This window comes from Xenopus laevis, chromosome 4S (genome assembly GCF_017654675.1).
Source record: "Xenopus laevis strain J_2021 chromosome 4S, Xenopus_laevis_v10.1, whole genome shotgun sequence".
In the NCBI taxonomy this organism is placed as follows: Eukaryota; Metazoa; Chordata; class Amphibia; order Anura; family Pipidae; genus Xenopus; species Xenopus laevis.
Window position 1 is genome coordinate 59,390,321 of NC_054378.1, and position 144,179 is coordinate 59,534,499.

A 144,179-nucleotide genomic window follows, 5' to 3' on the forward strand; every position below is an offset into this window, starting at 1 on the left:
GTGATAATTCAGATAAAAGGTATTTGAACAAAGCACATGAATTACTGATACTTTGAGATATAACTATATTTCTGTGTAACTATATTTCTGTGTAGTTACTTTGACTTGCTATGAGTCAGCGTGATGCTAGGGAATTGTGTGTATAGGTGCAAATATTGTGTGTATGCCCCTCTCTTTCCTATATCTATCCATCTATATACTGCAACACAAATCATTTACTTATATTAAACTTTGCCTAAAGGGGGAATTATGGTATTCTGAAAATTAGAGACTCACCTTGGCAAAAAAGATAAAATCAAGAAATGGCCTCCATATGTTATAAATCTGTTTGCCACATAAAATTGTTGTACTTAGGTACTTGAGATTCAAAATCTACTACGCAGCTGCTAAATGAATATTTATATGCGGTGAGATTTAAGCGTATGCTAATCCCATTGAAACAAGAATAAAGCAAAGGTTAGAAATAGAATTGCATAAACATGTAAACAAGACAAAACAAAGAAAATGGACAGAAGAAATAGCAAAAATACAAGTAGTGAATATTTTATTGACTTATTGAAATGAATTAAAACAGATGCTCCACTGAAATATAGAGCTTAACTGAGACATAAGTGAGAAAAAATGTAGATGGGATCATAATAATTTGTTACTCTGTAAGTATAGTATATAAAAATTATCCCTGGATCCCAATTTCTAAAATATCAGTGTCAGGATCAGCCAGGACTCGAACTCTGGTTTACACTGTCCAGGACTCGAACTCTGGTTTACACTGTCCAGGACTCTTGCATTTACTGAGTGAGCCACTGGAGGCTCTTGGGGCTGGTTTTGACCTGGTCATTGTTGTTCTTGTATATCTGCCTTTCCCAGTATGTCTGTTCCCTGTTCTCCACCCACCTCGTTTACCCTCATGTGTTTCCTATTCCCAATCACCTTCCCTTTATAAACCCCACCCTGAGTCATTGAATGTATTTTGTTTGTTCCTGGATGATCTGCATTCCTTGTTCCTGTATTCCTGAAATCCTTGTTCCAGTGTTCTTGCCTTCCTGATTTCCTGGTAATGACTTTGTCTTGACCTTGTATTTGATTTTTGGCCTGTTCCTGTTTTCTTTTGATGCCATTAAACCTGCAATTCACTGTCATCTCAAAATGTTTATGGCTCTCCTCCTGGGCTTCCACCATACCGACTTCCAAGTGTGAGACTAACTCCAGTTACAGCAGCTTCCCGCTGTGACCGTTACAGAATGACTCAGCCAAACAGTAGGAAGCCTATGGGAAAGCCTTCCATGCCTGCTGCACTTGGTTCGATTGTTGAACTGCAACTCCCTTGGGATGGGGAAGATGAGGCCAAAGGTCATGTTATCGCTGTTCCGCTGACCACTGAGATGCTAATCTCTACCCTCCTTCATCACCTAGAGGTACTTGAGGGGAAGCAGGACTATATCATTCAAAGTCTGCATTCTTTCTTCAACAATCTAGATGCAGTTCAGCAAAACTCTGCTGCAGTTCCTGGGCTGGCTCTCGAGTCTCTTGTCTTTGTGCCGGCTCTCCAGTCTCCTGCCTCATTGCCGGCTTCCCAGCCAGTGTCTGTTCCTGTGCCGGCTTCCCAGCCAGTGTCTGTTCCTGTGATGGCTTCCCAGCCACTGTCTGCCCTGGCCTTCGGGCCTGAGGACTCTGGGCCTGAGGACCTTTCTGCCCTGGCCTCCGGCCCTTTCTAAGATGGCCTCTGGGCCTGAGGACCTGTCTGCCATGGCCTCTGGGCCTGAGGACCTGTCTGCCCTGGCCTCCGGGCCTGAGGACCTGTCTGCCCTGTCCTCCAGGCCTGAGGACCTGTCTGCCCTGGCCTCCGGGCCTGAGGACCTGTCTGCCCTGGCCTCCAGGCCTGAGGACCTGTCTGCCCTGGCCTCAGGGCCTGAGGACCTGTCTGCCCTGGCCTCCGGGCCTGATGACCTTTCTGCACTGGCCTCCGAGCTGGAGGAACTCTCTGCCCTGGCCTCCGGGCCTGAGGACCTGTCTGCCCTGGCCTCCGGGCCTGAGGACCTGTCTGCTCTGGCCTCAGGGCCTGAGGACCTGTCTGCCCTGGCCTCCGGGCCTGATGACCTTTCTGCCCTGGCCTCCGAGCTGGAGGAACTCTCTGCCCTGGCCTCTGGGCTGGAGGACCTCTCTGCCCTGGCCTTCAGGCCTTCGGACCTGTCTGCCCTGGCCACCGGGCCTGAGGACCTGTCTGCTCCTGGTCCACCACCTGTAATGGGTGCCTCCTGTGCTCCTGGTCTGCCACATGTAATGGGAGCCTCCTGTGCTCCTGGTCCACCACCTGTAATGTGTGCCTCCTGTGCTCCTGGTCCGCCACCTGTAATGGGTGCCTCCTGTGCTCCTGGTCCGCCACCTGTAATGGGTGTCTCCTGTGCTCCTGGTCCTCCACCTGTAATTGGTGCCTGTGATGTTTCTGCTCTGGTTCCTGATCCTGGTGAGGTGGTTCCTGACTATGGCAAAGTGGCTTCTGTTACTGTTGATGCCCCCATTCTGGGCCCCAGTAATTGGACTAAAAAGGATGGGGGGGCCATTCAACTTTGGTATCGCCCGGTGGTCACTCCTCAAGGGGGGGGGGCAATGTCAGGATCAGCCGGGACTCAAACTCTGGTTTACACTGTCCAGGACTCTTGCATTTACCGAGTGAGCCACTGGATGCTCTTGGGGCTGGTCCTGACCTGGTCATTGTTGTTCCTGTACATTTGCCTGTTCCCAGTATGTCTCCTCCCTGTTCTCCACCCACCTCATGTACCCTCATTTGTTTCCTATTCCCAATCACCTTCCCTTTATAAACGCCCTGAGTCATTGAATGTATTTTGTTTGTTCCTGGATGACCTGCATTCCTTGTTCCTGTATTCCTGAAATCCTTGTTCTCGTGTTCTTGTTCCAGCATTTCTTGCCCTCCTTATTTCCTGGCAATGACTTTGTCTTGAACTTTTATTTGATTTTTGGCCTGTTCCTGTTTTCCTGTCATCTCGAATTGTTTATGGCTACCCCCCTCGGCTTCCTCCATACCCATTTCCAAGTGTGAGACTAACTCCAGTTCCAGCGGCTTCCCGCTGTGAACGTTACAGTCAGTCTTGCATCAATCAATGTTATGGTCCTGACTGTTTGGTTATTAAATAAAGTAAATAGAATTCCTGTGAAATGCTAAGTAAAATAGATGGGGTATGTAAACAATATTTCTCTTCAAGGGACATATAAACAGAAGTTTTTTAACACTATCCTTTAAAATGTATTTTAAGGATACATTCTAAAAAATATTCTGAAGTAAGATTGAAAAAATTTCTTTCAAGTTCCTCAAAAGAAAAAATAAATAAAGGTAGAGAAACAATGGCCCAACAGCAGCTTAGCAAGGACTACTTGCATATTGCATATCATATGCTTATTGCATATGATTCAATGCAGTCCTCTTCCTTAAGCTCCTTGAGCTTTTTGACACAGCCATAGACCCTGCTCCTGCAACACGATGGGACACCAAGTCAAGGATTTCAGTAAAAGTCTGCACTGGGCAAAAACATATATCAAACCCCTTACAAGGCTGATGTTCCAGAAAGACATATTTATTAAAGTGCTGCATAAGCTAGGAGGAACCAATTGAATAAAACATTCAGAAGGACCTTGAGGTGCAAACCAATAAAAAAAGAGAGTCAGGGAGACTGACTGAGTAGTACACAGGGAAAGTAATGGTGAGCTTATATAACTAATGGACTAGTAAACAACAAGATGTAATTTGAAATGCACAACATAAAAATACAAAGTTGGGGTCATTCCTAAAACAATCACTTCAGACTAAATATAGCTCAATGATCCCCAGTCAGTGGCTCGTGAGCAACATGTTGCTCACAAACCCCTTAGAAGTTGCTCACAGTGGCCTCAAATGTAATTGCCTTTTATGAGGAGGTGAGCAGGAACCTCTTTACTTAATATTTCAGGATTTGTTGAGGTCTGGCATGATGCATTGCTAATGTGGTGCCTCTATTCAAAGAGGGATCCCATTCTGAGACTTAAAATTATAGGCCGGTTAGTTTTACGTTTGTGGTAAGAAAGCTTTTTGAAGTGGTAATAAGTGATAAGATATTTGACTTCACTGCAGATCATAATACTATGAGTTTGTGCCAGCATGGATTTATGTGCAACAGATCTTGTCAGACTTATTTAAGTGCCTTTTTTTGAGGAGGTGAGCAGCAACTTTGATTCTGCAATGGCAGTGGATGCAATCTACCTGGAACAGAGGGGCAAATTCACTAAAGGGCGAAGTGGCCGACGCTAGCTACAATTCGCCAAAAAACCCAGCTGCATGGACAATGCCAATTCACTAACAGGTGTAGAGGACAATTGGCTAGTGAACGAGACCATCGATAGCATTAGTTTGCACCCTATCTCCAGGCCACTTTTCGCTCTGGCGAACGGTCATTACTGCGCAAATTCACTAAGAGGCAAAATTTACTGCAGAGTTTACTTCGCCACCTCAGACCAGGCAAACTGATAAAAAAAAGCTAGATCTTCATCAATATTATGTCATCATATCCTGTATGCCGGAAATTCATTAAAGTTGTAAAAAATGCTGGTGACTTATTTTTTTAAAGCAGGATTGCCTTCAATAGTCTGAACTATTATTAAGATTTTTTGTGAACATTTTTTTCCAGACATTTGAAGGGCCTGGCACATTTGTTTTAGGGTGGGCTCATGTCTAGAGCATTAGAGTATCTCTTTTGTCCTTATTATGGTTCCTTGGACACTATGGGCCATGGCTACTTCAAGCATTTGCAACAACATCACTAATAAAGACATCGATATGACTCACACTGCCAAAGTAATGCTAGCGAAAATTTGCCAGCTTTCGGCTGCTGAGAGGCAAATTAATTTGCGCCTGGCAAAGTGACGTGAAGTGCAGCGCAGCGTTCACTGGTCAAAATTCACCCTTTAGTGAATTTGCCCCATAGTATTTATACTTGCACAGGATAGATTACAGAGATATGTGGTAAATGGCACATTTTCTTATTGGACCAGAGTTGTTAGTGGAGTACCACAGGGCTCTGTACTTTGTCTTTTGCTTTCTATCTTGTCTATTAATGAGCTGGAGGTGGGCATTGAAAGTACTGTTTTTATTTTTGCTGGTGATACAAAAATTGTGCAGAACTCTAAGTTCTGTGCAGGAGGCTAAAACTTTGCAGAGTGATCTGATTATATTGGAAAACTGTACTACAAACTGGAAAATGATGTTCAATGTTGATAAATTTAAGGTTATGTACTCTGGCAGTAATAATATAAATGTGAGTTATACACTTAAATGGTGGTATGTTGGAGGTTTCCTTAATTGAAAAAATCTAGGCGTTTTTGTAGATAACAGGTTGTCTAATTCCAGGTAGTGCCATTCTGTGGCTACTAAAGAAAAAAGTTCTTGCATAAAATAAAAGTCTTGCATAAATATTTACTCAAGGGATGAAAACATAAGGCCAATTAGGTCCCTGGTAAGGCCTCATCTGGAGTATGCAGTGCAGTTTTGGGCTCCAGTCCTTAAGAAAGATATTAATGAACTGGAGAGAGTGCAGAGACGTGCAACTAAACTGGTTATAGGGATGGAAGACTTAAATTATGAGGGTAGACTGTTAAGGTTGAGGTTATTCGCTCTGGAAAAAAAATGCTTGCAAGAGGACATGATTCCACTTTATAAGTATATTAGAGGACATTATAGACAGATAGCAAGAGATCTTTTTTTCCCTTAAAATGGATCACCATACCAGAGGCCACCACTTTACATTAAAGGAACTTTCAGTTAAAGCAGTGTAGGTGGTTCTTCACAGTGAGGACAGAGAGGTTATGGAATGCACAGTGAGTGTGTATATGAATATGTTTAAATGGTTTTCATTTGGAGGGGTTGAACTTGATGGACTTTGGTCTTTTTTCAACCCCAATGAACTATGTAACTATGTTAAATCACTTATCGTGGAAGCAAAGCAATGGGTGCATTAACTAATATCAGTGTACTGTGCAAAGTACAAAAACAGAGGAAAATTGCCATGCAGAGGAAAAGTATGAACCACAACATGATCACAATTTATCACTTGGTAAGTTGTGTACAAGTTGTACATTTTTTGAATGTAGGTTCACTTTACATCATGCAAGTTGCTGCATCAAAAAGGGTTTAATATGCAATTCATAGGGTGCAGATGTAATATGAGCAACACACAAGAGGTGCCCTGACAGTTACACCTCTTCAAGCAGGGCCGAACTAACGGTAGGCAGAGTAGGCACATGTCTAGGGCGCGAAGCTTGGGGGGCTCCAGGCACGTACTACCTCTGCCTGCTACCCCTAGTCCAGTCCCCTCTTCGCTCTTTGCTGACCGTCCACTTCCACGCTGATTTGCCAAATGCACGTCAACCGGCGCATGCGCGAGGCCCAAGAACGTCCAATAGACACTCGCGAGCGAGCATGTCCTGTCGGCGTCATGAAGTGGCCGGCTTGGCCTGGCTCTGAGATTCTCTCTTTTGATCATCGTTGTATCTGGGGCATGCTTTCTTCATTGGTGTCAGAGTGGGGTCCATTGCTAAAGTGGTGAAACGCAATGTCCAACCCATAACCATCCTCTACCAACTCAATCTACATACTGTCATGACTTAAATACCCATAGGCACGGTATATAAGTGAAAAACCCTATAGAACCCCTCTGATCCACAAAATTTGTGCTTGCTTGGTACAATACTAGTACAAATTCTGATTTTAGTACTGAGGGCAGAAGCACTCCCCACCTCCCTCTTGGCTCCTGCTGGCACATGTACATATTTGGGGGCAATATTGTGGATTTTTGGTTGCTGCTGGCACAGGTACAGATTGGGGGCAATATGAGGGATTGGCTTCTGCTGGCTCAGGTACATGGGGCAATATGGTGGCTGTTGGCACAGGTAAACAGATGTTTGAGGCAATATTGTTGACTTTTGGCTGCTGCTGGCACAGGCATATATTTGGGGGCAATATGATGGATTTTTGGCTCCTGCTTGCACAAGTAAATATTTGGGGGCAATATTGTGAAAATTTTGGCTCCTCCTGGCACAAGTACATATTTGGGGGAAATATGATGGATATTTTGGGTTATGGTGGCACAGGTACAGATTGGGAACTTAGGGGCAATCTGATTGACTGCCATTGGCACAGGTACAAATGGGGGCAACATGATGGCTGCTGGCACAGGTACGTGGGGCAATATGAATGGTAAGTTTGGAAATGGTAATCAGGACCGGGTGGGGGCACCGATTGAAGCCCTTGCCTAGGGTGCCAAAATACCTTGGCCCAGCCCTGTCTTCAAGGGCCAGAGGGTACCTTGGGACCTTATGCAGCAAAACGAAACATGCTGTAATGTTTTGATTGTGCTTATACAAACAGAAAGTAGAACATGACATTACTTTCACTTTCAAATATTGCTCTTCTACATATTTATAAATTAAAACAGGTAAAAATCTTTATAACTAGCCCTGTTCATTGAATTAATGTTAAAAAATTGGGTATCCTGCTCCTTTAAGGCTCCACTTCAGTTTAGTGGAAATTTTACTTTCCTTGTCATTTAGTGCTTGTATTGCCATTTGTTTCTGTTTTTCTGGCTGAAAGAAAAATCTTGGTTGGGATCTACAATGTTAGTGACATTGTGACCAGGAAACTAGTGTCAAGCAATGGTTAAATGTTACATTTAAAACATCAAAGACAGAAAAAGTGAGAACATATTCTGCCTACAGTATAAATTATTTACTTCTATACTTAAATATAAGTCACTCTAAGTGACCTCTTCTCTTGTATATTCTGCAAATGTTTTGTATAATTTAAACTGACACACAATTTACTGTTTTGTGGCTGTGGATTAAAAAAAAAGAAGGAAAACACAACCTATACTAGTTGCATTTATAAATGAAAGAAACCACACATCTGCTTAGCAGAAATATTGCTGAAAAGATGTATATTGACATATCTGAGTGTTTTTGGGAAAATAAATGATCTGACTATGAAATGTAAAAATAAGCAATTGCTGGACAATTTTCTGTAAATTCTTTTGGCATTTCCCAAGAACAATATGCTGATAGTGTTCCCATCAATTAGCACATATCATTTCTTGCTGCACTGCAGGATTTTATTGTATGCAAATAAAACCTGTCTAAACATTTGTATTTATCTTATAATCATCAACATTGCAGTAACTGACATAAATACTAAGCAAGTAATTCAGGAAGATACTATAAAATAGGACATTACCTTAATTTACCTTAAAGATGTTTACCTGATAGGGAAAGGATCGTAGTGAATCAAATGCAATAACTGAGATTCGTCCAATGTTCTGCAACTTTTAATATGGCAGAATTGTCAGAAAAACTCTGCTAGTATTTATGATTATCTCCCTGTAATGTATACAGTCCTCAGATTCTGCCAAAATAACCAAGTAGGCTACCATCAAGTTTGGGGTTTTATATTCTGAAATATATTGTATCTGGTTAATTAAACAGGACCTTCAATGTAACATAGTAAGTAAGGTTGAAAAAAGACACATGTCCATCAAGTTCAAACTTTTAGTTTTTTGTTTTTTGTTTTAATCTGCCTAACTGCCAGTTGATCCAGAGGAAGGCACAAAAAACCCATCTGAAGCCTCTCCAATTTGCCTCAGAGGGGGAAAAAATTTCCTTCCTGACTCCAAAATGGCTTGATCGGACTAGTCCCTGGATCAACTTGTACTATAAGCTATCTCCCATAACCCTGTATTCCCTCACTTGCTAAAAAGTCATTCAACCCCTTCTTAAAGCTATCTAATATATCAGCCTGTACATCTGATTCAGGGAGAGAATTTCACATCCTCTCACTGTAAAAAACCGCTTCCGAATATTTAGGCGGAACCTCTTTTCTTCTAATTGGAATGGGTGACCTCTTGTCAGATGGAAAGACCTACTGGTAAATAAAGCATTAGAGAGATTATTATATGATCCCCTTATATATTTATACATAGTTATTATATCACCCCTTAAGCGCCTCTTCTCCAGCGTGAACATTCCCAATTTGGCCAGTCTTTCCTCATAGCTAATTTTCCATACCTCTTACCAGCTTAGTTTCCCTTTTCTGTACCCTCTCTAACACAATAATGTCCTGTTTGAGTGATGGAGACCAAAACTGTACGGCATATTCTAGATGGGGCCTTACAAGTGCTCTATACAGTGGAAGAATGACTCCCTCCTCCCGTGACTCTGCCCCTTTTAATACAGCTCAAGACCTTTTTTGCCCTTGATGCTGCTGACTGGCATTGCTTGCTACAGCCAAGTTTATCATCTACAAGGACTCCAAGGTCCTTTTCCATAATGGAATAATAATTTTTACATCCCAGGTGCATGACTTTACATTTATCAACATTGAATCTAATTTGCCACTTAGCTGCCCAGATTGCCAGTTTGTCAAGATCATGTTGAAAGAATGCCACATCTTGGATGCAATAATTGGGCTGGATAGATTTGTGTCGTCTGCAAACACTGATACATTACTTACAACACCCTCCCCTAAGTCATTAATGAACAAGTTACAGTAAATAAAAGTGGACCCAATACTGAGCCCTGAGGGACCCCACTAAGAACCTTACTCCAAGTAGAGAATGTACCATTAAATACCACCCTCTGTACCCGATCCTTTAGCCAGTTTACTATCCATGTGCAAATGACTTCATTAGTTTAGACCTTAGTTTAGAAAGCAGTCGTTTGTGGGGCACATGACCTATCCTTCATAAAGCCATGCTGATTGCTGCTCATAATGCCATTCACTAGGACAACATTTTGAATGTGATCTCTTAACAAGTCTTCAAATAATTTGCCCACCACAGATGTCAAACTTACTGGCCTATAATTGTCAGGCTGAGATCGTAATCCCTTTTTAAATATTGGAATAACATCATCTTTTCTCCAATCCATAGGCACCATACCAGATGAAAGTGAATCTGAGAAAATCAGAAATAGGGGCTGGTCTAAAACTGAACTAAGCTCTCTTAGAACCCAGGGGTGTATGCTATCAGGCCCTGGAGCCTTGTTTACATTAATTTTTATTAAAGCTTTATGAATCATATCCTGAGTCAACCATTGACTAGATTGAGCTGAGTAATTAGTCAATGGTTGACTCAGGATAGTAGGGCCACTCTTGTTAATCCCTCCATCCCACTTGCCAGAATGTTTATAAAGGCATGATACTAAAATATCACTAGTGTATGGGACTCTAGCTTTTGTCAGCCTTTTATTGCAAGCAGTGCCCTAAGCTTTTGAAAATCTAACAGTTGGTCCTTATTTGCACACAAAACCTCACATGCAATAAAATGCACGAATGGAGGAATATAATAAAATATAGAAAAATATTCACAATAAGAAAAAATATTCCTTTTTCATACCAATGTTTCCACTGAGTGATTTTAATACAGCTTTTGAAAATGAGTAACGTTTTTAGTGACCCATCCACCAGTGGAAAAATTATTTGAAACTTATAGCTTTCACCAGTGTACAGTGCACGTAATAAAACATCCCAATGAAATAGTTATTTTGTAACAATAGAGTAAGCCACCTTTAAGAAGCTATAGTGTAAGTGTCTTATCAGTGGCCTAGAAAGACATTGCTGGGCTGCCCTGCAAAAATACATTTCAAAGGGGCCCGATGTGCATAAATCTTCAGGGGGGCCTGGAGCGGCTCCTGAAATCAACACAACCCCCCCCCCCCCAATGCCACTGCTGCCACATGTTTGCATGAGGGTGATGATGAGGAGATAATGATGAGCAGGGGGTATTTTTATGCTACAGAGCAAGCACAGAGTAAGAGATCAGCACTTAGCATTTACTGGTTAGCTGTTTAAAACCAAACATCTGATTGGTTACTAGATATGGGCAAAACAAGCCTTTTTATTGGATTAACCTAATTATATAAACCCCTAAATATTCAAATGCATTACCCATAAACTGATGATTAATGTAAATAGGCCTTTATAATTACATACTTAGGGGCAGATTTATCAAGGGTCGAATTTTGAAGTAAAAAATACTTCGAAATTCGACCATCGAATTGAAATACTATGAATTTGAATATCGAAGTCAAAGTATTTTTCACTGAATTTGGCCATCGAACGATTAAAGTAAAATCGGTCAATCGAACGATTTTAGCTTACGATCGAAAGGTTTTACTTCGATGTGTGAAGACTTAGAAAATGGTTGTAGAAGGTCCCCATAGGCTAACATAGGACTTCGGCAGGTTTGATTAGGCAAAGTATTGAAGTCGAAGAGACAGTACTTCGATTATCGAATGGCCGAATATTCGAACGATTTTTACTTCAAAGTAAATTCAAGGTCATAGTATCCTATTCGATGGTCAAAGTATTCAAAAAATAACTTTGAGTTTCGAAGTTTTTTTACTACGAAAATTCCCTTGAATTCACTTCGACCCTTGATAAATCTGCCCCTTAGTATTTCTAAATTGGATAACTATAAAAAAGCATTGCTGTAAAATTCAGAATAAACTAAATATTTCTTCTAGAGTCAGATTTTAATAGCATATACCATGTTGCTGTTCTGAGAGGCCATCATTTGACCTTATATAGAGGCCATAAGCTTAAGTAAGCAAAAGTCAGTAGTTGGAGGAAAAGGCAAGCCCTACTGACTACAGCTTACACCAGAGAAAATAAAGGTATGTTTTTCACAGACTTAATCTATCTCTTTATTTTCCAATGTTCCAAGCCCTAAAATTAGAACATATGTTCAGCATTACATGGGCACACATCTATGTAATCAGAAAAGCTTCTTAAAAACGTATGCAACATTTTTTGTGTATAAATGAATTAATGTTCTCTTTTTATCAGTATTATACTGTACAATGAATGAAAGTAGAATGTTCCTTTTTCCCCATTTATTTCAGCCAGATGAAGATAAAAGCTTTTTATATGGTTATTCTTAAATCCTTAAACTTCTCTGTTACAAAAAGTAAAGAAACTTTTCATGTTTCCTTCTCCAAAGGAAATAAACCATTAATAGGCTTAATGGCTGTTGACTCAAACCTCCCTTAAGGTTTACATTTGTGTCATGCCTCTGGGGTAAGTCTGGAGGATGCAGAAGTCTAGTCTAGGAATTCATTTTCTCTCATGGAAACATAAAAACATATGGAATGGAGCAGACAGTCATGTGCTTGTCCGACTGATATTTCTAAAAGACAAAGTTTCCTTAAAGGACAAGGAAAGTCTAAAATAGAATAAGGCTAGAAATGCTGTATTTTGAATACTAAACATAAGCATCAACTTATTGTACTACAAAGCTTAATCAAACAAATGATTTATGCTTTCAAAGTTGGCCACAGGGGGCTGTCATCTTGTAACTTTGTTAAATATCTTTGCCTGACCCTGCACATGCTCAGTGTGGTCTGGGCTGCTTAGGGATCATCATAAACAAAGCTGCTTGAATTCTGCATGGCTGGTAAGTAAGGCGGGGGCTCCCCCTGCTGTTCATAAGTATGATTGTTTCCCTGCTCAGCAGTTAGGGACCATCTGACAATTCCTATCCACAGCAGTAAATGAAGGGAGAATTTCACTGCATACAGTCAGGTTTCTTATAAAGACGGTACACATTTTTTAATTAAAGTATATTGGAGATAGGTTTCTTGTTCATTAAAGAAAGTAAAAATGGGATTTTATTTTTTTGCCTTTCCTTGTCCTTTAAAAATTATGTAAGCTGTGGCTATATATTTTAGAAATATTTCAATAACTATAAGCAATACACATAAATTATATATGTTTGAAGTCAGATTAAATCATTTCAAAAGAGGTACAAAAAGATAACTCAAAAATAAAAAAACAAGTGTTTTTTATCAACTGTCACATAAGGGCAGAGTTATTACAGTATGTGGTCTAAAAATAGTGGAATCATTTGCCACACATCACCATGAATTTCCAAGTAAAAATGGTGAAATTTATTTTTAAATCTTTGACCAATTTCTGCCGGAACTTACTTACAAAGGTCTGAAGCAGTATTAAATAACGGTTAAAAATCTGGCATTCTCATGGTGAGAAATATCACACAACTTGCTTTTACACATTTTTTTCGGGGAATTTTGTTTTACACAGTATAATAAATAGGCCCCTAAGGGTGTGACAGAGAAATCTCTAGTGAAACATGACGGTATGCATATATCTAATGGTGGTTGACTATGTAAATTCCATAAGGGAAATTTGGCTCCCTGCATTACAGTAATAAACAGCTGATATGTTATCTCAATTAATGCTAAAACATTTTTAATAGAGCCAGATGTTTTTTTTTCCTTAGCGGTGTTTTCCAAAAAGGGAACAGATCCACCGAGCAGATCAGCACATGCATTTAGGGGCAGAAATACCATAACAACTGTAACATATTGTGCTCAAATGACCTTCATGACATAAGACTTGAAAGAAAAACAAGGCTGGCACTTTGCTTCAGCTACTAAGTAATAATACAAGAATAAAAATAAGAATAAAAGAACAGCATTTTGCTTTGCTGTAAATGTAGCATAATAGAAGACAATAAGAAAGGGAAATTATATTTTGGTTTTTAGCTCTGCAATAGCAAACTGTGTGGGGAATGTAATTAAAATGTGTTGTTAAAAATGGCATTTTTGCAAATGTTCAGCACTGCTTGCAATGTAAAATAATTTATTGGTGAAGTTAACATTGCTCAGTTAGAAAATAAAAGGCTCTCATGTTTTTTCTTCCAAGCCTGTATGCAGACAGGGTGAAGCTGGGGAGGGCTCTGATCCCATCCTATTGGTTGATGGGGAACGCAAAGGGTGTATAATGTGTATATCTTTGTATTATCCCTGGACAACAGACCAAACACTTGGTGAAATTCTAGCACAGATTTGTCACTTCCGAACTGCAAGTTTTGCCCATCCCTGTTACCAAGCATTATATTTCACTAAACAATCAGAGAAAGTAGATTTACCTCCCCTCCCTGCTTACGCTCACAAACTTTCTTCCTGTCTCTTGGGCTCATGTATGCTGGTACTCACTAAGTAATGTCCACCATAACTTGCTCAAGCATCCATTTCAATATTTCTGCATGCATTTTCCCCTATATTTATGTTGGAATGGTGTTTGGCATTATAATTCAACTAATTTAATGCAAGTCAGTTGCAGATACCCTTGAAAGACCACCACTCCCAGGTTGGAATTAGTTTAAGGGTTCCCTAGCATCTATGCATGTACTTGAATAATATTCATTAGAAAGCTCTATTAGGGCAATTGTTACTGGCCCTTTAATGGTTTTTGGTATTTGTATAAATAAACACTAGGTTACATATCTATTTTTCCTTTAAATCCATAGTATGAAATTAAATTGTAAAAGTCAAGGAGACATTGTTAAAATACACAAAACTACAGGATTTATTTTAATACTAAAATGTTTTTCTTTTGCAGTTTCTCAGATGTTATATTCACAATTTCAGCAACATGCATTAACTTAACCAAGCGAAATACTAAAATTAAATGATTTTTCCCAAAACGGGATTGACTAAGATAATGCAAAAGTAACATGATTAATGGAAAGTAGCTGTGAAATGTATCCATTGCTGCCATTATTGAATGCTGGTATTTTAAGGTGATTTACAGTGGTTTACTAAAACCTCTCAGCTGTCGTAGATGGATTTGCAATTTGTTGTTATTGTTAATAAACAAGTTACGGTAAAGTTTACCATTTGATTAGAAATCCTTAAAAACTGCAAAGTACATTGCAAATGAAGACAAAATAGTTATATTTTCCTGTCATGCAAACAGCTTCTGGTAAAATAAAAAGATCACTACAAAGAGTTTGCTTTAAATAGTATGTATGATATTGGTTATGCTGCTATATCCAGTAGTCAATGAATTGTTCAAGTAGGGCTCCCTCTTTTGAATTATTATTATTTATTTACATGATGTTTATGTTTACAAAATAATTTTAAAGAAAAAGGGCTATTTTGGTTATTGTTTCCTCCAGAGAACTGGAGGTCCTTTCTCCTAACTCACGTCCTCATGTTTTCCACATCACATATCAAAATAGTTCTCTTCACAACAAGCATTTATAGTAAACTGGTGTTAGTTCAGAGATAAAACACCTGGGTCTCAAGGACTTGGAGATCAAGTCAAAGTTGCTTAGTTATAGAAGGAACCTTTATTTTATGCACCCTACCTCCCTACCATTAAGAGATTTTGATCAGATTTTGTGGTTGAGATTTTCTCTGACACACAGGGGGTTATTAAAATCTGAAATTTTCTTACCAGAGATGGTTAAATTGGTGAAACGCATTCAAGTCAACAAGCATAAAAATTATTTTGACACACAGCAATTTTGAGCGACAATTTTTATACGCGCGGCTATTTTGTCCAAAATAAATTTGGGCTTCTAAATAATTTTGATGCTCAACAATTTCATGCACATGACTATTCCGAGGCGCAACAATTTTTTTTTTGTCACGCCGGATTTTTCGCCAGCAAATTTTCAATAATTTATTCGCTGTGGTGAATTTGGTGCCTGCTGAATTTATTTGCCCATTACTATTTCAAGATGGTGTGGTTTGTTCATGTATCTACACCCACTACTCAGGGTGTTATTTATCAAAGTCTAGAAATTTCATACTACTTTTTTTTTAAACCACTCTGACTCCCATGCTTATTTATCAATAAATGTTTCCAAAAAAATCTGGTGCGGAAAAAGACTCGATAAAATCATAACTTCTTCGGATTTGATGCACAAAAACTGTGACTTGATGCCCAAAAACTGTAATTATTGAATGAAACCCAGTGCAAATCAGGATATCTTCCAACTGCATCAATCAATTCAATCTGCCATTGACTTCTACATGAACTCAGAAGGTCTGAGATCTAGCACATCATTATTCAGACTTTTAACACCATCTGTGTTTAATAAATCACAAAACAATCTTTTTTTTCTGCGAAAAAATTGCATTTTCCCCTTTAAAGATCAACCAGAAAAAAATCAAACTTTAATAAAAAAAAAAAAACCCTCAATGTATTTTAATGAGAAGAAAAAGTCTGCCTGATGCCATAAGATTTTAACTCTCGATTGAAAATGCAGGATGCAGTTCCCCCTTTCAACAAGTGTGTCAGATGGCAGATCTTCCACATAGTTTACACTTCATTTTATTGTGACTCATAAAACTACATCCGACTTGTAAGGTATGACCGGTCGATCTGATACCGTCCTTACATAAAATCAAGCGTACACTTTAGCATATTCTAATTATTCATTATTTCATTGGTCATTCATCAATCTGTGTTGGCCATTTTATTTATATTATTAGGGCTAAACGATGGCACTATCACTGTGGACCTTAAAGGAACAGTAGCATCAAAAAAATGAAACTGTTTTAAAGTACTAAAAATATAATGCAGTGTTGCCCTGCACTGGTAAAACTGTTGTTGTACTGTTGTTTATATAAATAAGCTGCTGTGTAGCAATGGGGCAGCCATTAAAGGGAGAAAAGGCTCTGGTTACACAGCAGATAGCAGATAGCAGCTCTGTAGAACATAATGGTGTTATATCAGGGGTGCCAAAAAGGTAGATCGGAATCTACCAGTAGACCTTTAGCTGGTGATCAGTAGATCTCAAGACACCGGGGTTCATTTATCAACACTGGGCAAATTTGCCCATGTAACTGCCCATGGGCAGTTACCTATATCAACCAATCAGTGATTAGCTTTTTAAAGCCAGCTTCAAGTAGAACAATGAAAGCAGCAATTTGATTGGTTGCCATGGGTTACTGCCCATGAGCAAATTTGCCTGCTGTTGATAAATGACCCCCTTTGTCAACAAACAGCTTTTCTATATCACCCTCTTATGTCATGCTTTTCATTCAGATAATTATTATGTTAAGGTTACATAAGAAATAGTTGTTTGTTAAATATAGCAATATATACATTTTTTCATTAATCAATTTCTAAGTAATGTTTTCCATGGAATAGAATGCGAACAAACCTATTATGGATGTAGATCACAATGGGACAAGCATAACAGAACTTCTTGTCTTTTGGACAAGTGATCACACTTCACTCTACTAACCATTAAACATTGTTTTCAGCACAAAAGCTATTAGACAAGCTACAATCGAGATGGAAAAGGGTATTGTAAAATTAATCCAAAATTATTTTTTAAATATATATATATAGTGAAAACTATTTGGTATATTGCAAAAGGGAGTAAATGAATCCAATTTTTTTAAATATGTAAATAGTAAAACAATGAAGCAGGGATGGTTGGGATTCTTGAAGCCAGAGGGGGGGTTAAGTTGGGCGATAAGAACAGTGAAAAAGCTGAGATTCTGAACTGTTATTTTTCATCTGTTTTCACAAATGAAAAACCAACTAACGAAGGTTTCCAATTCTACCAATACAAAAATGATGAATGGTTTAAACAAGAGGAAATTGAATTTAGACCTGTAACATGCAAACATAGACAAAGGTCTGGGACCAGATGATATTCATCCTTGGTTACTAAACAAGTTTAGCTCTGTGATTGACAAACCTCTTTACTTAATATTTCAGGATTTGTTAAGGTCTGACATGGTGCAGAGAGACTGGCAAATTGCTAATGTGGTGCCACTATTCAAAGAGGGATCCCATTCTGAGCCTCAGAATTATAGGCCGGTTAGTTTGACATCTGTGGTAGGAAAGGTTTTCAAAGTGGTAATAAGGGATAAGAAACTTAACTTCATTGCAGATCATACTAAAGCTAAAGCTTTTGATACAGTGCCACACAGAAGTTTAATGATTAAATTAAGAAATATTGGTCTGGAACATAGTATTTGTACTGGCTGAACTGGCTGTACTAGCTGAAAGATAGATTCCAAAAGTGGTGGTAAATGGAACATTTTTGATTGGGCCAGTGTTGTTAGTAGAGTACCACGTGGCTCTGTACATGGTCCTTTACTTTTTAACTTGTTTATTAATGATCTGGAGGTGAATATTAAATGTATTGTTTCTATTTTTGCTTTTGATACAAAATTGTTCAGAACTATAAGTTCCATTCAGGATGTTACCCTTTGCAGAGGGGTTTGACTAGAAAACTGGGCTGCAAACTGGAAAATGAGGTTCACAGTTGATAAATGCAAGGTTATGAGAGTTAAACACTAAGGGGCACATTTACTAAACTTGAGTGAAGGATTAGAATAAAAAATACTTTGAATAAAAAATATTTTGAATTTCAAATTTTTTTGGCTACTTCGACCTTCGACTTTGACTTCGAATCGAACGATTCGAACTAAAAATCGTTCGACTATTCGACAATTCGATAGTCAAAGTACTGTCTCTTTAAAAAAAACTTTGACTACCTACTTTGCCACCTAAAATCTACCGAGCACCAATCTTAGCCTATGGGGAAGGTCCCCATAAGCTTTCCTTGCTTTTTTTGATCGAAGGAAAAACGTTCGATCGATGGATTAAAATCCTTCGAATCGTTTGATTTTTCCTTCGATCGTTGGATCCCCATAACCTTTTCTTGCTTTTTTTGATCGAAGGAAAAACGCTCGATCAGTGGATTAAAATCCTTCGAATCGTTTGATTTTTCCTTCGATCGTTCGATTGAATGAAATGCGGTAAATCCTTCGACTTCGATATTCAAAGTTGAAGGATTTTACTTCGAGGTTAATTAACCCTCGATATTTGACCAATAGTAAATGTGCCCCTAAATGTCAGTGTGTTGGGAGTTTCCTTAATTCAGAAGGATCTAGGGGATTTTGTATATAACACTAAGCAGTGTTATTCTGTGGCTACTAAAGAAAATAAAGTTCTGTCTTGCATAGAAAAAGGACATTTGCTCAAGGGAAGAAAGCATACTGTTGCCTCTGTATAGGTCCCTTTAAAGGCCTCACTTGGAGTATGCAGTGCAGGACTCCAGTCCTTAAGATATAAATGAGCTGGAGAGAGTGCAGAGACGTGCAACTAAACTGATTAGAGGGATGGAAGACTTAAATTATGAGGGTAGACTGTCAAGGTTGGAGTTGTTAACTCTGTAAAAAGGCAATTGGGAGAGGACATTGATGATGCACATTAGAGGACATAATAGACATATAGCTGGGGATCTTTTTCCATAAAAAGGATAATTGTGTCAGAGACCACCGATAGACTAGAGGAAAATAACTTTAATTTGAAGCAGAGTAAGTGGTTCTTAACTGTGAGGACGGTGAGGCTATGGAATGCCCTGTCGGATGATTTTGTGATGGCTGATTCTGTTTATGACTTTAAGAGTGGTTTGGATGATTTCTTAGACAAGCATACTATCAAAGGCTATTGCATTACTGAAATCTACCGTTAATATAGACAATGGTGTATGTATAGTTTGTGAGTACATGGAGGGGTGAGGGTGAGTGTGTGTATGTACTGTATGTGCACTGGGTTTTATTTGGAGGGAGTGACCTTGATGGACTTTGGTCTTTTTTAAACTCAACTGTGTAACTAAGTAAATACTTACTTAAATAATCCATGTGCAACTGTGTAAACTGCACATGCAGATGGGAAGAACTGCCATCTGTTGTTTGTCCCTAAATATTACCGATGGCTGCTTTTGCTTCCAATAAGGATAAATTATATCTTTGTTTGGATCTTGGTACAAGGTCCTGTTTTATTATTACAGATTAAATAAATAGTTTTATGTGGATTATTCGGATAAAATGAAACCTATAGGAAACAGTGATTCCGTAATTTGGAACTTTCAGGATAACAGGATGCCAGATAACAGATCCAATACCTGTGCTTGACTTCTATGAATGGGGTAGTACAATGTGCTGCTACAGTTGCAGTATTTGTCTTCAGCCCTCTCTGTTGCTATTTGCAGCAGTGTGAATCATTCCAGTTGTCCTGAAGCAGGGCTGAATTTACTCATATACTTTTCTTAACATGTCTGCTCAAGATTGTTTGTGGTTAATTTATTGAGTGGCCACCACTTAAAATACCAGTGCACAGCTATGCTCCATTAATATTCCCATGCCCAGCTACTAAATTACTAAAGCAGCATGGGAACACAGTGGAAGTTCATATATGGGTTGGCATTTTGTGGAAGCACAGGTTAGGCTTAAATAAAATAACCCACCCTCCCCCTTGCTACTGACCGACATGCTGTTGTTAAAGTACTGTAGCATGGCACCAGAAATATTGCCCTTGACCTGCTTTTATGTAGAATTCTGCAGAAAGCATAATGCAATTGTTTTTAATAATGTATATATTAGTCACAAATTTTCTGCTTCGGAAACATTGCTGCTTCAGTCACTCTGAAATCGTTTTAAGAATGTCTAGTATTTTTTTTCTTACCAACAATGTTCCGTCTAAGTTGTGCACACATGCACGCGGGCACAAATTTTGAGGCCAGCACACACAACAAATAGTGGTGCGCACAAGGAATTTTGTGAAAATGTTGCATACATTTTGACCTGAACATGGAGTTTTTAAAAACTGTGCACACAAGTATAAAATGTGCACACAAAAGAATATTTTTGTGCACATAGCTGAGAAGGAATTAGAGGGAACATTGATTATCAATTCTCATACAAATCTACCTCCAAGCTAAGCTTTTATGTTATCTAGGAGAGAAATATGGAAATCTCCCTGAAATCTCACCATAAAAGCTTTCAGGCATCCTCCCTCCTACTCCCTCCCCCAACCAATTCTCTGGCCATTCTCCAAAGCTTGGGAACTACTGATGTTGGATGTTTTTTCATAATTATTTTTTTAAATATGTACACAGAGAACTTAAAAACATTTTTTAATGGGTACAAAAAATGACAATTTGCACATTCACTGATGACAATAGTAATGCTACAGTATGCACACATTTCATAAGATGCAACATAGAACACAGTAAGTAAAGAATAAACAAAATAAGTGACTTCAGAATTCTATCCCACTTGGTTAAGGGTTTGTGATAGAATGCTCGGTTTCCCTTGCTTTCCCTTGCTGCTGAAATACCATAAAAATAAACATATAAACATATCAATATCACAAACGTGTATAACCAACAGTACTTTGTACACCACAAAGGCAGGTTAGTGCTCTTGAAAGAGTTTTCTTTAAAACCATAATGGCTATTTGAGGTTTATTAAACAACAGTAGCAAGAAAATATGATGTTTCTGCCACCTTCTTTTAATATGAATGCAGTCTCAAATAATTTATTAGAAATAATGATGGTTCAAGACATAGGGGCAGATTCACTAACAGGCGAATTTTGTGCCAGCGTCAGCTTCGCACACATCGCACCACTTCGCCAGGCTCAAATGCAAATTCACTAAAATGCAAGGTTTAGTTCCGAGCGTTGAATGCTGGCGACTTTTCGCTAGCATTACTTCGGCTGTGCGAGCATTTTATAGCGAAGATGCGCAAGCATTTATTTGTGTCTAGCGGAACTTCACTAGGGATCTTGCACTTATGTCAATTTGCATAGGGCAGGAAATTTAAAGTTGTATGCACGTCTTTATTATAAATGTTGCTGCAAATGGTTTAAGTTACCGGTTTTTGTTAATAAAGACAAGAGAGTTATTAATGTTCCATATTTTATAAAATGTGTGGAATAAACTGGTTACCCAAAAAAGTAATTTAGGACCTTTGCAGGCAAATCCAGTGGCGTAACTACCGGGGGAGCAGGGGGTGCGATTGGGCCAGGGCCTGCACCCGCTCAGGGCCCCCTGGCAGCTTGCGCACCACTGTGGTAAATGCGGCCGTTTCCGGCCGTACGGAGGGGGCCCGCACCAGGGCCCGCCCCCCTCTAGTTAAGTTTCTGGGCAAATCCGCTTCAAAAAAGGAAAAGTTGCCAGTGTTTTTGGAACTTTAATGCATTTTCGGCACACAGGATATGATGTAAGAAGATTGAGGAAGATCTAGCTGCTTTTTAGCACTTCGCCTGGTCTGAGGTGGTGAAGTCAACTCTGGCCAAAGAGGTAACAGTAAAATATGCACTTTAGTGAATTTATGAAGTAACAATTGTTCGCCAGAGCGAAAAGTTGCCTGGCAATAGAGTGTGAACGAATACTAGCTATGGTCCCAATCACTAGCAAATTGGAGCCTGTTAGTGAATTGGCAATGTCCCTGCGGGTGGCAACGCTGGCGAAAATTTGCTAACATTAGACACTTTGCCTTTTAGTAAATTTGCCCCATAGATGTTTTGCAAGAATGGGGAATATAATGCAAACTTTTGGAAACTACCCCTGAAAGTAAAAGCTAATGTTTTTTTGCTATTTGCCAGTGCAATATGTCCTCCAGCGTTAACTTTACTTTTAAAAAAATTACACTTTAGTAAAAATTCTTCTTTTTTTTATAAGAACAGCAAAGAAAAAAATTTGAGCTATATGACAATCAAGGACATCAGAGTAATATTTCAGTAACCATGTCACAGTTGTACATTCCATCATGAAAATTGAGGTATGATCCCCTTTCAAAGTTACAGACCTTTTAGAACCTTTGCTCTATTTGCTATAATTTGAGTATACAATTTGGACATTTAGATTTTACCCCATGGAGTGCCCTGTCTACTTTGTTATATCATTTTCTGATGTTCTTACAACCAGTTGTTATTACAGTACATTTCTTTTCCAATTTTCTGAGAGTCAAGCTATTACAACATCAATTTTTAGTAATAGTTACTTTCCCTTCCATTATTGTGCTATCCTAGTTATGCTACATGCATAGTTACTTTTCTTTTTCATCACTGTTTCTTTTAACTTTGACATTTCTGACTTTCCATTACATGACCATATTCATATGCAAGGTACCATGTTGTGAAGAAAATACGCATACAACATCTCTCTCTCTCTCTCTGTGTTTTCAGAGTACAAAAAGAAAAATTGAGCAAAAGACTATGACGCACAAGACTATGTGATATTCGATCAGCCATGTATATTAAAGAAAGTGAAGATGGGTCTGTATGAGCATTTGAAACAAGAGCTTAGTGTTCTACCAACTGCAAATAAGGTAAAATCATTCCCAGGAACTGTAAAGCATGTGCTATTTACCAGTACTGACAGATGCTGACTGAACTTTATGTTGGACAGGGCACTGATTTTACTTTTGAACAAATAAGACAGAAAGCTTGTTTGTCAAGGTTCCTGGTGAAAAATGCCTACTTTAAAAACAATGCTTGCTCTGCATTCCTTCTTTGTTCTTATTGCTCTTACGGTGATACTTATTTGTATTAGGAGCTTATTGTTACAGTTCTTTAAAATGAAGAATAATTTTGTAAGCTGTTTTGTAACTAGCGAATATAGAATGCTACCAACATTTTGGAAATAGAAAGAGGGACAAAAAAATTTGCTTTGTGGAGTGCAGCAACATTTTTGACCATGTCCTTTTTATTGACCACACCCCCTAATTACCATGTTCACTTTGCCGAATTTAGCAGGTTATTAAAGTTTGAACACATTTCAGTGGTTTTTATGGGGCAGATTTATAAAGGATCGAATTTCGAAGTAATGGGAGTTTTTTTGAACTCCCATAACTTCGACATTTGAATGAAAAAAGAACAATCGAAATTTATCAAAAAAGTTTTTTTTGAGGGGCGAGTCAGTCCATTTTCGTTCGAATTGGAATTCTACGAATTCAATCAATTCGAAGTTTTTCCAAAAGTCCACCAATTGACTCCAAATAGGTTCTACGATGTCCTCCATAGGCTAAAACAACAATTCTGCAGGTGTTAGATGGCGAATGGTCGAAGTTTTTAAGAGACAGGACATGGTAAATTTCGATATTCAATTTTTTTTCAGATTCAATCAGATATGGACTATTCCCTAGTCGAAGTACTCAAAAATTAGCTCAAAATTAGAATTTTTTTAATTCAAATTTTCACTTTGACCTTTGATAAATCCACCCCTATGTGTTATTACAGTTTTGATAATGAAGGTGAATTGGCCTTTAAACTGCAAGACACAGTTTGCCCAAGAGATCTGCTTATCTTAAATTGTTACAATTGCTTCTTTGATTATCTTAAATTGTTACAAAATTATCTAAAGTACACCTGCCACATATTCTGGGCTCTCTGACAAAAGCCAATTAAGTTAGACACATACCCCCATATGTAATAAAAGGCACTAAGTTAGCCCAGGAGCAGTAGCTCATAGCAACCAATACGATGTTTGCTTTTAAACAGGTGACCAGTAAATGCTTCCTGCTTATTGGTTGCTATGGGTTACTGCTCCTGGGCAAACTTAGTGCCTTTTATTACATAACCCCATTTGTATCTTTTTCTGGCTGTTCAGTACAGGAGATCAAAGAGAAAGTCGGGACATTTCAGTAACAATCCAGGACTGCGGGCTGAGCTGTCAAAATTGTGACTGTCACATGAAAAACAGGACAATTGGGAGGTATGCTACCTATAAACATCTCACATCACCCATTTATTTTATTTGAACAATAGAGTTTTGCATGATTGTGAGCTCTGTGAACAAATATACATAAAACTGGTGCCAACTGCAAGTACAGCATACCGTAGGTGTAGGTGTGTTGCATTTATCACTGACTGTGAATTTACAATTCAATTTATGAGTTGAATTTAAGATCTAGTAAGATTATAGTTTAAAGGGGAAATTGTATTGTGTAACTGCACAAGTTCTTTCTCCACTCTTTATGATACAAGTTAACCGTGGAATCCTATAGATGTATAAAAATTGGATTTTTGCTAAAAGTTATTAGGAAAAATTTAAATCAGCACCAAACATAATCATATTCATGTCCCTAATCATATTCATGTTGCAAAGATTGTAGCATTAAACTAGAACATACATCTTCAAAAGGCAGGTCTATACATGGTGCACACTTACCCACTAGTTGTTCACCTTCTTTAGAAAAATCTTAACAAAAATCTTTTGAATAAATTGATTCACATCAATGACTGTCTCAAATAACTTGAATTTTTTTCTAGGGCAGCACATACTCATTAAACTCCATCTGCCATTAAAAGTTAACTTTATGGTCAAGACGTGTGTGTGTGTGTGTGTGTGTGTGTGTGTGTGTGTGTGTGTGTCAGCAGAAGAGAAGATGGGGATACTGGGGGATACTAAATAAGTTATAGTTCTCCTTTACATATTACAAGGACATACAAACTGAGTAATAGTGAAGCATAATTTTATCTTTTATAATTCAGAAATGTCATTCTCCGGGGTTGTATTAAACTACCAATTTGGTGACCCTAACAACTGTTTTTTAATAAGAAACATAACCATCTTTATTTCACTCTGTACCAGTCCCCAGTGAAGTGAGTAATATTATAAGTCGTAGGCATTGAAAGTGCATCAAATGAAATCAAGTTAGTAACTGATCTGTCTCCATTCCACTAAGAAATTAAATTGCAATGAATCACTATTCCCAATTCACCCAAACTCATCAATGTACACTCTACAACTCTGATCCGTGACCTATTGGTAAAAGGAAACCACTATTTTGATTACCCTGTAAGGATCACTAACACAGATAATTACACTTTTGCTGTGTGGGGCTGATGGGCAGGTCCTGGATCTAAAAATAGTGAAGCTCTGGAGGATGAGTTGGCAGAATTACTAATGTAATACCTTGAAGGTTCCTCAGGTTGCGTTTTCCTTCCTACAGCCATGGATTATTGACATCATATATCAAAGTAACTGATCGACACACTAAGTGGTGTTTTACAAGTTTACAATGTTATTTATTTTAATGGCAATAAAGCAACAAATACACTTCAAGTTAAGCATCTCTCAAAATGTTTTGGTTTGTAATTATTTTGTAGACCACAAACACTGTAGATGCTACATCAACTGAAAGCACGATCTATTAAAAAGATGTAAAAGGATCAAACGTCAATAAAATGATTGAGGATACCAAAATCAGGATGCTTTTCCATGCTGTGATGTATAAGGGCACAATATAAGAGTAGATTGTATAGATTAACACAGCGAGTTCATAAAAAACTGTTCCTCATTAGGGATGTAGCGAACGTCGGAAAAAAAGTTCGCGAACATATTCGCGAACTTGCGCAAAAACGCGAGCGGTTCGCGAACGGTTCGCGAACCCCATAGACTTCAATGGGAAGGCGAACTTTAACATCTAAAAAAAAAATTTCTGGCCAGAAAAATGATTTTAAAGTTGTTTAAAGGGTGCAACGACCTGGACAGTGGCATGCCAGAGGGGGATCAAGGGCAAAAATGTATCTGAAAAATCTGCCTGTGTGTGCTTGGAAGAGATAGTGTAGGGGGAGAGCTGTTAGTGATTTCAGGGACAGATGATAGTAAGTTTGCTGGCTAGTAATCTGCTTGATACTGCTCTGTATTGGAGGGACAGAAGTCTGCAGGGATTTGAGGGACATTTTAGCTTAGGTAGCTTTGCTGGCTAGTAATCTACTGTTCTCTTTAAACAACTGCCATACGTTGACCTTGTAGGCATTGTTTGCCCAGTTTTTTTGGACGCAGCCACTGAAGCACAGTTGCCAGAAAACATATGCCATATAAATGCTGAAAATAGTCATTTTTCGCCATACGTTGACCTTGTAGACATTGTTTGCCCAGTTTTTTTGGTTGCAGCCACTGAAGCACAGTTGCCAGAAAAAATATGCCATATAAATGCTGAAAATAGTCATTTTTCGCCATACGTTGACCTTGTAGGCATTGTTTGCCCAGTTTTTTTGGTTGCAGCCACTGAAGCACAGTTGCCAGAAAAAATATGCCATATAAATGCTGAAAATAGTCATTTTTTGCCATATACGTTGAGTCAACGTACGGCAAAAAATGACTATTTTCAGCATTTATATGGCATATTTTTTCTGGCCTCTGTGCTTCAGTGGCTGCGGCCAAAAAAACTGGGCAAACAATGCCTACAAGGTCAACGTCGTTGACCTTGTAGGCATTGTTTGCCCAGTTTTTTTGGCCGCAGCCACTGAAGCACAGAGGCCAGAAAAAATATGCCATATAAATGCTGAAAATAGTCATTTTTTGCCATACGTTGACTCAACGTATATGGCAAAAAATGACTATTTTCAGCATTTATATGGCATATTTTTTCTGGCCTCTGTGCTTCAGTGGCTGCGGCCAAAAAAACTGGGCAAACAATGCCTACAAGGTCAACGTCGTTGACCTTGTAGGCATTGTTTGCCCAGTTTTTTTGGCCGCAGCCACTGAAGCACAGAGGCCAGAAAAAATATGCCATATAAATGCTGAAAATAGTAATTTTTTTGGTCGCAGCCACTGAAGCACAGTTGCCAGAAAAATTATGCCATATAAATGCTGAAAATATAAATTTTTTTGGTTGCAGCCACTGAAGCACAGAGGCCAGAAAAATTATGCCATATAAATGCTGAAAATATAAATTTTTTTGGTTGCAGCCACTGAAGCACAGAGGCCAGAAAAATTATGCCATATAAATGCTGAAAATATGCATTTTTTTGGTTGCAGCCACTGAAGCACAGAGGCCAGAAAAATTATGCCATATAAATGCAGAAAATATGCATTTTTTTGGACGCAGCCACTGAAGCACAGTTGCCAGAAAAAATATGCCATATAAATGCTGAAAATAGTCATTTTTTGCCATACGTTGACCTTGTAGACATTGTTTGCCCAGTTTTTTTGGTTGCAGCCACTGAAGCACAGAGGCCAGAAAAAATTAAACCAGTAGGGTTTGCACCCTAGTTTGTAACGGTGGCGGAGGGAGGAGGAGGACGCTAAAGGACAGCTGTGTGTGGAGTCATGAGGCTTGAAGAGAAGGACAGCTGCATAGAAGTCAGAACAAGTCTTCCGGCGTGCAGTAACCCTCCGAGATCCACCCCTCATTCATTTTAATAAAGGTCAGGTAATCGACACTTTTGTGACCTAGGCGAGTTCTCTTCTCAGTTACAATCCCTCCTGCTGCACTGAAGGTCCTTTCTGAGAGCACACTTGAGGCTGGGCAAGACAAGAGGTTCATGGCAAATTGTGACAGCTCTGGCCACAGATCAAGCCTGCGCACCCAGTAGTCCAGGGGTTCATCGCTCCTCAGAGTGTCGATATCTGCAGTTAATGCCAGGTAGTCCGCTACCTGCCGGTCGAGGCGTTCTTTGAGGGTGGATCCAGAAGGGTTGTGGCGCTGCCTTGGACAGAAAAACATTTGCATGTCTGACGTTACAGACTGGCCAAAGGGCTTTGTCCTTGCAGGTGTGCTCGTGGCAGGATTACTGGCACCTCTGCCCCTGGAATGTTGATGAGTTCCTGAAGTGACATCACCCTTAAAAGCATTGTACAACATGTTTTGCAGGCTGGTTTGTAAATGCCGCATCTTTTCGGACTTGTGGTATGTTGGTAACATTTCTGACACTTTATGCTTGTACCGAGGGTCTAGTAGCGTTGCGACCCAGTACAGGTCCTTCTCCTTAAGCCTCTTGATACGGGGGTCCTTCAACAGGCATGACAGCATGAAAGACCCCATTCTCACAAGGTTGGATGCAGAGCTATCCATCTCCGCTTCCTCATTATCAAGGACTGCATCATCCACGGTCTCCTCCCCCCAGCCACGTACAAGACCAGGGGTCCCCAAAAGGTCACCACTAGCCCCCTGGGAAGCCTGCTCCTGTTGGTCCTCCTCCTCCTCCTCCACAAAGCCACCTTCCTCCTCTGACTCCACTTCTGGCACCTCTCCCTGCGTTGCAGCAGGTGCCTGGGTTCGTTCTGGTGATTCCGACCAGAAATCGTGCGCTTCCAGCTCCTCGTCACGCTGGTCTACAGCCTCATCTGTCACTCGTCGCACGGCACGCTCCAGGAATAAAGCGAAGGGTATTAGGTCGCTGATGGTGCCTTCGGTGCGACTGACCATATTTGTCACCTCTTCAAAAGGTCGCATGAGCCTGCAGGCATCGCGCATAAGCACCCAGTAACGGGGGAAAAAAATCCCCAGCTGTGCAGATCCAGTCCTACCACCCAGTTCAAAAAGGTACTCGTTGACGGCCCTTTGTTGTTGCAGCAGACGTTCCAACATAAGGAGCGTTGAATTCCAGCGAGTCTGGCTGTCAGAAATCAAACGCCTGACTGGCATGTTGTAGCGCTGCTGAATGTCAGCAAGGCGTGCCATGGCTGTGTAGGAACGTCTGAAATGGGCCGACACCTTTCTGGACTGGGTGAGAACGTCCTGGAATCCTGGGTACTTGGAGACAAAACGTTGGACTATTAAATTTAACACATGTGCCATGCAGGGCACATGTGTTAAATTGCCTAGTCTCAACGCTGCCAACAGATTGCTTCCATTGTCACACACCACTTTTCCGATCTGCAGTTGGTGTGGGGTCAGCCACCGATCGGCCTGTGACTGCAGAGATGACAGGAGTACAGATCCGGTATGGTTTTTGCTTTCCAGGCACGTCATCCCCAAGACAGCGTGACAACGGCGTACCTGGCACGTCGAATAGCCTAGGGGGAGCTGGGGGTGCACAGGTGTGGAGGAGGAGAAGGAGGACCCAGCAGCAGAGTAAGAAGAAGAAGAAGACGAGGTAGAGAGCGATGGAGGAGTAGAGGTGGTGGCAGAACCGCGTGCAATCCGTGGCGGTGACACCAACTCCACTGTTGTTGTTGAGCTACCCATTCCCTGCTTCCCAGCCATTACCAAGTTCACCCAGTGGGCAGTGTAGGTGACATACCTGCCCTGACCATGCTTGGAGGACCATGCGTCAGTAGTCATATGGACCTTTGGCCCAACACTAAGTGACAGAGATGCGGTAACTTGGCTCTGCACATGTTGGTACAGGTGTGGTATTCCCTTTTTAGAAAAAAAATTGCGGCTGGGTACCTTCCACTGCGGTGTCCCAATTGCTACAAATTTGCGGAAGGCCTCAGAGTCCACCAGCTGGTATGGTAAAAGCTGGCGGGCTAAGAGTGCAGACAAGCCAGCTGTCAGACGCCGGGCAAGGGGGTGACAGTCAGACATTGGCTTCTTACGCTCAAACATGGCCTTCACAGAAACTTGGCTGGTGGCAGATGACTGGGAATGGGAACAGGTGGTCAAGGTGGAAGGCGGAGTGGAGGGTGGTTCAGACGGGTCAAGGAGAGCAGAGGTAGAGCAGTAAGATGCTGGACCAGAAGGAGTGTGGCTTTTAGTTTGCCTGTTGCCTTTGAGGTGTTGCTCCCAAAGTGCTTTGTGCTTGCCGCTCATGTGCCTTCGCATAGAAGTTGTACCTATGTGGCTGTTGGGCTTACCAAGGCTCAGTTTCTGACTGCACTCATTGCAAATTACAATGCTTTTGTCAGAGGCACACACATTAAAAAAATCCCACACTGCTGACTTTTTGGAAGTGTGCGATCTGGCGGTAACAGTAGAAGTTGGCGGCATTGGCGGCAATGGCGGGTGCGTTGGCCGGCTGAACACAGGTGCCGATACATGTTGTTGCCCTACTGATCCCTGCGGGCTGTCCTCCCTGCTTCTTCTAAGTCTTATTCTCCTACTGCCTCTCTGACTCTCCGTCTCTCCAACTGAACTACCCTCCTCTTGCTCTCTTCTACTAGGCACCCACAAAACATCAATCTCCTCATCATCATTCTCCTCAGATGCATCAATTTCTTCTGACACATCACAGAAGGAAGCAGCAGCGGGGACCTCCTCCTCATCACTCATTATGTCCATCTCTGTCGTGTTCTCTGCCAGAATTAAATCTGGTGTAAGGTCCTCATCTCCTTCATCTTCTTCTGGCAATAATGGTTGCGCATTACTCAGTTCAAGAAACTCATGGGAAAATAACTCCTCTGACCCCAGTGAAGAAGGGGCACCGGTGGTGGAGGAAGTGTTACGTGGGGTGGCCATAGCAGTGGAGGATGAGGAGGATGTTGTGGTAAAGTTAGAAACGGTAGAGGATGGGGTGTGCTGTGTAAGCCAGTCAACTACCTCTTCAGCATTTTGGGAGTTCAGGGTCATTGGCTTTTTAAAACTGGGCAATTTGCTAGGGCCACAGGATTGCATAGCAGCACGGCCCCTAGCACGGCCTCTGCGTGGCGGCCTGCCTTTGCCTGGCATTATTTTTTAAAAAACAACAACAACAACAAAAACTCAGTTGGTTTTTCTGGAAACGATAATACACACAGCTAGATGGCGGGTTGAAGAAAACAGTGTGCAAATAATGCCTACAAGGTCAACGTATACACTACTACAGCGGTGGATACGGATTACGTAAAATATATTATGGCTGCTTGAAAAAAGTCACTCCGGTGTTTTTTCTGGAGACGGTAATATTATGGATATTTAGACAGAATGTGAACAAGGTCACACAGCTAGATGGCAGGTTGAAGAAAACAGTGTGCAAATAATGCCTACAAGGTCAACGTATACACTACTACAGCGGTGGATACGGATTACGTAAAATATATTATGGCTGCTTGAAAAAAGTCACTCCGGTGTTTTTTCTGGAGATGGTAATATTATGGATATTTAGACAGAATGTGAACAAGGTCACACAGCTAGATGGCGGGTTGAAGAAAACACTGTGCAAATAATGCCTACAAGGTCAACGTATACACTACTACAGCGGTGGATACGGATTACGTAAAATATATTATGGCTGCTTGAAAAAAGTCACTCCGGTGTTTTTTCTGGAGACGGTAATATTATGGATATTTAGACAGAATGTGAACAAGGTCACACAGCTAGATGGCGGGTTGAAGAAAACACTGTGCAAATAATGCCTACAAGGTCAACGTATACACTACTACAGCGGTGGATACGGATTACGTAAAATATATTATGGCTGCTTGAAAAAAGTCACTCCGGTGTTTTTTCTGGAGACGGTAATATTATGGATATTTAGACAGAATGTGAACAAGGTCACACAGCTAGATGGCGGGTTGAAGAAAACAGTGTGCAAATAATGCCTACAAGGTCAACGTATACACTACTACAGCGGTGGATACGGATTACGTAAAATATATTATGGCTGCTTGAAAAAAGTCACTCCGGTGTTTTTTCTGGAGACGGTAATATTATGGATATTTAGACAGAATGTGAACAAGGTCACACAGCTAGATGGCGGGTTGAAGAAAACAGTGTGCAAATAATGCCTACAAGGTCAACGTATACACTACTACAGCGGTGGATACGGATTACGTAAAATATATTATGGCTGCTTGAAAAAAGTCACTCCGGTGTTTTTTCTGGAGACGGTAATATTATGGATATTTAGACAGAATGTGAACAAGGTCACACAGCTAGATGGCGGGTTGAAGAAAACACTGTGCAAATAATGCCTACAAGGTCAACGTATACACTACTACAGCGGTGGATACGGATTACGTAAAATATATGAATGCTGCTTGAAAAAAGTCACTCCGGTGTTTTTTCTGGAGACGGTAATATTATGGATATTTAGACAGAATGTGAACAAGGTCACACAGCTAGATGGCGGGTTGAAGAAAACAGTGTGCAAATAATGCCTACAGGGCAAATAATGCCTAAAAGGTCAACTTATACACTACTACAGCGGTAGTAAAATAAAAAAAAGTAAAATAAAAAAAAATGAATATTAAAAAAAAAAATTAAAGTTGGTGCTGCTGAACTACTAGGAGCAGCAGATTAGCACACCAGTCCCACTCCCCAACACTGCTAGACTAATAGCACTGGGCTCTTATAGTAGTAGTAGTAGTAGTAGTAAAACAACAAAAAAATAAATAAAAGCAGTCCTTACAAGGACTACTGTTATTGCAGCAGTCAGCAGATGAGATCAGAAGCAGGACAGCTGCCCACTGCAGCTACATACAGAGCACTGCAGTAGAAGGTAGATTACTAGCCAGCAAAGCTACCTAAGCTAAAATGTCCCTCAAACCCCTGCAGACTTCTGTCCCTCCAATAACAGAGCAGTATCAAAACGATTACTAGCCAGCAAACTTTCAACTGTCCCTGAAATCACTAACAGGCAGCAGCTCTCTCCCTACACTATCTCTTCAGCACACACAGGCAGAGTGAAAAAACGCTGCAGGGCTTCGGTTTTTATAGGGAAGGGGAGTGGTCCAGGGGAGAGCTTCCTGATTGGCTGCCATGTACCTGCTGGTCTGGGGTGAGAGGGCAAAAAAAGCGCCAACAATGGCGAACCCAAAATGGCGAACGTCGCGCGACGTTCGCGAACTTCCGGCGAGCGCGAACACCCGATGTTCGCGCGAACAAGTTCGCCGGCGAACAGTTCGCGACATCTCTATTCCTCATCAGGAGAACTTTCAGACTCATATGAGGATATTAGAGGATCCACTTTGCTACAGAAAAGCAATAGCATGACATTGAAACAATTATAATTATAATGTTTATAGTCTGAACTGCATGCTCTCATATTCACTTTTTTTTTTAAATTGTTAATTGAATTGCAGAAATCTCAATTACAGAAATAGACACATAAAAAAGGAGAAAACAATGTTGGCATATATTGCCCAGGGCCAGATTTGATGCAAATGCCTGATTTCGACAGTATAAGAACCTGAAATTTTCCATGTGGGTAAGGAGATGTTAAAAAGTTGAATTGCTGATGGCTTTCAAGGGCAAACACTATTTGAGTATGTAAGTTACCAACCTACTTAAGCTGTAAACTCTCCAGGGCAAAGACTACTTTCCTCATGTCTCTTAATACTTAGTTCTTAATCTTAAATATAATAGCTTCACAGCGATCGCGACACTTCGCCAGGCGTAAATTCACTACAACAACGCTAATTCACTAAAATGCGAAGTTGCATCCAGGGCGCAGAACGCTGGCGAAGTTTTGCAGCAATTAGTATAGACTGGAAGCCAGGGTGTATATAGATATAAGGTTTAGCAGAAAGTGAGGTTGCAGTATAAACTCAAAGCTATCAACAAAAACGATGTGTGTTTTTCCTCTAAAAACAATATCTATGGCTTAATAAATAAGAGAAGCTCTGTAAAATGTATTTATTTTTGCAAACAACTTTATTCAGAAGCAAATACTTATAATACACTTATGCTTCTCAGCTCATAACTAATCATCTCTGATTCATTCTACATACTGCCGTTATTTCTGTGTTTCTATTATGTCTAAATGTTACCTGCTGGTTGATTGTTACAGGTTGCTAAAACTGAAGCAATCTGTGAACACATTATTAGATTACACAATGAAAATTATTTGTAGGACATATTTTACATGAATTTAAGCAGTTTATGTATTGATGGAGCGATGGATAAAAGGATATATCCATTTACTTTGGAATATTTGCAAAAAAACGCATTCTGCAAGCAATACTGGCTTACATACATTGCCACATTTCTTATCAGACTGCATTACTATTGAATTGGTGTGAGTAACCTATTTGAAGATTTGGCAGAATGTAAGTTTGGTCAGATAGTTCAATAGAAAACCAAATGGACTGTATAACTGGTTATGTTGAATATACAAGGTAAGCATAAGTGATAGCTTTATTTTTTTTCTTAAAGTGCCCCTGTTCTGGTTACTATACTATACTATACGATATTACTATAGGGCATATTTATAAATGCAACCCCAATTGCAGCCACACAAGAGTAGACATTTTCATTGTATATTGTTACGCCATTCATTAAATGTGCCAATACATGATGAATTAAGTAATCCTATTGAGAACCCTGGAGGTACCACCATGGAAATGTGCTTATAAAATCATGCACAGGCATTTGGTAATGCTGACTGCTGCTAGTGACCCAGTTGCGACTATGAAATTGTGAGTGTGATTGCTTGTGGTTAGTAGTAGTATGCCTGTGCAATTGGGATTATCAAAAATCTGCAGGAAGATGCTATTGTGTTGATTGCAATTTATATACAGTACTTAAAACTGTGCTCAGTGGTCTAACTTCAGATCCTGTATACGGCTATGGTTAAGGGAAGCCTCTGAGGAAGTGCAGTGAACCGCATAAAACATTTTAGGTCTTTGTTTTATGTATTTTGAATCCACAGCATTTAAAATATATTCACTTACTTATAATAATACAATAGTTTTTTAAAGAGTGGTTGTGCTTAGGCAAAGTCTGCAGAAAATTCCTTAACAGCACCTGTGCTAACCAGTGAATCAGCAGCAGAGAGAGAGAGAGAGAGAGAGAGAGACACTGGTGGGACATCAAGCTGTGAGAAGAGGGAGGACATGAATGAAGGAGCAAAAAGCTGAAATACAATCATATCCACAAAAAGCAAACAGAAGAACTGTTAACCTACGTGCAAGAATAAGGCTGAGGAGACTGTGCCACTACAGTCTGCTTATGTCAATGCAGCAACAGAATAGTGGAGTAAACTAATCATCTGATTTGTGTATGATATGGTGATGACCTTTAATTCAAGTGGGGCCTGGTGTGTCACAATCTGGGCTACTATATTCTTTTTTATAGGCAGGTGGTAGGGAAAATAGAGGTTTTCTACAATTTACTACTTAAGTGACTGATTGTAAAATTAACACAGCATAATACTGTATATTTTGTTACTAGTGTTCTGCTAACAATTGTGCTGAGCACAAATCCATGCATAGATGCAAGGTCACTGGAATTGTGGGGGGAAAAGAACTTGAAGGGAAAGTAAAGAGCTTGCCCTAGAACTTAATAACTAGATCAAAAATGATGATTGCATACACTATGGTGCCTATGTGAATATAACAAAAGCTCTCAAAAAAGCACACTCATCACGCATTAAGGTAAGTTCATCATTGAATGAGTGCTCTATTATACACTGTACGATACATATTGATCACTACATTGCTTCCATGGACCCTAGAGAATATTGTAGTAGGTTACAAAACGAGTTGGGCCTACAGAAGAGCAACACAAGGGGTCACCTAACAGTTATAACTGGGATGACCCCCTCATTGTATTTGCCACATATACAGTATGTAAGAATATCATCCAACCCAGAATAGCAGGGCTTTTTACTTCTATCTTGCCAAAATTACCATTTTGCTAAAGGTATGCTCACATGTCTGTGAGGTTTGTGAGGGTAATTATCTGCTGAAGAGAAATGTTTTAGATATAAATAGAGAGAGCGAGAAAGAGACATACTTTTTCCTAAAGCTTCATTTACATGGATCATTACATGAAATACAAATATTTTCACAGGCACTATAAATATCTCTTCCAGTTTTCTTTGTTGGTGGCTGACAATAAACAAAGCATACATTGTTCCCTAATGAGAGAAGTGACTAGTACAAGGAGAGCATTTACATTTTTTTGAAACTGACATTATTAAGCCTGTTATGTTTAGGGATTTGTGTGCTATTTGTAGAAATAATTCCATAGTGACAACTGGCAGAACTTATGGGAAAACGTTGTTTGAATCAGAGTTGGAAGCAAATGATTTTTCAGAATTTGAATCACAGAAGATAATGGGATTCTATAAGCTCACTACACTTGTATTACTAATTTAGACATTTATGACATAATAGTCATTTGCATCTCTATAACTTCTACTCACTGGTTGTAGTCAGTTTAACCTTCTTCTCCACCTCCTATTCCCCCATTGTGCTATTGGTCCCTCCACCCTCATTTCTGGTCCATTGCCTTTATTTATTTTGTTCTCTTTATACACTACTTTGAGCATTTGTACTCTCAGCAGAGCTTTTATTCTGGAATCCCTTGGTGTTTTCTTTATTAACTGAAATTCTTGAGGCAGCAAGTCCAAGAATTTTAACAGGTGATATTTTTTTTTTTAAATCCATTTTTCAGTTGACATTAACAAAAAAGCCTCCAACATTGTTATTATTGTATTCAAGATGATTAATTGTATCAACTGTTAACTTTTATCTTTTTTTTTAATGTAATGCTACATCAGTAATATATAAACATAAATAGGCATTTTATGGTTATAGGAGAAAGAAAAATGTGATTGTTGATGTGATCTAGAGGGAAGAAAGGGATAAGCTAGCCATAAACTGGACAGTACTGCCTAAAACTGTTTTTCTTGGCAGGGTCCTTTCATACTGTTAATGACCTTGATGCTCCATGAAAGTATACAGGAGTATGTTCTCCAGTTTTCCTATAAAAAGGTGCAGTCCCACTGCAGTCCCGCTGCATGCACTAGCCTTTATTGTGCTACTGCCGCCTCCAGATATGGATTAGTAAGTTAAAAAATACTCACACATACCTGCATTCTAGTTCATTCCATCTGCAAGGGTTTCGTCTGTTCATTGACTTCATTCCTTTGCTACAGGGCTGTGAAGAATGTGGCCTAGGAACTTGTAAATTTATCCCCCAACAATATGTCACGTCCCTTTAACATTTAAAGAAATTAACCAATCACACTTATATTTCTGAAAACTAACCTTTGTATCTGGTCAGTGACAACATAGTCAGTCTTAGAGAGACTACCAAAATGATAATCATGATGTTCATAAATAATCAAGGAGCAGTAGCTGGGCTGGTCATATGACATTGGTTTGTTTAGCACAGATTTCCATTCAGAGCTCCATTAACCCAAAGAATGTAAAAAAAAAGAGAAGTATACCTCAATGTGACAGAAGCAATAGAAGTGAGCAGAGAAGCATTCACTGTCTTTATTATGCCAGCTTTGGCTTGTGTTTCAGGGAGCAATAGGGAACCATGTTCTAATATCAGCATTAACACTTACAGAGATATAAGGATAAATATGCAAGTTTCTGTTAGAGAAAAGCAAGTGCTGTTCAGAAAGAGAAATGAGACAAAACAAGCTCTCCTGAGGTATCAAATATGTAGGAGCATAGACTGAACCCTAAGGCTATTCTTGTTAAGCTTACAACCACTGCTTCCTTGGGGATTTCTTTGAAAAATTTTAGTACTTTGACCAAAACAATGCGACATGTTTTACAAAGTGACACCGAACAGTTGTGTTGTTCTAAGAAATAAATGGCAATGTTATAACACAGAATGTAGGGTACATATTTAAAGATCATTACAATTAACTACAAGCACACTATGGGGCCCATTTACTTAGCTCGAGTGAAGGAATGAATAAAAAAAACTTCGAATTTCGAATGTTTTTTTTTGGCTACTTCGACCACGACTTAGACTTCGAATCAAGCGATTCGAACTAAAAATCGTTCAACTATTCGACCATTTGATAGTCTAAGTACTGTCTCTTTAAGAAAAAAATTCGACCCCCTAGTTCGCCACCTAAAAGCTACCAAAGTCAATGTTAGCCTATGGGGAAGGTCCCCATAGGCGTTGCTAGCTTTTTTAGGTCGAACAAAAATCGATCGATCGATGGATTAAAATCCTTAGAATCGAACGAATAGCGCTAAATCCTGCGTCTCCGATATTCAAAGTCGAAGGATTTAACTTCGACAGTCGAATATCGAGGGTTAATTAACCCTTGATATTCGACCTTAAGTAAATTTGCCCCTAAAAGTGTCATTGCTGCAAATATGTATTGAGTCAAAAAAAGTGAAAAAAATTCTATTGAACTACATTCTGCATTTTTGTACAATTTATATTGTGGGGGCCTAATAATGCTTATTTTTACATTACTGTGTAAGTAGCTACATTTAGCCATCAAAAAATGTCAAGCTAAATAGACTTACTTATACAGGTATGAAACCTATTATCCAAAGAGCTCGGGACCTGGGGTTTTCCAGATAACAGATCTTTCTGTAAGTCTTACCTTCAGTCTACTAGAAAATCATGTAAACATTAAATAACCCCAATAGACTGGTTTTGCTTCTTATAAAGACTAATTATATCTAATTGGGATCAAGTACAAGGTACTGTTTTATTATTACAAAGAAATTGTGAATTTGGATTATTTTATTATAGTGGAGTCTATGGAATACAGACTTTCTGTAATTTGCAGCTTTCTGGATAACAGGTTTGCAGATAACGGATCCTATACCTATACTATATAAATTCTTTTAATTTTGTCTCCTTAAGTGATGGACTTACACACATCACAGTAGACAGGTAGCATCCATCTTGTGAATACTGTTAATAAGAAAAGCTTTGCATTTTGCCAAAATCAGTTTATGGCCCATAACTGTGGATCTAATGCACATGACCATGAACTGGCTGCACAATTCTATGGCGAGGCGGGAGGGGTATTGTGAGCAGTGCAGTGACAACTAGGAAATGCTGAATGGATTAACAACTGAGATTTGTAAATACATTTATGTATATTGTAATTAAAGCATTTGGGTTTTGTGTTTAATTTGAAAAGGACTTTTATTGTACAGCTTTTTATGTCAGGGTGACAGGTCCCCTTTAAATGAATATTCCTCATTGCTAGTTCTGTTGCAGGGAATTCACTTAACTGGCAATCTTTGGGGCAGATTTATCAAGGGTTGAAGTGAATTAGAGGGGATTTTCGAAGTAAAAAAATTCGAAATTCAAAGTAATTTTTTGGATACTTCGACCATCGAATAGGATACTACGACTTCGACTCGAACTAAAAAAGTTTGAATATTCGACCATTCGATAATCAAAGTACTGTCTCTTTAAAAAAATTTTGACTTCTATACTTCGCCAAATTAAACCTGCCGAAGTGCTATGTTAGCTTATGGGGACCTTCTAGAGCATTTTTCTAAGTTTTTTGAAGTCCAAGTAAAATCGTTCGTTCATACGATAAAATAGTAATCGTTTCGTTCGAAACGTTTGATTTGAAGGATTTAATCGATTTTACTTTGACCGCAGAATACCCAAATTCTATGAAAAAAGTTCGAATTCGATATTCGAATTCGAAGTATTTAAAATTGGAAGGTCGAATTTCGAAGTATTTTTTACTACGAAATTCGACCCTTGATAAATCTGCCCCTTAGAGTTTGAATCAGACTCTATTGTCTGTATTGTTGCAGAATAACCATGCAAAGTGCATTAACCCATAAGAGTACTGAATATTCATACAATTAAATATATAATATAAATCCTACTGCAATATTAAACTGTCTCTCTCTAAATTTTAAAGGACTTGGTCACAGAAATACCTGGAATGGTGCACATTACTCACTAATAGCATATAATTCACCAGTTCATATTCCCATAGACTTACACCATTGTGACTGCAAAATTGTAGATCATAAAATATAATTGAATATAAAATATTTTTACCACACTGGCATAATAAACACACATGTTATTTTTCCTTCTGTTTGTATACAGTATACACCTTAAAGAGCTTGGACATATGTGCCTCTGCAGGCTGTATCATTATTACAGGGACATGAAGAATGAGAGGAAAATACTGGGGAGCATTTAAGAAACAATTTGGCTATATAAAGTGAAGTGTAATTTTGAAGCTTTGTAATTTGTTTTCACATGTATATGCAGAGACAATTAAAGTCCAACAAGAACAGATATTACACAGAGATAAGAACATTTCTTAAAACCCTTTTTACCTGACTCTGGCACATGTCTATAATAGTGATGGGTGAACTTTTTTTACCAGCCACGGATTCATGATGAAATTCCGGATTTTGCCATATGCAAATTTTTTTGCAAAACTGCAGAAAAAATTAGCGGTGGAAAATTTGCTGCATCAAACAAAATGCCTATTGACTTTAATGCTTTTGGACAAAAAAGTCGCCTTAAGAAAAAAAAAAACACCGTTGACTTTAATGCATTTGGACAAAAAAGTTGACTTAAGAAAAAAACACCCATTGACTTTAATGCATTTGGAGCTAAAAAAAATGTTGCGCACCTCCAAAAATTTTTTTTCTTTTGACGCCCATTGACTTAATTGAAAAAAATTTTCGGGACAAATTTGGTCATAAAGCTGGGATCTGAGGAATGTTACCGGATTTAATCTCATTGGATTTGTTCAATCCTGTGATGACTGTACACAAATAATAACCTAGCTAATGTATCCTAAGGCATAAAGTACTTACAGTACCAAATAATTTAACATAAATGCTTAGTTACAAAGTTATTACTGGTGAAAAGAATTACACGTCCGATATGTCTTTTCTTTCATGGCTATCAATGAATTCCCTAGGCCCCTTTCTGCAGACACAAAGGACAGCTCTAACTTCTATGTGTGTGAGTTGATGGACAGCTTTTAAATCTTTCCTGTGCCAGTATAATGTGTTCGCTGACATAGCATGATTTGAATTTTTTACTGGCAAGGAATGGCTGGCTGCCAGGAATCTATATCATCAACACTAAGTTAAAAACAATTCACACAATTCCCAGAGCATCAGCTCAATTCCATTCCTGTCTTACAATATATAAGATTGTATTACAATACATAATAAACACAAAATACACTTTTGAATTGTCATATTTCATTTGGTTGTTTGTCATGTAACTCTGCTAAACACCTCTAGTAATGTCAGGGTCGCTTTGCTACTGACAGTTTGACAAAGCTAAAACCTGCATGATGATTGGGGGCCGTGTCATGGGTTCTGGGATACAATTTGGTGCAAAGTCTCTACTTGCAGTGGTCTGATGTTTTGTAAAACTGCAACATATTTGTTGCAAGAGATTAAATATAATCTAAAAGGAGCAATGTACAATCTTTCATCCATCAATAGTGCCATCAATCAAGAGCATATTGGTACAATAACAATTCAAAATACAATTCACAAGAAATGTAGAAGATTCACAAAAAGCAAAATAAATCAGTCATTGGATTATTTACTATTTCCCTATAATAAAGGAATAATTGTGCTATACAAAATGATACTCGAGCAATCAAGAAGTGTCAGCAGGTTCGTTAGAAAATAAATATGGATGTTGTATACAAGCTCTGTTCCAAAAAAAGGAGCTTATTTCAAAAATAGTTAACATGTAATGAATAAAGCTTTAATGGCTTTGGTAACAGATGATCTCTTTGCAAAGAAAACTGGTTGTGGGTTACAGAAAATCACCAATGAGCAATGTGCAAGAACCATCAATAATTTCAGGCAGCAGTGTAAATCATTTATAAATTAAAAAGTCATTTATTAGGACAAAAGAGCAGCCTAACACTTTCATGTCTTTTGGGGCTCACAGATACATTGAGGTAATGGCCAACCAGAGCAAGTCACACAGATAACATCAGATCATAAGATCAGTATGTAGTTCAGGTAAATCAATAAAAACATGCAACAATAAAGTGCAAATAGTATCTGTTCCATCACATATAATTTTACCTATAAGAGAAGACATAATAGGACTAATTAAGTTAAAACCCAGTTTAATTTCATTTATAATTTTAAGTTACAATTTAACTACTGCATACAGCACTAGCAACAATTGACAAGAGTCAGTACCTCTATTCTACCATCTATTGCCCCTCAGGTCTCAAAGACAGTGCATTGACCTGAGTGCAGAAACACAGAGCAGATTTTGCCATGAAAATGCATATTCACATATTAAAATAATGTCCCGTTTCGTTTACCATGAAAAATTTGCAAAATTCTGAAAAAAATTGTGAAACAAATTTAATACAATGGACGTCAAAATTTTTTTTGCAAACGACAATTTTTTCAAGTCAATGGGCATCAAAAAAAATGTACACACAACAATTTTTACACGTGGTGATTTATACTGCTGTGAATTTTTGCAGCAGTTTTGTGCAGGTGCCAAAGTATGGAAGTTTGCCACAAATCCATGCCTGGCTCATCACTAATTTAAATCCATTCCATGTGTCTGCACTTAGGCCAACACAGTGACTCTGTGAGTCAAACCAGAGAGTGGAATAGAGTGCATGGACACTTGCTTTTAGAAACTGCCCCATATGGCAGTAGCCAGAGGGTAAGGGAATCTATATTAAGCATGTAGCCAGATACTGCTTTCATCAAAAACCTTAAACACTTAGCTAGGCATACAGACTGATATGTAAGACTAAGTAAGGTAATGTCAGCAAATGTCTGTTTTTTTAATGAAACCATTTAACTGATATTTTTTCTGAGTTGGTTAATTGTATAAAAATTATTCTGTTCGAGAAAAGCTTATAATTGGAGTCCAAGGGGCACATTTATTAATGGTCGAATTTCGAAGTGAAAAAACTTCGAAATTCGACCATCGAATAGGTATAGTACGATATTCGAAGTCGAAGGTTTTTAAAATCATTTTGAAATCCTTCGAATCGTAGGATTTTACAAAAAAAACCTTCGACTTTTCAAAATTAGCTAACGGCTCGTATAGGTTATAGGAGGTTCCCCCATAGGCTAAACAGAAATTCAGCAGGTTTAAGGTGGCAAAGTGTCGAAGTCGACGTTTTTTAAAGAGAGAGTACTTCGATTTTCGAATGGTCGAATTTGGAAGTATTTTCAATTCGAATCTAATTTTGGCTTATTCGATGGCCGAAGTACCCAAAAATTACTACGAAATTCTTTGTTTTTGAATTCGAAAATTCACTTCGACCCTTAGTAAATGGGCCCCAAGTACTAGAAAACACCAACCATTTTATGTATCTCTGCAGATGTACACAACGGAATTGGCATTAAAACAGACATCAATTTTTTTGTTTCGCTACACAAATCATAAAGAATAACCGCTCTTCTGCTGAACAAGCATACAGTAATTCATTTGCATGAGAAAACTTATCAATAATACAAAAGTATTTCTCAAAAAAACAAAACTGTATAATGATAGAAAACCGGCAAAATAATTCCCTTGCACAGAACTTATTATTTAGAATACAAATAAACTTCCCTGATGAAAACACATCACTGCCTCCAATTAAGGCAGTATAATTGCATGCTTTGAAGTGGAACAATGACAAAATCTGAGGCTTCAGAATAATAATTTAAGTCTTCACAAATTTTGATTTATAACAAAATTATCATTTGATCTATGAATGTATTAAATGTGAAAGGACTGCATGGTGCAAAAACATTAATCACTACTCCTTCTGATGTACGTCTTCAAGCAATGTGGCATTTGCAAATGATGTCCAAAATTAAGCCTTATCATTCTTTTAAGAAACGTCTGAATTTCTGCAAAATAATTGCACATTACTGTAATATATATATATATATATATATATATATATATATATATATATATATATATATATATATATATATATATATAGGTATGGGATCCGTTATCTGGAAATCCTTATCAAGAAAGTTTTGAATTACAGAAAGTCCATCTCCCATAGACTCCATTTTATCCAATAGACCAAAAACCATAAATATGAATCATAAATATGATTTCCTTATTCTCTAATGAAACAAACTAAGACATAATTAATCCTCATTGGAAACAAAACTTGTTTATTGAGTTTATTTAATGTTTACATGGTTTTCTAGTAGACTTAAGGTATGAAGATCCATTATCCAGAAAACCCCAGGTCCCGAACATTCTGGATAACAGGTCCCATACATGTAGGGGCAGATTTACTAAGCTTGAGTGAATAATTCGAATGGAAAAAAATTAGAATTTCGTAGTATTTTTTTGGGTACTTCGACCATCGAATTGGTCAAATTCGATCGAATCTAATGATTCGAACGTTTTGAAGTAAAAATCATTCGACTATTCGACCATTCGATAATCGAAGTACTGTCTCTTTAAAAAAACTTTGCCTCTTTAAACCTACCGAGGTGCAATGTTAGCCTATGGGGACCTTCCCCAGCACTTTTCTAAGTTATTTTTAGGTCGAATAAATATCGATCAAACGATTTTTATTTGATCGCTCGATCGAAGCTTTGCGCTAAAATCCTTCGAATTCGATATTCGAATTTGAAGGATTTTACTTCGAGGGTTTTTTAACCCTCGAAATTCGACACTTGATAAATCTGCCCCGTAGTGTATAATGGGCCATGTATATACTGTATCTAAAACTGATAAGTTGTTATAGAGAAGAAGAATTTTGCATCTCCAGAATGACTCTTACAACATGGTATTGTTTTGGACTTGTGTTAGTGACAACAATTGTTCAATGCCTCATGTATAAATGTAAGATCCAAAAATGGCTTGCTTAATAGGATCAGAGAAATGTACGGTATACCAACATGATTTTTTTTCAATAGCAGTTTACAGTAGAATAATGTCAGTCAGGTTACCATGGTACCCACTTTCTCTCTGCTCGTTATCTTCTCCATTTATCTACATTCCTACTTTATTGTTAATCTTGACTATGACACCGTAACTTCACTCCTATAATTCCCATTATACAACATCTTTTATAATGTCCTCTTCTATTATTGGTTGCTGGTGACATTGTTTAAAATCTCTCATCCTACTTGTTGTAATGTCATGGGTACACTCTCAATCACAAACCTGTTTTTTTTTCTCATAAATAAAATTCTGAAATTGATTTTTTCCAACCTTTTTCCAACTTTATTGTACATGTTAGGTTTCACCATCTGACTTATCATTGCCTCACACCCTTCTTTTGCAGCTCACACTGTGTCATCTTTTTGTCCCATATCTTTTTCCACTGTCATCACTTGTCTCTTGTATTTCTTCTCTCTTCTGACAAACCCATTCATCATACTTGATCATTATTTCACCCTAATGGCAAATGATGACCTCATAGTTTGGGTTATCATGGCCTATATGCTGAACACATTTCAGTAGTAACAACCATTTATCTTAATTCGTTACTGTCTGCTTATCTTCTGTTGTTACATATCACCCCCTTTACCTCTCTGACCACTCTTATCTTCAGTTTGACCTTTCTAACATAAACATGTTTACCCACACATACACACGTATATATATTTTTAGATATAGAAAACGTGTATAATACAGCTCTCTGTTCCATGTTCTTAAATGATCACATCTACCATAATGGCACTAATTACCTAGTAGAGATAAAGGAACCTTCAGAGATTTGTAGAAATTGTAGTGCTCACTTCCACAACTGCACACTTTAAAGGGTCTGTACAGAATGACTTTAAATGGAAAAATGCAATTCAGTGTTGAAAAAAATCCTTGGAAATTAAGGGGTCAATTTACTAAAATTAGGATTTCTATTTTTTCACAAATCATATTTTTATTCTGCATATTTGCAGGTTTGTTTTCTCTAAAATGTTAAAAACTCAAGATTTAGTGGCATATTTATCAAGGGTCGAATTTCGAATTGAAAAAAATAGGTACGTATTTGGCCAATTCAAATTATTCGAATAGAATTAATAGCGCAATTCGATTCAAAGTTTTTTCCAAAAAAAACTTTGATTTTTCAAAGTACACCAATTGACTCCATATGGGTTCTAGAAGGTCCCCCATAGACTAAAACAGCAATTCGGCAGGTTTTGGTCGTATGGTCGAATTTTTAAAAAGACAGTACATGATAAATTTCAATATTCAAATTTTTGCATTTTTTTCAAATTCAAATCGAATTCGGACTATTCCCTAGTCGAAGTACACAACAAATAGCTCAAAATTTGTTTTTTTCTCATTCGGAAATTCACCTCGACCTTAAATCTGCCCCTTAGTGTAAAAACTAGTGATGAGCAAATCTTTTCGGCAGGTAACGATTTGTAGCAAAATTCTGCATTTCGCCATCTGCAATTTTTTTTGTGAAATTGCGGCAAAAAAACACCACGATAAAATAGTCCCTGATACAAAAAGTCGACATAAGAAAAAAGGCCCATTGAGTTTAACGCATTTGGACAAAAAAATCGGTGAGACAAATAAGTCAACAAGGCAAAAAAAAGTTGCTGAGACAAAAGAGTCACCACAAGAAAAATGTCCATTGACTTTAATGTATTTGGAGTGAGAAAAATTGTCACTCACGTAAAAATATTTGCTACCCATTAACTTCAATGTGTTTTGCAAATTTTTGCCTGTTTGGTTGTCAATAAATACATTCACTTCAGCACAATTTGCCCTGCAACTTTTTAACTCACAATTCCAGTGTAATCTTGGATTTAGGTCAGGACTTCCAGGTTTCATTTTGCCAAGTTCCATGTCTAAAGAACTAGGAGTTTAGTCTCAACACCCCTTATATGTATCCAATAAATCAGGGTTCTGAGGTTCATATAGTAGTAGATGCTGTGAGCAAGAAATAGGCTGAATGTACAGTATTGTTTGTCACGTCTCCGCTTTTATAAAAAGTGGGTAATGTGCTGGTAGTTGTGGTTAATTGTCATGTGCATTGTGACTTAATCTTTATTGAGCTAAGGTGAAAATGATCACATTTTATATTTGCCTGAATTGTGTCTTTCCTTTTGTATTTAGTTATAATTTCCAGCTAGGGGAAGTACAGTGACCCAGTCTAAGGGACAAATGTAAATAAAAACATAGATCAGTGTCACAGGCTATGAAAAAAAAACAAAAAACAGAACCTAGCATAATATTCATTATATTCAGGGCAGTCACCAAATCGGTGTCTTGAACCCTAGAAAATCTATGTACAGATTTTTCTTTTGTGTTTTAAAATCACTATAGTGAGTTTTATAAAGTTCTATCTCCAAAATAAAATTATAATCAAGTAGAACAAGAGGCTTATAGTGGTTTCTTCAAAAGGTATAATGAATTAAAGCAAGGTGCAATGGTGTTTTCTTAAAACAATAAAACTCAGCCTGTGGCTTCTTTACTCTTTACTCTTTACTCTGGTGAAATAAGCAATTTACAGGATTCCTGAATTCAAAAAAGCATATCAGTATCAACGCCAGGGTATTTCTTTTTCTGTAAAAACATTATAAAGCAGGGAAAGCAACCATAGTGTAATTTGTCTTTATTTTTAAAAAGGTTTTAAAACTTATTGCACTTACATAAATCACACTTCAAATCACCTTATATTGCCTGTGTTACCATGGTTACACATTTATTTTGCAAGTCTATACAATGATCATGTAACCCCTCCCCCATAAAGTCCATATGGTCAACAGGTTAAATACTGCAAAAGTACTAAATTTGATATTAAAATGCAGGTTCACTTTCAATTAATGAATAAGTACATACATAAATAAATACATAAATATCTTATACAAATATAACAGTATATCCTAAAGCCATTCTAAAAGGTCCTTAAAAAATATTCTCAAATTAATATCAGTGTCATATATCCATTTTCTATCCCTTTGCAGTGTTTTTTGTGTGAGATTCCTTCTACTTTTTTTTCCAACAATTTCATTACCCCAAAATTGTAATCTTTGACAGTTCTACTTATGCTGTTCAGATAGATTACAGGATATTAAATTTATACCCAAGATGATTGGTCTACCAGATGGATCATGTCAATTTTTGTGTATTTTGGTGGACTGTAAAACTCTGGTGTGACGGTTTTTTGGACAATATATTTTCTTTAATTTTCACATAATATTCCCTCTAATCCTGCTTCCTCTACTAATTTTAGCAATTTATTGATAAAGACTTTTGTGGGGTAATTTCTCAGTTTTCTATAGATCCCTTCTTGATCTAATTGTTTAGTGCACATTTTTTGTTTTATTCTAAAACTTCCAGAGCATTTCTTTTCTTAATTGTTAGATTACATTTTCCGTTTGATTTTTTGATCCTGTTTTAAAGGGGTTCTTATAAATAATAATAGAGTTTGTATTGAATGGAGTTGCAAAAGAAATGAGTAGTGTAACATGGTAACACAGGCAATATAAGTAAACCAGCAGGGAAAGGAAATCCACCTCTGAAGAAGCTGGTCTCTGTAAAATGCGTCAGGTGTGACATCACTTCCAGTTGCAGCATTGAGTCGATGCACAGGAGAAGGACAATCTCTATGTATTGCAAAGCTTCACTTCCACAATCTGCAACATGACACTGGAGAAAGTGTGACTTATGTAAGTGCAATAAGTTTTAAAACCTTTTTAAAATTAAAGGCAAATTTCTCCAGGGGAGTTATTTACTAAACTCCGAATGCAAAAATCACAAAATAGTGATTTTTTTTTTATATAAAATCTGACTTTTTACAATTACAAATTATTCGGAATTTATTAAACCCTGAGGATGGAAAAGTCTGAATCTAAAAATCCGGCATCTCAGACCTGTCGAGGTTGCATATAAGTCAATGGGAGAAGTCCCAATGATTTTTTGATGCGCTGGGTTTCGTGCAATACCCCAAAGTTTTCGGGTGAAAATTCAAAAAAAATGTTTGAAAATCGTATGAAAAAATCAGAAAAAAACGCGAATATCTGATTTTTTCCAGCAAAGCAAATTTTAGGGAAAATGTAATAATAAATAATCGCAAAAAACCCGAGCAGATTTGATCGGAGATTGTATCAGAAAATATTGAGATAAATTCGGACTTTGACTTTTTAATGTTTCTACAGAAAAAGAAATACCCTGGAGTTGATACTGATATGCCGTTTTGAAACCAGGAATCTTGTAATTTGCTAATTCCACCAGAGAGTGGAAACGCCACATGCTGAGTTTCATGACCTTCGGCTTCGTGTTTTTATATGGTCATGAAACTCCTCGGTAACTTATAATATCCTAATATTTTACAAGAGGGGGTACTTTATTCACTATATAATGTGCATGTATGCTATGGATACATTTAATTTATTTTGTTTTTATGGATATAATACCCTTGTATTGTACAGGTTATAATTCTTGAATTGATCTTGTTTGCGGTCAAGATTTTCTCATTAGCCCATACCATAAAGATCATGTTGAGTATGAAGAACAAACATGTAATTGTTTTTGTAATTTTATCTCTCTCTCTCTCTCTCTCTCTCTCTCTCTCTCTCTCTCTCTAACAATTACATGTTTGTTTTTCATAATCTATATATATATATATATATATATATATATATATATATATCTATAGATATAGATATAGATATATATATATATACACACTGAATATATGTGTATGAGAGCACACTGGAAACTTCACAAAATGTTACATTTATGTAAGTCATTATTAAAAACAGGCCGACATTTCAGTTTTTTTCTAAGACCTTCTAAGACCTTTATCAAAACCATAGTGAACATTAAGAATACAAACATATAAATAGCTAAAACTAACAGGCTCTAACCCAAAACCCTGCCAAACCCATGTGATAGCAAAAGCAATCCTGTAGAACCCTGCATCATGGATAAAACAATATTAAACCCCTGATAATAAGGGTAATATCACCAAGTTTTTTTTAAAGACTTTTTTTGAGAATATTCCTGGTGTGTGCTCATACACCCTGGATTGTTGTTTGATTAATGCAGGGCAGCACGCAGGTCAATAAATATATATATATATATATATATATATATGTATATATATGTATATATATATATATATATATATATATATATATATATATATACACATATATATATATATATATACACATATATATATATATATATACACATATATATATATATATATATATATATATATATATATATATATATATATATATGGTTGATATATAGGAAAATGTTCTAGTGAATACAGTGAAAGTGTACAGTGAAGTGAAAGAAATTAACTTATACACAGGGAATAGTTTGCTTCAAAGTGAGACAGTATATTGTACAACACTACTTAATCATTATGTAAATAAACATTTCAAGGTTATTAACATGTCAAACTGTATTTTCATTTAACTTTTCTCCTTTTCAACTTTTGCAATAAATAACATATCATGTCTGCAATGATAATTTATCTTAATTTTTGAGCCAAGTATTTGGAGTGCTAAGGCTGCCAAAAGGCTGTTTCCTCACATTCCTTTATCTGTACGTGCAGCATATGATAATATATTCTGAATCCTTATCAGGTGTGGAAAAGTCATTAATGAAAATGGCAAGCTTATTTCATCTAAATTTATAGCATGTCAAGGCCATCTAAAATTTAAGGATTGTCCTCAACTTACATCTGTATATAAACTCAGTGTTATAAGACTGTCTGGGAATAAGACCCACGAAAAAATATTCAGACCACTGTCTTTTAGATTTTAGACCCACTCATTTGAGAAGATAGGAAAACTTCAGCATAGACTAATATGCAAAATCAATCAGCAGGAGTAGCCCAGGGAGCAATTCCAGTATCCCAGAATAATAACATTATTTTTAAATCAGGGAAACTGGACTTGTCTAATCCTTGTTATCCAACAGAAGTCCCTTTGGCTCCATTTTGCAGAAAGGAGAATCACTATAAAACTGAATGCAATACACAATGTGTTATAAGTGCCAAACTTTTAAAGCTGTTAATATGTAGTGAGAGAAAGATATGGGGAATACAGATATTTATACATAATGGATATAATTCTTGCTTCTCTCATGACTTGAGAGATACAAGATGTAAAATATCTGACATTGACATTCAAAGAATGGAAAAAGGGACTTCTGTATTTACCTTTATTTTAATACAAAGCTACTTAGTAAAACCTTTAAACAGATATTATACTATATGATTAGTTGCACCACTTTACTTTCACTCTGGATATTTGGTATGCCCTTAAAATCAAGGGTGGTACTGGGACAAATTGATCTCAGAATCTTTGAGAATGAGAGAATGACAAGGCAAGGGTCAAAGCAAACTATTGTAAAAACAGAACAGGGAAGGTTCTGAAACTAAATCACAAAATTCATCTATAACACACTTAGGGGTCCATTTATTAAAGGATGAATTAAAGTGATATAAGAGCTTTTTGAAACCTAGATTAAGCTCTATGGAGGAAATGTAATAAAATTTGCAAAGAGCAAAACTGTGCGAATAAATATTCACTTGTCACACTGTAATATTCTTCATTAGGCTTTTATTACATTGGGAATCTTAATTGCACATTGTGAATTTAATTACATACAAAGCAAACGTTCGCAAAAGCAATTTGGTCGCAAACTTTGCAAGGTCGTTGTGGTCTTTAATCAGTCAAAAATGACGCAAGCCTGGTCACTAATGTTTCTTTGCATTAATGAAACATATTACATTGCCCCATATTTTTATAAAACAAATGGCATAAACATTATTAAAAGATAAAAATATAAATATTTAAAATATAGAAAGTAAAAATTTTTAAAATTTAACAAGTTTTATTTATTTACTAGCAAAATAAATTTGAAAACTTTAAGATAAAAAAAAGGTCAAATAGTATCTGTGCAGTTTCCATTGACTTCAGTAGGACCTCAACAGCTTTAACTTGCAGCTGTTTAGTATTAGAGTTTTAGAGAAAATAGAGAAAAAATAAGATTAGTGAAAAAAAATAGAAATTCGAATGTTGATAAATAGGCCCTTTAACGTGAAGGTCAATTCAATCAAATGAAAATGTTTTAAAGATGGCAGGCATTTATATCACAATATAAAAACAAAAACAAATGTAATGTCAAATAAAGCTTGCAGGGGTTTTTAATGTATAAAAAAAGTGGAAGGGTGTGATTCAGGCTCCAATCAATTGCTCCATATTTACTAACGAAAGCCATTCCAATTGATTTCTGCAGAAGTTTATTGCTTTAGCTATATGGAGCGATCTATTAACACCAGAATGATTTCACCTCTGCTTTTATACACATCGGCCACAGGTTAATAATGTAATAAGCCCTGCTGCTTCATTAAAATAAATATGGTTAAACTGATTCAAGCGTTACACTTATACTTACCCTACCATATATTTTTCTGTCTGGAAGTGAAATTCAGCATTTTCTATGGACCATTAAACAAATAAGGACAGGCCAAGATTTAATTTCTAAGATATAGACTACTGTGCCACGTCTTATCTAAGAGCAGAGGAGACACAGTTTAAAATCTAAGTGCAGGACTCAACCCATCGCTTGTGCCTGTACATCATTCGGATTGTAATTATTACGTTGTGTCCATACGGTGCATGTTGACCCTTTAAAATGAATTAATAGTAATAATTTTGCCTGTCCATTTGATTGTGTGACAGTTTGAATAATGAATGGTTCATTAATCTGGGGTTACTAACAGCTGGTGACATTAAAACTTGTTAGATCCCAGTTAGGATCATTATAAAAACTCATGCATCAAAGATTTGTAATTAGCAATATGACTTGCCTATGACAAGGCCTTTTAACCTCTGTTTTTCTTGAACAATTAAATGAAGAATTGAATTTATGATAAAAAGTTGTAAATTACAGTGCTTTCCATTCCATGTAGAAACCAAGTGATTATAATACAGATAAGTCAGGTCTGTGGGATATTTATTGGGTGGAACTGCCATACTGTTACTTGTTCAAGCAGGCAGTGAAATTAACGAAAATAAAAATGTACATATTGTTTCACTATGTAAAACAAAGAAAGTTACCTGAGCAGCAGGAACCATATTTCTATTGCTTCTCATTCATTTAATGCAAACAGAAGTGATGAGTGGCTTGCTTATTGATTGTCTCCTAATTTCAAGGAGTACTAAAACCTAAAACATAATATAGCTAGAAATACTGTATCTTACATACTGAAGTTACAGTTCCAGCTAAGAGGTTCAGTGACTCTTTAACAATAATGAACATTGCCTTCAAAGTTGTTCACAGGATCTCCCCATCTTGTATGTATGTATGTATGTATGTGTATGTATGATGGTGTATCTTTATCAGTAAAGCGCTGTTAGCGCTGCAGTATTGTACAGTCCATAACAGTACAATATAAAAGTACAATATATAAAAATACACACAAAGTCAGACAATACATACAATAAATTTACTCAGTACACAGAGCTCATATAAAGACAAAGAAATGAAGTTCTATGTGGTAAGAGACACCATGGGAAGGAGGTCCCTGCCCCATAGAGCTTACAATCTAACTGGGTCGGTAGCTAACATACAGGCACAAATTGGAGGCACGCGGAAACGACGCTGGCATAAATTTAGACGACAGCGGCGATTAACGGATGCCCATTGACTTTAATGGGCGCCGGTGTCAACTCCGTGTTTCGCTAATTTTTCGCACTTTCCCCAATTTCACGGGAAATTAGTGGAATTAGTGGTGAATCAAAACGGGACAAATTAGCACATTACTAATATTGAGTGATTGTTGAGCTTTAGATCTCCTTTAATCAAAAAAGGATGCAGGATCCACCAGTTCCCTTGACCAGCCCCTTCAACAGGAGCCCTTCAGACAACCTAACAGTAAACAGTATCTGAGAATCTTTTCCCCTTTTTGTTATGCGATCATGAGAACTCCCTCTAATTTTAAGGTCAGTAATCAACAACAAAATTCTTGTGTGAATTTTTAAATTGTACATATGAATTTAAAAAATGCTATTACACATACGATTAAAGAAAACCTTGCCTTCAAACCCCTCTTCACTTGCTCCAGGCGCAGTGAATTATAAGGTAAAGTATACAAAGTGTGTTGGGGGGTTCATAGCCAAAGTCTATCGGAACCTTAATTCTTTTTCAATTGCATGCTTGATTGAAGTATGTAGAAATATAAATGCAGCATTAGTGCTCATTACTAATCTAGGAGTTACAGATCACTGATAATCCTCCCCAAATCTAGCTAGTGGAGGTGACCAGTTACGCTACTTTAATTAGCTTTTGAGTGTTCACTTGTGCTAGGCATACTGTGTAGAATTTTCAGTCATGCACTCATCATAAGAAAAGCCAGCCAATATACCTATAGAAATCAATCAATAAATAATTATAGCCTATTATGCATATTATGCATAACTCAATCCCAAAAATCATTTCCCAAGAAGCATGGATATGATGAGGACCCAATGGTCCTAAGACCTAAATAAACCGAGGATGAGCTTTTTTTTTTTTTCAAATTTGGGGCTGAAATTGTATACATGGCCATGATATGCAAAATTAATATTTAATTTAATTAACTAAAATAAAGCAAAAAAAAAATGTATTTGTAAGTGAGCATTAAAAACTAAATTGTATTGTTATATGTTATGCAGAATATTAAATGCTTCTGAGTCCACAAAGGCTTCAAAGTACAGAAAGGCCACCTCCCATAGACTGCATTTTAATTTCAAATGTTTAATTAAATTTCCTTTTTTCTCTGTTACAATAAAACAAAACTTGTTCTTGATATAATAAATTCTTATTAGATGCAAAAAAAAAAACTATTGGGTTTAAATATTGTCCCAAGTATTCTGGAGAACAGGATCCGTACCTGTATTATTTTAGTAGTATTTATTTTATCTTGATATAATAAGCAATGCAATAAGCAGTATGGTTGCTTCCACTCAGAACAGCAAATATGCACATGCTGTACATCGTATGATGAATAATCTAATATTTCTACATAAAATGTATAGAAAAATAAGTTAATAGGTTTCACTAAGCTCTGCAGGGGGTATTTACCTTACAAATGTCCATCATTGTGAACAAAGTCACATTATATGAAGAAGTAAAGATACCCTGCATATGTAACATATATAAAAAGTTCATTTTAGATTTATTTCTTTTTCAACATACAATTCACATTAGGTTGCATTCCAATTATGGAAGCTATCTGTTGAAATCTCAGTACATACTCTTAATTGTGAATTAGTAATAGCTAGTTAGAGATAGATAGATAGATAGATAGATAGATAGATAGATAGATAGATAGATAGATAGATAGATAGATAGATAGATAGATAGATAGATAGATAGAGAGATAGATGACCCGAAAGCTGCAATGCCGTAATTTTCAAGTTGACATGCCCTGTTGACATGCAAGTTGACTTAGCCCTTTGACTTCAAGCTGTAATTTAAATGCAGTATTTTTGTGAATTTTAAGGCTTATTGTACAAGTTTCTGGATCCTGCTTATGAGGCTGCTGTTGTTTTAAAGGTAAACCCAGATTTGCCCCCAAAACACTCCTATGGTAATGACACCATCCTCTGGTTGGTACGCCAAGAGCATAAAAAACACAAACCAAAACATAAATATATGGGTTCATCTATTAAAAAACACTAAGGGGGATATTTACTTAGGTTTGATTGATACATTTGAATTTTCAAGTTTTGGGAGATCAAAACTCACAATTTCGAATTTAAATCCACCAACTCGAATTTGAATGTTTTTTTGTTCTGAGGAAAACTCAATTCAAATTCGATGCAAATCCAATTCGTATTTTTGGATCGCTCTTATTCAATCGAATGTTAGATGTTCAAGTGTTTACCTTCCACAAATTTATTGGAATTAAAAAAAAAAAATAATTTCAAATTTTGATCTTTGATAAATAACCCCCTAAGTTTGCTGAGGTGTAATATACCCCATAGCAACCAGTCAGCAGGTAGTAATGGTGACCTTAAAATAAAAAACATCTTATTGGTTGTTATGGGTTACTGCAACTGGACAGACTTAGTGCCGTTTCTTACAAATGGCTGATAGCATCATTCTTTAACCATGATAATTCTTTACAGTTAAACAATTTCATACCTTTTTAAACATGTTTTCATTTATAGCTTTTTAAATTTCCTGAGCTCGATCACTTTTTTAGAACAGAGAAAAGTTACCAAAAAATATGACAAACCAATCACCTAAAACAGAAAATCACAAAGGGGTAGTTCACCTTTAGATTAACTTTTAGTATAGTATAGACAGTAATATTCTGATATAATTGCAAATAGAATTTTTTTATTTGTTGTACTTTTTGAATTATTTTACTTTTTGTTCAGCAATTCTTAAGATTGGAGCTTTAGCAGCTACTTGATTACAAGGATTCAAATTACCCCAGCAACCAGGAAGTGGCTTGAATGAAAAGGAAATAATAAAATTGTAGCCTCAAGAATTTTCAATAATTTTTTTTGGATGCTGGGACTCCCACATGAAAGCTGTGAGTCACTGATCATTTAAACACTATAAGAACACTGTAAGAAATAAAAAATAAAGACCAATTGAAAAGTTACTAACAGGGCATTCTATGACATACGAAAAGTGAACTTAGTATACGCTAGTTATTATATCCAATTGTTTGGTCAACACATGTAAGGTCAGAGAATCAGGAATGGATAGAGTTGTTTGACAAGATTTACTAAAGAAAACATAATTTTTCTAATCTTGACAAAGATTTTTTCTTTATGTTCTGTTATCATGAAGAGAGCTTTAAACATACACTGCAGGAGATAGCTTATTTACTGTATCTTCGTGAAAAGCAATAAGGTTACTCGTAATTTTTATTTTCCCCAGCTGAACGGTAGAAAACAAATTCTCATCTCATTCATTTCGCAACAATGGTACTGCTGGTAACCTTTGTAACAACTCCCAGTTCATAGTTATTTACAGCAACACAATATTAGTTAACTCTTAGCAGATTCAATGTTTTTACTTACTGATGCAGAGGATGAAAAAGATGTCTGTAAACTCAATGAGACACTGCAGATGCCAATTAGGTGCAATTTAGTTAGTGGAGGTCAAATATCTTGCTTGATTAAAATGGTATTTTAGAGGCAATAAGTAAATCAGCCATATTTGGCTTATAATATAATATATTGTCTAAAGGTAAAAGCATGATTTCTAATAAGATTGTTGTTTTGTATATACTACAGGCAAGATGCTTACTTATTTCTATATATTGACATGTAACATACTAGGGTACATTGATTTAAGGTCTGGTCACAAGTCCAAGAGCATTAAAGGCAGCAAAGCACAAGGTGCTTTGATGTGCACAAAGACTTCCAGTTTGTAAATAGGTAAAAATAACTTTTACTTTTCATGTGTAGAAAGTTGTGCAATATTACAGTTTAGGCAGCAGGTGGTTAAAGTATGGGAATTCCCCTGCAGGAGGCTGTATAAGTAAGTGCAGGAGCTGGGCACTTCCTCTTTGGTCTAACTTCAAGCACAGGAGAGACAGATGCTACTAAATCAGACCAGGTAGGACCCTGATCCTTCCTAGGGTTAAGGGGCAGATTTACTAAAGAGCAAAGTGGCTAACGAAAGCAACTTCCCATCAGCGTTGCCACCTGCAGGGACATCACCAATTTGCTAACAGGCGCAGATGCCAATTTGCTAGCAAACAGGACGGACGCTAGTGGTCATTCCCACTCAAGACTTTTCGCTCTGGCGCAAATTCACTAAAATGCAGATTTTACTGAACGTTACCTCTTTCACCAGAGTTGCCTTCGCCACCTCAGACCAGGCGAAGTGCTAAAAAGCAGCAAGATTTTCCTCAAGCTTCTGTCACTTACATCATATCCTGTGAGCTGAAAATGCATCAAAGTTCAAAAAACACTGGCGACTTTTCCTTTTTTTGAAGCAGAATTGCCTGCAGAAGTTCCGACAAACTTTTTTTGGTTGACAAAGTTTTTTTGGGTAACCAGTTTTTTCCAGACATTTCATAACATATGGAACATTCATTTTACAGTGGGCTCATGTGTACAACATTATATTAATTCTCTTGTCCTTATTAAGGTTCTCTGGACATGTATAAGAAAAAGTGGTAACTTCATGCATTTGTACCAACATTTATAATAAAGACCTTAATACAACTTTAAATTACCAGCCGAATGCAAATTGTCTAAGAGCAAGATCACTAGTGAATTTTTCGCTAGGCACAAATGAAAGCTAGCGCATCTTCACTATGAAATGCTGGCACTGCCGAAGTAACGATATTGAAAAGTCGCCAGCATTCAGCGCCCTGGGTGCAACTTCGAATATTAGTGAATTAGCGTAGTGGTAGTGAATTTGCGCCTGGCGAAGTGGTGCGATGTGTGCAAAGGGCGACAATTCACCCTTTAGTAAATCTGCCCCTAACAGTGAGAGTTAGATAGGGTAGCTAGCAAGGACAGTTTGAATCCTGATGAGGAGTGAGTATTTGTGGTAGAGCCCTGGGTGATTATGTGCCAGGGAAGTGACTGTGCAAGGACTAGATTAGTTGCAGATTAGTGGAGTGATAGTGGCCGATGGATCCCCTTGTTTCAAGTTAGATCACAGTAATGTAACTATCCGGGCTGGGCTGAGGACTCGCGTCTCCCCCTCAGTGCGTATATGCATTGGCATGAGTGACCCAAGGGACCTGAGGGGGTGCAGGCCCAGGTGCAATGGCACCCCACAGGGTGTACTTTGTATTACTCACTAGTGGGGAATGTTGTGCTGAGATGAAGGGAGCAGATAGACCAATTTGTTCTATTAGCACTTGAACCATTAAAATATTTTTTAAAAGGCCTAATAAATATCTTGGTGAATTTCAAATATGATCTCAGTGCTTTCAAAGGTTTCAGCAGAAAGATAACAGAAATTGAAACTTTTCAATTCCAAAAATGTTTTATTAAAAAAGATCTTTCTCCCCAGTAAAATCAAAGCAACCTGAGTATACCAGAGAAAGGGAAATGAGACATAATTAAGGAATAACTAAATAGTTCTGCCACAGATTTTGTTTGGGGAAACGTAAAATTGTGCTTTTACTCTAGGACCATTTCAAAACTAAATGCATACATGTGGCTTTAATTGTGTAGGCAGAAACAAGGACCATAACAATGTAAGAGCAAGCTAAGATGTAGCCATAATAAGGACTAGAATAATAATAAAACAACAATAAATACAATGTTCTAGTATCGCGTATAATTCATATAATGCTTTAATGTAATTAAATATCACAAGCATGATTCAAATAGCATTTTTGCGAATTTTTAGCGCTGCTTAAAATGTAAGATAATTCACTGGCGAATATTACATCTCTAAGCAAAGGTTAGTGTTAACACCTGCCTGGGGTTTCTTAAAAGTTTTGTGTGCAAGTTACTCTCTGCAATTGCAAAATGTCATTACATACACTGCAAATGTTCCCAAAAGCCATTTGGTCTCAAACTTTGCAAGGAAATCGTTATCGGTCAAAAAGGATTCATATATGGTCGCTAACATTCTCAATGGTCTTTTCTCAACATAAAATGGTCCTCAATATAAAATAGCTTTTTTTTACATTATTATTAAAAACATTTATAAAGCTCCAAAATATTCCACAGGGCTATGCAGTAGAAGGATGTATTCATCAAACATGTAAAAATACTGACTGATACAGGAGGGAAAGAGGAACTTGCAATTTACCAAGGTATGTTAGCTGTATAATGACTGCAGCTAAAATGTATTCAATTCTCCCAATAATGTGCTGAAAAATATTTGCTAGGTTCCTAGCCTAGGTAGCTGAGGTGGAGCATGAGAACGCACAAGCTGTTTCTTTTCTTAACACAAACAAAACAATATGACACTAATCATAAGGTGTAAGGCTAGATCTTCAGCACCCTGCATATACACAGTGAACCATGTAATGATAGATCCCTTGTTACAGTATGAGTCAGGCCATCGTTTCAGCTTGCTCTTCAAAGCAGGCTAATTACACCAGTTAGCACTCCTTTAACAAACCTACACCCTTGCCAGCCACAGCTTCAGAAACTCAGAAAATGAAGGGAGCATAGCTCAATATAAAAACTCTGCCCAAGCAAAAAAAACAAAATATAGCAAATATTTTGCTTCTAAATTATACCTAAAGTTTACTTATTGTTTCCATATTCATCATACACAACTTCAATTTGTCACATAATAAAATGTTTGTTATATATACGTATAACTCACCCTGTAGAACATCAGGTATTGAACGTTATTAAGTTATTAACTGTACAATGTGCTACCCAGCACAAAGATTTACCTACCTCCTCAAGCAAAGACCCTTGTGAATATTACTCTGAGCAATAATTGCATGTAGAGGGTTATTTGTAATGCTTCACATTAGCTTAGGGGTAGCAATCCATGACAGGTAATAATGGAAATAACCCACACAGTTTACTTCAGGGTCACTTCAGTATCTTAACTCTATATCAGTTTCTGTCACTCATATCCTATTAGACTAAAATTGAGGTCCCGCGAGTTTAAATAGAGAGACGTAATTAAGCAGTTCCACAAGTGCGCTTATTGTTTTGCAGCTGAGAAATGCATTGTTAAACATATCATGGTTTTAGTGTTCTACTTGATGCTGTCATGTACCAAGATCCTGTAATTATATATAAATCATGTGTACCTTTTTAATTAGACATAACACATGGTATTAATTGTATATGACATGAATAAATATTGCCCAATAAGCCCCTGGTAATTATTTTAAAAAAGCCCACAGATGGTAAAAGTTTCAGCAACTATCAAAGGACACAAACAATTTTCATGATATTACTGTTTAAATGGAAATGGAGCCACTTTATTTAGAAATGAATTAGACAAAAACAGGGGAATGTAATAAAAATGGCTAACGGAAAAACTATTCGCAATGCGAAAAGTTATGCCTTTGCGCGAACAAATTTTGCTTTGTGCGAATTTAATATAGCTTTTGCGAGCCCGGAAACTGTTTAGCGACCACTTCCGACAGTGAAAGACCGTTTGCGAATTTTATAGTTTGCGCCAATGCGCAGTCAATGTAATAAAACTTCTTACTGAAAAAGTCGTTATGTTTGCTCCAAAAGATTACGACTCCTTCAAGCACTTCTTATGAGTGCGCAATTAAAATTCGCAATGCGCAATTAATATTTGCAATGCAATAACAGTTTAAGGAACAATATTACATTGCGAGATGTGGATTTTTAGTCTTATTGGTGCGAATTGTTTTGCTCTTTGCGACTTTTATTACATTCCCCTGCAAGTCTTTTGGTACTAACATTCTTATTTTGCTCTTGGACCCAAGTGGATTGTCTTATATGGAAGACACATTGGAGAATGTTCAGTTCAAAATACAATCAAAATATGAAATTGTCTCCAATATCAAAATTGCAGTTGGTCATCTTAGATTATTAACATAAATTGGAAATGTATAATTTTATGGAAAATTGACTTTATATGTGGGCATTTCCGTATAGCCTAAGTATGTCCAAATACATTCCATCTCTTTCTCATGTGGAATTGAGGTATATAAGTCCCGTAGATCCAGGGAGCATAAGATGAACTCAGCATGAGGGCCTTTAATGGTTCCCAACCTTGAAAGAAAATCAGTAGTGTCCCGTAAGCATGGTTTAAGTGTTAGAATAATATCTTGTAATGCTAAATCCACAAAAATTGCTAATTCCACATGAGGAAGGGGTGGAATGTATTTGGACATACTTAGCTATACGGAAATGCTCAGATATAAAGTCAATTTTCTATGTACACGGCTTGAAAAAAGGTTTAATTTGGCGAAGTATTGAAGTCAAAGTTTTTTTAAAGAGACAGTACTTCGATTATCAAATGGTCGAATATTCAAACTATTTTACTTCGATTCTAAGTCGAAGTCATAGTATTGTATTCGATGGTTGAAGTATCCAAAAGATTACTTTGAATTACTTCACTAAGGGGCAGATTTATCAAGGGTCGAATTTCAAAGTGATAAATACTTCGAAATTCGACCATCGACCCTTGATAAATCTGCCCCAAAGATCCATGAAGGTGCAGTAAGGGTGAGGTAAAATACCTTCTTTATCCCAATTATTAGCGAAAGATGTTCTCCTTACTCGTTAGAGTCTAATCAATTTTTTTTTTCTTATACCTTTCATATTATACATTTGGTACAGATTGAATGTTATGTCTAAAATATATATTTTTTCTATGCAAGGTGTTTTGAAACCTTTGTTTTTCTACACTGTATCATTGACACTTCTTTCTATCCGCATTTGGAACATTGGTTTCATTTTTTACATGGACACGCATTAACCTTTTTTTGATTGGACACTTTGTTATTCCCTCAGGATATTGGACATTTCCTTGTTTTCATGAGGGGTGGAGTTATGGGGTATTTAAACGTATTACACTTATGTGGTTGTATCACCTGACGAAGGGGGAATGCCCCCGAAACGTTGTGACGATAAATAAACACGTAAGGGGCTAGTCCCCTGCTTAAAATCGCCCTAAGTGCCGGTACCTGTATCTTTTGTTCCTGATTGTGTTGAGGAAGTGCCGATTTCCTAGGGTCCAAGCACCGGGGGTAAGCATTCTAAAGGGCTTGGGTGTGCACGTGACTCTGTGTGTGAATTACTGACAATGGATCTCATACTTGAACCAATAAGCATACTGTATAGTGAATACAATGCTATTTCAACCTGTGTCCTTTAATTTGTTTTTTGTACAATTTATACTTAAAATTAACCTTTCACAAAAGAATTTAAAATGTGCTTATTCATTATAGATCTTTCCTTTACAGACCTCATTGAATAATACAGAGCTTTCGAATTCATTATGAGCTCACTGGAAACATTTGATATTGATCAGGTTTTCATTATTAGTTTGAAAGTTATTTTTGTTAATACCAATATCGCACTAGACATATGACTAGACATTAGGGGGCTGATTCATTAAGGGTCGAATATCGAGGGTTAATTAACCCTCGATATTCGACTAGGAATTGAAATCCTTCGACTTAGAATATCGAAGTCGAAGGATTTAGCGCAAATTCTGCGATCGTACGATCGAAGGATTATTCCTTCGATCAAACGATAAAATCCTTCGAATCGAACGATTCGAAGGATTTTAATCCAACGATCAAAAAAACTTAGGAACTTAGGAAAGCCTATGGGGAAGGTCCCCATAGGCTAACATTGACTTCGGTAGCTTTTAGCTGCCGAACTAGGGGGTCGAATTTTTTTTTTAAAGAGACAGTATTTCGACTATCGAATGGTCGAATAGTCGAACGATTTTTAGTTTGAATCCTTCGATTCGAAGTCGTAGTCGAAGGTCGAAGGTTGAAGTAGCCCATTCGATGGTCGAAGTAGCCCAAAAAATACTTCGAGATTCGAAGTTTTTTTACTTCGAATCCTTCACTCGAATTTAGTGAATCGGGCCCTAGATGTTCATACGAAAAGGAAGGTATTGCTTTTTGTATTGCTTTTTGTATAGCTTTCCTTTTCTGCCACTATGAGGCTACAGTTTTATTGTTGTTGTTATTTTTTATCATTTAACTTTCTATCAAATTCTATCAATATCTATTTCACTTTTAGATTATCCTGCTGTTTTTTATGTTATGATTTAAAAATGGCTGGTCAGATTGCTCTGAACCTTTTCAAAAGAAGTCATGTGGATACCATACCTAATTTCATTCAGTTGATCAATTGCAGATACCCTGAAATATGTGCTTTAATTATGAAACCTCCTATTACACATGCTGCAATCAGTCAATCAGACATGTTTTACGTTTACAGTGATTGAACACAGCTTGAGAATAGATGATGATGCATGGAAACCCTGTCTTACGAGTCTCTGTTAATGTTGTATTAAGCTGAACAAATGAGTTTGAAATTGTGATAACTATGAAATGGGCTCTCTAGTTGACATTTATATCTGTGTCTGCACTGATTTTCTAGTACTGGTATGGGATGCATTATCCGTTATCCAGAAAGTTCCAAATTATGGGAAGGCTATCTCCCATAGACTCTATTATAATCAAATATTTCACATTTATTTTTTTCTCTGTAATAATAAACAGTACTTTGATCCAAACTAACATTTCATTGATCCTAAAAATCCTAATGGGTTTATTTAATGTTTAAATGATTTTTAGCAGACTTAAAGTTCTGTATGGAGATCCAAATGATGGAAAGGCCCCTGATCAGGAAAATCTCAAGCATTCTGGATAACAGGTCCCATCGTTGTGTAGCAATAGCACAAGCAACTACATTGCTTCTGTATACTATATAGTCCATTGCTGTTACACTGTGTTCCTATTCATCACACAGTGTTTCTTCTCCAATCGAATACAGATAAAAATGAGGTGATCCAAAAGCTCATACTAAGGATTATTTTCATACCCAGCTGAATCAAGCCCTTAGCGTGCAAAATTATTCTATGAAATGTGAATTACCTGATCAACAAACAGCTCCAAAAGATCAATTTGGGACCAGTTTGCCCTCAAATAATTATTAGCAACAGTCAGATGATCAGATCTCATTGTTTGCTACTGTATTAAATTCCCCCAAAATTGCTGTCTTGCAAAGTGATTTGCTGAGTGTTTACACAATAGAATTGAATTCTATATACCTACATCACAAGACGAGCAAAACAAAAGTATAGATTGCCTTTATATTTCCAATATTTGCTAATGTAAGTCAGTCTTCTTAAACGTTAGTTTGTTTTATGAAACAAAGACACAAATACATTTCTAAACACATTCTGGGTAAATATCCCTTTTCCCTAATGCAGATATCAAGGGACATATTTAAAGAAAAAAGACTTTCATTGTTATTTTACAAGCTTATAGATTTTCACAGTTTGAAAGACTTAACACAGTGTGGCTTACAAAACCTAATTACAACACATAAAAATGCTCAGTGCAATGGAAAAAAATCTACAAAAAAAGAACGCTTTTGCATGAGCTTGTTATATTATGTGTTTACAGTGTAGAAATAGGATTTGAAAATAATGCTGCTCTTTGCAAAGCATATATCCTGTTCTAAATATGTTTATTCGCCCCTTTATTCACCCCACGAGGAGTATCTGTATCTAACATATTTTTATACAATATAATTAGCTTTAATGTAAGTCTTTCACAGATATGTATAGAGGTTTTGAGTACATGACATGTGTTTAGTTTTGACTAAATATAATCTGCAATGCTATATAGATTTGTTTTTCTTTTGATCTTGCAGAAAGTTATAGCTGCCTTTAATGCTTGCATGGGAGAGTGTACACCTTGTTACACCTTCCCAGTTCTGTATGATTTTACATCAGTGTATACTTGGTAGCAAGGCAAGTAAAGCTAATTATTTTTCAATGTACTGTATTACCCTTCTTTCTCATCCCCAAATGTCTAATTGTTTCTATATTCTAGAAAGTCATTTTTTGAGACTTTTTCAACAGGATAATAGTAGTGGTGAACATTTTATGAGGCTAAAATGTTTAGATTAAAATCTATACAGTATGTTAAAATTGTTTAATGGACATGATACATTCTCTTAAAGGGACCCTGTCATCAGAAAACATGTTTTTTTCAAAACACATCAGTTAATAGTGCTACTCCAGCAGAATTCTGCGCTGCAATCCATTTCTCAAAAAAGCAAACAGATTTTTTTATATTCAATTTTGAAATCTGACATGGGGCTAGACATTTTGTCAATTTCCCAGCTGCCCCTGGTCATGTGACTTGTGCCTGCACTTTAGGAGAGAAATGCTTTCTTGCAGGCTGCTGTATTTCCTTCTCAATGTAACTGAATGTGTCTCAGTGAGACATGGGTTTTTACTATTGAGTGTTGTTCTTAGATCTACCAGGCAGCTGTTATCTTGTGTTAGGGAGCTGTTATCTGGTTACCTTCCCATTGTTCTTTTGTTTGGCTGCTGGGGGGGAAAGGGAGGAGGGTGATATCACTCCAACTTGCAGTACAGCACTAAAGAGTGATTGAAGTTTATCAGAGCACAAGTCATATGACTTGGGGCAGCTGGTAAATTGACAATATGTCTAGCCCCATGTCAGATTTCAAAATTGAATATAAAAAAAATCGGTTTGCTCTTTTGAGAAATGGATTTCAGTGCAGAATTCTGCTGGAGCAGCACTATTAACTGATTCATTTTGAAAAAAAAAAAATTCCCATGATAGTATCCCTTTAATGGTCACCTATGGGTAGTTCTTGTTTGACAAAAATAATGGTTGGCACATCAAACATGCTCATTTTGAACACATTCTGCTCTGGTGATAAAAAGGTGATGGTTGAAAAATATTACCAGTTCCAAAATTATCTGTCCCCAGTTGTCATAAGACATGTAGCAGGGTCAGCTAGCATTTGCCTAAAAGAATGTGCATTTATATTAACCATTTCAGGTCTGATGTATGCTTCGGAGAGAAAATGAATCTTGGTTAAGACACATCAACCAAACTAACAAATTAACTTTAACTCAGTTAAAGTTTAACTCAGTTGATTAGCATGATGCTAATTAGGAGTTTGCTATATCTTGAATAGTAAGCATAGAAGGTAACCTCCCACCTACAATATCATCACTGATCCTGCATAAAGACTTTTAGTGATTGAATGCCTCACTCTAGTTTTGTGGCACAGTCAATGCATTTCTGTTCACTATGCAGCAATCACCATTAACCAGGATGTTGGGAGAATGTCACCTGCAACATATCACTACAAGTGTCCCAGCTGACTTTCACTTATATCATTAAAGTCTGATATAGTCACAGAGAAAGCTTAAAGTGGAGGTTTTCCAGCCTTAAAAATATTGATAGATATGGAGACTATGTGATGGCTTCACGGATGTTGGCTTGGTTGGACAATTTAAATTAACATTGATTTTACACAGTGGAAAGACCATGTGTCGATACTAGCTCCATTAACATGTATGAGCTCATTCTTTGCTCAGTTTCCTTTTCAATCAAGCCATCAAACCAACGTTTGAAGTCTGAATTCTTAAATAATCAGTGTTTTAAGTACTATACACATAAAGAAACACTCAAAACTTGACTTTCTTCGACTTTTTTTTTTTCTAAAATATTTTTAGATCAGAATTGTTAAGGCACCACTATTATAATCTGGCATTCCTAGTTTATTTAACTGGCGACATTTTTTCTAATCCCTATTTTACTTGCGTTACAACAGTTTTATAAGGTAGTTATGGGGACATTAGATCCCATGCTGGTACTACACCAACAACCAGGTAATTGCTTATAACAATAAGCAATTACTGAGGAACAGTGGATCAGTCAAGAATAGAACTGACTATAATATAGTTCACTGTGCTGAATGACATTGCCAGTTTTTTTTTTTAGAGAAGTCTGGATAATGGCTTTCAGAGCAAACCCATGCTGGTTTAACTGATTCATTTTCTCACTTTTACAATAACATATCTCTGTCCAGTATGCTTAAATAACATACAGTATAACCTCTAAATACAGTATCTGCATTGGGTTCCTCATGGTACTCTTGTTTCTGTTCCTAAACTCCAAGAACATACTGGTAGGTTAATTGGATCCTCATAATTAAGGCCCCAATGAATCCCTAAAATGCATATAACATTGGGCAGAGGTCAATGTAAATGTGACTAAACACAAGAAAAAAAAAATAAAGAAAAGTAATAAGCTACAAACAACACTATGTATAGGGCTTACCTCACCAAGCCAGCAGCATAATAACCCTATTATAATGATGATCTGACCCCGGTAGCTGACCATATTTCTTAGCTTTTAGACCCTACTTTTATTCTTCATGGGTTTACAATTGGAAGCATATTGTATCATTTTAGCATTACTCTTTAATGGATGTTCAGGGGAATGTAATAAAAGTCGCAAAGAGCAAAACAATTCGCACCAATAAGACTAAAAATCCACATCTCGCAATGTAATATTGTTCCTTAAACTGTTATTGCATTGCGAATTTTAATTGCGCATTGCGAATTTTAATTGCGCACTCATAAGAAGTGCTTGAAGGTGTCGTAATCTTCTGTCTGGCCACTGTTTTTTTCCTACATTCTTTTCGTTTCATCATATTTAGGAATGAAGAGTATTTGTGGGAATGGGCACTAATTTCACCTTTATAAATTAGTATGTTTGTATAACCTCTCATTAGACTGTTAATCATTTTCACAATTTAATTAACATTTTGAAGAGCATTTGCATGTCTGGTGTAGAAACCAAACTATGGGGCAGATTTATTAAGGGTTGGATAAAAAATTCAAATTCAGATTTTTATCAAATTTCAGATTTTTTTTATATAGTCAAAACTGTCAAATTCAACTAGGGAATTGTATTTGATTTTCTAGATTTATCATACTCTGGCCTAGAGTTTTAAAAAAACTCACATGAATTCGAAATTCAAACTTTAGGTGCAGATTCATCAAGGGTCGAGTTTCGAATCTGAAAAACTTCGAAATTCAAATTCAAAAAGATCAACCCAAATTAAATTGAAGGGGTTTTTTTTGGCCGAATAGGTCCGTTTTTGATCGAATAGGTCAGTTTTCGATATTCAAATCGTATGAATCAAAGTATTATCACATTCGAATCATATGATTCAAAGTTTTTCCCCAAAAAAACTTTGATTTTTCAAAGACCACCAATTGACTCCAAATAGGTTCTAGGAGGTCCTCCATAGAAGGACAGCAATTTGGTAGGTTTTAGATGGCAAAAGGTCGAAATTGAATTTTTAAAGAGACAGTACATGATAAATTTCAAAATTCAAATTTTCTAATTGTTTTCAAATTCTAATCAAATTTGGACTATTCCTTAGTCAAAGTACACAAAAATTAGCTTGAATTTCAAATTTTTTAATACAAATTTTCACTTTGACCTTTGATAAATCTGCCACTTAATAAATGTGCCTCTATGTGTTGAAGTAGATTTGATGCCACAGACCTCTTTTAGAAAAAAATTTCAATGATATTGACAATGTAATTTCAAAAGAACAATGCAATGTTCTTGTTTAATTAAGAATAATCCATATTATGAAAAATGTATTACTGCACTTTAAAGGCAAAAAAACAGAAAAAAATATATATGCTATAAAAAAATACATCCAAGGTGAAACATGTTACATTCAGTATATGATCTTCTCTCTCAGACAGGCCTCACAAAGGTGGAGGGAAGAAGTCATATGTGGTAAAACTTTAATTAATTAATTAAAATGATGGATGATAGAGGTTCTTGAACCAAATATTTTATATACAGGTAGCTGCAAACACTTTGGGCCCGATTCACTAACTTCGAGTGAAGGATTCGAAGTTAAAAAACTTCGAATTTCGAAGGTTTTTTTTGGCTACTTCGACCATCGAATGGGCTACTTCGACTTTCGACTACGACTATCGTCCAACTATGCGACCACTACAAAAATCGTCCGTCTATTCGACCATTCAAAGTACTGTCTCTTTAAAAAAACTTCGACCCCCTAGTTCGCCATCTAAAAGCTACCGAAGTCAATGTTAGCCTATGGGAAGGTCCCCATAGGCTTGGCAAACTTTTTTTGATCGAAGGATATTCCTTCTATCGTTGGATTTAAATCCTTTGAATCGTTCGATTCGAAGGATTTAATCGTTCGATCGAAGGAATTATCCGTCGATCGTTCGATCGAACTATCTGCGCTAAATCCTTCGACTTCGATATTCGAAGTCAAAGGATTTTAGTTCCTAGTCGAATATCAAGGGTTAATTAACCCTCGATATTCGACCCTTAGTGAATCGGCCCCTTTATATTCAATGTATCGGGTACAGTGGCTGATACAGTGGCACATACACAAATTGTTCTTTTGGGGTTTACTCAGAAATTGTAGGTATTGCTCCCCAGTATTTCATGCTGCCTCAAAGGTGTTCCAAGTGATAACACACAGCATTTCCTATATACTTGAGTCCCTACAGTAGGTGAGTACCACCTGAGGAAGTACCAAACACTAGATCAGGTCACTAGTACAGAGCTCAGTTTGCTCTTTCTAGCTACCCTCTTTATCTAACATTCCTGTAGTGCTCTATTACAAGATCTGCTGTTCAATGGCTGTATCTTGTACATGTGGTTCCCTTCCCTTAGAGCACAGAGTAACCTACAGGAGTCATATGCTCTCATGGAAGGCTAACATGCTCTCTCAAGGAAGGCAAAGAGGATCTGATCTGAGATCAGTGTTTCTTTGCTGTTTGGGATGTACTGGAAAGTTCAGATAGTTAACATATATCAAAATATAATTAATATAAATAATAATAATAATAATAATAATTATAAGCCATCTTTACAAAAAGAGATGTGATAGCTGATAAAATGTACACCATGCAATCAACAAAGTATTAATTTTATTTTAGATAATTTGAAATGTACTGTTCCAAAGAGAATAAATCTATAAAGAAAATAAAAATCTGTGTTCCCCATTTTAAGGTTTTTTTTTGATAAATTTTTATATTTCACAAACCTTACTTGACAAAGTGACTGAAGAAATACAGTTTCAACTAAATAAGGATTCGCATGTGCTAATTCTAAGGTATTTTGTCTGCAGCTCAGTCAAGACATAGATAATCAGAAGAAAGGGTCAGAGAGCCTTGAGCTGAAAGTTGTCAGAGATGTAATACAAGTTGCTTTGGGTTTCACATAGCATTCCTCTTCATGGCCTTCAAGAATTTTAAGTAGGCTTTGCTTATCAACTAAAGATATAGAACTATAATTAGAAACAAAGAATAAATCTAGTATTTCATCTAGGAAAATAAAACTGAAAACATTATTTGTCTCATTTTTGCTAAATGTTAATGTAAATACTTCAAAAAAGGGTCATCTAAAAAAATGTTATTCATATAACATGCATGTGCACTACCTACAATATGTGGATTTTAGCCCCATACTGAGGCAGAGAAGATGTTAACAACTGTCGATGTACTTTCCATGCCCTTTTATTTTCTTTCCTAAAAATATAAAGAACCCCCATTTCTTGGGTTGGGGGTGGCATTATGTTTCTTCTATTATGAAAAAATGCACCAGTTCATGGAAAAAATGTCCCTAATAAGAATTAATGATTTTATATTTTGACTCTACTGTGCATGCACACATCTGCATTAGGGATGCCTAGAAAAGCTCAATAAAAATAATGTATTCATTTTCACATTGTAAGTATAAAATTTGCATAACCCATGACAATTCAAAGGTGGTATTTTTTGGTGCACCAATAAAGACTTTTTTTAGTAAGAAGTTTTATTACATATACGATACACTGGTGAAAACTTTAAAGGGGACATTTTGCATAACCTTCATATTCAGATATGTGATTAATCTTTCCTCAAACAATGTAATGATGCAGAAGAAAAAACGTTTTGAATGCATTTTACCTGCTAAAAGTGTCATTACATCAGAGCTGAAATGAGAACCTCTCAGGTCAGAAGCTAGGCTGAAATGAGAGATGGGCGTGTCTGTTCATTCTCTCACAGGAAATGGTAACAGCACTGACTGACAGGCTGAGCTCTGCTGTAGCTTGGAAAACCACTCCCATCTCCCTGCCGTGCTGGAGCATCAGGACACAGTGACACGCCAAAGTACAGACAGTCCTATTGCAATCAGTGCTTGTGCGACAGTTGGAACAGCTACAGAGCAATGCAGTCCCACAGCTATAGGGTAGTTACTACACAGTACTGGAAGGAGTGACTGGCACACTGCTAAAGTTACGACTAGGTTGTCCAGATTCGCCCCTTGATATACCAATGAAGCCAAATATTTACAGTATATGAGAGTCCTGTGCACAGTACTGGAAAGAGCAACTGGCACATCACTAAAGTTGATACAAGTATGTCCATTGGTGTTAGATTTCCCCTCGATATTGCGTGAGTCCTTCAGGACTCACTGTCAGCATGCCACAGAGCTCCCGTGGTCATTGAGAATCAGGCAGTCAAACTTTCTAACTCCTCTGCTGGGTCGCGTCCCCACCGGTTAGTACCACTACAGCTTGAAGCGCCAGCCGAGCTCTACAGAAGAGCTGCGAGCGCCAGCGCTGCATTGACACAGCGCATTGAGTTGAGCGTAGGAGCGCTTTCATTAGACAGAGATCTTGCCGGCTGCCTGTCAGATCTACCGTTGCCATGGTAACGCTGGCGCTCGCAGCTCTGTGGAACTAGCAATTTGGAACTAGGAGTTTGAAAGTTTGACTGCCTGATTCTCTTGCCGATCTGTCAGTTGCGCCGTTGCCATGGTAATGCGCCGTGTCAATGCAGGGCTGGCGCTCGCAGCTGTTCTGTAGAGCTCGGCTGGCGCTTCAAGCTGTAGTGGAACTAACTGGTGGGGACGTGACCCAGCAGAGGAGTTTGAAAGTTTGACTGCCCGATTTTTTGCCGATCTGTAAGTTGCGCCGTTGCCATGGTAATGCGCCGTGTCAATGCAGCGCTGGCGCTCGCAGCTCTTCTGTAGAGCTCGGCTGGCACTTCAAGCTGTAGTGGAACTAACCGGTGTGGACGCGACCCAGCAGTGGAGTTAGAAAGTTTGACTGCCTGATTCTCAATGACCACAGGAGCTTTGTGGCATGCTGACAGTGAGTCCTGAAGGGCCCCGGGGCCACACGCAATATCGAGGGGCAATCTAACAGCAATGGACATACTTGTATCAACGTTAGTGATGTGCCAGTCGCTCATATACTGTAAATATTTGGCTTTGCTGGGATAACAAGGGGAAAATCTAACAGCAATGAACACGTTAGTCACAACTTTAGCAGTGTGCTAGTCGCTCCTTCCAGTAAAGGACGCTCCATGCTAATTGTGCGCCTCCCCCTATGCACGCCCAGTCCTTCTCAGTGGCTGCTGCTCACAGAAGAAAAAAACAGGGAGACGGCCGACGGCCACCTGGCTCTGTAGCACAGAAACCAGCACAGGAAATAAAGAGAAAGGGAGGAGCTACATAAGAAACACAAAGATAACAGAAAAACTGGACACAAAAGGTATATGAGACACAACGTTTTATTCAATTTTATTACAAAACCAATTGATTGAGCCTAAGCTGAAAAGTATGGTATATGTCCCCTTTAAAACTTGCACTTTTTCAAAAGACAGATGGATCGCTTAATACTTCTGTAGATTTGTAAAGGCAAAGAAAATTTTCTAGAATTCTAAAATTACTAGGGAAAATTACTTTCCTTTGTACTACTTTTATTATTTTCCCCCATAGGTAACCTTTCCAAGCCACCTGACAGTGTTATTGAAAAGGGGTCTCTAGACTCATTGTCAATTCACTTAGCATGAGAAGCAACTTTGTATGTCTACATACTTGAATAATGTAGATAATTAAGGTACTTTATGAGTTCATGCTGTTAAAATAAGTGTGCAAGCCAAGAAAAGTTAAAATGCACCTTGATATATTGCAAAGAAAACTGCATTTGACTTTCCCACTTTTTGAGACTTTTGCATGCTAAATGAGGGTTATTAACATAATCTTTTACATCTCAACCAGTATCTTATTGTCAGTTAATATATTGCCCATTGGTGACTATTAATAAAACAATTTGTGTTACTGAACTTACAGAGCCAAGACTGAAAGAGCATTGAACATCTAGCAAAATGATTTAAATTTAATCAGCTGTCTGAAGTATAATGAGCTCTCAGCTCTCAAAATGTGCCTAGTGGATGATATCACAATAGCTCATTTTCCTAAAACTGATGCTTTTTGTAGATAATTAGAATAACTGATCTTCGGCAGAAATGGAAGACGGAAAACACAAATATCCATTTTCTTCTAATGGGATTATTTAAAGATCATCGCATGGTCAGAGGCCAAGTCAGAAGACAACATGCACAGAGGCTATGGGCTGTAAAGTGAGTCAAATAGGTTCATTTTCATTTTGTAGACTAGAGCATTTTCTGTATGGTGAGCACTTCACAATCCCTGAATAGCAGGACTATGGCCAGTATTAAATTAAATTGCACTCTTTCCTAAAAACTTGATTTGGATTTAATGATTGCGGTTTCAATAAGCCGCAGAAGACACTGTGAAACAAATATAGCAGTGAGGGCAGTTACACATATTACGTGAATACATTTATTTTTGTATGTGGTTTGTATCTTATTCAAATTTGAAATAACTATGCTAGCAGAGAAAATGCTGTGACTTAAGGATGCTATTGAGATATTGACTTATCGAGGCATGCAAATAATAACCTTTTATAAAATTATTTTATCTACAGTGTCAAATAGGGAATGAACATTTTATGTACTGAATAAACCACATTGATAATAAAGTAGACATTAAAGAGACAACACACTGCTTGACATGATGAATAGACATAGGGACCAAGGAACCAGATGGCTGGAGTATTGCAAAAATAATTATTACTATAAATATTTACCCACCTGTTGTACAATAATTCTACTATCCAAGGCCTCCTTGACCTCAAGGGTATTTGTTTTTTTTAATCTACTTCCACAATGATGTTTCCATAATATTCTTCTACATACAGGTATATTTTCTATTCTTAAAATAAATGCATGGTCATTTAATAATCATTATACAGAAAGCAGAACATGAACAAATATATATGATATACCCAGGAACAAGTAGATATTTTTTGTGACCTTTTGTGTAGAGCCTTAGAATATTTTGACTTATTAATGAATCATTAATACTTTTACAGACCCTACTGATCCGACAAAAACATATCGGATAAAAGGGAAGTATATGCTGTTGCTTATTTATCAAATCCTCTTATTTATATAGAAGTGTTCTTTTAGTTCCTGTGGTATAGATATACCATATATATTTCATATCATTCCTCATGTTTTTTTTCTAACTTTGAGTAGCAAAAAGATTTTATTTCCTATAAGAAAAACTGTTTTTCAGTAGACAAATATACAATTATGAATCTGTTTTTTAAATTAAAATGTATTGAAGTTAATTTTTTCCTGGATCATCACTGTTGGAGTGTCAGGTTTCAGACAATTTGGGGCGGAGGGCAGTGGTGGTATTAATCTATTAAGGCATAGAAGTCACATAAAAAGCAACAATAATGTGGTTTACTCAGGTTCACTTAAGTTAATTATTTACATATTGCTGTAAGGTTCTTTGTATCTATAACATGCATTGAAGTAGAGGTAATGATAGAGTATATCCTTCTACCTGTGGATGGCAGTCTTTGGTTTAATGTCCAAAGGGCCAGGGAATACTTCTGGTGCTGCTTACTGACCATTTATAGCATACTGCTTCATTTGCAAATAATTCCTTGCAGACCAGGTACAGCTTGGTTTTCAAACTGGTAGAAAAGAAACTGTATATTAAACCTACTCTTCTCTTTTCTCAATGATAGTGAAGTATATGGAAATCATTAAGCACAATATATTATCAGTTGTAGTTCAAAACACTGTAGGGAAAAAAGACATATCCGCTTATGTACTTGTTAAAGTATAAAAAAAAAAAAAAAAAAAAGGAACATAGCTTCATAATATTTCTAAGAGGAAAGATTTGTGAGAGCTTCTTTTAAAGAAAAAAGGGATCTTGAATAACATTTACTTTTATGCTTTATGAAACAGACAAAAAGCCTTTATTTTTTTTTACTCTTCAAGGAATACAAAAATATCTAAAGAATTAAGTTATAACATCCAAGGTGAAATGAACAACTAAATGAAATAGGATGGTACCTCAAACTTAACAGAACCTGACAAAATCAAATCAAAAGTCTGATCAAATGTTATAATTTCACAGACACTGAAAAAGTAAGGAAGTACAGAAGTTATCTTGTTACAAACAAAGACAAAATAGAGGGTTAGCAGAACTCTATTATGTTAAAGAATAACTGGTTTCTGAATTAAATTTGATTTCTCTTTTACAGTGAATAGCAGGAATACAATGTATGTTATTTCTTTATTTCAGCCTATAATAAAATGTTATTACAGCATAGTTTTCATTTTAGTCAACAGTGCAGATATATTTATGATACAACACTATTAAAGCAAAACGAAATATGTGTGCTGTAGATACACAATGTGCCAATGGTAGAGGAAAGCCCTAGAGCTATAAGTGGGGCTGCAGGACAAGGGATTAGAATGACAAGCAGCCAGATTACACCGGTTTATATTTAAAGATTGTCAGAATCAGATGTAGCTGTGAGTGGGTGAGAAAGAATGAGTTAAGGCAGGGGAAAGCTGGGCTGGGGGTGGAGAAAGAGAGGGACGTGATGTCAGGGAAAGAAGCTGTTCACTTCCATATCTTCTGAGCAGGTAGAAACATCCCACCCACCACCCTTTTTTTTTTTTTTTTTTTTGCATATTTTGTGAAATGTCAGGAGTTTCTCTTTATGCTCCCATATTATCTATTAATAAGCAAATATGGAGGTATTACTGCATGTACTGTTATATTGTGGTTTATACAGTATAAATCTGAGAGTATTTGCATGTTATTATTCATGTTAAATGAATGTCAAGTGCTTGATCCAGGGGATGTTTCCGATCGCCATTGGGGTCAGGAAGGAATTTTTTCCCTCTTGAGGCAATGGCTTCAGGCTGGGAATTTTGACTTCCTCTGGATCAAAACAGTGGATATCTGATAATGTATTTAAGTTTTTATTTGTCACAGCAGCAGTAGGACCTTGCCAGAGTACTGCACAGATAAATTTAGAAGAGGGAGAAAGGAGGTTCTCTCCTGTGACTGCACAGTGGGTTGATACTGACGCTACTACTGCTTGTGCTAGGTGACAGCCTGCTTGGATTTCCTATCATCAACACACTGCAGTTTCGGGACCGACAGCAGGGCTGCTGAACTTCTCTCATGGTGGGAGATGCAGCTCCTGCTCGTAGCAGAGTTTGGGGCCACCCTCTCTGTAGGTAGAGGCAGCCTAATACTCAGTGGTGGATATAATGACATAGTGCTGATCTCATGTGAGGAGCGGCAGAGCATAGTAGTGACCCCTTATGGAATTCTGGCTTTGAATATTGCCTTGTGGTGAAGATGTGTAACTAAGGAGATCAATGGGATGGCTGAAGGCAAAGGGTCAATTGAGGAGTCCGATTGTCATGGATGAGCTGAATGTTTTTTTGTTGGGTGATTCCTTGAGCTCACTGTTTCCCACTTTTGCTGCAAGTAGATGGTTTCTTTGCAATTATGATGGGGTGGATAAAAGGTGAATAAATTGTACCGCTTACCGTAGTGCAACGCTTCTAGTTGCACACACATTATTGTAATCAGGTAATTTTCATAAAGGCAAAGACAGGTATATACCACAAATAGCATCATAGCTGGATAGCAGATCAATACACTTTTATTTGTTTTCTGACTGTGTGGTGGAGTCAACATCTATTAAAATCTTTAGTGATATGCGAATCTGTCCCAGTTTGCTTCGCCAAAAAATTTGCGAGGTGGCAAAAAATTAGCGAAATGCACTGAAGTCAATAGCTGTCTAAATAATTTTGATGCGTGACAATTTTTATGAGTTTGGCATTTTTGTCCGAATGCATTAAAGTCAATGGGCTGTCAAAATGATTTTGTCACAGCAAATGTTTTTGCTGATGAATTTTTGCAGCAGTTTTGTGAAACACTTTGCAGGTGGGGAAATCCATGAGTGGCGAATAATAATGATAAACCTCAATGGACTCAAACTGCTCAACTAACCTTATATACTTATGGGGTTATGTAATATTAGGAGCAAAGTTAAAAGGGGGACCTTTCACTGTAAGAAGTAACTCCAAATCCTATTTTATGATGTAAGCCAAGCAAAATAAACTTCACATACACTATAAACTTTAATTGAATCCTGTTTCTTTTAGTTTTGGAACTCAGAATCACAGAAAGCAGGCAGATGCCATTTTGATGACACAGTTATTAAGGCAAGCTTTGCATTATCCCAAAATTGTGTGTATGCACCAGAGTGCACCATGGGTAGCTGATAGCCATGCCTATGGACAGGCTAAAAAATTAGATGGTGAGAAGGGAGGGGGAAGTGCAGAATGGAAAGTGAAAGTAATAGCTTGTCCCACTTTTTAAATGAGTTTATATCAAGTATGGATGTTTTAATAACAAAAGAATTTGGGTTTCATGTGTAATTTGAAAATGAATTTTATTATAAAAGGAAGAATCTTATTGATTGCTATGGGTTACTGCTCTTGGGCCTTTTATTACATTCTGGGGGTAATGTTTTGCTTTATCTGACTATATTATAAACTAAAGCAGCACTAAAATATTGTATATACCTTTCACACTGTCATATGTTAAAAGATATTATCCCACACTTATTCAAGGGACATTTCCATCAGTCAGTATCTGAAAGCATCTGCTGGTGTTTTCTCACCCTTTGCAACATAACCTGGAATTTGAGTTAGTTCCAAATATACATGATGTCTAGCATGTCTTAGTCTGTCTTCTGGTTGTTGTGTGAGAAGTAAGGGTGCTACATTTTCTGCATACTGCCTACCTATTTACCTATTTTCTATAAATAGCAACAACCTCCCTGGTGAAGGGACATTGTGTGTCCTAATCAGGGGAGGCAGAAGTATTTTTCTCCATATTGTTAGATGCATTGTATATTAGACACCTATTTGTCAGTGCCATTCGTACTTGTCCACACTAGTATCTGCTCACTGCTAGTTCATAGTTAAAGTAAAGTAAAGTGCTGAGCTTTGTGTGTCACTGCTGACAGCATCGGTCTTTATTTATTTCAGTATTGCTTCCTATATCTCCAAATGCAATTAAAATACAGTCATACAAAACATGATGGTAATTAAGGGAGCACATTAAAATAAAGTAGAATATGCACGTAAATATAGAAATCATGGGAGAAAAAGAGAGCAAATAAAAGGAAAAATACCTGCATTTCAGTAGAGCCATAAAAATCATTAAGAATATGCCTCGAGTACTAAGGTCCATTAATTCCTTGATAGAAAACAGGCATTATAGATGTTCACTTTCAGTATTTTAATGGCATATTCACCAGTGGCCTATTCCATACATCCTAATGGTTTGTTGTTGTTGAATATATTCAACTAGCAGTGAGGGGAATAAAATGTATGTAGCTTTCTAATAAAACAGTTTCACGGTTGCCATATGAAAGATGCACGGTAAAGCGGCAAGTATACTTCGGCTCCACCAAGCACTGAACCTCCCTGGAAGTTATAATCATGCTCTCTGTGGGTGACAGTGCCCAGGATTGCTTCATTTTGCTCTTCGCCGCAGTGTTACAGCATGTTTTTTATAAGCTTTTCAAAATTATATATGGCATCTCTACGACGAAACCATTGTACAACTGTGATGAGACAATTGGAAAATGAAAAAATATTATTATTTTAAGAATTGCAGCATTTTAATATAATGTTAAAAATGATAAGGGAATAATAAATGCCGTGCATAAAAACGAGCTAATATTAAAATGGCTTTGTGAGAAATCCTGCTGTCATATTTGCATTTACCCTTAAACTAATGCAGTGCACATTTCTGAATGCAAATAATTCACGAGAGGGAGCAATACGAGGATTTTAATAATCATTTTCCTTTAATGAGAAGCTGTACTTTCATTGAAGACTGCTTCAAAATGTTCTGAACTAGATCTAATAAAGAGCATTTTTTTAAATATTAAATAAAAAGTATTGGCAGAGAGTTTTCAGTTTTCTAAAATTGGAATACAATTTTAAATGTTCATTAAAAACTGTTAAATGTTAATGAATATATCGATCATGAGCTAATGATGTTTTCATATTTGTATAATTGGTCTTGTAATGAACAACACATTAAGTCAAAATGTGTACCTATATGTAAAATGTCTTTTTTTATTTTCAATTCTGTGTTTATTTTAAAGTAGTAAACTACATAGTACATAATATTTGAGAACACAGAAGAAAGCACCACATGAATAAACAATTTGACACATTTAGCCTGCTGCAAAAATCTTTATTCCTGGTGGGCTCCAATATATTTCTAAATTTTTATAGCAGCAGAGTGGTATTTACTTTTATGGTATGGAGAGAGATAAAAGAGAGAAGCAGTGATAGGAATAAAGAAATTCCCTATTGTCCACGATAAAAACAAAAAACAAACAAATACATTTTAATCTAGTTTATAATGCAGCAAGCCACATAACTGCCTTTGTCTCTCTCTGCCTCTCCTACAGTTCCAAACTAAAACATATACTGTAAAATTATTTATGGTTCAATTCATGGTTCACACTTAACTCAAAATTAAAGAATGAAAACAAAAGAAGCTTACTATTAATGGTGTATCAGCCTTCATTCTGCCTGTATAGTAACTGCCAGCTTCCACAGGGGGCCTTTTCTTCTCAGTGTCCTTCTTACTTAAAATTACTAACCAACTGACAAGTAATTGCTATGGGACAATTTTTGTGGAAATGTTAATGGACCAGTAACACAAAAAAATGTTTTTTTAAAAAAGAAAATCGGTTGTACTGAACAAAAAAAAAACTAAGACACATTTAACTTTAAATTTGCAAAGTCTATATTAAGAAATAACTTACAGATTCTACGCTTGTACTCCTCTTCAGAACGGCAACAGGGCGACAATGCATCGTGTGGCGCTTGATTTCTCCTCGCTGGCTATCTCCTATAGAAGGCAGGGAGGAGAAATCGTGCGCCGCACAATGGATCGCCGTCGTTTCTGAAGAGGAGCGCAAATGGAGAATCTGTAAGTTATTTCTCAATAAAGACTTTGCAAATCTAAAGATAAATGTGTCTTAGTGGTTTTTTTTGTTAAGTACAAAGACATTTTTTTTTTAAATTTTTTGATGTTACTGGTTCTTTAAGACCTATTTATTAAAGGTTGAATTTTGGTGTTTTTTGAGGTTTTTGAAACCACTACTAAACTCTATTTCTCTAAAAAACCCAAATATCATGATAGTTATCAAAAGATCTGAATATAAAAAGTAAGAATGGAAAAAAAAACCCTGAACGATGCACTAAAAAATATTAAAACCTCTAAAAATTAAAGTTTTTTTAAATTACTAGCTGAAAAAAAAATTGAAAACTTATAAAGGGCTGAATCGATTAGAAGTAGTCCAATAGGATCAGTGCAGCTCCCATTGACTTCTATGGGACCCTGAAAGCTTTTGCTTGGCACAGTTTTATATTAGAGTTTGCCATGATTTTTTACACAAATTTTTAGAGTTATGGAAAAAAGAAACATGATTGTTAGTAAATAGGCCCCATCATCTCATTGGTTGAAAAAGGTAACTGTGCTCATGAAATGTGGTCCCTATGTTATTAAATCAACCCAAGTGTGCTGCCCTAGGTGGTATCAATAAAATATACCTGGAAGTGAAAGTACAGTTAGAACAGTGTTGCATCTACAAGTCAAAAGCCTGTCTAGTTTAATAAGTAGTAAGTTGAAGATGTATGTCTTTCAGAGACTGTAAGCTTTTTTCATCACATACTGTACTCATCCTGGATCCCTAGATAGAATTTTTGGACAAGGTATAATATGGGATGTATCTAAAAAAAAGTATTTTGAATCCAGAATGAACACTTCTTTAAGATGGACTTATTTAATTTCTAAATTAATTAATCATTCATGCTGCTCTTTCCATTGCAGGAGCATAGCTTATTCTCAAGCAGTGTTTTGGGATTGCTTTAAACCATTTACCATCAAAACTAATTCACTATTAACCATGCTGAAGCGTGACTTGACCCTAAGTAGCAAGTGCCTTGCAGGATATAACCAGTGGATCGCTCTGCCATTGACTGGAGAATTAAAATCTAAGACCAAAGCAATTTCTACTTTATGTTTCTCCATTACCAGTTAATTACTTTAAATACAGCATGTATGAACATATATTGGTTAAAACTTAATTTTAAATGTTGTGTTAATGTATTTCATTCTATATTGGAATATTATATCCTTCATTTCTTAAATAAAATATAAAAGAAAAAAAAGTGAAGGACCGCAGGTAGATATGCTATGAGGTGGTATGTTTCATGATCAACCTCTGTAGAAGTAATTTATTTCTGTAACTGGGTCTCAAGAGAGAGAAAGGTAGAAACAAACCTTTTATGCTACTTATGGTTTAAGTGAGATAATAGCATGTGGGAAGGGAAACGCTGAAGGTTTGTACAGCTTTTGTGGCTTTTATGATTGTTCATCAGTAGCTGTTGGAAAAGTTAAAGCTGCAGAAATGCCTCAGATTGTTAAAAGCTTCAAGTTGTTGAAAAAAAAGTAGGAAATACTGCAGAATGACACTTTATAACAGGCTTAACTTTTGTCAAATACAAAGTAAATGATCTTTACATTTTTAGATTTTTTTATAGAACTAGGAAAATATTTAAACACCTATCCATATTATCCATTACTAACAGGTTTACAGCGGTTGAATTTTAACACAAGTTTTAGCATACAGATGTGTAGCGTTATTGGTTCTAATGATTTCATACTAATGAAATTACATAACAATTACAACTTGGGTCATTAATAAACATTTCCAAATGAGATGTTGTGCTTAAGTAAACCAGGCTATGAAACCTGTATACTTTTTTTTATTCTTCACATCTAACATTACTGACCAGTGACACCTAAAATCTAAGGCGCTTGTATGAATTTAAATATAATGTACTGCAATTGTAAAACCTCTGTGATTGCTTCAGAAACACTACCAAATTTAATAAGCTGAAGTGTAGCCATGGGGAAAACATCAATGGTGAAACTGGGCCATGGGGCCTATGTTTACATAGAATTGAATCGATAAACTAGCTAGAATGCAATACATTTTGTTCCTGTTCGTGCTTCTATTATCCACCCCATACACTTAAAAATCTATTTAAAAGGTCCGTATACCTCCATGTTCAACATAAGTTCAGTGAATAGGATTTGTGCTGAACCTACTTTTTGCTTAATATTTTAATTATGAATAATCTATTTTTTTATTCCTGGAGCTAAACAGGGGTAAGCTACATCACAATGAGACTTCTCCCACTCACACTGACTTCCATTTTTTTATTCAATTTTTTTTTGCTTTCATGAATCCCAGAGATACTTCCTATGACACTATGTAAACATATGTAAACATATTCCTATGCCACCATGTAAACATATTTGTCTTGAATGATTTTACTAAAGAGATCATTGAAAGATATCCACTTCTGTGGTCACACATTCTCTGCCCTCGCAGAATCGAATAGTTTTGCTATTAGCCTACTCAGTACCACCTTTTGTATCAGTTGCATGAGTATAAATGAGCACTAATCCCACCAGAGACTAATATTCTCCCCTAATGATAACATAATAATTTGTCCAGTTCAGCAGTTCCACATATAGTCTCAATTGCAGTCAAAAAAATATGAGCACAAACTTTATTCATTAAACATATTTGACATATTGTGTCTTAAGATGTTCTGTGTGCATCCTTATTGCATGACCGAGATGCACAAAAATCACTTACTCAAGCAGGGGAACCTTGGAGCTACCACATAAAAATAAAAAAATATAAATGTCCAAGCCTATTTTAACATCCACAACAGTCTTCAACCCATAAATATATGCCTGGAAGTAAAGGGGTCCCTTCCTATATTCAATAAAAATTTGTGGTTACAATAGAATCCATCAGTAGAACAATGTGAAACCTACATTGCTGTTCAGTGTTCCAGTTCCAATATACAAAAAGGGGGGGATGGGAGCACTCCAATGCAGAGTAAAAATATAAAAATACAATAGAAATGTGTCTGATCTGGCCAAACCGGAGTGGTGTTATTCTGCTGGAGTTTACCTTGATGTGGTATGGTGCCTTACCAATTTTATGACCATAACTTTGTAACTAAAAACCCCCTGTTTTGCTAAAATTTCTGGAAAAAAATACTGACCATCCAATATTCTTACCGCTCTACCCTATTACCCTATGCTTCAAGCATCATTTTTACTGACCGATAAAATACCAGCCAGGCAGCAACAATATGTAGAACACATTCCATCTATCCACAGAAGTTAGAGTTGATAATAATTCATCATGTAATCAAACAGGAGCTCTTTTGAGGCCTAAGTCAAAACCTAATATTCAAAAACCTTTAAAATCATAGTGGCATAGTGGTGAATCTTGTAGATTGGCATAAATGCCAGCTATTAGGATATATTTAGTCATCCATGTTTTGGCCAGTCCTACACTCATATTCATCTGATTCATTAAGGAGTATTCTAATTCATTATACGTTTTTCACAGGTACAGGTATGGAACCTGTTATCCAAAATGCTCAGGACTTGGCTACTGATTGTGTTGTTCTCACCACTAAACAAAGTCAAACCATTAGACAAGAGTGCAATAATCTATTTCACAAAACATTTTTTACAGGGCTTAAGTTTGGGTGTTAAAACACCCAAACGTGCCCTATCCTGACAAGCATACCTGCCATTATAGTATTCTGGGAAACTGGCTGAACTGATGTTAGGTCAATTTTCTGACCTAATTTTCTGTAAGTCAATAAGGGTTGGGTTCTGATGCCATTGGAGGCTTATACCCCCAAAACAAAAGTGATAAATACTGGAATAGCATAAGCATGAACCATCCTTAATGTTTACAGAATCACAAAAAAACATGTCAGGATAAAATATCCCCCTATACTAAGTGAAATTCAGCAGGAGCATTCTAGTTTATAGCAGATCTCTAAATGCAGTTATGCAGCTATTGGAATATACAGAGTCTTGCAAAGACAGCAAGAAGCTAAGCAAATGCTGAAGCATAAAACGATCTCCTGTTACATGGTTTACCCTCTTACAAACCCTATATTAAGCTTTATACAAAATCTACATTAACTTTCATGCACTGTAGACACCAAATCTGCCAAACTGTTGGCAGTTGACCTTGGCACTTCAATTTAATATAAGCATATCAGTCATGGGGCAGAAAATCTATCACTTGCCACTTATGCTGGTTTTATGAGAAAGGACGTATATAAAACACATTTTTGCAATATGATTTTCAGGCTGTTATCTGGTTGTGATAAATCTGCTAAGAAATCTCACAACATCCATTTCTCTGACATAAAATATGCAACAAGTTCCCATAAATCCAGCTTACCAACCAAACACTGTATAATGCAATATTGTGGAGTTTTCACTTAAACATGATGTTATTTAAAAGAATTATTCTAATTTCCGATTAAAACCATAATTTTTACACTGGTTACTGCTTTTACATTTCCAACATATAACATACATATTTTATTTAAGACAGAAATATTATGAAGTGAGGCTTTGCATACTGAATTTAATGCAGAAAGCAATCTCAGATCACCATTTTAACGCGTACATTTATTTCTAGAGATATTCTCTGACCACAATCTGACAATTTTCAAGCAATTCCCCAAAAGAATATTACCCAGTACTGTTCAGTTTCACAAAAAATCCTTTTTATAGATAACTGTCTTGACCCTTAGGGTGGTGGCACACGCTGCTACTATGCTAAATGCCTTCCGTCGGCTAGAATGCAAATCGCCAGCGGGATGACACTCGGATCGTTTCGGCTTTCTGAAGTCGCCTGAAGTTTCCTTGTGGGGCAACGAAGATTTACATTCTAGCTAGTCAACCGAAGAAGAGGTGATTTGTCGCTGGGCAGTGTCGGACTGGCCCACAGGGATACCAGGAAAAGTCCTGGTGGGCCCTCATGCTGCTAGACATTTGGCCTATTTCATGGCCATTCCCTATTTCTATAAGAACAAATTGACTAAATAGATGGAATAATAGATTATAGCATGTAAAGAAAAGGAGAATAGATGAGTGAGGAAAGGAAGAATAGTATTACCAAGAGTGGGCCCCTAGTGTCCCAGTCTGACACTGTCGCTGGGCAACTAATCTCCCCGAGTAGCCACTTTAATAGATATGCCCAGGTGTCTGATAAATACAATGAAAAAATCAGCTAATAAAGCTGCTAAAAAATGTGGAAATTCTTCTGAACAGCGAGTCTGTGAATAGTTAAATAAAAATTTAATCTTTCAACGCTACTCTGCATGTCCTGAACATTAATGGTTATAAAGAACAATAAGGTCTTAGAACATGAAGATACTGATTATTGTTATATGAAGATGCCTGAAATAAAAGCTTAAATATAAAGCTTGTATTATAGCAATGTGCCAGTTGTCTGTTGCTATGGCATTTTTAAAAACATTTCTACAGAACTTTTCGACTGATATATCAGATGTCAGATGAAGTATTGTACTGTGATGCAGAACATATTGTTGCTAATCTTGTTGCTTCATTCTTTTTTTTACCACTAACTTCTTAAAGCAAAAGGGATGATTAATTGGAAATATTGAAAATATTGGGATATTTTTGCAGTGTATATACTGAGGTAAGAAAAATAAGATACTACTCAGTAAGGTCACAATGTGAAAACTCACAACTCCATATTGAATACTCCCTGATTTGGTTCTCATTAAACAATTCTACACAGGCCGGGGACATTTGACCCACCCCCAGGTAATTAAAAAAGGCAAAGGCTGATCACCAAATAAATGAACAGCTAAATCATAGCATTGGTTTGCACCAAGTCTAGCAACCAATTAGTATGCATAAATTACTGGTCTTCTGCATTTATTTATTGATATTGCATTATTTGATTGGTTCCTATGGATTACTAGACATGGCATACAATTTTTTTAAAAAACTTTTGACAAATGAGCTCTAGAAGATATTGTATCTGAATGCATATTTCCCACTTTTATTATGTACGGTATGTTTTCAAAATATTTTTCCTGCTTTTACAAAGCATCTGTGTAACTCAGTGCTACTCAGTGCCTCTATCTCAATACTCAAATTGTTTCATTGTGTGTACTTTTATTCTTTAAATGATCACTTAAAAGTATTTAAACATTCATATTTTGCATTTAGAAATAATGATGAAATGTATTACGGGTCCTTTATAACAAGAAGATTATTATTAATGATATAATAATCTAAATGCCTTTGTTTAAAACTCATTAGACATGGAGACTCATATGAATTCTACCTTTTACAGAATGTCACAGATATGACTGTAGCGTTGAGAAAATAAAATTGGAATTCTGAAAGTACGAGAATCAGTTACATCTTCACTGCCAGCAGCACATGTACGTTTTTGACTAAAGACCGCCGAAAAACTTGACGTTAAATAGACAGATTAAAACATCAAAACTCATAATACACTGGGACTTACTGGACAAATGATTACCTGGGCAATAAACCACAGTAGCCAATAAAAAAACAAAAGATTTGTTGCAGATTTTTTTCTTTGGTTAGTATCCTGCTCACTTAAAGAGCCCCTTTTGCACCTTAGTAGAAACAAATACTGGACATGCTGTAATTACCACAGATTATACTGGGAATTTCACTATAAAATTACAAAATGGGAGATTAAATTCATTCATTCCTGGTGAATACCAGCAGCATTCTTCCGAACTGCAGACCTATTAAGCACCACTAAGGGCAGAGACACATGCAAGGATTTGGGGGGAGATTTAGTCACCCAGCAACAAATCGCCTCTTCTTCGGGCAACTAATCTCCCTGAAAAGCCTTCCCACTGGCTAGAATCTAAATCGCCAGCAGGATGGTTTTTTCAGAATTATAATTTTGATATATTCTGCTATTATGAATAACTTGATGAGTGCATGCTATCAGATGCCAATGTATTTTATGTACATATATCCTGCATTGTTTCTAATGTGTTTTGGTGTTTGGTTTGGGGGTATTTATTTTGTATACTAATCAGTTTTGTTTATCCAGTGAACCATTGCCAAACAAAAATGTACACCGGGAAGGTTTCCACGATAATTTCGAAGGATTGGTCTGACTTCCCTAAAATCGGTCATTCGGCAAGAAGAATCGTCGCGTCTATGGGCAGCTTTAGGATACCAATTACATTTGTTTTCTTTCAAATGAATCTGACACATTAGAAAGATTTTTGTTAGGAACTAAAAAACAGTGCTTCTTTGAAGTATTTTTTGCTTTAAACCTTCAAGTAGGTAATCGCTGACCCTATAATTAGGGTAATGTTTTTAAGAGGCTGATATTTAATTTAAATTATGTTATTTATTACATGAGTCAAGAGCATTTACTGTATATTTGAAAGCAATGAGGGCTGTGCTCAGTAGTTGCAGGATAACCAGGGACCACTGGCTATTCTATATGAAAGGATTTTGGAATGCTTCATCAAGAGAATGGAAAAGAATCATTCATTCAGGGTTTTGAAACTGGTTTAGATATCTTTCTTGTAGAAAAGATAAGATTTAGTTAAGACATAGATATTGATAAGCCTACTTCCTGGAGAGTATTGTTCACTTATTTGGCTGTTGTGAAGGGGTTTCTCTTCACCATGGAAATGATTCTGCAATCATCCACCTCTGTTGTCTTCTGTGGATGTCCAGTTCTTTTTGCGTTGCTGAGTTCACCATTGCTTTCTTTCTCAGGATGAACCACTCCTAATATTGTAGCAATTTCCTGGATGGGTTTTTTTCTGTTTTTTTCCTGGATGGCTTGTTTCACCTGCATGTAGAGCTCCTTTGACCGCATGTTGTCTGTTCACAGCAAAATCTTCCACATACAAGCACCCCCCCTCAAATCAACTCCAGGGCTTTTATCTGCTTTATTGATAATGACATAACAAAGGATTTGCCCACACCTGCCCATGAAATAGCCTTTGAGTCAATTGAGTCCAATTGCTTTTGAGCCCCTAAAATGAAATGATTGTGTGAAGGCTTTAGTTCCTCCCATTTGTATGTAATCTTGTTGTTCAACCCACTGAATTAAAGCTGGAAGTCTGCAGTTCAACTGTATCCGAGATATTTCATTTAAAATTAATTTTGGTAGTGTACAGAACCAAAATAGAAAAAAAAATTGTCTGTGCCCAAATATTTATGGACCTAACTGTATGTTTATACAGTGGAACCTCAATTTTACATCCCTTGGTTTTAAGTTTTCCCTCATTTTACATTGTTGTTTTGTGTTCCCACCTATATATTATGCATATAACATTTCCCTGATTTTACATTTTCTTGGATTTTACACGCACTTATAGCAGATAAGCTATTTATTAAAAAATATATATATATATATATTTTAGCACTTAAGTGCTGATAAGCAAAGGTCAAACATTGGTAAAACCACTTTTCAGTTTCTCAACCTGAAGCTGTCTGAATTATTTTACCAAGAGTTAAATATTGTTATGGCCCAGTACATTAAAAACAATGGATTATTAATCTCATAATCCTAAACTGTGAATACAATTTTTTTCACTATGGTACGTCTGGCCCTTTATTTGGGTATTTTCCAAGAAAAAAAAAAAAAAAGAATTACAGCATACTTTTGCTAATTATGTACATATACCGTAGCAGTGCCAGATACTTCCTTTTAGGCAGTAGTTATTGGATAGGTATCTGAGAGATTCAGAATGGAACTTCCTTTCACCAACAGGTGCACAGCTCATATCTGTCTGAAAAGAGGAGCTATGTTAGTATATTGTAATGGGAGATCGGCGAAACGCGTAGGGCTGTCAGCATAGGTGGACAGTGGTGGACCAGCTCCCACTCGCTCCCCACGTAGACAGGTAGAATTGGCTGTGGAATGGATTGGAAGGGAGGGTGTTGGTGTCTGATGCTGGCTGCTACTATTATGGTTATCTATGACTGCTTCACTTGGCACCTTAGCAGTAGAGAATCATCACCACTTGTCCACCGCATGCCTGTGGTTTTAGTTAAATGTTTTTTAGGGACACGGTCCCACACGTCTTCCTGATTTAAGGAGTAGTGAGTGTGTCTGTATTTGTAACGGGCAGCATGCATTGACTTGTTTTTGTCAATTTTTTTAAAGTTAAGTCTTAATTTCTTATCTACTCCATTGATCTGAACTGGTTAGCTTGAGGTTCAGGGACATTGCTAACTCTCTGTGCAATGAAGCCTGGATAACTCATGTGTGTATGTATTTTGCAAATAAGCAACACTAACCTGCAGATCATAGTGTTTGTAGTGAACTTTTTTGGTAACTCACATATGGTGGCTTAATGGAAAATGAGTAACAGGTCATGCCATGGATGTTGACGATCATAAAATAAATTCAACAAAGGACCTATGGTCTTCATCACATAGCCAGAACTCTAAAGGGCACATTAAGGGAAAATTTACTAAACCTGACTTTTTCTCACTTTATTAAAAAAAATTCAACCAAACTCTCAAACCCGAATGCCCCTAATTTACCAATAATTATTCTCAAGAAAATCTTTGTGAGAAAAATTGATTTAAATTGTACATACTGTTGCTCCAAAAACTTTTTTATTGGATTATCGAACAAAAACCAGTGCAAACAGCCGAGAACTATCGAGAATCATGAAGGTAAAAAACTTGTTCCAATTGTTAAAGGGACCACTACATGATTTCAACAAGTTTTAGCTGGAGTTTTTTGGATTTGGATTTTTAGCAGTTTAGGAGCATAATAAATCTCGAAGAATTCGAGTTTTATTTTACTGTGTAATATTGTTTTTTTTGCCCTTTAAAACTTGACCAGAAGAAATTGAGGCTTGATAAATATGCCCCCTATAGTCAATTTCCACAAGTCTGTACATGCATATACAGGTATTTTAGTGATTGCCAATTAGTTCAGAGTAATTCAATGTATAGCCAAGCCTTGGTAATAGAACCTAGCACTATAATTTTTGTACTTTAGAAACATCTAAAATGTGTAGTAGGTCCTGGCTCTTGCCAAGCTCACTAGAGTAAAAAAATAAAACCCTAGAATGTAGGACCTTTGTCTGACATTTCATTACTTAGAGATGTGTATCCAAATATTATTTATGTGTAGGTCACATGTTCTTATACAGTCTGTTCTACTCACAGACAAACATGAAATAGTTTCATTTGAGGTGAAAAAAACATATTAATATTTGCAAATAAGATTCAATTGAAAACACTAGGGGCCCAATTAATTAAACTGTGACTTTTTGGGATTTATATGCCACAAAACTGTGACATTACAATTACAGTTTAGCTAAAACCTGTTGAAATCATGCAGAAGTCAATGACAGATGTCCCTTTTGCAACTGGAAATTCTTTCTTTGCTTTGTGGTTTTTTGACACTGGCTTTTTTGTGACAATACAAAGTCATATTTATCTAAAAAGTCAAGTTTTTTGTGATTTTTCTGAGACTTTTTCCTGTTAGTGGTTTTTCATTTCGGACCATGACATTCATGGTTTTAGAGGATGTGAGCTTGTGGTTTCAAAAATCTCTAAAATCACTAAAATCTGACCTTGATTAATGGGCCTCCCCATCTTTTTGTTGATTTACTTTGAACAAATTTCTCAGTCACTGTAACATCATAGACAGAGCTATTTCCCTGTTTTGTATAGGGTATAAAATATCTGCCACAATGATCTTGCTACATTATTGTAAAACAAAACATGGAAGAAAGAAGCATACAAGGTGAACAACAAAATTGAGGTCTACACCTTGCTTTAGGTCCAGTATCACTCAAATGAATACAATGTATCAAATAATTAAAGAATCAAGCTGCTTTTTTCTTGATTTGTGAATAAATCCAGTACAAAACAGTATTTTCTGAGATCTCAAACACTTGAGTTTATTAAATATTTGAGATTTTCAGCTATATTGAAAAAGAATGGAACAATATGATTCTTGCTTGTGTATTTTTTCCACAAAAAAAAACTGACAGACACAGTAAATATTCTGCTGCTGTTTTTTCTTATAGAAGAAAACAGTGGAAGAAAACATGCTTTTTGGTGCAGATTTTTTTTTCAGCAAACACATTCTTACCTGACCTCGAAATTTAACAAATTGGCCTCCAAGACCATCATATATTATGTAATGCAAAAATGTGTCACCATTTTTAGTGAACATGTTTTTTCACCTAAGGTTAGATTAGGGGAACAGGGCAACGTCCCCTTTGCCCGGTCTTAAAGTGATATTGACACTAAAAATTTTATTTCAACTTATTATTGTTAACTTGAAAAGTTACCTATAGGTCATGTTGATCATTTTTCACTGATAGTTCTGCTTTTGTAAGTAACTGTTACTTGAAGTTCCTTAACCTGACTGTTTTGTTAACCTGACTGTCCCTTCTCAACTTGTACTTTTATGGCAAAATTATAAATAGCATTTAATTTTAATCTTATTTCAGGTTTGTTATACCTTGATTTTATTTGCATTTACTGTGTTGTAATTAAGATTGTTTTTATTTAGACAATGCTTTGTATAACATCTCACATATTATGACATCACCATGTTTACTTAACTAAACAGCTTAATTGTTCTATTGTATTGGTACTGAAAAATAACTTACTGTAATATAATCTGTTGTTTATGATCAATAAAAAGAGTTAAACCTAAAAAAAAAAATTGCATTCAAAGACAATGTTATGGTAGATAATAAAAAAGGTTATTATCTGGTGTCAGTATCTCTTTAAATGTTACTGTTTCAACAATTAGATCCCTGAAAGCACAGAAAAACAATAGTTTTATGTAATATTTCTAAACATATTAAGACAGAAATACTGGCACACTCGGGTTGACAAAACTGGAGACAACTGGTTCAGTATACCTGCTACAGTATATGCTCCTTGCAGTAAGCTCATTGGGGAAATTTTTTTACCACTATTGTACCTAAGTATTATGCCTTTAAGTATCTAATTAATGCTATTTTTTTACAGAATAATTACCAGTTACCAAGTGAGTTCTATGCCCCCTTTCGCTAATCTTTTACATTATGGCTAAAATGTAATAACTTTCTATACCAAAGAAATATATATGTTTCATTTTAAAATATACACAACAATTTAGTTTCTTCTGTTATTCTAGAGGAAAATGTATTTGCCCTGTATTTTTTTCATGTACTTGTACTATTTGTTCTCTGGTTCTGATCTACATAGTCTTACATTAAGATCATTTTCCGCAGCCTTGGTAATTTAATTTTCTCAGCTGAAGTTCTTATTATGTTTATTGCTTTCTCATTCTGTCTTTTAATATCTTTTCAGTGAGAAGAGGAGTGAATCATCGTAGAGCACTGTGGCCTTGAAAAAAAATGTTGCTGAAACTTTAGATCAAGAGCCAGATTTATAAAAATTACAATTTAAGTATTTTCAAGTTTTTTTTTCATTACAAAAAGACTGAAATAAACTTGATTTGTCAAAAAGAAATCTCAATTGCTATCTTATTTATAAAAAAAATCAAATCATTAAAATATGGTCACGTAAACCAGATAAAAATAAAAATCATATTATTCTATTCATTTTTAAAAATTAAGGCAGTTTAAAAAGTCAAAACTTTTTTTTTGAGGCATATTAAATAAGGCTTAAGTTTGTGGTTCTTCGGTGATTTGAGAAAATCACAGCAAAAAACTCAAACTTCAAATTACTAATAAACATCCCTACTGACTGATATAGAAGCTTGCCAGGTTTGCCAGGTTTAGATAAGCTGAGTTTATTATCTATTTTATTTTTTCAAAGTCAGAATTTTTTAATTAAAAGTCAAAATTCGGCATACTTTTGATTTGATAATCCCAGTGCTAATCTATAGTAAATAAAGGAAAAAAAGGTCACCAATCCTTATTAATATTTACTAAGGATAAGTAATGTTATTATGTTCAGATCTGCATTTACGTTAATAAACAGACCTTCAGCCCAAAAAGAACATAGTTCTGGATCACAATCAGCAGCATAGTATTAAAATTTATTTTTTAGGGGTTAATTTCATCACTTATTGTAACTGTGACATTTTATGAGTGAATTGTTTTATTATGGCTGTAAAATGGGTGGTTGAAGAGAAAGTGAACATATTATCTAGAGTCTCATAATAAAGCTACTGTAACGACATTAAGAAACATTTTGTTTATAATGTGATGCTGCTGCCCTACTGCTTCAACTGAACCTGATATAGTGAAAACATGTTGAGATTAGTGATGAGCAAAATTTTATGCCAGATGTCAAGGCAAAAAAAAAAACCATTTTATTCCCTTAAAAGGAGCAGTTATGTCTCTACACATAGGGGCAAATTCACTAAGATTCGTAGTTGCGCCAGGCGCAACTTCGCCGCACTTCGCCAGGCGTAGTTTCGCCAGCGCTCCGCAAATTCACTAAAATCTGAAGTTGCGCACAGGGGTAGCGTAAGGTTGCGAAGCTGCACTAGCATTGATTCGCTAAGCGAAGCGAAGTTACGCTATAGATGGTTAATTTGCATACGGCGCCAAATTCAAATTTCAATGGAGGAATACGTAGAATCACTACAAATGCCTGGGAAACCTTCAAAACATCAAATAATTTTTTTTTTTGCCCTACACATGTGCCCACTGTATAGTTAAGTTGCCATGAGTTAGGAAATGTAGGGGGGAAGGAGGGGAGCCCCAAAAAATTTTTCGATCTTTTTCAGCCTATCACCCATAATATAGAAAAAACGCCAGCGTTTTTTGGGACTTAGAAAAAATTTGAACTTTTTTTGAAGCAATCCCTATCTACTCTATTGCGCTTCGCCTGGTCTGAGGTGGCGAAGGATGTCTAGCATAAAGGTAGCGTTCAGTACACTGCGCACGTTAGTGAATTTGCGTAGTTACGTCCGTAGCGAAAATTCGCCAGGCGTAATGGTGCGAAGTAACACTAGCGAATTTACGCCAGCGTTGGTTTTCGCCACTTTAAAAAATGCAAATTTGACAGTACTTATTAAAATCTAAAATATGCACAATACAAATAATTTTTCCTTTGTACATATTTTATAAACATGAGAAATTATTTATTGGCTTATTCATTAACAGAAAATTGATTCTGAACTTTTGGATTTCACAATACACAGTGAATGCAAACAAGTTGAAAACTTAAAAAAAATTGGCAAACAAAAATATCCACTTCAACTGTATCTTAAACAATTCCAGTGAGCTACTAAATATGTAATGACAAATGAGTAATATTTATTTTCTAAATTTTGAATTTTTATAGTGACTTTTGTTATAAAAGTATATCCCCTAGACTTGATGAGTATGGCTGTATACCAGCATATCTTTGTATGTAGGCAATTGTAAAGCATATTTTCAATGATATGTGCAAATGCATAAGACATTCAGTATTTGTACATGTCTATTTGTTTAGTGGAAAATAATAGGTAATGTGAAATTTTATTTGTAATTTGTTCTAGAATAAAATAATCAGAAAATGTTTGTTACATTCACAGAAATCCATAAAACAGATGTTTACTTGGATCTGGTAAAACAAAAACAATGTTGGTTATCTATCGGAAGGAATTTGTAACAGTGGTCCAAGTCAATTTAACCAAAGCGTTTTTATTCATTTTGTTCTGAAAAGGATGCAAAGATGGCTCCCAGTAGGTTTTTCTTGCTAGAATTAACTTCATAGCAATAGTGAACATTTATGAAAATGGAATAAACACAGTTAAGTAAGACACCTGTTTTGATTTCCCTGTTTGACAATATTGACAATAAAAACAATCAGTATACATGTAAATGGTTTTCTGCAATATTATTTATTTTAATCTTGGAAGTTTACACTTGTTTTGTTCACATCTTCCCCCATATGTAATAAAACACATGTTTACCCAGGTGCAATAACCCACAGCAACCAACAAGACCAGAAACCAAAACACACTACAGATTGGTTGAAATAAGTAGCAAAATTTGCACATTTTATTATATAACTTATTCACTTTTAGGGGGCTATAAACAAACACAGGCACAGATTAGCATCTATTAGATGTCTGCTTTCTTTAGTCTAACTTTATCAGACTGATAAAGTTAGCTTCTGATTAGTTGCTATGACTGATGAAGATGATGAAGAGCTAGGGAAAATTCTGACCTTTCATATGCATAGTTAAAAAGATGCCTCGCATAACCACACATGTGTTTCCTTCACATACGTGTTTCCTTCTCTGAACCAGTTATATCTTGTGACTCATTTATATACAATGACATAATGTACAAGGCAATTTTATGTTACTCATTAAGATACAGCTGGAATAATAGTTTGAATAACTGACCGCAATTTGTATTGATTTATTAAAATTTTTATTTTCACATTTTTGAAACCTAAAAAACGTTAAAACTCACCAAACTCGACCAAGCGCCTATTTATTTAAAAATTCTCAAAAACTTAATTGGGCACAAACATGAAAAAACAACTTGAACACAGCAAAAACACAGTAGGGCAAATTTACTAAAGCGCGAAGAGGCTAACACTAGTGCAAATTCGCCAGCGTGACGTAATTTCGTTACTTCGTCGATTTACGGGTGCTGGCGTAAATTCGCTAGTGAAGTGGACCTACTCTAGCTCTACTTCGCACCCTTACACCAGACGAAATTGCACTATGGCGAAGGGACGTAACTACACTAATTCACTAACTTGCGCATTTTACTGAACAGCAAAGACCAGGCAAAGTTCAATACAATAGATAGGAGTTTGTCCAAAAATAATTGAAATTTTTCCTGTCCCAAAAAACTTTGGCGTCTTAATTTTTTAAGGGTGATAGTATGAAAAATAGCATAAATTTTTTGGGGGGTACCCTCCTTCCCCCCTACATTTCCTAACATATGGCAACTCAACGATACAGTGGGCACATGTGTAGGGCAATAGAACACCTTTATTTTATTTTTTAAAGGTTTCCTGGGCTTGTGTAGTGTAATGTAGTTGCTGCAGCATTTACGTCCATTATATTTTAACTTCGCGCCATATGCAAATTAGGCATCGCTAGCATAACTTTGCTTTGCGTGACGAAATAATGGTAGCGCAACTTTGCTACAGTTCGCCACTCCCTGAGCACAACTTTGCATTTTAGTGAATTTGCGTAGCGCTGGCGAAACTACGCCTGGCGAAGTTCGGCGAAGCTGTCGTTGGCACAACTTCGGATCTTAGTGAATTTGCCCCTTTTATCCATTAAAAAAAAAAAAAAGATTTCGGTAATACAACTACCACTATCTTCTATATGAATTAGCCAGCTTTCAGATGCAGAATTTTTATATTTAAGTTTTCAATCTTTTGTGCTTTATAAGTATTTAAAAAATGTATCTCGAATTCCAATTTGCTTTTTTTGCACCAAAAAACTTGAATTACTGTAAAAAGCAGAATTTGAACGTTGATATCTAAATCAGCCACAAGGCATAAGACCACCAATAAGGGAAATAGAAACCCTGAAAACAAGATTTTTCTAGTTTTCTAAATATTAGCCGATATGCACTACTAGTATAATGCGTTTGAAATAAAAGCATCACCTGCTGTTCATTTCAATGTCATAGTTGATAAAAAATAATGTAGTGAAAAAAGCAAAGTTTTCTGATGCAATGAATTATTGGTTTCAATTGCAATAAAATGGGCTTTTATTGATTCATACTAGTCATCATTAGGCTTTTCATTGGTCTGCTCCTGTCTTGTAGATTGAACACTACCTAAAGAGAACATTTGCCAGTTTGCCTTTAAAAATAATCTTAAAAAATAAGGTTAGTACCACACTTTGGCCAAAATATGTAAGCTTATTTGCCACATCAAGGCCCCTCATTGTACGTGAGTCCTAAACTATTTGTGAGCATTTTAAGTGTGTAGAACTTGTAAAACTTTCAAGTCCCCCAGCAACCAATGTGAGTAGTAAGATCAGTGTGCACTTAGCCTTAGCTCAGGAGCTCTAGTGAGAAAGCAGAGTGTCCTTAAACCCCAGCCAACCAACTTACACCTGTGAATAATTCCCTTCATCCACTATCTATTTGCATTCTAAGTTTGTAGTGCATTTAAAATCAATTCCTCCATGTGACTGAGTAATAAGACCATGGTGCACTTCCCCTTTACTCAGGAGTAGCTTTGGACTAATGTCTTGGTCTTGTGAGAATTCCAAATTGTTTTCAATGTTGTAGTTGCATCACCTTAGTGCTCCTTTTGGCTTCTTTTGTGGCACCCTACCTTACAGGCCAGTGTTTTTCAGAGCTATTTAAATTATTCACTCACATTAATACTAAAATATGGTGGTACAGGTATGGGACCTATTATCCAGAATGCTCAGGACCTGGGGTTTTCCTGATAACAGATCTTTCCGTAATTTGGATCTTCATACCTTAAGTCTACTAGAAAATCATGTAAACATTAAATAAACCCAATAACGTGGTTTTGCTTGATTAAATCTTAGTTTTGATCAAGTACAAGGTACTGTTTTATTATTACAGCAAAAAAAGAAATCATTTTTAAGAATTTGGATTATTTGATTATAATGGAGTTTATGGGAGATGGCCTTTCCATAATTCAGAGCTTTCTGGATAATGCTTTTCCAGATAACGGATCCCAGACCTGAAGTAGTATTTGGCCGCTTTAGTATATAGAATTTGTTACATATCCTATATATTTTAAACACAAACCTAGTTCACTTTAAGATAAAATAAAAACCTACATAAAGGACATTTTTTTTAAATGTCATCATTTTATTTCAATTTAGACTTCTAGATTTAGAAGTATGTATTTGCTGTTATTGATACATTTTGTTATACTGAAATAATGAAGTTTATTAAACAACAGAGCAAAGGATTTATGTGTTAATATTGCTAACAACTTGGTTAAAACTAATTACATGAAAATCTTACGTTTACTTGTCTTCATGGTTATGGTGCTGCCACTGCCATTCTGCTCTTAGGATAATTTGTGAAAGTGCAGTCATTGTTCTCCCTTGAGAATTTTTTTGTGATCTTATAACCTTTCTAGCTGGTTAAAATGCTTCTAATGATTCACACACATATTTTTGGAAGCTTGTAAATCAACCACTCAAATTGACTTTCTTTATTATGAACAGTTAGCTGGGCAGGTATATAAAGAATTTGAAACAACTATATAAGGATTCTTAAAATGCTTTCTTCATTTGTAATATGTTCCTTTTGTGCTTTTCAAGGCTTTTGAAAGGGTAAAGATTGTCTTTCAAAGAGGCATATTTTGAATTGATTTTAGTTTTTTATGTGGATAGATAGATAGATAGATAGATAGATGATAGATGATAGATGATAGATGATAGATGATAGATGATAGATGATAGATGATAGATGATAGATGATAGATGATAGATGATAGATGATAGATGATAGATGATAGATGATAGATGATAGATGATAGATGATAGATGATAGATGATAGATGATAGATAGATAGATAGATAGATAGATAGATAGATAGATAGATAGATAGATAGATAGATAGATAGATAGATAGATAGTATATCCCAATGTTGTAATCCAAATAACAATGAAATTCAAAAAGCAGTAGAATTTATCAAAAGAAAGGCCAGGTATACGTGCCACAGACCTTACATCTTAGGGTGCAGATATACCAAATTTCAGAAGAGCAGGCAGGCACACTGGAACACATTTGTAAATAGAAACTTTTATATTTATAAAATGAAAAAAATGATTTCAAAATATGGAAAAATGGACAAATGTTTTGCATCTAGCTGTGGGCACGTAATCATGTGCTAATTACTTCAGAGTAGTGCTAAACTATTTCATAATTTCATTAAAATCTATGTAAATGTTTTTAAAATACAGTAGCTATAGCAATGTCAGCATTATCATCATCATCAATGAATTATTTGCCAAAATTCATTGTCTATAATTTGTTCCAAAGTAAGTGGAAAAAATGCATACTGTACCTTTCTATACCCAAAAAGCCCATCTTATATTGCATTATTCCTGTCATTGATCAGTTCATTTAAAAATACTTAAAATAAAATATATATGTCTTGCTATTAAGGAATCCATTCAGTGCTTGACTCACACCAATAAATGACTTGGTCCTTTGCTCCAGTCTCTTTACAAGTAAAGCTGCATTAAAAAGCAAAGGCCAGATGGGTGCATTGTTTAATATGGCAAATCTAATAAAAGTGTACTACCATTTGCCTTATGAAAATTAGAGCTCAGTAACATTAATTTAAAAAAAAAAAAGCACATGAACGTTTCAGACCAAGAAAGCTGAAATAGTACAGATAAAGAATCAGTTATGCGGAATGCTCCTAATTAGGGGAAGACCATCTTTGACTTTGAGTTGATTTTAAGTAAATATTTTGTTGTCTTTTTAATTTCCCTTTTTCTTTAATAAAAAAACAGTACTTTGTTGAATTGTATGAATCCATATTGGTAGCAAAACAATTCTATTGGGTTTAAGCCTTTTTTTTTTTTTTTTAAATATACGATGATTCAATTTAAAGAAAAACCCCAGGTCCCAAGCATTATAGATCCTATACCTGAATAATTAAGATATTATAATCTTTTGCCAAACCATTGGTCTGAGGGAAAATCAGCCTGTGAGACAAAATTTTCATGTAAGAGACACTCAACTGCACAACACAGAGTGTCCTGCGAGCCCGGAGAGCAGGCGCAAGGCTTGGAGGAGGGGTGGTCATGACCCTGCACAGTGGGCAAGTGGATGCTGGGTCACAGTATGGCATTAGGGGGAAGGTATAGGCTTGGGGGGTGGGGCTTATGGAGCACATTTTGTTCTGGGCACAGAGGAGTGGTCAGCCATTTTAGGTCAGTGGATGACAAAGTGAAGTCCCACCCACCCACCCTCCCTGGGATTTGTAAGTGGATTTTTTTTTAACCTGGGGGGCTAGCTGTTACTTGGTGGCCTTGCAGTAGTGGAAGTACACTAGGTAGTTAGCGCAGTATGGGGAGTGGGTGATGACTGGAATAAGTGGACAGGGGTGAGTATCATCACAGCAAGGGGCTGGGCCCTTGTCAGTCTGCCAGGGTGGTAAGCGTGAGTGCCACGAGGAGTCAGGTGTTTGGCCAATGGCTTAACCCCTAAGGTGGGTGGGCAGAGTTGGTGGATTGGTGGAAACCTGTTATATGAGACAGGTTGGGCTATTGGAGTCACAGAGTTAATGGGCGGCTGTTTTGCGGCTAGAGGACATCAAGGGCCAGTCTCATGAAGGACAGGCATAGGGGTAGGGGTCTCTCTCTCTCTCTCTCTCTCTCTCTCTCTCTCTCTCTCTCTCTCTCTCTCTCTCTCTCTCTCTCTCTCTCTCTCTCTCTCTCTCTCTCTCTCTCTCTCTCTCTCTCTCTCTCTCTCTCTCTCTCTCTCTCTCTCTCTATATATATATATTGTTACTATATATGTATATATTTATATTGATATTAATGTTACATTTTCTTTATACAGAATTGTATAAAAATTGATGAATGAGTTATGTACCGTTATCAAATGTTACATGGTTATGCTTGCATATATTGATATATATGGATGTTTTGGTTATGGACATTGTGTTACATGATTGGTAATCAATAAAAGCTGTGGCCAGTATCAATCCAAAGAAGTTGGTGTGACGCAATTTTATTGTTAGTCAATAGGAACGCAAAGTAGGTGATACAGGGGTCATGTACTATTCACATATTCACGACTCCTATGAACTAGATTGTGCTGATGACTACAGTAAGTAGGTGTAAGTGGCCTTTTCAATCAGTTCTTTTGTGCCTATCAAGCTTTCATGTATCTTTACTTGACATATACTCAATAGTTCTGTTCATAAATTCCACTTTAACAAACCATTTAATAATTAACTGTTTTTTTACATAAATAATGCAGTAGGACATGTCATAAACATAACTCTAATAGGCATCTTAAAAAAAACAAATGGTACAGGCCCAGAAAATATTTAGACATATATTACCCCTTTTATAAGGAAATGGTTGGCAAAAAAAGCCCTTATTAAAGCTTAAGCTTCTGGGTAGCCAATGGGGCAGCCATTCAACTGAGAATAGGATCAGGTTACAGAGCAGATAGCAGATAAGCTCAGTAAAATATAATGGTCCTCTACAGAGCTTATCTGCTACCCACTATTTAACCTGTGCCATTTAGCGCTATTTAAATTGCCTCCATTGCTACACAGCAGCTTGTTTATATAAACTATAGTTGTGTTTACCACTGGGCAACAGTACATTATACTATAGTTACTTAACACTATCATTTGTTGGTGTTACCAATTCTTTAATTCAGTATTTGGAACGACTATCATTCCACCTGTTCCAAGTCTTGTAAAGGAATCTAGAGAGTAGTTCTAAAATACCAATTTTCCCCCTTTTATAATGTTATCTAACATATACTCTTTATTACCTAATATACCCTTATGACAGGAGTGCTCATACTTTACTAATGTGGGGTCTACTTTTAGTGCTTTTGTCCCATTATGATCTACATACATAATAGCACTGTTAGCATTCTGTTTCATGGAAATATTACTAAAATATTATATTGATTTATGGAAGAATTTATATTACTATATATACGTAAGAACAGTTTCTTATGTGATGTAAACTTATGTGTAATAATCTGAAGAAAAGCATGAAACAGAAGAGTAATTGAGTCAAGCTGTTTGTTGTCAGTGTCTTGAGATCTACTGATCACCAACTAAAGGTCTACTGGTAGATCCTGCTCTACCTTGTAGATACCCCTGCATCACAGTTGTCTCTATAGCTGGCTCTACTGTATAGCTGACTCTTGCACACAAATGAGGGCAGTGGGAAAATTCAGATTAGTAGAATATCCAATCTAACCAATATGTCTTCTGGATTGGGCACCCAGCTAATGGCCCATGGACTGATTTACATTCAAGAAAAATAAAGATAGTAGTAAGGGATCTAAACAAAGAGCTGGTGAAGCCAATGCAAGCTGGCTTTCAGAAAAAGAAAACTATTTGTAGCAAACATTTTATTGATTCCAAGAATAAATAATATAAAACAGTTAAATAATGTATGGACACATGAACAAACACAAATGTGATAGCTAGTAGAGGACAGTACTATAGAGTTATAGGTAATACAGTGTGTCAAGCAGATAATAAGGATTTTTCTTGCTGTTTAGCAAAGGGGTCAATTGAATTACATATGTTACCACAATAGTGGAGTTAGAATACTAAATGTAATCTATATGAATAGTTGTAGCACATATGTATAAACTATGCTGTATGTAAAAGTTAGTGAACTATGGTAATGGGGGGTAGAAATAAAAAGAAGTGGAGGAAAAAATGGAAAGAATGATAGATGAAGAGGAGGAAGAATATATGGGACACCTGCTATTTCCTAATATTTGTGCCTCAGCTTAACGCTGATATAGTAGTGATATTTCTGTCCATCCTTTACCCTTATTGTAGAATGTGAACAGCATACTGTGGCATTTAGCTTCCTGGGTGTCCAGAATGGGAACCATTTATAATAGGTTTTTTTTTTTACCTAGGAGTAATGCCCTGCTGTGAAACCAAAATAAGCTTCATGTTATGATATACGTGGTAGATTTAGACAAAAAAGTACATTTACAAGTAGATAGTATTAATATAAATAATCTGCAATTTTAAATTATATTCATTTATGTTAAATAAAGGTGCAACTGGAATTTTTTATGCAGTTTCCTTTTCATTTTTTATCAAAACCATTCAAGGCATAAGACATTATTGCCGTACTAATGAAAAAATAGGTTTGATTGATGGGTAAAACGTCATAATTCATTATGTGCTTTTATCTTATCTTGTGATGATTTCCTTCACTTAATGACAAAGCTGTTGCTTTAACTTTCTAATTCCATTACCCTTAGGCCCTAATCAATCTAGGGATGATGTTACAATACTAAGATCATTTTAGGTCTATTCATATTAATGAAATTTAAAATTTCCTGAACATGAGATGTATGACCATTCCATATGCTGTGCGGCTATTTTCTCCTGCTGAGAAACAAAATAGTTCCATTGATATGGATATTTTATAGCAGTCTTGTCAAAATTGCTGGCTATGTTCAAAAGGAAATAAACATGCATTGGAAGAAAATTTACATAAAAACATTATGAAAATATGTGTAAGTATTAAAGTCACATCACGATCCATACAATTAATTCTCTTTCATGTATAATTAATCAGTCTCTTGACTTACAGATACATTCTGGTTACACAAGAGGACATATCTATAAAGACTCAATGCCTGGAATAATTCAAAACGCAACGTTACTCTCTTGCATTGATGAAACATTGGAGAAAAGAAATTGACAAAGGCACAAAGTGAACTGGAAGAATATAGCAGAACCAAATGAAAGCAGATAATGATTTTTTAATACTTGTTTTATATTTTCCTAGAAACCACAGGTTACCAAACTTCCACTCTAAATATGTATCCAGACCCCCATTACCATATAACTGAGTTCCATATAAAACAATGGTGCATAATACATATGTCAGCAATCTCTATTCAAAGAGACAACACTTTAGATTTATCTTCCAGGTGTAATTTACTGAATTTAAAAATCATACATTTTATGGAAAGGTTCAAATAAATTTGATGCATTTAGCCAAAACAAGGTAGTATACTATCCAATTAATAAAATAAAACTAAAATAAACATGGACTAAAAAGGGCCAGTGAGAAATCTTCCTTAAAATGTCTATCAAATGAATTCTAACAAATCCTTGAATAGTCTGTGATTAAACGACCTGATGTGAGGGTATAATGGTTATGTAACATAGTAACATTGTAAGTTGGATGAAATAAGACACACGTCCATCAAGTTCAACCTTTTAACTCTATTTTAACCTGCCTAACTGCTAGTTGATCCAGAGGAACACATAAAAAACATTTGAAACCTCTACAGTTTGCCTCAGAGGGGGGAAAATTCCTTACTGACTTCCCTGGATCAACATGTACTATGAGCTATCTTCCATAACCCTGTATTCCCTCCGTTGCTAAAAAGCCATCCAACCCCTTCTTAAAGCTATCTAATGTATCAGCCTGTACAGATGATTCAGGGAGAGAATTCCACATCCACACAGCTCTCACTCTAAAAAACCTCCTTTCTTCTAATTGGAGTGGGTGACCTTGTTTATGCTGGAAAGACCTACTGGTAAATAAAGCATTAGAAATATTATGATATGATGCCCTTATATATTTATACACAGTTATTATATCCAGGGCCGCCATTAGAAATCACGGGGCCCCGTACAACAAAATTTTTGGGGCCCCCTGGGCCCCGCCCACACTGACGACCAAGCTCCGCCCCATATCCCGCCCACATCGCAGTTAAAAGACCACACAGACATCAGCGCTAAAAAAGTAACCCCCCCCCACACAAGTTGTAAAAAGCTATTGATGGTCAGGGCCCCCTTATAAAAAAAATTGGGGCCCCAAAAAAAAAAAAATTTAATTTTTTTTTTTTTTTTAAAAAACATTGGTGGCAGGGGCCCCCTTATAAGTTAAAAAAAACTTGGGGCCCCAACAAAAAAAATGTAAAAAAAACTAAAAAATAAACAAACATTGGTGGCAGGGGCCCCCTTATAAGTTAAAAACAAACTGGGGCCCCAAAAAAAAATTTGAAAAAAAATTAATTTTTTTTTGAAAAAAAAAAAAAAACATTGGCGGCAGGGGCCCCCTTATAAGTTAAAAACAAATTGGGGCCCCAAAAAAAAAATTTGGAAAAAAAAAATTTTTTTGAAAAAAAAAAAAAACTGGTGGCAGGGGCCCCCTTACAAGTTAAAAACAAATTGGGGCCCCAAAAAAAATTTAAAAAAAAAATAATTTTTTTTTGAAAAAAAAAAAAACTGGTGGCAGGGGCCCCCTTACAAGTTAAAAAAATTTGGGGCCACCAAAAAGAAAATTAATTTTTTTAAAAAAAAAACCCAAAAAAAAACAATGGTGGCAAGGGGCCCCTTACGAGTTAAAAAAAAAATTGGGGCCCCAAAAAAAAAGTTTTAAAAAAAAGATTGGTGGCAGGGGCCTATAGAATATTAAAATAATACATTGGTGGCCAGGGGATTAAAAAAAAAAAACCACAAACTGGTGTTCAGTAGAATTGAACTCATGGCTTCAGTACTTCAACTTCGCCTCCTTTCGTGACTTCGGGTCTTTTCACCGCTTCAGGACTTCAATTTCGGCTGTTTTCGTGACTTCGGGTCTTTGCGCTGCTTCAGGACTTCGGCTTCGGCTGTTTTCGTGACTTCGGGACTTCGGCTTTTTCCGTGACTTCGGGTCTTTTCGGCGCATCGGCTTCGGCTTTTCGGCACTTCCGCATTCGGCACTCAAGAGGAATGACGTACGGCTCGGGCGCTCGTAAGGGCGGCCCGGATCTTCAAAAAAATGCAGCGCTGCCGGGCCCCCCTTCATGCCCGGGCCCGGTACGCTTGTCCCCCCTGTCCCCCCCTGATGGCGGCCCTGATTATATCACCCCTTAAGCACCTCTTCTCCAGCATGAAAACCCCCAATTTAGCTAGACTTTCCTTATAGCTAAGATTTTTCATACCTTTATCCAGCTTAGTTGCCCTTCTCTGTACCCTATCTAATTCAATAATGTCCTGTTTAAACACTGCAGACTAAAACTTTACAGCATATTCTAGATGGGGCCTTACCAGTGCTCTATACAGTGTAAGAATGACCCCCTCCTCCCATGAATCAATTCCCCTTTTAATACAGCTCAAGACCTTATTTGCCCTTGATGCTGCTTACTGGCATTGCTTACTACAACCATGTTTATTATCTACAAGGACTCCAAGGTCCTTTTCCATTATGGATTTGCCAAGTGCAGTCTAATTAAGAGTATAAGTGGCTTGTATATTTTTACATAACAGGTGCATGACTTTACATTTATCAACATTGAATCTCATTTGCCACTTAGCTGCCCAGATTGCCAGTTTGTCAAGATTCTGTTGCAAGGATTCCGCATCCTGGATTGAATTAATTGGTCTGGATAGTTTTTTGTCATCTGCAAACACTGATACATTACTTACAATACCCTCCCCTTAGTCATTAATGAACAAATTAAATAAAAGTGGATCCAACACAGAGCCCTGAGGGACCCTACCTAGAACCCTACTCCACCCTTTGTACCCGATCCTGTAGCCAGTTTCATATCCTTGTGCAAACAACAGACCTTAGTTTAAAGCCCAAAGACCTTAGTTTAGAAAGCAGTTGTTTGTGGGGCACAGTATCAAATGCTTTGGCAAAATCCAAATAGATCACATCTACTGCTTGCCCACTGTCCATCATCTTACTTACCTCATCATAAAAAGCAATCAGATTTGTCTGACATGACCATGCTGTTTGCTGCTCATAATGCCATTTACTAGGACAAATATGATCTCTTAACAAGCCTTCAAATAATTTGCCCACCACATATGTCAAACTTACTGGCCTGCAATTGCCATGCTGAGTAATCCCTTTTTAAATATTGGAATGACATCAGCTCTTCTCCAATCCATAGGTACCATACTAGATGAAAGTGAGTCTCAGAATATCAGAAATAGCGGCGGGTCTAAAATAGAACTTAGCTCTCTTAGAACCCGGGGTATATGCCATCCGGGCCTGTGCCTTGTTTACATTAATTTTTATTAAAGCTTTATGAATCATATCCTGAGTCAGCCTGTTACTAGATTAAGCCAACAGTGCAGCTATGAAGTGAGCTTGGGAACTCAGACTCCTCTATTGTATGCACTGAAGAAAAGAACTGATATAGCACATTTGCCTTTTCTGTATCTGTTACAACCATACAAGTAACATTATTTAAGGGCGCAACACTCTCAACCCACATCTTATTAATATACTTAAAAAACTTTTTAGGGTTAGTCTTAGCCTCAGCCACAATGTGCTCCTCGTTACCTATCTTTGCCTTCCGGATTGATGTTTTACAACATTTATTATAGTGCTTGTATTCATTAAATTCAGCTTCTGTCCCAAAAGCCCTTCTCTTATTTTCTATTAACTTTTTTACTTGTATATTAAGCCACATAGGGCGATTCTACATGCTTCTACATTTACTCCTTAAGGGAATAGATTGAGAAGACTAACAATTTAATATCATTTTAAATATCATTTTAAATGACAACCATTTCTGTTCTGTTTTTTTAGATAAAAACACAATGCCCCAATCTATGCTCTGAAGGACAGCCCTCAAGGCACTAAAATTAGCTTTTCAGAAATTCATGTTTTTCGTTGTCCCAGTGTATATTTGTTTTTTCCACCAGACATTAAATGAGTTCACATTATGATCACTATTACCCAGGTTTTTTTTTTTTATTTGCTATACATTCTGTGTCATTAAAGCTCACTGGATCCAGTATAGCATTTTTTCTGGTTGGCTCTTGACAACTTGTGCCATAAAATTGTCATGCAACAAGTTTATAAACGTGTTCCTATTAACTTATCTGGCAGTACTTCCGCCCCTCATTTTCTAACAGCACCTCCTCCTTTATATTAGCTTTATAATGCTGCCTAACAGACAGACATAGCCCTCCTCCTTTTCTATTGCCTTTGTCCCTCCAAAACGAAGTATAGCCGCTGATATTAACTGCCCAGTCATTCAAACATACATTTAATACCGGTACCATATTGAACATGTTACATGTGTATAACTAGTCAGGAGTCCATGTGCTGAACACTGGTAAATGCAGATATATGGACAAAGCTACATTGTTACATAGGTAATTTTGGTTGAAAAACAGTGCTATATTTAGAAGAACCACCTACATTGCTCCAAATCTCTTTTCCTCTAGTATAAAGGGGATGTCCTCTAGTGAGTTTTTTTCCTTTCATGGGAAAAAGATAGGCCTAGGGATAGGGCAGGCAGAAGCAAAATTGAATTAAAAGGTCAAGGATCAGAACCAGGATGCCAGTATATAACTGAACACTCAAAATAGCTGAAATTACATTTATTTTTTTATGGAATAATTTTTTTGTAATTTTTGGGTTAATATCACCTTTAAAAGATTTTTCTGGGGTTAGCATTATACCCAACTGTGTACAGTGTGATTGCTGGGATACTTTTCAGCTCATTAGTTTGGACAATGTATTTATAATATCAACTGTCCCATTCTGATTGATCTACTGTATCGTGGTTTTATTGTATATTATTTTTATCTTAACTGTGTTTTTCTTTTACTGAATTATTCAATATTTTTGTAATTTTGCTGTGCAATGATAGTTGCTATCAATGGATCAGTTAGCTTAATCACCCAATTACAGAGCCATCATTGATCATTTGCTTTTATAGACAGAGTAGCCTCTTTGTCATCGATTTTCTTCTGCTACACTGCCTTTCATCTGATGCTGCTTTCTTTGCTTTATTTGTTGAATTGTTTTAACTCAATATTACTTTCAGAGACCATCTTTACATATATATATATATGTAAATATAAGTCTTTGTGTGTATGCACTCTTACCAGATTTAAGATCACTTCGGGTGCGTAGGTCAATTTTGGTCATACAAGTCCTTCTATCTACATATATATATATCTATATATATATCTATATATATATCTATATATATATCTATATATATATCTATATATATATATATATATATATATATATATATTTATATATATATATATATATATATATATATATATATTCATCATACGTGCAAACTTTAAGATAACATTTAATTCCTGAACCAACAAGTGTATTTTTTAATGTAATATTGGTGTGTAGGCAGCCATCTCAGGTAATTTTACATGTACTTTTAGAGCCATCACAAAGGAACTGCTTTCAGATATGCCATTTGTAATGTATTCGTCAATCAGGAACCTTGAAGGCAGCTGGTACGCCCAGACGCACAAGGAGAACCTGCGGATTTCATTATTCACCGACACCCTTTTGGGGCCCCTGGGCTTTATGCTGCGGAATCAACAAGGACTTGGTGCGTTTGGTAGTAGAAAGTCCGTAAAAGAGGTACCGGCAAGGCTCAAGCAAATCGTAGTCACAAAACAGGCAAAGGGTCGAGCCAGGTGGCAGAAATTGAAGTCAAGTACAGGCAGAGGTCAAAAACCAGGAATGTCCAATAGCAAAATAACGGTCTGTAACCAAAAACCAGCTTGGGAACTGTTAAAATGGAGAAAGGCAATTGGAATTGGCCCCAAAAATGTGTATCTCGCGCAGAAAGATGTTGTAATGACAATCGACGTCAGAAACTACAACAAAGCCCAGGTGTACCAGAGGCTGAAGAATACTGAGTTTATGAGGACTGGGCCTTTTACATTGGCTTGTTGGAAGCCCACAGTATTCCACACATCTGTTACAGTAGTAAAACTTTGTGTCAGCCTCTATATTCTGATGATAATAGCTGCCAAGACTAAGGGGCAGATTCACTAACCGGTGAAAAGTCACCAGCAACCGATTCGCACCCATCGCTACACTACACCAGGCGAAAATTTAATCAGACAACGCTAATTCACTTAAATGTGGAGTTTCGTTGTTGGCACCAAACGTTGGCAACTTTTCGCTAGCGTTACTTAGGCAATGTGAACAAGTCAAAGTGAACATGCATTAGCGTTAATTTCTTGTGCTCAGGTTAATTTGCATACAGCGGTAAATTTAAAGTTCAATGGACTTCTTTATGTTATATGTTGCAGCAAATACATTACATTTCCACTGTTAATTACACATATCCAGGGAACCTTAATAAATACATTAGAGTTGTTATAATGCCCTACACATGAGCTCACTGTATAGTTAGCAAATTGTCGATGTCCCCCCGGGCTGACATTCGCCAGCATTTGCCACTTCGCTCTTTAATAAATCCATCCCTATGTTGGGTAGTTTATTGTCTCTGATTATATTATTTGCGATCAGAGAAACTTTTTCTTTAAAGTCTTTAATATTCCATAAAGTGTTAAAGAGTAGTAAAGAAAAAGTTGAAAGTTTTTGCCTAAAACAATTAAGCAAGCCATGTTTACAAACAGGAAAAAAAAACTTCTTGGCATCTGTGGGAAATGAGTAATGAACTTTATTTCCATATCATTTCAAAGGCCATGCAGGACAGCCAGCTGTACTCTACATGCATAAGAAGCAAGCAACTGACAAGCAATCTGTTTTTCTCATTTCCATGCTTGATGAACTGCCGAGTTCTTTAACTCCTACAAACCCTCATCATATTAATACCATTTAAATCATCTCAAAACTAAGTGCTGTTGTGATTAGAAGAAAATGCTTAAAAGCCAAGTTGAGTGTTCAGCATCGTGGTTAGCACAGCAAAGATTCCTTTATTCCTGTCAGGGTATACTTTTAACTAATGGGCAGTTGAAAAGAAGCACTGAATTCAGCACAAGCTGGACTTTTTCCACATGATCTTTTAAAATATTGCAATTAATTAACAGCACATTTTCAATACACGAGCGGGGAATAAGCTTGTACTGGGAATTGTAATTTAGTGACTGTGTCCATTTAAATTGCCATACAGTATGTGTATATTAGCGTGCCAATGAATTTTTTATGCAGTTTTTAGAATCAAAGGGAGAAAGTAAAAAAGCAGATAGACCAGAAAAATACAGTATTTTTTAAAATAATTGCCATGTATACACAGTATTTTCCATAATTACAGTATGATCTGGTTAGAATGTGTGTGTGGGGGGGTGTAATGTGATTGCAATTATTTGTATCTACACAATACACATCATTGTATTTTTTGTTTGTGGTCTATTGACTAGACCATATACAGTATGTCAAGCATCAAGCTGCAGTAATATCCCTGATAGAATTTTCTTTAACTTTTCACACTAAGATATAATGTTTGCTATGGTATTGGAATTACTGTTTATGACATTTGATAAACTACTGGAAGCATTTACTTCTCAATAAGCAATTTTTTTATAAAAATGCCATTGGTATCAGCTCTCTGGGAGTTCTCCAAAGGCATGATGCTTTTGGAAGTAGGACTACTATGTTGGTGTGAACTACATAAATATATATATATGCTCCAGCCATGCTAAACTGGGTGCAATATTTAGATTGCAGGTCAATAAACCAAATAATTTGCCCACAGTACCAGTTTAGGTTGTTGTCTATAATGTGTATTATAATTAGCATTAATATTACTGGACACAATAACTGATATTACATTGTGTTACTTTTTTTAATTTACTAAGTGGTGCTTTGTCTTTTACTCCATTAGTAATAGTGGCTCATCTGGCATTCAGTCTCTCCAACTTCGCCACAAATTCACGTTTGTTTGACATCAGAAAGTAATTGTTAAAAGGTTCAGAACACTGATTTCCCTGACTAAAGACGTGCAAATTTTAGATTTTATCTTCCGACCTGCAATTAAATAAAGTAGTGAAAGAATAATGAAAGAATAAATCAGATGATGTTACGGCCGTGACAGCAAGGGCACAAAAGTTATGTCCGACAAAAAGTAGTGACTGTCACCCGTTCATATCTCAGGAAAGACAATACATGCAGAGATTATTGTTAGCCAACTGAAATCTTCTAACTTGTCCTATCAACTAAACGAACGACCACCATGGTACGAATAATGTTGGGACGATCCCACACTCATGTCGCTTTCCCACTGGATCAAAGTTACTCTGAACAAAAAAAAAAAAAAACCATTTGGTCTTGCAAAGCTGCCAATACTTAATTTTCCTATAATATATTTATTACTATGTGTATCCAACTCATGATCAGGTAGCATGTCACCATTCTATTCTCAGTTCTCAGTATGTACATACAGTATATGATATTAGTCGTTAGTTAGTTAGTTAGTTAGTTAGTTAGCTAGTTAGTTAGACCTAAGGTTCGACAGATTAGTCTGTCATTGTTGTTATACTCCCTGTCCGTTGTGACTATATAACCAGAGTTATTGCAATAACTTGTGCAACACACGTACACAAGCACCTATTTCACCCCTTAATCTGTGCCACAGGAGACCCCCATGAAAGATTAAAAAAGTTGAAGTATCTCCTTTCAATAACATGTGATCAAGGAAAACAAAAATCAGCTTTACAGACTCTAGGTCACAGAACAACTATATTGGCAACAACAAAAAAAAAATCAGAAGCTGGTTTACGGGATATTACAGTGCCTTAGAAAAATTGTTCAAATCATTGTTTCCAGCATATATTCAATCTTTGGGAAGCAGTAAATGAAAACTTCATGTCTAAAGGGACCAAGTAAATCAAGAAATATCCCCAAATGCTTTAGGGACTTTTCACCGACAACCTTGAAGTGCAATATTACTTTATACAACACAAACAGCAATAATTTGTCATTTAGTGACTAATGCAGTAAATGTACTGTATATAAAAACATGCTTTGCTCTAAAATATGTAAGTATGTCAAAACAGTTGATTATAGACTCATTCTTAGGCTAATGAAAGCAAACTGGTTGAATGGATTCTAAAATGTTGAAAGTAAGATGCTATACAAGGCAGAAAGAGTTTGTATCAGCTGGCTCTTAATCTAATTCAGGGATTTCAGTCTCACAGTCATGAAAATGTTGCAAACTGTGAACTGTAAGAAGTCAGACATCACTGCACTATGTGTTATTCTACAATGGGACCCACATTTTTTAGCCCCCAATAAAAACTTGAAGGTGCCGTACCAGATCTGCTTCTTCCTTAAAGTAAGGAGTGTGACTGTGTGGTTTTTTTTAAACACACCTTTCTACTTTAAAAATATGCATTATATGTGCACTGTTATATGGGGCATTCCAAAAACGGCCTCATGTTAAGGGTGATATACTGTATAGGATGAATAGTAATATAAACCAGCAAGCAGTAATTTTACTGGAGCTTTATGGTGCTTTAAAGTGATAACATGTACCTTAGCACAATGCATAACAACAATTAACAGCAAGAGCAAAGACCATAGCATTTGTAATGAAACTAACCATAGTTAGGAGTCCTGCATGGGTCCATTTTTTGGGACCCGTACCCGACCCGCAGGGCCGGAACTAGGGGTAGGCAGAGTAGGCACGTGCCTAGGGCGCAAAGCTTAGGGGGCGCCCAGCACGTACCTTTAACTGCTGCCTACCCCCGTCCGGTCTTCATTACTGTTCTTTGTGCATATGCGCACACTCCTTTGAGACAGGAGCGTGGCATGCGATGTGTGCGCGCGTGCCCATGCGCGCACCTAAGTGAGAGTGGCGTGCGCTGTGACGCTTTTGTCAGCGTGCCTGCGCTCAGTGTAGGGGGCGATGCGGCAGGTCAGGTTGCCTGGGGCACCTTCCCAGGCTGGCCTGGCCCTGCCGACCCGTACCCACAACCTGCAATCCACAACCAGGACCCGCTTGGAACCACTACCCGACCCTACCTGCAAGTACCTTACCGCAACCCAGACCCGCTGACCATCAAGAATCAGGAAGTGCTGTCATTGTAAATCGGAAGTGACGTCATCAGAAGTAGACGTGATCAGAAAAAAGGAGTAGAAAAGGGAAGTGCTGTCATTGTAAACCGGAAGTGATGTCATCGGAAGTAGCTGTGACAAGAAAAAGGAGTAAATATTGCTAATGAGAAGACCCACAGCCCAACCCGTGACCCGCTGACCCGCGTCTTTACTGGCACCCAGAACATCTCCCCTCAACCCGCAAGGTGCCGCAGGTTTTTGCGGGTAACCCGCGGGTACCCGACCCGCTGCAGGACTCAATGAAATACAGCAAGTTTACAAGGAGGTTTGAGATTTGGGCCAACTAGAGAAGGTGAGCAATTGGTAGAGCCATCAGTGTTTGCATATATGTGTGTGTGCAGATGTGATTTGATAAATGCAAATATTAGAAGTATGTGTGTATGTGGAGCATGTGTTCTCAATGGTTGTGTGAGAGTGGGGAACAGGTGTTCTCTATAATTATTATAAATGTGATGGAGAGCAGTGTTCATGGGCAAGACAGAATCCAGAACTTGTTGCTTGTTTTTGTTTTCCTTAGTAATTAAATAAACAGCCCTGAAATAATGATACACATCCATGCAAACCTCAAATACTTCAAACATATTTCAAAATAAGAAATCATTTCCACTTTTCATTACTCTTGTGTTGTTAATATTAAATATGACAATATTTCAATTGTTCTAACAAGTAAACAATGAGCCTGTTTTTGATGAAGCCCATATGTCTTTCAGCATTCTGATTTAGTGTTTCAGCAAAAGGACCAGATGGATTAGATAAAAAAAAATATACAACTACTGAATATGTTTACAAGAAAATATCCTTTTTATTCTTCTAGCATGTATCTAATTTAACATTTTCACATTGCCTGGGCTTAAATGAATGGCTGTGTTAATTTGGCATCTTATCTGCTAAATTTTAAATTTCAGAAAAATCCCCCTGTCTTTGAAATGCTACACATCTACTGTTTTTTGTTAAATGGGATCAGGAAACTAACGTTGTTACTACTTTATCCTTATTATTATTTTGCTTCAAAGAGGTCTAGCATGCAGTGGTTCTATACTTCAAATAGACAATAGACAATAGACAATTTTCCCTTGGCCAAAGTATTCTCATTAGTATCATTAATAAAAAAAAAACAATTTAAGTTTAAATCATGGTTACCTAGGTAAAAAAGAGTGCCTTTAGTATTCAGGAATATACATTTTATCTTAAAGGAGCAGTTCAGTGTAAAAATAAAAACTGAGTTAATAGATAGGCTGTACAAAATAAAAAATGTTTCTTATATAGTTAGTAAAAAAATTGTAACGCATAAAGGCTGGAGCGACTGGATATCTAACACAACAGAACAGAATACAACTTACATTTTTCAGCTCTCTAACTCTGAGTTAGTCAGCATCTTGAAGAGGGGGGCCACATGGTACATAAATGTTCAATGAGTTTGCAATTGATCTTTAGCATGCAGTTCAGATTCAAAAGCAAAAAACTAAGTAATGTATCAGCATTTGCAAATGACACAAAACTATCCAGCCCAATTAATTCCATCCAGGATGCGGCACTCTTGCAACAGGATCTTGACAAACTGGCAATCTGGGCAGCTAAGTGGCAGATGAGATTCAGGGGCATATTTATCAAGGGTCAAATTTCGAATTGAAAAAACTTTGAAATTCGACTTCAAAAAGACCAACCCAAATTAAGACTAAGTTTTTTTTTTTGGTTGAATAGATCAGTTTACGATCAAATAGGTCCAAATTAGAATTGTGCGAATCGAAGAAATAGCGCATTTGATCGAATTTGATTCAAAGTTTTTCCCAATTGACTCCAAATAGGTTCTAGGAGGTCCCCCATAGGCTACAACAGCAATTCGGCAAGTTTTTGATGGCGAATGATCGAAGTCGAATTTTTAAAGACACAGTACATGATAAATTTCGATATTCAAATTTTTTACACAAAAAATTGCTCGAAATTTGATTTTTTTTTTCATTCGAAAATTCATCTTGACCTTTGATAAATCTGACCCCTAATGTTGATAAATGTAAAGTCATGTACCTTGGGATGTAAAAATATCCAAGCCACCTATACGGTGCTCAAACAGGACATTATTGTATAAGAGACGGTACAGAGAAGGGCAACTAAGCTGGTAAAAGGTATGGAAAATCTTATCTATGAGGAAAGACTGGCCCAGTTGGGATGTTCACACTGGAGAAGAGGCTCTTATGGGATGATATGATAACTATGTATAAATATATAAGGGGATCATATAATAATCTCTCTAATGATTTATTTACCAGTAGGTATTTCCATCTGAGTTGAGGACACCCTGTGAATATATGGAATTATCTCCTTGAATTAGTTGAAGGCTGATACATTATATAGCTTCAACAAGAAGTTGGATGGCTTTTTAGCAAGTGAGGGAATACAGGGTTATGGAAGATAGCTTATAGTATAAGTTGATCCAGGGACTAGTCCGATTGCCATTTTGGAGCCAGGCCCCTCTGAGGCAAATTAGAGAGGCTTTAAATAGTTTTTTTTGCCTTTCTCTGGATAAACTAGCAGTTAGGCAGGTTACAATAGAGTAAAAAGTTTGATCTTGATGGACATGTGTCTTTTTTCAACAAAAGTTACTATGTTACTATGTTACAAACAGTTATGACCCTCAAGTCTCTGGATATTATGTTACACATCCCCTTTCTCCAGCCTTCATACATAACATTTTTGGCTAACCAACTATATTACAAACATTTTTTTATTGTGCACAACCTAAATATTTACCAAAAGCCTCAACTTCTGTGATCACAGAACAGTGGAAATGGCAATCATGCAGTTAACTTCACTAATCATTATACATGTACTTTCAGGTTCACTCTAGTTGTACAAGGAGTGGAGTTTGGCAAGGTAAGGAGTTGAAATATGCATTTGCTGTGATATAAAGCTTTTTCATGTACTATACAATAGTAGACAAAAACACTCTAGCACAAGAGAAAGGAAATATGTCATTCTGTAAAATCATCAAACAGTATTATAGCTGAAAAGACCCCTTTTTGTAGACATTACTTTGGAAATAAAATGGACGGAATGAACATTAATATGAAAAAAAAGTTGTTACTTCAAATCATAATGAGAGAATATTCGTTTTCAAAGACATTCCGTGACATTTAAAGCTGAGTAATATGTACTTTAATTTTAGTTTCTAGAAACTAAAAAAGGCTGAAATAATTGTCATATCATTATCTTTCTCTGAATTACGTGATTGTTACTTACTTCTATCTTATAGCATGCATTGAACATTAAACATATACAGACTGTCCCTACAGGAGCTGATTTGATCATTCAATTGAAGATGATGAAGTTCCCAACTTTGCAGTGCTGCACTCCAGTATTCCACACTCTCTTAATTATGGTGGAAATGCTGTTCAACCTACTTTCCATAAGAAAATGTTATTAGCACACATATCCATAGTGACAATGTTATATGATCTCTTCTCAAGTGGTATCCTTTACTGGGTCTATTTTCTCTCTTTTTTTGGAACTTCCAATGCCCTCCCAAAATATTGTGGATTTCAAAAGATTATTCAAATGCAAAATGTCAATACAAATTCTCTTTCATATGATTGAACTATTAAACCATAACTCTGGGAAGAGTTGAATTGGACACAGGTTCACAAATAGATGGTTACTGCATCATTCTGTCAACTAGGATGGCTAAATAACAACAGTCTCGGACCTGTCAGGTTGTGAAAAGACACAGTTATAAATGACACTTGCTGGTTCAAGTACCTTATGTCATAAATCTGTCCAATAACCCTGTCATACTGGTGACAATCATCAAACCAATATAAACCTAAAAACATTTCATTAAATCACAAAAAGCAACCTAATGGGAGTATTTCATTAAGTCCTTTAGGTACCATAATCTGTAAATAATTGATCCATTGTGATACGTTTTGTAACAAAAGGTTTTTTTCCGATCACCCCTCCCCCATCTTGGGGGAAGGAACATAGTCAATTGCAATACAGCAAAGGGAAGGTAATAGATGTCCAAGTTCAGCAAAATGACAAGAAACTGGTTGTGTCCAAAGGCAATTTAAAAAAAAATTTCTTCTTTGTCAGTGGGAAATGTGCCTGTCTTCTCTTATTCATTATGCTAATGAAGTGGGTGTCAAGTGGGTGCATCACCAAATCAAATTTTGAGTTTGGACAGTTGGACTACAAACTATCACTTTACTACTCTGAACTATGACTAATTCATATTCGATTAGATCAACACTGTTGAATTGCTGCTGGCTTTAAAGTAATTTATTAATCTATAATAAGTGCAGTAATGGACAAACCTGACCCATTTCGATTCGCCAAAAATTTGCCAAAGGCATTGAAGTCAATGGGCATTTTTCGCACAACAATTTTTCAAACCGTGCAACATTTTTTCTTACTATCCATTATAGTCTATGGGTTTGTTTTTTTCTTTGCAAAACAACTTACAATATTTCATTCATAACTTGTGCTGAGCAATATCTGAGCCCAGAGCTATAAGAGAGCAGAGAGAGACTCAGTGATATCACACCAAGCTAATACTGCAGCTGCTATCCTAAACAAACAGAGATTCTAGAGCTTTTTACTCAGGTATGATAAAACATTCTACAGAATAAATATAGCATTCTAGCTTGCACTATTGCAGCTAATCTATTGGCAATAAAATGTCTCCGTAGCTTTCCTTCTCCTAATGTTTGTATACACAAACTCCATAATGAGGGTGAAGTACCGCATCCTACTACTTATGGGCTAGCTGTAAAATTAAAAGCATAGAAAAAAAGAACAAAAAAGTCATAAATTCCCTTGTCATCACTCATATAACTGGCAATTTAGCTGTTTTTGTAATATGCTCATGTTTCTTTTCAAATGATGTTTTTTTTTTATTACTAGTGCATGCAGATATAGCTTATAGAATTCCAAGCTACCGAGTATTGCATTTCAGGATAAAAACGTTAAAAGTGGTAGGCTTGCCTAACATTATTTTTAGCTACTTGTAATTGCAGTTTGGGCAACCTTGAGAGATAGTAGTCACCACACATTTTGCTGCTTCAGTAACTTTGTGCTTTATCAAAATAAGAATTTCGATTTTAGGAGCAGGTTCAAAAAAAAAGAGCACGTTCTGTAATAGACTGCCTTTCTTGTTTTGCTTTAAAAACTGTTATTTGAGAATGAAAAAATCTGTCATTTGAAATATACTGTAACCTGTTCTCTCTCTCTCTCTCTCTCCTATACATGTTTAAATCTTATTCTGTGCAATCAATGTTTAGGGAAAACCTTTTTGGTATCCCAAACGTTTCATTGTCTTCATATACTTGAATGAAAATAGTTTTAAAGGGCAAACATCAAACATTACTGATATGTTGCCCAGTGTGTTAGTACGCCAACATTTGTATTTTAATAGGCATCAGGCACTACTGTAGCAAGTACAGTACAGGTTCCATTATTAGCCATGGGACACAGTCTATACTACAATTTGTAGTCTATAATTTTTAAACTGCTATAATTATTTTCAAGTCACCTTAAAGTACAAGAAAATACCATTACAATACAGTTAAAAGAGCAAATTATTGCACTAATAAAAAATGCCAACCAATATCTTCCCATATATGCGCACCTTATCAGTTCTCCACTAGCACAGCCATGTAGCTTGATGGTTTGTTTATACAGGGAATATGAAGATATATAAAAATAAACAGATCATTTAAAAGTGAAAATATTTTTCTTGCATTGTATCTCATGATTGAGCCCTGCAGTTCATTGCAACAAATGTCCAATTTGATATGAGAAATTAGATAATCAGTATTCAGTCTGTAGTAACCAGTGATGGGCAAATTTTTCCCAAATTTACCCCGAAATTCGCAAAATGGCAAAAAATCAGTGAAACAAATTGAAATCAATGGGCGCCAAAATTATTTTGACGAATTTATTCACCCATTACTAGTAGTAACCATGAATGCAACATGCACATCCCCTTTTCTACTAACTCAAACAATCCCTTCCTTCTTCTGTCTGCCTTCATTTTCTCAATCTTGTGCCTTCAGTCTCCTGATGTCTCTTGTTATGGCCGCTCACAACTTGTTCTCTTGACACTGTGCATCTGATCTATTTAATTTCTGTCTCCCTTCTACATTGAAATGTTCTCCCTTCACATTTTTTAATGTTACTGTTCCAAACCAGTACAGTCCTTTACCTTATCTTTTCTTTCCATTCTATAAAGCAATTATTTATAAATTAAATAGGGACCACTACAGGTGAAGTGCTCCAGATGTACTGGTAGGAGGGTAAAAACCCTGCCTCAGATTATAGTGTTGGCCAAGTCACCTGGGAAAGCAGCATCCCCTGAGTTTATCATCTCTCCTGCTGCCATAAAAAGTGCCACAGCCCTTTTAGAAAAGTTTAAATGGGACAGTCTGGAAATGTTTATTTAATAGCTTTCACCATCCAGTGTCGGACTGGGACACCAGGGGCCCACCCAAAAACCTTTGACTGGGGGCCCACCAATTAATCTTAGACCAGGGGCCCACTCTTAGTACTATTACCCTTCCTGTCCTGACTCAACCTCTATTCTCCTAATCTATTTTCTTTACATACTATAATCTGTTATTCCATCTATTTAGCCTCTTTATTCTCATAGAAATAGGGAATGACCATGAAATAGGCCAAATGTTTAGCAGCATGAGGGCCCACTGATACCTGGGCCACCGGGAGTTTTCCTGGTATCCCTGTGGGCCAGTCCTACACTGTCACCATCCATTGCTTGTTCAGATTGTTATTTACACTTATTCCCTAACAGCAATTGTTCTAGGGATGTTTATTGCAACCAATAAAGAAGCAACCTGGGGTGAGTAGTAAGTATTTGTGATACTCAGGTGCCCAGCTCCTAGATAGGCAACATGGAACACACCAGTATCTGCAGCACAGGAGTATTCTGGTTTCAAACAGTGGCTGCACCAGAAGGCTCTCATGGTTAATAAATGATCTCAGACATGTTTCCATGGCTGATGTATTATAGGGACATTAACAAAAACACATTTATTTTAGTATGTAAGTTCAATCTTTTTTCAATTCTTTTTACACAAGTGATTCCTTTTTTTTTTTTTTTTATTACTTTAGCTTTCCATGTTATTTTTTTCTTCAACCTTATGCTTACTGTAATGTCATCTCATACTCCTGCCAAGTCTGTTCAACTTCAACCCCCGGCATTGAAATACCCTCCTGGAATGTTCTGTTGTTGCTAGGCCACTGCTGCTACAGCAACCTGATCCTTCAGGATCTGAAATCTGTGAAGCACTGCAATAGCCTCATGTGCTTGGGTATTGTTTTCTATTCATAGAAATAAGATGTCTTATTTATATTCGATTATTGTTATTTATATGTGCATACTTTCAGTAACTGTATTAAGACTGGAGTCTGTGGCTACATTACGGGACAGATGTATGAAAGTATGGAATTAGAGCTCAGTACTGTACAGTTAAAGTCCACCTCTCCTAGTCTTTTATATCTGTTTACTATATTCTCCCATTATTAAGCATTTTTCCCATAAGGAAATAGGGAATGACCATGAAATAGGCCAAATGTTTTGAAACAAGAGGCCCACTAACATCTGGGCCCACCGGGTAGCCCAGTGGGTCAGTCCGACACTGAAGGCATCAATTTGTTAAATGCTTTAGGATGTTTTTTCTTGACAGTTGGGAAAGTTGCTCTATTAGGACCCCATCAAACTACCTCTAGCTATATGTTCTAAATGTATTAGTTATGTGATTATAGAAAGTTACAATACCTTTGTATAAAGTACTTGCACGAGCATAACATTGTTCAAGTGCAAAGCTAATTCTAAAGATTTGGTTTATATAGTATTTTCCCACAAATTACTCATAATAATGAATAGACCTTGGTTCATTTGAGCAGCCATGCTGTTATTCACGTAAATGTCTGATGTGCACATGTTTTGTGTTATATCCACATGCACCCCCTTATAGCCAGTTAATAAAAGTAACCTTTTATTAAATAGTCTGCGCAATAAACCACCTTAGAACTCTGGTGAGCAATATCTTTTGCCACTGACTGAGCTTAGAAACTCATATCTGAGATTTGTGAATCACACAGGGTCTTTGTTCAGGTTTCCTTTAGTAGTTAGGTCATAGGTAAAGCAGATATGCTAAGCCATTCACATGTACTGAAATTAGAATTAACGTGCCTGGTACAAAAGTGACATTTATATTTGATGATTTTCATTGTTCAAGTAAAAGATGAGGTCTGTTTTCGAAGACAAAAATCTGATTTTTTTTTTTAAATTATGTCAGAGATATCTGAAACGCATAATTTTCTACATTAAATGTCATTTTTAAATGCCGTGGAATGCCTCATTCTTAAGAAAATTTGATGTTTGATAGCTTTTCTTTTTTTTTCTTTTTAAATCTCTTATTTATGCATTTCAATGAAACAGGTACAGTCATCTTATTGTAATAGTTTTTAAAATTAAAATAATTTTAAGATGACCGTTTGATAGTTTTATTCTGAATATAATGTTAGCAAGTTTTGGTTCGAAGAGGATGTCCGCTTGCATTAAATGTTTACAGTTATTGGAGTTGTATTACTGCTGAGGGGCAGCAGGGCCTTGTAAAATATGTTTTGGCTGTTGGCATGTAAAATCCAGACTGTAAGACTACTAGGCTCTGGTTTTCATTTACAAGCTGCATACGTCCCCGACACTTATGTGAACCTAATCATATCTTTGTAGTCAGAATGCATGTGCCATTCATGTTTGTTACTATTTTTTTTTAAAGAGGTGCAAGAGAATTGCACAGTAGATTGGGGCACTCAGATGCCTGGTTGGAATCTTGAGGAAGATTCAAAACAAATGTCCGTACCTGTAAACTTGGCATCAGAAATGTACCCAAAATCAATCAATGCAAAGAATTTGTGTGTCAAACAATCTGTGAGCCAAACTGTTTGCTATTATTAACACATGCATTTACCATTATAAAGAGCATTTCCCCTAGACCCTCGCTCCAGCTGGATCCATTGGGGAGGAAAAATAATAAAAAATACTGTGTAACAAATGTTTGGATGAGAGGGATTATGGGAAATAGTAGTTAGGCCACAACTATAGGTTTGATATCCATGACTTCATTTTATATGTAAACATTGCTTTCCAGTTGGAAGCCCAAGCTTTTCTGCACTGCCAGCAGTTCCCTTCTTCATTAATGCCACTCAAAAGTAAAAGCTAGAAGTATTTTGGGTGTTATTACAGATCAGGTGGGAGATTAACATATCCTTAAAGGCCATACATTGGTTTTTTGGAACAGGGATTTTTTTTGGAGGGTGTTGGTACCTTTGAGCCCTGAAAGTTTTTTTATATATCTATTTAGTATGATATCATTTAGTGTATGCATTAGATTAGTATTTATGTATTTTCCTACATTAGATTCTCTAAAAAAGACATAGGATGCACTTATGAGACTAGCTTTGTGTCTGAATGTTGTTCACTTATTAAGGACCCACCATTTGTAAAGAATGGCACATAGATAAACTTTGGCCTAGACTAATGAGGGATGATAGAATCCTTCCAGGAGATGTTCCTTGGGAGAACTTAGTATCTTCTAGCACTGTTCAAAGCGTGTATGAGCACTAACCCTCTTTGAAATGAACATGGCGGTAATCTGGTACCATGCAATGCTTAAAGACAAGTCAATAAATTATTAATAAATAAGTCAATAATAACTTTGCATACTATGATAGTCATAAGTAATGAACCTTTTGCTTTTTATAATGGAGATGCCTTCACTTATTTAAACACTGTATTGTACTTTTGGTAACACTTGCAATTTAAGAGTGATCTATTAATCCGGTGAATACAAACTGGAACCTAGCCTTATGTCTCACTAAAAAGGCAGGGAGGAGACTGCTCACACATGCAACTAAAAGGAATCTCATGTAGGCAAGGCACCCCTAAAGATTTCAAAAGATGCATGCAGATTATTTAAGCAACCACACATTGACCCAAAAAAGTGTAATACTGTATATATAAAAATAAAGTAAATATAATACTAATAAGGGATGTTGTCTTTTATTGACAAAGAAAAAATTATATTTTATAACATCCCCCATCTGTTCCCAAGATACCATAAGGGTATACATAATATACCTTAAAGAAACAGTAATACCAAAAAATTAAGTGGTTTAAACAAAAAAAACAAAACAAAAAAAACAATATGTTTGTTGTCCTGCACTGGTGTGTTTGCTTTAGAAGCGCAACTGTAGTTTGTGTAACGCAGCTGCTGTGTAGCCATGGGGGCAGCCATTCAAGCACAAGATACACAGTAGATAACAGATACATTCTGAAGAATCTCATTGTATACTACAAAGCTTATCTGTTATCTGTTGCTTATCCTGTGCCTTTTCTCCTTTTTCAGCTTTGTATGGCTGCCCCCATGGCTAAACAGCAGCTTGTTTATATGAACTTTAATTATGTTTATGAAGCAAACACACCAGTTTTACCAGTATATTATATTGTCATTTCTTTAAAACACTTTCATTTTTGGGTGTTACTGTTCCTTTAACCTACATTACTTAATGGGGATGTAAAGTCAAAAAAATTTAATTTCTTTAATGGGCCACTGCCTAAAAAAAACTTCAATATACTTCAATAAAAAATCCTGCTCCCTTTTTATAAAAATCTTTATTTTCTGCTCTCAAGTTCCCCCTTCTCTTCACTTGCATGGACTTCAGCCTGCATGAATTCCTCAACCTGGCTGTCAAGCTGGTGGCTGCTTTACTTTACAATCTCCCCTCCTCCAAGTTCTTAAGTGTCAGGGAAGCAGTATGAAGGTTAGCTTTAGTCAGGAATGAACAGATGAATTAACCCTAAGTAAAGCTTATCATTTTGAAGTAAAGCAGCCACCAGCCAGCCGTCTGGGTTGAGGAATTTGTGCAGGCTGAAGTCCATTCACGTGGAGAGAAGGGGAGCTGGAGCACAGAAGATCTCCATTTTTATAAAAACTATCAGTTTTTTTTAATTAAAGCAAAATGAAGATAGGTTTATTTTTAGGCAGTGGACCTGTTAAAGTAATTTTACTTTTTTGACATTAAGTTCAATGTACACTTAATAGAATGAGGTAATCAGCCTGGAAGGCAAAATTCTAAACTGAAGCACACCCAGCACTTTCATTACCTACACAGATGTCTGACTGGATCTCAAATGTATACTTAACACACAATTAATGTAAGGTATTAAACTATATATTAATCCAAATACAAAAAGAAACATTCAAATGGGTGCACAACACCCTCCCTAAGGAATCCCTGTGTATAGTTCTATTGCTACATGCTATGGCTGACTACTTTAACCTGCCAGTCAAATCAGAAACTAGAGAAAAGCTAGAGAAAGCAATGCATGGCAGACCTACTTTTGATTCTTGCATTTAATACATAGAGATAAAGTATAATTAGTGGCCTTTTAATGCAAAAAGGCTATTCTGTGCCATCATAATTTTACCCTTAATCTTACAACATCTGGAAGTAAAAAACAGAGAATATTTAAACTTGCTGAATGTTAATCATATTGACATCTCACATTACTATCAACGATATTTTAATCTATTGACTTTGGATTTGTGAGCAATGCAGATCAGTCAGGATTCTCTCAAAAGGTTGACTGGTCTTGAAAAGTATGGATTAATGACATGTCCTTTCTGTGTTGCCTGGTTATTTCAACAGGACACAGCATTTAAAGGATAAGCAAACCTTTAAAATAAGTACATGTATTGTTTATTTTGTTTTTATTCTAAGATATTAAGGGATACATGTTCTGTTACAGCTCCACCTGATGGTCAGTTTCCCACCAGTCTGACCACCAAGTAGTCAAGGAAGTTGTCAGGAGAAAGAAAAGGCTGCTCTGATGTTATTCTGCTTAGGAAAGATTTGAGAAAGATTTCTATTTTTTTTCCTAAGCAGAAGAACATCAGAGCCGCCTCTTTCTTTCTCCTTGACTACTTGGTGGTCAGAAAATGAGCAGCAGGTGGCGCTGTTGTAACAAAATTCATTCATATTAACAGTACATGTATCCTGTAATATCTTGGAATAAATGCAAAATAATTAATAAATATACATTAAAAAAGTTCTTAGAATATTGTCCTCATCAATTGTACATTCACTTATTTTAAAGGTTTACTTATCCTTTAACACTTGTGTTTAATGCCAAAGCAGTGCATAAATAAACAGAATTTAATGTGGAAAGACCAACTTTAGAGCACAAGAGGACAGTGTGGCAAATGCATGTGAGAAAGCAGCCTGGGAAACAATAAACCACTCCAATTAAACTCTGGCTGCAACCGCATATAAGTGACTGCAAAATATATACCAGCTTGTCATTGGGAATAAAGACACAAAGCAATGGTTTTAATAATAATAAATGTTCTTTTGCAGCTAAAAAAGAACTGTCTGAAGTTCACCTAACGCTGTACTACCATGGAACTTTTCTATTAACCTCCGTATAGTGCATTGTATGAGAGAGCTTTGAGGAAGCTCATTAGCAGGAAATTTTCTTTGTTTTCCCTTGGTTTACAATATGGTTTATAGAGACCCACCTCAGGGAGCAACAGGCCAGTTGTCTCTTTATTAGATTGCAAAAAAACACATTAGACTCGCAGACTATATATCATGAAATTAAGAGGATACCCTTGGGCTGGATCCCTTGCTGTATTTGTAATGAAAAGAACTATTTCCAACATACTATTTAAGATCCATAACTATTAAAATTCACTAGCCTTGATAACTCTTAGAATGAATGGAGTGTTTTATGTGATATGAAATAGGGCACTCCTACAGGGTCTAATATCCATATATCAAAAAATAATAACTTCCAAATTGGAAAACTAACAATGAATTTTCTATTTAGCCCCACCCTGCTGTTTGCCCATGGTGTGTTATTGTCCTCAGCCATGGGAAATCTATGCAGCACAAATTTGCTCTTTTATTATTCACATTGTTGTTTCTCTAGATGTGTTTCTTTGTATCTGTAGCACAACAGGCACAACGTTGTCCTGAGGTATGCTGGCTAAATTGTTTTTTTTTTATTTAAAGAGTCATAAAAAAAGGATATTTTTATTGAAAAAACTTGCAGAATATGTAGAATATTTAATCGCTCATATATACAGTATGTTGTTAAATAATAACATGTTCTTGGACAAAGAAAGGAAGGACAAGACCAGTACAGTCAGGGGTGGAGACATGTTGGGGGCTGGAGGGGCTGCATGAATTGCAACTGGCCTAGGGGCACCCGTTATTTAAAAATCCTGCCCTACCAACAGAACTGCATTATGCAATTAATTAATTTATTCATTAATTTACACAATTTCCACATTCTTACAGACCAATAGCACTGGTTGGGGGTGTAACTAGAGACCTGTGGGCCCTGGTGTTAAATGTTCATCAAGTCCCCCCACCCTCCTTCCTGCTCAGACCTTAAAGGGGACCTGACACCTGAAAAAGTTATTACAAATCCTATTTTATCATGTTCGTCAAGCAAATGAAACTTTAATTACACTATATAAATTATTTGAATATTGTTTCCTTCAGTCTGGGAACTCATAATTATAGCAAGCAAGCAGGAGCCATTTTGTGGACACTTATTAAGGCTAACTTTGTATAATCTCAAAATCTTGTTTGTGCACCAGAATGAGGGACATGTCCATCCCCATGCCCTGGTTACACAATTAAATTGTAAAGAGAACGGGGGAATGTGGGGAGAGCAGTGAAACCGAGAAAGTGCTGAATGGAAAGTGAAAGTAGGAGGAGGGGCAGACAATATTTAATTGGCAGCTGGATTTTTAAATGAGTTTACAACAGCTATGAATGTTTTAATAAAAATAGAAATTGGATTTCATGTTTAATTTAAAAAGGACTTTTATTATACAGATTTTTATGTCTGGGTGACAGGTCCGCTTTAAAGTGCTGCTGCGGTGCCATGGGCCCATAAGTGCAACCCCCTGTACCCTCTGCTGGCAAACATCTCAGCAGACTCTTGAACCCTTAGGTGCCATATTGCCTCAATGGTCAGACAGTATGACAATCAGTCAAATTGCTCAGTCCATGGCCACCTTATGACAAACAAGTCAATAATGTTTAACTTTCTAATACAGATACATTTAGCATCTTTTGCCGTGGCTGACATTTCATTGCTTAGCTCAGTTTCCTAGGACTTGCTTATTGCAATTCAATTTTCTTGTAGGCATTATGAGGTCTGTTAAACAATAGCATTTGGCCTACTACAGTTTATTTTTAAACAAAACCAACCACAAAATAAAAGCAGTCATTATTCAAGCACAACAATATTCTTAGCCTTTTTATGATGCTCCTTGTATCTTTACTTATGTGCTTTCATGGCACAGGCAAGATAAATGAGTGTCTCAAGGGGGATATTTAGGAATGTTTGGCCCATTACCAGGCCTTGCTTTGGTACACTGATAAATGGGACTTCATACCTTTGTTTTTTTTTTTTCAAATGAGTTGTCTCCATTTTTCAAGGTTGAGTGATCTTTTTGCAGGTAGTAGAGTTAATGGGTGTTTGGAAATGGTTGCCAAGTGACCTATTCATGCAGAGTTATTAATGCTGTGTACATAAAATGAGTGAAAATGTAAGCAATGTGGGTAATCTTTTAAATGAGCGGAATTGTTGTCAAATGGAAAGACTAGTTAATAATAGGAATGTGGAATACACGCACAAAAAATAAACAATAGAAGGTATGCAGGTGTAAATGAAAAGTGAAATATTTTGGGCTTATTTGAAAGCAATGAAGCAAGATTTGGAGCACTAACTAAATAAATGAATTTTAAAGAAATGGAAAACTAAGAAAGCAGCTAAAGATACAAAATAATACAAAACTACATTTCAGAGACAAATAAGAGGGGTACAAATATAACAAATATATGCTGGCCTTGAAAAAACTGCTGTCTTGTTTTATGGTTCTACCTGGCAATTATTTGACTGCCTTGTACATTCTGCCATTTATCCGATATGAGCATTGACCATGAAGCAGCTCTTATCTTAACTGTTCCTTTGCTTCAGTCGGCTATGTAAATTGTTTTGGAGTCAACCAAATAAGAAGTCCACAGCCAACCTGTTTATGACAATAATAAAACATAGCATTTTAAGTTTAAAAATATTAGAGTTTATGTATTCATATAGATAAATATACCAGCTACAGGCTATCTGAAATTTTTAACAATGGATTGTACTGCTGACTTTTGATGCCTTGATGCATTGGTTACAATTGTGTCAGGTGCAAAGCCCCCATGTGGCCAAGACAACACTGGAATTTTTGGGGCAAAAGGCTGCATTAACACTAACATATAAATGTCATTTTATTATTCCATCACTGGGAATTTACAAAATTGCATTTTATAAGGACAGTAACCTATAGCAACCAATCATTAATCTACTGCCAATCACTTCGTATTGCTGTTTTATACTTATGGTTTACAGCTCTAAAGAAATGCTTCAATTATATCAATCCCATTCCTAGCCTCTATGTGCTAAACCAGTGGTGAATGGTGCACTGCTACCATGCTTTTTCCATGCAATATAACTAGTAAAAAAGATCTAGATCTGTATAAACATATGTGCACTGCCATATCTTAAACCATACAAAAGCTACTCTAGAAACAGTCATAAAATAGAATCAGATTTGGCTCAAACATGTTGGAAAATCTGTAAGGCTAATTATTTGAATGACCCCAGTTTATGTATCCATCACATGAAGAATTTTCTAGGTCTTGCCAGTGATTCAGTTGGGTAGCTAAAAATTGACTGGATCAGTGTACTGTAAGAGGCATATTTATCAAGGGTCGAATGTCGAATTTCGAATTGAAAAATTTGAATTAAAAAAAGACTAACCGAAATTAAGTTGAAGTTTTTTTTTTTTTGCTCGTATAGGTTTGTTTTCGTTTGAATAGGGCTGTATTCGGCCAAATTTGAATTGTACAATTCGAAGGAATAGCGCATTCGATTGAATTCGATTCGAATTCCCCCCGACCACAAAAAAAAAACATTTTTCAAAGTCCACCAATTGACTCTAAACAGGTTCTAGGAGGTTCTCTATAGGCTAAAACAGCAATTCAGCAGGTTTTAGATAGCGAATGACAGTACATGATAAATTTCGATATTAGAATTTTCGATTTTTTTTAAATTCAAATCAAATTTGGACTATTCCCTACTCCAAGTACACAAAAAATAGCTCGAAAAGGTCAAAAATTCACCTCGACCTTTGATAAATCTGCCCTTAAGTGAAAAATTCACATTTTGCAATGTAATACTCTTCCTTAAACTGTTATTGCTTTGAGAATTTTAATTGCGCAATGTGAACTTTAACTTTACACCTTTAAGAAGTGCGTGAAGGTCTCCTAATCCGAGGAGTTTCATGACCATATAAAAACACGAGGCCAAAGGCCGACTCTTTTTATACAGGTCATGGAACTCTGAGGTAACTTCTAATATCCTTATATTTTACAAGAGGGGGTACTTTATTTATTATAATACACAAATTTCAGTGAGTCATGTGACAGAAATGACATTGAGAACTCACTGTTTATAACTGATGACATCAGAACTCACCGTTTATAACTGATGACATCAGAACTCACTATTTATAAGGATATAATTTACGAGATATTCATGGCTTTTGTGTTATAATATATAATATATATATAAATTATGCTACATCTACATTTATACAACAGGTCTGCATCTTTGCTTGGAAATGGCAGCAATAAATCTGTGATGCCATCAAGAAATGATAAGTTCCTAGGTAGGTACGGTAAATCAGGTGCTCCGTTTCCATGTGCCTTAGCTAGATATAATATACAGGTTGATTTATTTTGTGCATAAGTTTTATGAATGATAATTCCCAAAATAACAGCATACAGATACAGACAGATAAGATACAGATAAGGATTAGTCTGCTTATGGTAAATATCTATTGTTGCAACTATAAAACCAGTTAAATAAAGCCTAGGGTTGATATTTATATATTATATATTAACCCCTCCAAGCAACAAGTTGGAGCTTCTAGAATTTGGCAATTTTGCAACTGAATAGGCAGAATATGCAACATGAACTTAATTGCAAGACAATTGAAGCCATATCCAGCCAATGAATATGTGCACAGAAGCAGGAATTTATCCCGGTCCAAACATTCTAAGGTTGGCCACAAAGCAATTAAATGTCTCGTAACAAGAGCCAAACACCAAGTAAATAAGTATGTTTTCAGATCTCAGAAATAACATTTTGTGTACATAGTTTCCAAAAGAGAGAAAGAGATTTTCCTAATCACCAGTAAAGATACTATGGTGCTTGTACAGTTACACTGAATCAGGTTCTTGGTTGTCCTAATGTTTTGATTCATTTTTGTAATCATGCCAGAGCTTTATCAGCCAAGTCACAGGCTCATATACACACCCACCCATAAAATAATGTATTATTCAGTCTGAATACAGTCAAGCCACAGGAATAATTAATGATTGTGTGGCTAAAATGTCAACCTGCATGGGTTTTTACCTGCATCTGGGTAGAACTGAGCCAACATTTGTTCCAGTGTGATAAATGTATAAAGAAACCCATGCAGGCACATGAAGAACATAAAAATTCCTTGCAGATATTATTATGAGACTGCTCTAAACTGTCATGATTGCATTATGAAATTAGCATTACTATCAATTTTCTACCTTCCATCGGAATTATTTTTTCTCTTTTTTTTTTTTTTTTTTAACTCTCTTTCACATTTCTTTCTTTCTTTTTTTGCTTTTCTCTTTTTCTTTGTCTGGACTCCACAGTGGGTAAATGGTTGCTTGTCAAGTACTAAAGTGGCATATTTCTGATAAGGTGCCCCAGATTGCCTTTTCTCTGAAAAACATACAAATAATAACAGCATTTTAATGTGTTTTCTCCAACATTCAACCTCTTGCTAACACTTACATTGTAGGAAGCAAAACATGTTCATCTCATGACATAGGGTAGGCCATTAGAGGTTGAACACGAACAAATTACGATTTTAAGTCACTGCACACAGGGTCATGTGTAACATTAAGGGGCAGATTTACTAAGGGTCCAAGTGGATTTTCGAAGTTAAAAACTTTGAATTTTGAACTATTTTTTGGGTACTTCAACCATCGAATAGGCCTAAATTTGACTTTGATTTGAAGTAAAAAAGTTCGACTTTGAAAATCGATGTACGGTCACTTTAAAAAAGTTTGACTTTGACACTTCGCCATCTTAAACCTGACGAATTGCTATGTTAGCCGATGGGGACCTCCTAAAACCCATAGCCAATATTTGACTAAGTCTTTAGAAGTCAAAGGAAAATCATTCAATCAATCTATGAAATCCTTCAAATTGTTCAATTCGAAGGATTTCATCGTACAATCAAACGATTTTCGTTCGACCGAAAATGGCTAAATTCGATTAAAAAAAACATCGACATCCGAAGTCGAAAGGAATCCAATTCGATGGTCGAATTTTGAAGTTTTTTCCATTTCGAAATTCGACCCTTGATAAATCTGCCCCTAACAGAAAATGGGAAACGAGAGAGGAAGAAGATGACGAGAGAAGACAAACATATTCTAGACACTTGGGGGCAGATTCACTAAGCTCGAGTGAAGGATTCGAATGAAAAATACTTCGAATTTCGAAGTATTTTTTTGGTACTTCGACCATCGAATTGGTTAAATTCGTTCGAATTCGAACGAAATCGAACGAATCGAACGAAAAATCGTTCGACTATTCGACCATTCGATAGTCGAAGTACTTGCCCTTTAAAAAAAAACTTCGACCCCCTACTTCGGCAGGTAAAACCTACCGAAGTCAATGTTAGCCTATGGGGAAGGTCCCCATAGGTTTGCTAACCTTTTTTTGATCGAAGGATTTTCCTTCGATCGTTGGATTAAAATCCTTCGAATCGTTCGATTCGAAGGATTTAATCGTTCGATCGAACGAAAAATCCTTCGATCGATCGATCGAAGGATTAGCGCTAAATCCTTCGACTTCGATATTCGAAGTCGAAGGATTTCAATTCGAGGGTCGAATTTCGAAGTATTTTTAACTTCGAAATTCGACCCTTAGTGAATCTGCCCCTTGAAGTAATGGCAGCAGGTTGAATTAGTAATATATGTGAGCAGAAAAGGAACATCAATGATTCAATAGGTTGAATTCACCCATTTATACATGTGAGCAGAAAAGGAACTTCAAGCCACTGCGTAATATGCCTAAGAGGGAATTCAGCATTTTACTGTTAAGTTTCAATACTATGTTATGGCTTCAATATACATGAAGGCAAAGCAAGCTGCAATTTTATCACGCCATTGGCCTTTCATATCTTACATCCTCTCACATAGTCATGCATCATTTACTCTATAAAATTACAGTTTCCTTGACAGATTTCCAGATGTGCAACTGTCCCTGATGATTTTTGGGCCTGTTGGCACTAGTTAAAGTGAATCCCCTTCATTTTGTCAAATGAAGTTGTGTCATTGCTCTGGGGTTCCAACAATAACAAAGGCCTTCCATCATTTGGCTTGAAAGGCTCCCTTGATGGCTGCAGGAAAGTGTCTTAGGAAAGTAGTCCAGACGATACAGAAAATATAGTCATTATTCTTTATTTATAGATGGCGCCAACCTATTTCATAGCACTGTACAGAAATGATACATCTTTCACATTATTCCCTGCCACAGTGGCACTTAAGTGTTAGAGAAAAGCGACTCTACATATGTTCAACAGTAGTTTCAGCAGAAATATTGATACTTAATATCAGTAATGTTTAAATTCACAACAGTTCTCACATCTCTGTATAATTAAAAAGTGGATGTAATCAAAGAAAACATTGGAGCTGAAATCGCCATACTATATACCCAGAGATATATAAAGATCAAAAATAAATGGAACTATTTGTTTTCTTGTGTAAGGATAGTGTAAAATAATAATGTAAAAATATTATGCAATGTTCTTCACCTGCTTCAAGCTAGATTCTTTTTTTTTCTGTCCAAATGGGCCAGTGGTAAACAGCTTTATTAATACAGGCGTTATTTTTTTTTTGCTTTCCTTGGGATCTACGTACTGTAAACCGAAGGCGATGTGCATCAAGTATTGATTGTGCCGGGTCTAACCAGTCCTGGGTTTATTGATTACTTAATCTTATTTGAATTCCTACAATTTGTTAAATTGAATTGAGTGACATGTATTTAAATTGATTTGGTTTGAATTTTCATTTTTGTTCTATGGGAATATATGAATGGCTTTCTTCTGTAAATATGGAGCATAAATCAGTGCCAGAAATACACGTCATCTATTATACACCCCCCTATATGTTGTGATGTGCATGGCTGTAGCAGAGATATAACAACCCTGGGGCACATGGTTAATTGATATTTCTCACTGACTTTTATTCTCTTATTCCCTGCCCCAATACAGCATCCTTTCCATCAGATTCTCTTGACCTGTTAGGACTGTTTATGGTCTGGAAACTTGTACTTTTAATATTTGAATAAAAGATATTGCCTATTTCACTGTGAGGGCTAATAATTCAGGGCCATGTTTCAGTTGTTACAGCATTTCCGCAATCGTGTATTTACTGGACTTGGATGAAAAGGGTGTTGTATATTCTGGTTCTCCAACTCCAATTTATGACAAAAATGGTGGTCTCTGCCTATACCACAGAACTGGTGAGGAATCTGATTCAGGAGCAAAAGCAAACAGTTAAAAATAAGCAACAAAATTCATCTAAAGAGACAGAAAACAGATCATGATGAATGAATGGAGGGAACCGCTATTCTAGAGTAATGTAGATTCAAGACCACCAAGGTGGACTTTTTTTTATCTACCTAATATGACATGCCAATATGCTGCTTCCCATTATCTTATGCAACAGCTCTTTATCCTTCTATTCTCAGATTGCATAGAAAGATACATGCTCCATTAAATAATGGACTTTAGTGTCCCAAACAAGTCACTGTTGTCAAAAAAAATAGAAAGAGGCATCTGGCTTTATATATATATATATATATATATATATATATATATATATATATATATATATATATATATATATATATATATATATATATATATCTATATCTATATCTATATCTATATCTATATATATATATATATATATTCGCTGATGCTAAGTCAATGCTATGGAGAAGAAAATAAATATTGGGAACTACTGGGAGATATATATATATATATATATATATATATATATTTTCTTCTCTGTAACATTGACATCGTATCAGCTTCAGTGACAAATGTAACCTCACGAATGTTTTGAATATTTCGGGTAGCTTCTAAGCTAAGGCTCACAGCAGCAGCCCAGAGCACTCTTAGCATGTGAGTGTTTGGCCTAACAAGATGGCAAACTCCTGTGGACAACTATGATGGTGTGGATCATTGCTGTTATTGGGCTGGTGAGCATCTCTGCTGGAACAGTAAGTTCAGTATACAAAATACAGCATTCCTAGCCATATTATTTCTTGGGCTTTAATGAACCTTTCAAATAAAGCATAAGTGATGCTGCTTTGTCTTAGAAGACAGTGGCTTAAGTCCGGAGAGAATCTCTAGATTCCGTGCAATCATGCAAGTAGGGTCTTTTTTTATATGCATAAAATAAATTTCTCCACACAAATATAAAAAGCTGAATAACTTCTGAAGACTGATGGCACATGTGGGAATTGTGATCCATTAGGTGGCAAATAGAAGTCAAAATGCCACCAACCTCCAATGGAAAAAATGTTAGTAAAGCATATGCATCTATGACACTGGGAGCTCTGCTATAAAAGGTTTGCTTTTGTCTATCCCAGTGGAAGCCCTCCTGTCATCTCTCTATGTGCTTTAGGCATGTTTCCTCTGTCTTTCTATAAGACAGCAGTGACAGGTGTAGGAGTTACCAGTTGTTACCACTGTCTAAAAAAAGCTGTTTTGTAGTCATTTTCATAACTGAGCAGCAACATTTCTAAATACAATTAGCTTCATAAAAATGTAAGACCCACCATGGTAATCATCTCAGTATGGATGTGTTTGGGAATTGAACCGCTTTACAGAATGTTTCTATCCTCTATTTGCGCTTCCAATTATATTACAGAAGCATTGGCCCAGCTCTAATGGTCTGCAAACCTACTATTTATTAAAAAGAAAAAATAGTTAAAAGTAATATGAACACTGTAGTGACTCTGTTGACATGAAAACTGTCTTGTTTCTTTCTTTTTACTGCAAATTAATTTGAATGCTTTTTTTCCCCTTGTGATTGAAGCAAAAATACATATTCTTTAAAAAAAAAAAAAACCTCACCACTCTTCTGAAACAGTATACAAACAAGATCTTTAACTAACTTTCAACTGGAAATAGTCTTTGCAATAGACCAGTTAACCAAAAAAACAACCATTTGATACATAATACAAATGTAGACTTAAGTTAGTGGTCAAAAGGCCAGAGAAGACATTTTTTTGCTTTACCAAATCTTTATAGTGTACAATTTGATAAAAATCATTTCTCATTTAATTTAATCCATCTAAAGCAGGGTATATCTTAACATATTTGCCAAACGCAGAAAGCTTACTTTGCTAAGATTAAGGAGAATGAGACAATATGAGATAGTCTGCTTAAGCCAAGAAAGAGCAATGAAGCACAAAGCAAAAGCTGTAATGTGGCCTATTTAAGGGTAAAATAAATCCGGGCAAGAGATTTGAGTGAATATCATGTAGGGATAACAATGGTGAGAATCAGATTAGGTGCTATTGGTTACTAAACCTGAGCAAACTTTGTGCCTTTTTTATTATTATTATTATTATAGTTCAAATGGAGTTTTGTATAAAGGGGCAATCATAATTTATGCAAGCAGTTAACAAATATTGAGACTTTGTTAATGTTATAGCTCAACTCAGCAGTTGAAAGCATAACAGCAGTTCACACTGCAGTAGTGTATAGCCGAGATTACAATTCATAGTGGAAATATTTTATTGGTTTCAAGATAGTCCCTAAAAGAACATTAATCCTTTACATACTTTGCCATTCTATTTTTAGTTTCCACATTGCCTGGGAGTGTTTTTCTTAATCATTCCCAGTCCAATCAGTCTATTGTGTGACAATTCTACATAACAGAATGGCTTGTTCAGAGCATTACAACGTTTAATGGCATAGATTAATGATGGCTGTGTCCAGAAACAACCAATGATGACAGTCACCGCCAATGCAAAGAGCCTTAAAAAAAATATATATGGTTGAGAAACTCATTAATAAATCATTAAGAGAGGACTGTAGTAGCATTTACTGCTTACTAGACCTGGGAGGAACTTTGGGACTTACTATATTTCCCCTATAAATAACTAAACAACTGGGGGTGTGTCCAAGATGGGGCCGTGAATGGACACATATGTAAAAGCTCTGAGTGGCCATCAATAAATCCTGGCAGTTAACAGCACACTTGCAAAGTTAAGACAGCTGCAGCAGTACCACAATCTGGCCCACCAAACCCCCTCTCCACAAGACCCAAAACAGCGCGACTCACCAGCACCTCCTGAGCCCACACTCAGCGACCTCCTGGGTGCAGTTATCAATAGCCGAGCTACTACTATGGCACAACTGGAGGAAATCCACATAGATCTCTCACTACTGCGTCATGACATGCAGAAAATAAGGGAGCGCACCACTGCGCTTGAAACCAGGGTTTCTGTCCTAGATGACATCGCCATACCATGCTTGAACGTTAACTAGAAATGTATCTAACAATCTAGCTCTAATGCTAATAAATGTCTATTGTTATTATATTTGGTTTAAGAAAATAAAAATTGACCTTTACAAAAAAAAAATAACTAAACAACTGTAAGAAATAAAAACTACAGTTTTGCTATTGGCTTTTTTTTTAGCTTCCCTTTATATTCCTTGCTGAACAGAATATGGTTAAAGTATCAAGCCAGCAGAGTAAGATGCAGAGTAGATGTGAATGCATTTTGACACACAATTTGGGAAGCTCTTGAGAATAATCAGCACAATTATATATCGATTAATGATGATGTATTATTTGTGGTAGGTACATTCATTGTATAATTGGGAGTAATGTCGCAGTAATGGATCAACAAGCACTTATTACCACCATTGAGCCAATGGATATTGCCATTATGCGATTCTCTTTGCTTTCAGAGAAAAATTTGCTCCATCCTAACACAGTGGGTCTGGCAAACACAACATCTTTCCATTTTAGAAAGTAGTGTTATTTCAGAGATGCATATCTTTAAGCAGCTCAGGTGTTCACAATCAACACTCTGGAATACATTTCCTTATGTAATTCAGCTACAGGGTAAACCTTTTATGGCACCTGGATCTTGTGCGCCAACAGATGGCAAAAGAAACCCTTTCCAAGTTTACATCAGTGTAAACATTGGAACATTAGCTACAGTTATTTGAAAAAGAAGTAAAATAAAGAGAAGCAGTAAAGAGGTTGTTGAACATTGTAGTCCTCTGTAGAAATGTTTTACAGTACTGGTGGTCCTAAGATTTTGTAGGCTTTACTGAACATCAGCACTTGTAACATTCCTAAGTATTATCTGTTATATCACAGGCAAACTTAGGTGTATAACACACATTGATATGAACAATTTGTAGTTTACCCACAGGTGGAGGCACATTTACTTAGCTCGAGTGAAGGATTAGAAGGAAAAAAGTGTGGAATTTTTTAGGCTACTTCGAATCGAACGATTCGAAATAAAAATCGTTCAACTATTCGACCATTCGATAGTCAAAGTACTGTCTCTTTAAAAAAAACTTTGACCACCTACTTCGCCACCTAAAACCTACCGGGCACCAATGTTAGCCTATGGGGAAGGTCCCCATAGGCTTTCCTAGCAATTTGTGATCGAAGGAAAATCGTTCGATCGATGAATTAAAATCCTTCGATCTTTGCGGTAAATCCTTCGACTTCGATATTCAAAGGATTTAACTAGGTTAATTAACCCTCGATATTTGACCCATAGTAAATGTGCCCCTTAGTGTGTACCTGAGAACATCTCTGGGGTCAAAACAGATGGTTTGCCATAAACCTTTAAAGCGGGCACCAATATTGTAGCACGTCTAACAAAACCCTTCTAAATCTATGCTAGCAAAAATCTATATTTAGAACTCTTTTTATCTAAGTGAGGGTTTACTAACTGGGTAAATTCTAGAACCTAGTGAATGAAGCAGGCAAACTTTTTTCAATAAGGTAGAAAAAATGCACATTTGAGACAGGAGCAAAAAAAAATAAAAAGTAAGCATAGGCGTATCATTTGATAGCACTTTGGGTCAGACATATCATAGATATCAGAGTACTCATAAGCCTTTTACGTCTTGTTGAGAGTCATCCATTACATTGGAATAGTGGGTTGCAGATGCAGTATTTCTAATGAGAACACCTCTTTCAGGAGCCCTATGGCAGGGACAGTGACCCTACCTGAGGGAGGGCTATTTCAGCACTAACTAGGCAGTCCTACTTATAAACATAAAAGAAGGGGGCAAACTCCCATTGTGTAAAACTGTATCAGCACATTTATTCAAATAAAGATATATTTCATTTTCAATTATTTGATTTGTACAATGAATGATTGTTCATCAAAAAAATCTGTTAAATCTGTTCGCAACGTGTTTCGTTGTGTACCGACTTTCTCAAGGGTGATGGAGTGCTGTAGGCAAAGCAACAGAAAATACATGAAGTAGTTTTGGACTAACAATCTAATTTCAGTTATATCTCCCTTGCCCAAGCTACAGTCAGGTGTGATCCCAGTGATGGCCAATAAAAGGGCAAGCAAGTTTGGGAGTTTTAACCTTAAAAGCAAGTAAGTTGCAGGTAAAACCAAGTCCCTGTGTAAGATGTATAATGAAGCAGTAGAATTCTTAATAAATCAGATGAAATTGGGTTTAGGACTGGCCAGACCAGGGATGACATTGAGATAGTTGGCCAGCTTAAATATATTGCAATCTATGGACAAACAATCCCTGTTTTGTTCAAAGGGTAAGGCATTTTTTGGTAGCAAAAAGGCACAAAATGTCTCAGTGTCTTAAATATATTGATAATGGGTTGAGGGCAGAGGACTCTTGTATTTGTCTGTATGTCTAAAGTAGACACCCACAATACAAATGCTTATCATAGTTACCACCCAATTCCAATTACTTCTCCAAATGTCAATGAATATTAGACACAAGTTAAACAAAGCAATTGTAACTTCATATTTTATCTCAGCAAAACAGAAGATTATTCTTTGAAACCTCCGACCATCACATAAAAGTTTGGCTCATATGGATGTCCTTCCAGCCATTCCATTTTGCAGGTGCAGGGGCGCTTCGCCAATGAGGCGAGTTGAGGCTGTCACCTCAGGCTTCAGCACCCCACTAGGTACCAGGGGCAGCAAAAATGCTGCTCCTGGTACTTTAAGAGCCGAATTTTCAGTTTTCCAGAAATTCGGCTCTTCAGTTAGGCTCTCTGCGCTAGTGTACTGGCCCTCTCTGCCGCCCTTGTGGACCCCCCTGGACCCCCTCAGGAGCAAAAAGGTAAGCGCACGGTGGAGGGGGGTGGCAGCAACTGCTGCGGCCTCAGGCGGCGGAGGGGCCAGGATCGCCCCTGTGCAGGTGGTATAATTGAAACCAGAGAGTAAATTAGGATAGTTGTGAAAAATCAATTCCGCTTTAAACCCTGCAGCATGCTGACCTTTAAGCCATGATATCTAAGCACTGCGTATCTTGACAGCGCTATATAAATAAATGATGATGATGATATCTGAGATACCTTGTTTAGTCTTTGCAGCACAGACTTTTGCTCCTCCCTTTGGCCTTGCAAAAAAAAAAGTAACTGACCTTCAGATTCAGGGACCAATCAGTATGTTTATCATGCACTTTAAAGAAGAAGGTGGCAAACTGGGTATTGCACGTTCAATTTGTCTCCCATTATTTGCCTTTATTCTACCAATACATAATTGTTACAAATTCAAAAGCACAGGACTACTACATTTATTTGCAAAGTAAATCACTGTGACAGTCATAGCAGGAGGATAACAGAGGTGCATTCAAGCCCTCTAATATGATATATGAATAAGTAGAATTGTTACTACAAGCACTTATTATGGAGTGAGCACTACAGTCCATATAGAAAGTGATACAAAGAACACCATAATAAATTAATTGCATTGAACCCTGAAAACTCTGCACAATGGCAAACACACTGTCAACACCATGCACAAAATAATACTAATTAATTAATACATGACAGACAGAAGACAAAAAAAACTTGGCAGGCTCATCGAGTCTGACAATTAGATGCACTAACACAGTGAGAATATTCTTGTAGCACCCCAGCAGATTGTGTTACTGCCTGGTGACAAATCTGTTTCAGCAATATAATGCTTGTCACATAAATAAATGCCAGGGCTCAGGTCTGTGGTGGTGCTATATGATATATATTTCCACAAGTGCCTATTTCTCGTCTCATTCCTCTACTTATTATTGTTTTGCTGGGGTAATATTTCACTGCTTTGTTTCTTCAGCTCAATTTTAAAGCTAATGATTTTGTTTATGGATATTTCAAAAGATGAAAACAGATGGTGCTCAAACAATGTCTGATCAAACTCTTAGCTGTTAAACATCTCGTACTTTTCTCACAATTCAATGGAACATAATATTCACATCCATGAAATCATATGGCACATTATGGGCATTTCATTTTGCTATTGTAAAACGAGAAATTATAGTAACAGAAGCACAGTACATTATCTCCGTTTAGAGCTTTAAATGAGTTAGTTAATGCTCAATTTCACACATTTGTCTTTAAAGTTAAATGGTACAGAGATGCTTTGCGTATCCTTGTGTGTTCCTTGTTTCACCTTGAGGAAAGTTTGGGCTGTCATAATGAAATGTTTGTCTATAAAATTCAACATGTTCTAAATATTAAGACCTTATGTTCTTCTACAGGTACCTTATCCGGAAACCAGTTATCCAGAAAGCTCCAAATATGTGAAGCCCGTCTCCCATAAACTCAATTCTAATTATATAATTCATATTTGTAAAAATTACTTTATTTGTCTCTACAAGAATAAAACAGTATCTTGTACTTGATCCCAACTAAGATAGAATTAATCCTTATTGTAGGCAAAACAATATAATTTGGTTTATTTCATATTTATTTATGATTTTTTAGTAGACCAAGCAAAGAAGATCCAAATTAGGGAAGGACCCCGTATGTGAAAAACCATTATTCTGGATAATATCTGTCCTGTCTTCCACATTCTAGCCATCAGCTTTCTCATGTAGCCTCTTTCAGTTTACAGTCCACTTCTGCTCCATGTGTCTTCCCACTTTCCAAAGCCGCATCTATACTAACTTGCCAGTGTTTAGAACTCACTTTAGAATTAGATCACTAGGTCTGTGCATGAAGGGTGGGCCAGTTCAATCACCAATGTGCCTGTGCATTTGTGGACTTGCGTGGAGCATCTATTTGCTGGTTGGGCCTGCTTCAATGCAGATGGTGCTCGGTGAAAAGCTTAGGGTGAACAGGTGAACGTGAGCCAAGGAATTACCTGGTGAATTATGCAGGTTCCTTTTTTTGTGTTGTCACTAATTTTTTAAAGAGAAACTAGTGTTGCACGTGTGTTGACATGGACACAGGTTAGATGATTCACTTTTTCAGGAATTGCAAGTGCCACATTGTCCAGAAAAAACCCATGGGTAACCAATAGTTTACACTTAGCATTTATTTAGCATCTCTGTCCAATAATTATTCCCCCCTTTTGACCTGCAGCTCATAAACTATACTATGGCCTCTTCATGGGCTCCACACTATAGGGTAGATAAAGGGAACTGTTGTTTAGTTCCATTTAACTTTGATTATGCATTTAATGATGTAGTGTAGATTTCCATTTCCATTACACGGTCATTGTATATGTTTGTAAGCTGGTTTTGTTCTTTTGACTCATTTGTTATTGATTCATCACTCTTCAGCCTTGTTTCTGATAAATTGCTCAGCTAAATGCCTGATCTTCCAGCTACTGAAAGTAATACCTTCTCCACAGAGATCTATTGACTACTCTGATCAGGACTAAAGTGGTTAATGGTGAAGCTCTGATATGAAATATAAGTAGCAGCACAGTGTTAGTATTTGATGAACATTGTGAGATGAATAGCCATATGATGACAGAAAGGTCTTTTGTGCAGTCGTAAAAAAAGAGAATAATTTGCAAGATGACGTGATGACGACAATAGTAGGGGAATATAAACCTTATACAGCAATAAGCTCAGCTGTCACTGGGCACACTTATGTGGAAGTATAGTTCATTTCCTAAATGCAAATAAAGGTAATAAGAAAGAACGTGTTATGGATGAAAATAGTCTAGAGTGTTAAGACTAATTCCTACACGGTGGCCTTCGAAAAACTAAGACTAATTCCTACATCTTGGCCTTCGAAAAAGAACAGGCCAAGAGTCAGCTGACATTAGCTTTCTTCTTTGCCTGCACCTGGAATTGCTGCGTCTTGCAAGCTTGAGCATTTCCTCACAAAAATGCCTGAACCTGGGCCAAAGCAATTGATGAAAAATAAAGGCCATTTGAAAAGGTACTTAGAATAAGCCATTCTATAAAATACTAAAACTTAACTTGAAGGTGTACCACTCCTTTAAGTAACCCCCTTCTATGATATGTTTGATGCTACTTAGGACTTCTATGACCATATCATAAGTATGAGTCTTCTACTATTGTATATAATACAGCCAAGGAGAAATGAGGGCTATTTTACATTTTGTAGAGCAGTATGCAAAGTGAAAAAGCAACAGGAGCAACCAACCATGTTTTTGTAAATTGGGCCTTTTGGGCCCATAAATACAGTTCATTATCCCTCCTGAACCAGCACTTCCTAGATGAATACAGCATTGCCTGTGTCTGGCAGAGTTGTATTTATGAGGGTTGGACTGGGGAGGCATGTACACACCTCCGAAACCCCCCCCCCATAATGGTGGCCATAGACTTTAAGATTTCTAAAAGATCTTTTCATTATCGTAAGCTTAATCCGGAAAGATTGTTTAAGGGGGTTTTTTTACTAAACTCCAAATCCAAAATTCCCAATTTTTTTTTTAAAACCGGACTTCTAACAAATCATGAATTTTTTGAAATTTATTAAACCCAG